Raw genomic sequence first — 144,179 nt, 5'->3', positions numbered from 1 at the left:
TCATCTCCCTTAGGAGCCGGTTTTTTCTTTGTGGCTAAGAAAGATGGCTCTTTGAGGCCGTGCATTGATTATCGGCTTTTGAATAAAATCACGGTTAAATATCAATATCCGTTGCCACTGCTGACTGATTTGTTTGCTCGCATAAAGGGGGCCAAGTGGTTCTCTAAGATAGATCTTCGTGGGGCGTATAATTTGGTGCGAATTAAGCAGGGGGATGAGTGGAAAACCGCATTTAATACGCCCGAGGGCCACTTTGAGTATTTGGTGATGCCTTTTGGTCTTTCAAATGCCCCTTCAGTCTTTCAGTCTTTTATGCATGACATTTTCCGTGATTATTTGGATAAATTTATGATTGTGTATCTGGATGATATTTTGATTTTTTCGGATGACTGGGACTCTCATGTCCAGCAGGTCAGGAGGGTTTTTCAGGTTTTGCGGTCTAATTCCTTGTGTGTGAAGGGTTCTAAGTGCGTTTTTGGGGTTCAAAAGATTTCCTTTTTGGGATATATTTTTTCCCCCTCTTCCATCGAGATGGATCCTGTCAAGGTTCAGGCTATTTGTGATTGGACGCAACCCTCTTCTCTTAAGAGTCTTCAGAAATTTTTGGGCTTTGCTAACTTTTATCGTCGATTTATTGCTGGTTCTTCTGATGTTGTTAAACCATTGACTGATTTGACTAAGAAGGGTGCTGATGTTGCTGATTGGTCCCCTGCTGCTGTGGAGGCCTTTCGGGAGCTTAAGCGCCGCTTTTCTTCCGCCCCTGTGTTGCGTCAGCCTGATGTTGCTCTTCCTTTTCAGGTTGAGGTCGACGCTTCTGAAATCGGAGCTGGGGCGGTTTTGTTGCAGAGAAGTTCCGATTGCTCCGTGATGAGACCTTGTGCTTTTTTCTCGCGTAAATTTTCGCCCGCCGAGCGGAATTATGATGTTGGGAATCGGGAGCTTTTGGCCATGAAGTGGGCTTTTGAGGAGTGGCGTCATTGGCTTGAGGGGGCTAGACATCAGGTGGTGGTATTGACTGACCACAAAAATCTAATTTATCTTGAGTCCGCCAGACGCCTGAATCCTAGACAGGCGCGCTGGTCGTTGTTTTTCTCTCGGTTTAATTTTGTGGTGTCCTACCTGCCGGGTTCTAAGAATGTTAAGGCGGATGCCCTTTCTAGGAGTTTTGAGCCTGACTCCCCTGGTAATTCTGAACCTACAGGTATCCTTAAGGATGGAGTGATATTGTCTGCCGTTTCTCCAGACCTGCGGCGGGCCTTGCAGGAGTTTCAGGCGGATAGACCTGATCGTTGCCCACCTGGTAGACTGTTTGTTCCTGATGATTGGACCAGTAAAGTCATTTCTGAGGTTCATTCTTCTGCGTTGGCAAGTCATCCTGGAATCTTTGGTACCAGGGATTTGGTGGCAAGGTCCTTCTGGTGGCCTTCCCTGTCTCGAGATGTGCGAGGCTTCGTGCAGTCTTGTGACGTTTGTGCTCGGGCCAAGCCTTGTTGTTCTCGGGCTAGTGGATTGTTGTTGCCCTTGCCTATCCCGAAGAGGCCCTGGACGCACATCTCGATGGATTTTATTTCGGATCTTCCTGTTTCTCAGAAGATGTCTGTCATCTGGGTGGTGTGTGATCGTTTCTCTAAGATGGTCCATTTGGTTCCCCTGCCTAAGTTGCCTTCTTCTTCCGAGTTGGTTCCTCTGTTTTTTCAAAATGTGGTCCGTTTGCATGGTATTCCGGAGAATATCGTTTCTGACAGAGGTACCCAATTCGTGTCTAGATTTTGGCGAGCATTCTGTGCTAGGATGGGCATAGATTTGTCTTTCTCGTCTGCTTTCCATCCTCAGACTAATGGCCAGACCGAGCGGACGAATCAGACCTTGGAGACATATTTGAGGTGTTTTGTGTCTGCAGATCAGGATGATTGGGTTGATTTTTTGCCTTTAGCGGAGTTTGCCCTCAATAATCGGGCCAGCTCTGCCACCTTGGTGTCTCCCTTTTTCTGTAATTCGGGGTTTCATCCTCGATTTTCTTCTGGTCAGGTGGAATCTTCGGATTGTCCTGGAGTGGATGCTGTGGTGGAGAGGTTGCATCAGATTTGGGGCAGGTAGTGGACAATTTGAAGTTGTCCCAGGAGAAGACTCAGCTTTTTGCCAACCGCCGGCGTCGGGTTGGTCCTCGGCTTTGTGTTGGGGACTTGGTGTGGTTGTCTTCTCGTTTTGTCCCTATGAGGGTTTCTTCTCCCAAGTTTAAGCCTCGGTTCATCGGCCCGTACAAGATATTGGAGATTCTTAACCCTGTGTCCTTCCGTTTGGACCTCCCTGCATCTTTTTCTATTCATAATGTTTTTCATCGGTCATTATTGCGCAGGTATGAGGTACCGGTTGTGCCTTCCGTTGAGCCTCCTGCTCCGGTGTTGGTTGAGGGCGAGTTGGAGTACGTTGTGGAAAAAATCTTGGACTCCCGTGTTTCCAGACGGAAACTCCAGTATCTGGTCAAATGGAAGGGATACGGTCAGGAGGATAATTCTTGGGTGACGGCCTCTGATGTTCATGCCTCCGATTTGGTCCGTGCCTTTCATAGGGCTCATCCTGATCGCCCTGGTGGTTCTGGTGAGGGTTCGGTGCCCCCTCCTTGAGGGGGGGGTACTGTTGTGAAATTGGATTTTGGGCTCCCCCGGTGGCCACTGGTGGAATTGAACTGGTGTGCATCATCCTCTCTGTTCACCTGTTTCCATCAGGATGTGGGAGTCGCTATTTAGCCTTGCTCCTCTGTCACTTCCATGCCGGTCAACATTGTAATCAGAAGCCTTTCTGTGCATGTTCCTGCTGCTAGACAACTCCCAGCTAAGTTGGACTTAGTCCTTGTTTGTTTTTGCATTTTGTTCCAGTTCACAGCTGTAGTTTCGTTTCTGTGTCTGGAAAGCTCTTGTGTTCTGAAATTGCCACTCTGATGTTATGAGTTAATACTAGAGTCTTAAAGTAATTTCAGGATGGTATTTTGATAGGGTTTTCAGCTGACCATGAAAGTGCCCTTTCTGTCTTCCTGCTATCTAGTAAGCGGACCTCAATTTTGCTAAACCTATTTTCATACTACGTTTGTCATTTCATCTAAAATCACCGCCAATATTTGTGGGGGCCTCTGTCTGCCTTTCGGGGAAATTTCTCTAGAGGTGAGCCAGGACTATATTTTCCTCTGCCAGGATTAGTTAGTCCTCCGGCCGGCGCTGGGCGTCTAGGGATAAAACGCAGGCTACGCTACCCGGCTACTGTTAGTTGTGCGGCAGGTTTAGTTCATGGTCAGTTTAGTTTCCATCCTTCCAAGAGCTAGTTCTTATGTTTGCTGGGCTATGTTCTCTTGCCATTGAGAACCATAACAGTACGGGCTACCACTTTCTCGGCAGCGGGTGGGGGTAGGGAATATCGGATTACGAGCTATATTTCAAGTAGTACTACGTTTGTAGTATACTATGCCACCTGTACCTGTAATTTGATTTACGTCGGCCTCACCTCCCGTGAACTTCGTGTCAGGGTCCGGGAACATGTCAGGGACATTGTGGCTGCGAAGGGGTGACTGATGTCTCGGAACTCAAGACCATTCCGAGACATTTCAAGGTACATCATGACTGCAACCCAGATGTATTAAAAGTAAGAGGCATTGATAGGGTCCACTCTGGTATTCGGGGTGGTGACCTCAAAAGGACATTAGCGCAAATTGAGTGTCGGTGGATAGTTTCATTGGGGACTATGGCCCCAAATGGCCTTAATGAGAAATTGTCCTTTGTTCCATTTTTATAAATTGGTTCTTTTCTTCCCCTGTCTCTCATTTTTATTATGTTCGTGTTGTATTTATACTGTTTGTTTTTCTTTTTAGTGGCTTTTTGTGGATAGTTATTCGTTTTTTGACGTATCTACCCCTTCATAACTGCGTCTGGACGTACCAGTTCCAGTGATGCCTAAGGAGTGTACAACCTAACAAAAGAGGAAGCAATGATGACATCTATGGCAGTGACTCACAATGATCGTTATGGCCCGGCGGTTATATGTCAAGAATTGGATTCTTTTTCTGCCATTTTCTTTGTATCTTCTTTTCTTTGTAATATAATGTTATAATAATAAGGATGTACACCTGACATCTTCAGGGTGCACCGCGCACAGTGTAGGGTTTCTTTTGGTTTAGATTGTACGTTACCTGTGTTTTTAACCTTCCAGTAGTTTTTCCTTTATCCAAAATGGCCGCCGCGATGGTGCGCAAGCGCAATGGACTCTCGTGCAGACCGCGCCCCCTAAGGCATCTATTCACAGCGACGTCCAGATCTGCTGATGTCACGGGGGGATTTCCCCCTGTCTAAGCGTCGCTGAGATGGCCCGGAAGGAGGGCGGCACTGGCGAGATGGTCCTTCCCCATGCGCCGCATGAATCGCTCATTAATTATCAAAACAACATGGCCCTATATAATCCCGGTCTAATCAGTATCCACACAGCCCCCCGAGGAAGCACAGCATGCGAAACGCACGTCGGGGCTTTCTGCTGGATCCTGACTGCATGGTAGTACACACATGGGTAAGCTTTATCTGCGGCATGCCATTTAGGCGTTTAAAATAGTTACTTGCACTTTACGGGCACTGTGGCAATATGGATGGATATTTATGGGGATAGGATAGAGCAATGCTCATGAGTCATTTGGCCACTGGGGCCTTTGATTACTCCTGCCCTCCCTCTCTATTAGCATTTGGATATGCCCTGTCCCTTGTGGGACTTTTACTATTTCTTGTTGCCGCCTTTTTGTACCCCTTACGTTGGATATATGTGTGTGTCCTCATGTGGCTGGCTTCCAGTGTAGTCATTCACCTCATTCTCATCTTTTGTTATTATGTTATTTATTATTGATGTTGTACATTTTGGAATAAAAAGTAATTTTTGATATAATAAATCTATTGTCATGAATATTTAAGGGGCTGTATGCTCTTGGTTGTTGATAGGATTCCACTCTGCCATAAAGGCCTGACTGGTGGAGGGCTGCAGTGATAGCTGACTTTGTGGAACTTTCTCCCATCTCCCTACTGCATCTCTGGAGCTCAGCCACAGTGATCTTGGGGTTCTTCTTTACCTCTCCCACCAAGGCTCTTCTCCCACGATTGCTCAGTTTGGCTGGACAGCCAGGTCTAAGGAAGACTTCTGGTGGTCCCAAACTTCTCCATTTAAGGATTATGGAGGCCACTGTGCTCTTAGGAACCTTGAGTACTGCAGAAATTCTGTTGTAACCTTGGCCAGATCTGTGTTGTGAATTCCGCTCTTGGGCTCCCTCCGGTGGTTATAAGTAGCATTTTTGTGAATTCTGCTCTTGGGCTCCCTCCTGTGGTTTTGAGTGGTATGGCTGCTTCTTGGATTTAGCATCAGCAGCTGTTCTCACTGATCGTCTTTCTGGCTCGGCTATATTAGTCTGGTCTTATCCCTAATTCAATGCCACTTGTCAATTGTTGAGCTTGGAGTCATGGCTCTCTGAGGATTTCCCTGCCACTCTGACCATTTCAGCAAAGCTAAGTCCTTGCTTGTCTTTTTGCAGTTCACTTGTTGTGGACTTTGTTGTTTGGCATTTTCTATGTTTTGCTCATTTGTCCAGCTTATCAGTATGGATCTATTTAGCTAAGCTGGAAGCTCTGGGCAGCAGAGTTTGCCCTCCACACCTTTAGTCAGGTGTGGAGATTTTTGCATTTCTCTGCGGTGGACTTTTTCTAGTTTTTATTACTGACCGCACAGTTTTCTGTTCTGTACTAATTCTGTCTAGCTAGTAGTGGCCTCCTTTGCTAAATCTTGTTTCATACTACGTATGTCATTTCCTTCTCCTCTCACAGTCATTGTTTGTGGGGGGCTGTCCTATCCTTTGGGGATTTTCTCTGAGGCAAGATAGCTTTCCTGTTTCTACCTTTAGGGGTAGCTAGATCTCCGGCTGTGACGAGGTGTCTAGGGAGTGACAGGAACATCCCACGGCTACTGCTAGTGTCTGTGTTAAGATTAGGAACTGCGGTCGGTATAGTTACCACCTGCTCAGAGCTAGTCGCATGTCGCTCCTTAATCACCAGACCATAACAGATCTGTGCCTTGCCACAATTCTGTCTCTGAGCTCCTTGGCCAGTTCCTTTGACCTCATGATTCTTATTTGGTCTGACATGCACTGTGAACTGTGAAGTCTTATATAGACAGGTGTGCACCTTTCCAAATCAAGTCCTATCAGTTTAATTACACACAGCTGGACTCCAATGAAGGAGTAGAACCATCTCAAGGAGGAACACAAGGAAATGGACAGCAAGGGACTTATATATGAGTGTCTGAGCAAAGGGTCTGAATACTTATGACCATGTGATATTTCAGTTTTTCTTTTGTAATAAATTTGCAAAAATTTTTACATTTCTGTTATTTTTTTCAGTCAAGATGGGGTACAGAGTGTACATTACTGTAATGTGCAAAAAATTAACTTTTTTGAATTTAGCAAATGGCCGCAATGAAACAAAGAGTGAAATATTTATTTGTTTGTCATTGTATTAAGATCTAATTATAGATTGGAATGTGGTCATTAAAATACAATTCTTCACTTATCCGATGGAAATATGTCTGGCAAATGGCTCCTAATAACCGAGAAGCTAAATGAATATTATTCTGACCTACCCTTACCACATCACAAAGTCTCCGAGAATTTCCATCTTAGTTCTCATAATACAGGAAGTTGCCCACAGAAACCCCAGAACAACAAATAACACCCACGCACCAACTATTCTCAACATCACCCAATGGGGGAATTTATTGCATCAGAAATTTGGTGTCAAAACATTGCCTGTTTTTTCCAATTTTCCTCCAATCTTGGAGTGGCGAGCTATATATGCCAGCAAGGTCTAAGCTATATTCATGAGTTGCAAAAAAGTAGCAAATTCACTCCATAGGGGTGCGGCGTAAAAACTGGTAAAGTAACTCGCGCGACAGGAGTGTTATATCTAAAGGTGCACCACATATACCAAACATTGTGAGGGAACGGAGTAAAGATACATAAAGAAAATACACAAATAGCAAACAAAAAAAAATTGGAACTTTTTGAACCTTTAAATTTATATAGTTGCCTGATTGCGCCATAAGAGGGAGCCAGCTGTAATAAGATGAGCGTCCATTTTAATATACCAGGTACGTCTCTTGCCCTGAGTATGCCAGAAACCTAAATCTAAGGCCGGCGTCACACTAGCGAGTTTTACGGACGTAAGAGCGCAGAAAATACGTCCGTAAAACTCGCCAAACAAACGGCACAATTATTCTCAATGGGGCTGCTCCTATCAGCCGTATATTACGGTTCAGTATTATACGGCTTTCTACGGCCGTACAAAATCGCAGCATGCTGCGTTTGTCAGCGTATTGCGCAAAAAATTTGCCAATGAAAGTCTATGGGGGCGAGAAAAATACGGATTCCACACGGACCAGCAGTGTGACTTGCGAGAAATACGCAGCGGTGTTAGTGAAAAGTCGGTAATTCAATTGCCGGCTTTTCATTTCTCCTGCACAAACCCGACAGGATATGAGACATGATTACATACAGTAAACCATCTCATATCCCCTTTTTTTTGCATATTCCACTCTACTAATGTTAGTAGTGTGTATGTGCAAAATGTGGGCGCTGTAGCTGCGAAAATAAAGGGTTAAATTGCGGAAAAAATTGGCGTGGGCTCCTGCGCAATTTTCTCCGCCAGAGTGGTAAAGCCAGTGACTGAGGGCAGATATTAATAGCCAGGAGAGGGTCCATGGTTACTGGCCCCCCCTGGCTACAAACATCTGCCCCCAGCCACCCCAGAAAAGGCACATCTGGAAGATGCGCCTATTCTGGCACTTGGCCACTCTCTTCCCACTCCCTGTAGCGGTGGGATATGGGGTAATGAAGGGTTAATGCCACCTTGCTATTGTAAGGTGACATTAAGCCAGATTAATAATGGAGAGGCGTCAATGATGACACCTATCCATTATTAATCCAATTTTCTGAAAGGGTTAAAACACACACACACACACACACACACATTATTAAAAAGTATTTTAATGAAATAAACACACAGGTTGTTTTAGTATTTTATTGCTCTCTCAATCCAGCTGAACACCCTCGCTTGGCAAAATAATAAACCCACAATATACATACCTTCTGATGACCTGTCACATCCCACGGGGTAATCCATCTGAAGGGGTTAACTCAATTTACAGGCAGGAGCTGCGCTAAAGCACTCGCTCGTGCCTGTAACCCCCGGGGAATGAATGAAAGCTGAGTGATCTGTACTTACATTGAGTTGTGGTGAGGCGCCCTCTGGTGGATGAACTCATGAACTGGAGCCTTGGAAAAGTTCCCACGCTCGAGTTCATATTAGTTCATCCAGCAGAGGGCGCCTCACCGCAACTCAATGTAAGTACAGATCATCCTTCTTTCATTCATTCCCCGGGGATTACAGGCACAAGCGAGTGCTTTAGCGCAGCTCCTGCCTGTAAATTGAGTTAACCCCTTCAGAAGGATTACCTCGTGGGACGTGACAGGTCATCTGAGGGTATGTATATTGTGGGTTTATTATTTTGCCAAGCGAGGGTGTTCAGCTGGATTGAGAGAGCAATAAAATATTAAAACAACCTGTGTGTTTATTTCATTAAAATACTTTTAAATAATGTGTGTGTGTTTTTTTAACACTTTCAGACAATTGGATTAATAATGGATAGGTGAAATAATTGACGCCTCTCCATTATTAATCTGGCTTAATGTCACCTTACAATAGCAAGGTGGCATTAACCCTTCATTACCCCATATCCCACCGCTACACGGGAGTGGGAAGAGAGTGGCCAAGTGCCAGAATAGGCGCATCTTCCAGATGTGCCTTTTCTGGGGTGGCTGGGGGCAGATGTTTTTAGCCACGGGGGGGCCAATAACCGTGGACCCTCTCTAGGCTATTAATATCTGTCCTCAGTCACTGGCTTTACCACTCTGGCGGAGAAAATTGCGCGGGAGCCCACGCCAATTTTTTCCGCCATTTAACCCTTTATTTTAGCAGCTACAGCGCCCAAATTTTGCACATACACACTACTAACATTAGTAGTGTGGAATATGCAAAAAAAATAAGGGATATGAGATGGTTTATTGTATGTAAATCATGTCTCATATCCTGTCGGGTTTGTGAAGGAGAAATGAAAAGCCGGCAATTGAATTACCGGCTTTTAACATATATCGCGCTGAATTAAATATAAATACAGAATATATATATATACACTCACTGGCCACTTTATTAGGTACACCTGTCCAACTTCTTGTTAACACTTAATTTCTAATCAGCCAATCACATGGCGGCAACTCAGTGCATTTAGGCATGTAGACATGGTCAAGACAATCTCCTGCAGTTCAAACCGAGCATCAGTATGGGGAAGAAAGGTGATTTGAGTGCCTTTGAACGTGGCATGGTTGTTGGTGCCAGAAGGGCTGGTCTGAGTATTTCAGAAACTGCTGATCTACTGGGATTTTCACGCACAACCATCTCTAGGGTTTACAGAGAATGGTCCGAAAAAGAAAAAAAATCCAGTGAGCGGCAGTTCTGTGGGCGGAAATGCCTTGTTGATGCCAGAGGTCAGAGGAGAATGGGCAGACTGGTTCGAGCTGATAGAAAGGCAACAGTGACTCAAATCGCCACCCGTTACAACCAAGGTAGGCCTAAGAGCATCTCTGAACGCACAGTGCGTCGAACTTTGAGGCAGATGGGCTACAGCAGCAGAAGACCACACCGGGTACCACTCCTTTCAGCTAAGAACAGGAAACTGAGGCTACAATTTGTACAAGCTCATCGAAATTGGACAGTAGAAGATTGGAAAAACGTTGCTTGGTCTGATGAGTCTCGATTTCTGCTGCGACATTCGGATGGTAGGGTCAGAATTTGGCGTAAACAACATGAAAGCATGGATCCATCCTGCCTTGTATGGAGCATCTTTGGGATGTGCAGCCGACAAATCTGCGGCAACTGTGTGATGCCATCATGTCAATATGGACCAAAATCTCTGAGGAATGCCTCCAGCACCTTGTTGAATCTATGCCACGAAGAATTGAGGCAGTTCTGAAGGCAAAAGGGGTCCAACCCGTTACTAGCATGGTGTACCTAATAAAGTGGCCGGTGAGTGTATATATATATATATATATATATATACTGTATATATGTTTTCCCGAAAATTTGAGCACATAAATCCATTAGATGTCGGTTTTGCAAGCCTGCGCGAAAATATCGCAGTACGGATGCCATACGGATGTCACACGGAGGATGCCATGCGCAAAATACGCTGACACACCCTGCCTACGGATCACTATTTTGGGAACATTTCTCCGTATTAGGGCTCATTTCCACTGGCAAGGAAAACGGACGAGTGCAATCCGATAAAAAATCGGATTGCACTCGGACTAATGTTATTCAATAGGTGTCTTTTCATTTGCGATTTTTTTTCTCAGCCGAAATCGGACTGAGAAAAAAATCGCAGCATGCTGCGATTTGCTGCGAGTCTCGGACGAGACTCGCCAATGCAAGTCAATGGGTGCGAGAAAAAAATCGCTCAGCACTCGCACCATGCGAGTTCTGTCCGATTTTTACGCACCGGTGTCTTTTGAAAAGCCGGCAATTCAGCGCGGTGTACAGTAAAATCACACTGACAGGTTAGAATAGAATAGGTATATATACATATATATATGTCAGTGAGACACCTATATATGTATATTTATATTTAATGCAGCGCTAGATAGCATAAAAACCGCTAATTCAATTACCGGCTTTTGCTCTCTCCTGCACAAACCCGACAGGATATGAGACATGATTACATACAGTAAACCATCTCATATCCCCTTTTTTTTGCATATTCCACACTACTAATGTTAGTAGTGTGTATGTGCAAAATTTGGCTGCTGTAACTGCTAAAATAAAGGGTTAAATAGCGGAAAAAATTGGCGTGGGCTCCCGCGCAATTTTCTCCGCCAGAGCGGTAAAGCCAGTGACTGAGGGCAGATATTAATAGCCAGGAGAGGGTCCATGGTTATTGGCCCCCCCGTGGCTAAAAACATCTGCCCCCAGCCACCCCAGAAAAGGCACATCTGGAAGATGCGCCTATTCTGGCACTTGGCCACTCTCTTCCCACTCGCGTGTAGCGGTGGGATATGGGGTAATGAAGGGTTAATGCCACCTTGCTATTGTAAGGTGACATTAAGCCAGATTAATAATGGAGAGGCGTCAATTATGACACCTATCCATTATTAATCCAATTGTTTGAAAGGGTTAAAAAACACACACACACATGATTTAAAAGTATTTTAATGAAATAAACACAGCGGTTGTTGTAATATTTTATTGCTCTCTCAATCCATGTGATGACCCTCGCTTGGCAAAATAATAAACCAACAATATACATACCTTCTCTGATGAACTGTCACGTCCCACGAGGTAATCCATCTGAAGGGGTTAAAATATTTTACAAGCAGGAGCTCTGCTATAATGCAGCTGTGCTGGTGCTTGTAAGCCCCGGGGAATTAAGGTAATGTAGGTCAATGACCTATAGTTACCTTCAGTCGCGGTGATGCGCCCCCTGGTGGATGTCCTCATATGCCCTGGAGCGTGGGAAAAAGTTCCCAGGCTGCAGTTCATGAGGACATCCAGTAGAGGGCGCATCACCGCGACTGAAGGTAACTATAGGTCATTGACCTACATTTCCTTCATTCCCCGGGGCTTACAAGCACCAGCACAGCTGCATTATAGCAGAGTGTTATGACCCCAATGGCGAGGGTCTCAGAGGTACGTGGAAGTCTGCAGAATACAAAAATCCAGCTCATAGGGCAGTGGTAACTGGGTTGACCATATATCTACTCCTAACGCCAACACTAGAAGTAGCCGGGGATCATTCCTACGTTGATTCTAGATGACACGCTCCAGCCGGAGAATCTAGCTACCCCTAGTAGAGGAAAACAAAAGACCTTTCTTGCCTCCAGAGAAGGGGACCCCAAAGCTGGATAGAAGCCCCCCACAAATAATAACAGTGAGGTAAGAGGAAATGACAAACACAGAAATGAACCAGGTTTAGCACAGAGAGGCCCGCTTACTGATAGCAGAATAAAGAAAGGTAACTTATATGGTCAACAAAAACCCTATCAAAATCCACACTGGAAATTCAAGAACCCCCGAACCGTCTAACGGTCCGGGGGGAGAACACCAGCCCCCTAGAGCTTCCAGCAAAGGTCAGGATATAGATTTGGAACAAGCTGGACAAAAATACAAAACCAAAACAAATAGCAAAAAGCAAAAGGCAGACTTAGCTGATATAACTGGAACCAGGATCAGTAGACAAGAGCACAGCAGACTAGCTCTGATAACTACGTTGCCAGGCATTGAACTGAAGGTCTAGGGAGCTTATATAGCAACACCCCTAACTAACGACCCAGGTGCGGATAAAAGGAATGACAGAAAAACCAGAGTCAAAAAACTAGTAACCACTAGAGGGAGCAAAAAGCAAATTCACAACAGTACCCCCCCCTTAGTGAGGGGTCACCGAACCCTCACCACGACCACCAGGGCGATCAGGATGAGCGGCATGAAAGGCACGAACTAAATCGGCCGCATGAACATCAGAGGCGACCACCCAGGAATTATCCTCCTGACCATAGCCCTTCCACTTGACCAGGTACTGAAGCCTCCGCCTGGAGAGGCGAGAATCCAAGATCTTCTCCACCACGTACTCCAACTCGCCCTCAACCAACACCGGAGCAGGAGGCTCAGCAGAAGGAACTACAGGCACAATGTACCGCCGCAACAAGGACCTATGAAATACATTGTGAATAGCAAACGACACAGGAAGATCCAGACGAAAAGATACAGGATTAAGGATTTCCAATATCTTGTAAGGCCCAATAAAACGAGGTTTAAATTTGGGAGAGGAGACCTTCATAGGAACAAAGCGGGAAGAAAGCCATACCAAATCCCCAACGCGTAGTCGGGGACCCACACCGCGGCGGCGGTTGGCAAAGCGCTGAGCCCTCTCCTGTGACAACTTCAAGTTGTCCACCACATGATTCCAGATCCGCTGCAACCTATCTACCACAGAATCCACCCCAGGACAGTCAGAAGGCTCCACATGACCCGAAGAAAAGCGAGGATGGAAACCAGAGTTGCAGAAAAAAGGCGAAACCAAGGTGGCGGAACTAGCCCGATTATTAAGGGCAAACTCAGCCAACGGCAAGAATGTCACCCAATCGTCCTGATCAGCAGAGACAAAACACCTCAAATAAGCCTCCAAAGTCTGATTGGTTCGCTCCGTCTGTCCATTAGTCTGAGGATGGAAAGCAGACGAAAACGACAAATCAATGCCCATCCTACTACAAAAGGATCGCCAGAACCTAGAAACGAACTGGGATCCTCTGTCTGACACAATATTCTCAGGGATGCCGTGCAAACGAACCACGTTCTGGAAAAACACAGGAACCAGATCGGAAGAGGAAGGCAGCTTAGGCAAAGGAACCAAATGGACCATCTTGGAGAAGCGATCACATATCACCCAGATAACGGACATGCCCTGAGATAGCGGAAGATCAGAAATGAAATCCATGGAGATATGTGTCCAAGGTCTCTTCGGGACAGGCAAGGGCAAGAGCAAACCGCTGGCACGAGAACAGCAAGGCTTAGCTCGAGCACAAGTCCCACAGGACTGCACAAATGACCGCACATCCCTTGACAAGGAAGGCCACCAAAAGGACCTGGCCACCAGATCTCTGGTGCCAAAAATTCCCGGGTGACCTGCCAACACCGAGGAATGAACCTCGGAAATGACTCTGCTGGTCCATTTATCCGGGACAAACAGTCTGTCAGGTGGACAAGACTCAGGCCTATCAGCCTGAAATCTCTGCAACACACGTCGCAGATCCGGAGAAATAGCTGACAAGATAACTCCATCTTTAAGAATACCAACAGGATCAGCGACTCCAGGAGCATCAGGCACAAAGCTCCTAGAAAGAGCATCGGCCTTCACATTCTTTGAACCTGGTAAATACGAGACAACAAAATCAAAGCGGGAGAAAAACAATGACCAGCGGGCCTGTCTCGGATTAAGGCGTTTAGCAGACTCGAGATACATCAGATTTTTGTGATCAGTCAAGACCACCACACGATGCTTAGCACCCTCGAGCCAATGACGCCACTCCTCAAATGCCCATTTCATGGCCAACAACTCCCGATTGCCCACATCATAATTTCGCTCGGCAGGCGAAAACTTCCTGGAGAAAAAGGCACAAGGTTTCATAACAGAGCAACCAGGGCCTCTCTGCGACAAAACGGCCCCTGCTCCAATCTCTGAAGCATCCACCTCAACCTGAAAGGGAAGTGAGACATCGGGCTGGCACAAAACAGGCGCCGAAGTAAACCGGCGCTTCAACTCCTGGAAAGCCTCCACGGCAGCAGGAGCCCAGTTAGCTACATCGGAGCCCTTCTTGGTCATATCCGTCAACGGTTTCACAATGCTAGAAAAATTAGCGATAAAACGACGGTAGAAGTTAGCGAAACCCAAGAACTTCTGAAGACTCTTAACCGACGAGGGCTGAGTCCAATCAAGAATAGCTCGGACCTTGACTGGGTCCATCTCCACAGCAGAAGGGGAAAAAATGAACCCCAAAAAGGGAACCTTCTGTACACCAAAGAGACACTTTGAGCCCTTGACAAACAAAGAATTTTCACGCAAAATTTTAAAGACCAACCTGACCTGCTCCACATGCGAATCCCAATCATCAGAAAAAACCAAAATATCATCCAGATAAACAATCAAAAATTTATCCAGATACTTCCGGAAAATGTCATGCATAAAGGACTGAAAAACTGAAGGCGCATTGGAGAGCCCAAAAGGCATCACCAAGTACTCAAAATGACCTTCGGGCGTATTGAATGCGGTTTTCCATTCATCACCTTGCTTAATGCGCACAAGGTTGTACGCACCACGAAGGTCTATCTTGGTGAACCACTTGGCACCTTTAATCCGGGCAAACAAGTCAGACAACAGCGGTAAAGGATACTGAAATTTGACAGTGATCTTATTTAAAAGCCGATAATCAATACAAGGTCTCAAAGATCCGTCCTTTTTTGCCACAAAAAAGAATCCCGCACCAAGGGGGGAAGAAGACGGACGAATATGTCCTTTCTCCAGAGACTCCTTGATATATGAACGCATAGCGGTATGTTCAGGTACCGACAGATTAAACAGTCTTCCCTTAGGAAACTTACTGCCTGGGATCAAATCTATAGCACAGTCACATTCCCTATGAGGAGGCAATGCACTGGACCTGGACTCGCTAAAGACATCCTGATAATCAGACAAATACTCCGGAACTTCCGAAGGCGTAGAAGAAGCAATAGACACAGGCAGGGAATCCCCATGAATACCACGACAGCCCCAACTTGAGACTGACATAGCCTTCCAGTCCAGGACTGGATTATGGGTCTGTAACCATGGCAGCCCTAAAACGACCAAATCATGCATTTTATGTAAAACCAGGAAACGTATCACCTCGCGGTGTTCAGGAGTCATGCACATGATAACCTGTGTCCAATACTGCGGTTTATTTGCTGCCAATGGCGCAGCATCAATACCCCTAAGAGGAATAGGATTTTCTAATGGTTCAAGAGTAAAACCACAGTGCTTAGCAAATGACAGATCCATAAGACTCAGGGCAGCACCTGAATCTACAAACGCCATGACAGGAAAAGACGACAGTGAGCAAATCAAAGTTACAGACAGAATAAATTTAGGTTGCAAATTACCAACGGTGACAGGACTAACAACCTTAGCTATACGTTTAGAGCATGCTGAGATAACATGTGTAGAATCACCACAGTAGTAGCACAAGCCATTCCGGCGTCTATGAATTTTCCGCTCATTTCTAGTCAGGATTCTATCACATTGCATTAAATCAGGTGTCTGTTCAGACAACACCATGAGGGAATTTGCGGTTTTTCTATCACATTGCACCGAATTAGGTGTCTGTTCAGACAACACCATGAGGGAATTTGCGGTTTTGCGCTCCCGCAACCGCCGGTCAATTTGAATAGCCAGTGCCATAGTATCATTGAGACCTGTGGGAATGGGAAAACCCACCATAACATTCTTAATGGCTTCAGATAGGCCATTTCTAAAATTAGCGGCCAGTGCACACTCGTTCCAATGTGTCAGCACGGACCATTTCCGAAATTTTTGGCAATACACTTCAGCCTCGTCCTGCCCCTGAGACATAGCCAGCAAGGCCTTTTCTGCCTGAATCTCAAGATTGGGTTCCTCATAAAGTAAACCGAGCGCCAGAAAAAACGCATCAATATCAGCCAATGCCGGATCTCCTGGCGCCAGCGAAAAAGCCCAATCCTGAGGGTCGCCCCGTAAGAACGAAATAACTATTTTTACTTGCTGAGCAGAGTCTCCAGATGAACAGGGTCTCAGGGACAAAAACAATTTACAACACAGGCCAACAAAAAACAACTTTTTTTATGTTTCTTTGATGAAAATAGGCAAATATTACTAATTTTGGGTCGAGAAACTCAAATATACCCACAGAATTGTTTAATTAGCTCTCGTTTTTTAGATACACGCCATGGATGTATGTGCTGTAGGTAGCGAGAAGCATTCATTACAAGAGTATAAATTGCACACAAATGTCATGTTCAAACTTGAAATATTGTTTAAAATATGATTAAAATAGCAAGAACACAATACATTAACTGAACACAACAGTTCAGACAAGACCTATTCACGAGAACGCTTTCTTTTTGCTTGTCTATTGAAGTTTTCTTCTGGTACATCTCTGATTAATGTCCAACAGTAGTCTGCAAGCATGGAAGCATTCCACTTGCCCTGATATCTTTGTTCCATATTTAAAATATCTTGGTGGAATCGCTCACCATGCTCATCGCTTACTGCACCACAATTGTCCGGGAAGAAATCCAGATGAGAGTCCAGAAAGTGTATTTTTAATGACATGTTGCAGCCTAATTTATGATACTTCGTAAGAAGGTTATTCACAATATCAACATAGTTATCAACTCGTCTGTTTCCCAAGAAGCCACGTACAACATCTCTGAAGGCTTGCCATGCCGCCTTCTCATTGCCTTGTAGGATCTCGTCAAAATTTCCATCCCTAAGTAGGTCACGAATTTGAGGACCAATGAAGACACCTTCTTTCACTTTAGCATCACTGAGTTGTGGAAACTTCCCTCTGAGGTACTTAAAAGCATTTCCTTCTTGGTTCATTCCCTTAACAAAATTTTTCATAAGACCAAGTTTAATGTGTAGCGCCGGCAGAATGATTTTACTGCGTTCAACAAGTGGACAGTGTTGAACATTCTTAATTCCAGGACACATTTTGTCCCTTGTAGGCCACACTTTTATATTGTAGTGAGAAGATCTAGCACGGCTGTCCCACTCACATAGGAAACAGCAATATTTTGTGTATCCCAACTGCATGCCTAACAATATTGCAACCACTTTCAAGTCTGCACAGATCTGCCATTGGTGGTCACTGTATTTTATTGCGTCCAGAAGCAGTTTCATATTGTTGTAGGTTTCTTTCATGCAAACAGCATGGCCTACAGGAACGGAAGGAAGAACATTTCCATTGTGCAATAGTACAGCTTTTAAACTAACCTTTGAACCGTCGATGAAAAGTCTCCAATCTAGTGGGTTGTACTGAACATTCATAGCGGACATTAAACCATCAACACTGGTGCAGAAAACGAGATTGTCTTGCTTTTTAAAATAAACATGTAAATCTCTTTGTCGATGCCTATAGGCAGTCACTTTAACATTGTACAGTAGAAAGTTCCATTGTTTTAATCTTGAAGCCAGAAGCTCTGCCTTTTCTTTCGACAGGTCCAGGTCGCGTATCAGATCATTCACCCTGAGAAAGCAAATGTGGTTCATTTGATGCAGACTGTGAATCATATTCAAGATCTTGTGATGAACTTCCGGGCGATTCTTCCTCCTGATCTGATTCTAGTACATATTCCTTTGGAGGGCGAGGAACGGGAAGATCTTTCCCATGTGGGACTGGTCTTATAGCCGAGGGGATGTTAGGGTACTCAATAGTCCCCTTCTTTTTTCTTGACATGCCATGCTGAAGAGGAGCAACCATGCAGAAATAGCAGTCGTCTACATGATTTCTTGGCTCCCTCCAAATCATTGGCACACCAAAACGCATAGAACGTCCTTTATTCTTCAACCATGCAACCAGATTTACTGAACAACTATTGCAGCAAATGTGTGGAGCCCAGGGCTTCTCCTGATCACCAACCTTTACACCAAAGTAATGATGGTAAGCAGTCTTCACAAGTGGAGTAATTGGTCTTCTTTGGTTGGCAAATGTCACATAACCACACACGTAACAAAAATTGTTAACAATATTTGCACATTTACGAGGCATTTTCAAAGTGTAAATTCTCTCCACAAAATTACTGCAACAAGAGAAAGAGACTTCAATTAGTACAAACTATGCAGACACAATGAATAAAATGGCTGACATTGGTTCAACAGGTCTGTAATCAGGTTTACCAATACACATTTGTTGAAAATTCAAAATTTCCCTATTTTCCTGCATAATAATCTTAACCCCTTCCCGACATGTGACGGTATAGTATGTCACATGTCGGGACCCCCGCTTTGATGTGCGCTCCGGCGGTGAGCGCACATCAAAGTCGCGACATGTCAGCTGTTTTTTACAGCTGACATGTGCGCGCAATAGCGGCGGGTGAAATCGCGATCACCCGCCGCTATTAACTAGTTAAATGCCGCTGTCAAACACAGACAGCGGCATTTAACTACCGCATCCGGCCGTGCGGCCGGATATGAGCGCATCGCCGACCCCCGTCACATGATCGGGGGTCGGCGATGCATCAGGAAGGTAACCATAGAGGTCCTGGAGACCTCTATGGTTACTGATTGCCGGTGGCTGTGAGCGCCCCCCTGTGGTCGGCGCTCACAGCACACCTGCAATTCTGCTGTGTAACAGCGATCTTATGATCGCTGCTGCATAGCAGAGCCGATCGGGCTGTGCCTGCTTCTAGCCTCCCATGGAGGCTATAGAAGCATGGCAAAAGTAAAAAAAAAAAGTTTTTAAAAATGTGAAAAAAATAAAAAAAACATAAAAGTTTAAATCACCCCCCTTTCGCCCCAATCAAAATAAATCAATAAAAAAAAACCCCAACCTACACATATTTGGTATCGCCGCGTTCAGAATCGCCCGATCTAGCAATAAAAAAAAAGCATTAACCTTATCGCAAAACGGCGTAACGAGAAAAAAAATCGGAACGCCAGAATTACGTTTTTTTGGTCGCCACGACATTGCATTAAAATGCAATAACGGGCGATCAAAAGAACGTATCTGCACCAAAATGCTATCATTAAAAACGCCAGCTCGGCACGCAAAAAATAAACCCTCACCCGACCCCAGATCACGAAAAATGGAGACGCTACGGGTATCGGAAAATGGCGCAATTTTATTTTGTTTTGTTTTTTGCAAAGTTTGGAATTTTTTTTCACCACTTAGGTGAAAAATAACCTAGTCATGTTAGGTGTCTATGAACTCGTAATGACCTGGAGAATCATAATGGCAGGTCAGTTTTAGCATTTAGTGAACCTAGCAAAATAGGCAAGCAAAAAACAAGTGTGGGATTGCACTTTTTTTGCAATTTCACTGCACTTGGAATTTTTTTCCCGTTTTCTAGTACACGACATGGTAAAACCAATGATGTCGTTCAAAAGTACAACTCGTCCCGCAAAAAATAAGCCCTCACATGGCCAAATTGACGGAAAAATAAAAAAGTTATGGCTCTGGGAAGGAGGGGAGCGAAAAACGAAAACGGAAAAACGGAAAAAGCTCCGGGGGTGAAGGGATGACATGTATCTCAGCAACAAGAGCTAATAATGATTTTTAAGTAACATATTCGTTTTTAGGATGCTAAAATTATTACAAACCAGCTATTTTCATTTCAGACACATTTTCACTGTTGGCCAGTGCAATTATTCACAAAATTCCTAAACTTAAACCTGTCTCCGGAAAACAGTTCAGGAATCGGTATTTTAGGTTCTGACCTAGGATTTCTGATAACATAGTCTTGTATGCCCTGCACACGAGTAGCCAGCTGGTCCACACTTGTAATCAAGGTCTGGACATTCATGTCTGCAGCAAGCATAGCCACTCTGAGGTAAAGGGGAAGAAGAAAGAAAAAAAAAAAAAACTCAGAATCTTCTTTCTTATAATCCCTCTTCTGCAACGCATTAAACATTTAATACTGGCCTGGCAAACTGTTATGACCCCAATGGCGAGGGTCTCAGAGGAACGTGGAAGTCTGCAGAATACAAAAATCCAGCTCATAGGGCAGTGGTAACTGGGTTGACCATATATCTACTCCTAACGCCAACACTAGAAGTAGCCGGGGATCATTCCTACGTTGATTCTAGATGACACGCTCCAGCCGGAGAATCTAGCTACCCCTAGTAGAGGAAAACAAAAGACCTTTCTTGCCTCCAGAGAAGGGGACCCCAAAGCTGGATAGAAGCCCCCCACAAATAATGACGGTGAGGTAAGAGGAAATGACAAACACAGAAATGAACCAGGTTTAGCACAGAGAGGCCCGCTTACTGATAGCAGAATAAAGAAAGGTAACTTATATGGTCAACAAAAACCCTATCAAAATCCACACTGGAAATTCAAGAACCCCCGAACCGTCTAACGGTCCGGGGGGAGAACACCAGCCCCCTAGAGCTTCCAGCAAAGGTCAGGATATAGATTTGGAACAAGCTGGACAAAAATACAAAACCAAAACAAATAGCAAAAAGCAAAAGGCAGACTTAGCTGATATAACTGGAACCAGGATCAGTAGACAAGAGCACAGCAGACTAGCTCTGATAACTACGTTGCCAGGCATTGAACTGAAGGTCTAGGGAGCTTATATAGCAACACCCCTAACTAACGACCCAGGTGCGGATAAAAGGAATGACAGAAAAACCAGAGTCAAAAAACTAGTAACCACTAGAGGGAGCAAAAAGCAAATTCACAACAGCAGAGCTCCTGCTTGTAAAATAATTAACCCCTTCAGATGGATTACTTCGTGGGACGTGACGGTTCATCTGAGGGTATGTATATTGTGCGTTTATTATTTTGCCAAGCGAGGGTTTGCAAATGGATTGAGAGAGCAATAAAATATTAAAACAACCGCTGTGTTTATTTCATTAAAATACTTTTAAATCATGTGTGTGTGTGTTTTTTAACCCTTTCAAACAATTGGATTAATAATGGATGGGTGTCATAATTGACGCCTCTCCATTATTAATCTGGCTTAATGTCTCTTACAATAGCAACGTGGCATTAACCCTTCATTACCCCATATCCCACCGCTACAGGGAGTGGGAAGAGAGTGGCCAAGTGCCAGAATAGGCGCATCTTCCAGATGTGCCTTTTCTGGGGTGGCTGGGGGCAGATGTTTTTAGCCACGGGGGGGCCAATAACCATGGACCCTCTCCTGGCTATTAATATCTGCCCTCAGTCACTGGCTTTACCATTCTGGCGGAGAAAATTGCGCGGGAGACCACGCCAATTTTTTCCGCCATTTAACCCTTTATTTTAGCAGCTACAGCGCTGAAATTTTGCACATACACACTACTAACGTTAGTAGTGTGGAATATGCAAAAAAAAGGGGGATATGAGATGGTTTACTGTATGTAATCATGTCTCATATCATGTCGGGTTTGTGCAGGAGAAATGAAAAGCCGGCAATTGAATTACCGACTTTTCACTAACACCGCTGCGTATTTCTCGCAAGTCACACTGCAGGTCCGTGTGGAATCCGTATTTTTCTCGCCCCCATAGACTTTCTTGGCGATTTTTTTGCGCAATACGCTGACAAACGCAGCATGCTGCGATTTTGTACGGCCGTAGAAAGCCGTATAATACTGAACCGTAATATACGGCTGATAGGAGCAGCCCCATTGAGAATAATTGTGCCGTATGTTATGCGAGTTTTACGGACGTAGTTTCTGCGCTCCGTAAAACTCGCATGTGTGACGCCGGCCTTACGCTGAGTGTGACACCGGCCTAAGTCATAGGCTTGGCTAGCTTCGCACTGTAATTTAGCCCACTTTCTGGTGTCAATTCTAGTAAACTTGTTGAACTCTTTTCCACTAAGCATCATCCAATGGGATGAATATTGGGAAAAAAAATTGAAAACTAACTCATGGAGGTGATAAATTATTTTTTTTTTTCTGACGCTAAAATGTGATAAATGCTGTTCTCCTGTAGTAAATTAGGTTCAATTTATTCCAGTGATTTTTCTATTACGGCAGGTGCAGATGGCTGTAGATTCTCTCATCCTAGAGAATCGGGTCAATTATGCAAATCACACTCTAATCACAGCGTGATCCGATTTTCTTGGATTTGAAGAAGATGGGGAAAAAAAATCCCCATTTTCTCCATTCTCTAAGTGCGCAGAAATCAGTCTGTACTCAGATGTCATCCGAGTGCAGTCAGATGGTTTCCACAGACTCATTGACTTGCATTGCTGAGTGCAATCCGAATATCAGATCAAACTCAGGCATGCTGCAGAGTCTGTCCAAGGAAAAAATCTGACGTATGCACGGCCCCATAGAATAACACTGCTCCAAGTGCGATCCGTTGTTTTGTTGGATCGCACATGGAAAAAAAATACCGCCGTCTGTACCTGGCCTTAGACGGTTATATAAAACTTCAGTCTTTTAGGACAGAGATGCCCCATTGATTATCATGGGGGTTTGTCTGGGTTCTGTTATGTGTCTGTATCTACAGCAGAAGGAATACACGCTGCGCTTTTTCTTCCATCCTAAGAACTGACACCAAACAGAAACCAGACCGACCCCATGAAAAATCAATTGCTTCTGCTTGCATCAGTTATGCATTGCATACATTTTTTACATTCATTCCTTTAGTGTGTTGCTAAAAACGGAAAGTCCAAATGGAAATGTGCAGGTGGCGTACTGCAGTGTATTGTACCAGCGATCAAATGATCGCAAGCTCAAGACTCCTAAAAAAAACTAAATAACTGGGGAAAAAAAAAGTGTTAAAAAAATGTTGAAAAAACCCTGAGTTCAAAAATTGCTACTTTGATATCTGCTTCTTTAGAAGTCTGATCTTTTAAAATATAAAATTCTTATTTATTATATTTATTATTTATTGATTATTCCGTACATTGAACACTGTAAAGAAAAAAATATCAAAACTAGATGGTGACCCGATTCTAACGCATTGGGTATTCTAGGCAAAGAATTTGTTAACACTAAACAGGACAATGAATTTCTATACCATTTAATATAAATGTATTATAAATTAGTGAATCCCAGTGAAAACAAATCAGGTGAGTGGAAACCACTCGCATGAACAATAGAAACCAACCACCAGAGCTATAGACCTAATTCCAAGAAGAAAGTGGCACGGACATACGTATTATCAAAATATTACTTTATTTTATTTGCAATGGTAACAACATATTACATGTGCACATGTTTGGAGAATATAAAAGATATAATACATAAAATGACCAGTATATATAAAAACCTAAATAGGTATAAGGTACGCCATGAAAGGAAGGGTTAATCTCAGGAATCCTATTAAAAACCAATAAAAAATAAAGGAGTGTGTGCCACAAGTGCTAAAAAAATTACATATAAGATATAAAAAATATAAAAAATATATAGTAGGGGTGTATGGGGTCAAAGAACCTATGAGGTAAAAATGTATATGGCCCACAATATGAGCAATTATTCTAAACATACACCATAAAAAAGTGCAAAGTGCAATGTGCAATCCAGTGGCAGAAAAAACCAAGGTGCCAAAAGTACAAAAGGCTGTATATGAAAAAGCAAGGGAATAGTGGAAGGGAAATTTAGGAATTCCTGTACCTTTTGCCGGCGTCACCAAATCCAAACGATGCGCACCCCGACGCGCGTTTCGGATGTAAAATCCTTCGTCAGGGGGTGGCAGGTATTGTAATCAAGGAGTTTATATATAGTAAAAATATAACCGACATCAGACGCCGGCGTATTGAATGGCGCAGACGCTGACAGACAAATCCGGAAGTTCCCGCCCACCGCGTCACGTGGTCGGACGCACGGGAGCTGAGTACCCGGCGTTGCCTAGACCACAGAGACGCTGAGAGCAGGGACAGCGAACCGCTGAAGGCGCATGCGCACAACTCCAGCGTACTGATGTGAGTGAGGAGTGGAAGGGGCCAGGTAATAGCAGACATATGGGGTGTGGCTTACCCATCGATGGATATAAAGTAGGATTAGAAAGGGGGAGTGAGTAAAAACGGCAAATAGCCCAAACTATAAGGATATATTGCAATATAATCCAAAATATATATATGTAAAAATATTCTGATTAAAGACAAGGGAAATAAAAGTGAAAGAAGGGGGTGTGCAACCTACATTGAATACTAATGGTACAATATGCATCAGGAAGTGCTGGATGAGCATAATATATAATGAACTCAAAAATTACATATACATACAAAATCACCATATATATATCATATATCATCCTCACAACACATGAGAAGGATGATTAGTATAAGAATCCCCAAAAATTGTGAATAACAAATAAAAATAATAATAAATAAATATTGTGATACTGCAATAGTTATGCTCCAAAAATATAAGATGAGTATAACAAGAAGATTATGTTGTCCTAACACTACCCAAATACTTAATCTGACCTCCATCTATAATGATAGTAAATGTCACATACACATGCATCAGGAGGTGCAGGATGAACATAATATATATTTTTTGTTTATGTTACCCGATATCTATACAAAAAGGTGCATCAAATATACGTATAGATGCTACTTTATTGTGCATGAGGAAGTATCGGATGAAAAAGAGGGGGGGAAAAGTTTATATATTTCCATACATCGGATGCCATCCAATTAAACCTCCAATTATAAAATGATAAATGTCACATAATGTGCATCAGGATGCACCTTTTTGTATAGATATCGGGTAACATAAACAAAAAATATATATTATGTTCATCCTGCACCTCCTGATGCATGTGTATGTGACATTTACTATCATTATAGATGGAGGTCAGATTGAATATTTGGGTAGTGTTAGGACAACATAATCTTCTTGTTATACTCATCTTATATTTTTTGAGCATAACTATTGCAGTATCACAATATTTATTTATTATTATTTTTATTTGTTATTCACAATTTTTGGGGATTCTTATACTAATCATCCTTCTCATGTGTTGTGAGGATGATATATGATATATATATGGTGATTTTGTATGTATATGTAATTTTGGAGTTCATTATATATTATGCTCATCCAGCACTTCCTGATGCATATTGTACCATTAGTATTCAATGTAGGTTGCACACCCCCTTCTTTCACTTTTATTTCCCTTGTCTTTAATCAGAATATTTTTACATATATATATTTTGGATTATATTGCAATATATCCTTATAGTTTGGGCTATTTGCCGTTTTTACTCACTCCCCCTTTCTAATCCTACTTTATATCCATCGATGGGTAAGCCACACCCCATATGTCTGCTATTACCTGGCCCCTTCCACTCCTCACTCACATCAGTACGCTGGAGTTGTGCGCATGCGCCTTCAGCGGTTCGCTGTCCCTGCTCTCAGCGTCTCTGTGGTCTAGGCAACGCCGGGTACTCAGCTCCCGTGCGTCCGACCACGTGACGCGGTGGGCGGGAACTTCCGGATTTGTCTGTCAGCGTCTGCGCCATTCAATACGCCGGCGTCTGATGTCGGTTATATTTTTACTATATATAAACTCCTTGATTACAATACCTGCCACCCCCTGACAAAGGATTTTACATCCGAAACGCGCGTCGGGGTGCGCATCGTTTGGATTTGGTGACGCCGGCAAAAGGTACAGGAATTCCTAAATTTCCCTTCCACTATTCCCTTGCTTTTTCATAAACAGCCTTTTGTACTTTTGGCACCTTGTTTTTTTCTGCCACTGGATTGCACATTGCACTTTGCACTTTTTTATGGTGTATGTTTAGAATAATTGCTCATATTGTGGGCCATATACATTTTTACCTCATAGGTTCTTTGACCCCATACACCCCTACTATATATTTTTTATATTTTTTAATGCGGTATTTTGTGGTGGTGATACCATGTTAAATACTGATAATGGTTTACAGTTTAATGATATATTTAACAATATTAAGAACTTAACTACATCTTAAATACATCAAGTGCATGTATACTAATGCCAGAAGCCTCGCCAACAAAATGGAGGAATTAGAACTAATGTTGTTGGAGCATAATTATGACATGGTGGGGATATCTGAGACGTGGCTGGATGAGAGCCATGACTGGGCTGTTAACTTGCAGGGCTATAGCCTGTTCAGAAATGACCGTACAGATAAGCGAGGGGGTGGGGTGTGTCTATATGTAAAATCTTCCTTAAAACCCATCCTGCGTGATAATATAGGTGAATTTAATGAAAATGTAGAGTCCCTGTGGGTGGAGATAAGGGGAGGGGGAAAAAATAATAAATTACTGATAGGGGTTTGTTATAAATCTCCAAAACTAATGGAAGCAATGGAGAATATCCTCGTAAAGCAAATAGATGAAGCTGCGACTCAAGGAGAAGTCATTATTATGGGGGACTTCAACTACCCTGAAATAGATTGGGGAACAGAAACCTGCAGTTCCAGCAAAGGTAATCGGTTTTTGACAACTATGAGAGACAATTACCTTTCACAACTGGTTCAGGACCCAACAAGGAGGGGGGCACTGCTAGACCTAATATTAACCAACAGGCCAGACCGCATATCAAATATAAGGGTTGGGAGTCACTTGGGGAATAGTGATCACAAAATAATAAGTTTTCATGTAACCTTTAATAAGATGTGTAGTAGGGGGGTGACAAGGACACTAAACTTCAGGAGGGCAAATTTCCAACGGATGAGAGAGGATCTTGGTGCAATTAACTGGGACGATATCCTGAGACACAAAAATACACAAAGAAAATGGGAGACATTTATTAGCATCCTGGATAGGACCTGTGCACAGTATATACCGTATGGGAATAAACATACTAGAAATAGGAGGAAACCAATATGGCTAAATAGAGCTGTAAGGGGCGCAATAAGGGACAAAAAGAAAGCATTTAGAGAATTAAAGGAAGTAGGTAGTGAGGAGGCATTAAATAAATACAGAAAATTAAATAAATCCTGTAAAAAGCAAATCAAGGCAGCAAAGATTGAGACAGAGAGACTCATTGCCAGAGAGAGTAAAAATAATCCCAAAATATTCTTTAACTATATAAATAGTAAGAAACTAAAAAATGACAGTGTTGGCCCCCTTAAAAATAGTCTGGGTGAAATGGTGGATGAGGATGAGGAAAAAGCCAATATGCTAAATGACTTTTTTTCATCAGTATTTACAAAAGAAAATCCCATGGCAGACAAAATGACTAGTGATAATAATTCCCAATTAAAGGTTACCTGCTTAACCCAGCAGGAAGTACGGCGGCGTCTAAAAATCACAAAAAATTGACAAATCTCCGGGCCCGGATGGGATACATCCCCGAGTACTGCAGGAACTAAGTACAGTCATTGATAGACCATTATTTTTAATCTTTAAAGACTCCATAATAACAGGGTCTGTACCACAGGACTGGCGTATAGCAAATGTGGTGCCAATATTCAAAAAAGGGGACAAAAACTGAACTCGGAAATTATAGGCCAGTAAGCTTAACCTCTACTGTGGGTAAAATCCTGGAGGGCATTCTAAGGGATGCTATACTGGAGTATCTGAAGAGGAATAACCTCATGACCCAGTATCAGCACGGGTTTACTAGGGACCGCTCATGTCAGACTAATTTGATCAGCTTCTATGAAGAGGTAAGTTCCGGACTGGACCAAGGGAACCCAGTGGACGTAGTATATGTGGACTTTTCCAAAGCTTTTGATACGGTGCCACACAAAAGGTTGTTACATAAAATGAGAGTAATGGGGATAGGGGAAAATATGTGTAAGTGGGTTGAGAGCTGGCTCAGGGATAGGAAACAAAGGGTGGTTATTAATGGAGCACACTCGGACTGGGTCACGGTTAGCAGTGGGGTACCACAGGGGTCAGTATTGGGCCCTCTTCTTTTTAACATATTTATTAATGACCTTGTAGGGGGCATTCAGAGTAGAATTTCAATATTTGCAGATGACACTAAACTCTGCAGGGTAATCAATACAGGAGAGGACAATTTTATATTACAGGATGATTTATGTAAACTAGAAGCTTGGGCTGATAAATGGCAAATGAGCTTTAATGGGGATAAATGTAAGGTCATGCACTTGGGTAGAAGTAATAAGATGTATAACTATGTGCTTAATTCTAAAACTCTGGGCAAAACCGTCAATGAAAAAGACCTGGGTGTATGGGTGGATGACAAACTCATATTCAGTGGCCAGTGTCAGGCAGCTGAAATAATGGGATGTATTAAAAGAGGCATAGATGCTCATGAGGAGAACATAATTTTACCTCTATACAAGTCACTAGTTCGACCACACTTAGAATACTGTGCACAGTTCTGGTCTCCGGTGTATAAGAAAGACATAGCTGAACTGGAGCGGGTGCAGAGAAGAGCGACCAAGGTTATTAGAGGACTGGGGGGTCTGCCATACCAAGATAGGTTATTACACTTGGGGCTATTTAGTTTGGAAAAACGAAGACTAAGGGGTGATCTTATTTTAATGTATAAATATATGAGGGGACAGTACAAAGACCTTTCTGATGATCTTTTTAATCATAGACCTGAGACAGGGACAAGGGGGCATCCTCTACGTCTGGAGGAAAGAAGGTTTAAGCATAATAACAGACGCGGATTCTTTACTGTAAGAGCAGTGAGACTATGGAACTCTCTGCCGTATGATGTTGTAATGAGTGACTCATTGCTTCAGTTTAAGAGGGGACTGGATACCTTTCTGGAAAAGTATAATATTACAGGGTATATATATTAGATTCCTTGATAAGGCGTTGATCCAGGGAACTAGTCTGATTGCCGTATGTGGAGTCGGGAAGGAATTTTTTTCCCCATGGTGGAGTTACTCTTTGCCACATGGGGTTTTTTTGCCTTCCCCTGGATCAACATGTTAGGGCATGTTAGGTTAGGCTATGGGTTGAACTAGATGGACTTACAGTCTTCCTTCAACCTTAATAACTATGTAACTATGTAACTATGTAACTTAAAAGAAGACCCGTTCGTGGTGGAACCTGGCTTTTTTAGAGAATTATATCCAAAGACAATTAATTCCTAGAGGGTTGCGGATCCAGGTTACCCCCTCTTTTCCTGTAGATGATGACGAATTCGTAAAAAAAATTGGTAAGAAGTATGCAATAGCACATCTAGGAAACTGACGGAGCTATTAATTAAATATAATTTAGGAATCCTAACCAAAATTGATGTACTCCTTGAAGAAGCATTTGTAAAAGCCAAGGCAAATTTAACGGTGGAACAATTCCAATGCATTAATCTACAAATGGATAAGAATATAGATCAATGGGTTAAAGACATTCAAACGAAACAATCCAATAAGCTCATGAGGGACCAGAAGGACTTCTCTAATGGGAAGATATATAGATGGCGGAAATATCAACCCAAGGAAAATGTGAGGGACAAGACTCCATCGACCTCATCTAATCCACCGATGTGTGATGTGTCTGGTGCCTCTTCTTCCGCCTTTTCTATAGTCTCACATGTTTTCCACCCCTAAGCGGAAAAGGGAGCCACGCTATGTACCTGCGAAAAGACCATATGGATATACTCCGGAGAAATCCAGAAATAATTTAAAGGTAATCAACCTAAGCTCACATGATTTGTCTCCCATTGAGATTGACATCTTAGGTCGTGGCCTCATGTTTTGCCCAACGGCACAGTTTGATCATCTTACCGCAGTCAAAGATTTACATTTATTTGCGAGAAAATTGGTTTTTAAAAAATATTTCCATAATGAAAGTCTGTTACAAATGTTCCCAACAGAGGCGGAGCAGGAGGCACTAGCCATGAACTGGCACAGGAACATAATGAACCCCAGGGAGGTAAGGTTCCAAAATCGATTAAACCACGGTCTAAGAAATTCCCACCCTTGTCAGCCTACCCTACAATTGATGTGTTCGTTAGGCTGGGTTCACATTGCGTTAGTGGGTGATCGCTAACGGACAGCGTTGCACGGCGAAAATGTCGCAATTAACGCCGTGCAACGGGTCCGTTAGCGCACCCATTGACAGCAATGTAAATTTCGCCTGCAGCGCATCACTAGCGCGTGCCTTTTTCGGCTCGCGCTAGTGATGTGCCGTTCTTCTGTGACGTGCCTCGGACGCTGCTTGCAGCGTCCGCGGCGCGCCCGAGGTCCGTTCCCCGCTCTCGCAGATCGGGGATCTGCGAGAGCGGGGACGTTAACGCGACCCCTGAACGCGGCCCCTAAATAAACATTGCGTTAGCGCAATCCGCTAGCGCTAGCGCTAAACGGATTGCCCTAACGCAATGTGAACCTAGCCTTAAAACGGTAAGTAGGGATTTTGGTAATATTCCCCTCTACCCTAACACAGATAATCTCAGTAGGGATGAGAGATTGGGCTTAAAAAGATTACAAGCCTTGGATGATGTACTATTCAAACCGGCTGACAAGGGTGGGAACATAGTGATCTGGCCTAAGACACTATATGAAAGTGAGGCCTTTAGGCAACTAAGGGACACTAAATGTTATAAAAAATTGACATATAACCCCCTGGAAAAATTTAAGTCCAAGCTTACATCTACTTTGAAAGTGGCATGGGATAATGAGGTAATTACCAAAGAACTATTTACAGCCCTTCAGGTCTCTGAGCCTATGGTATCAACACTCTACCTACTACCAAAGGTTCATAAGAACCAAACGGTCCCTCCGGGTAGACCAATTATTTCCGCATGTGGCAATTACCTCGAAAATGTGAATAAATTTGTGGATGCTAAATTGCAACCATTGGTAGAAGAATTACCATCAATCATACAGGATACTACCGAATTTTTTTAAAAAGTGGATGGGCTATGCATTGAAGATGACACATTATTGGTGTCTTGTGACGTTGAATCCCTATACACCAATATCCGCCATACTGATGGGATCAAAGCAGTTCAACATTTTGTACAAACTTCATCTATGTCCACATCTATGAATGCGTTTGTGATCCAATTGCTTGAGTTTTCACTATCACATAATTTCTTTTTATTTAAGGGGTCCCTCTACCTGCAGCTCCAAGGTACCGCTATGGGTGCTTCCTTTGCACCGGCCTATGCAAATCTTTTTTGGGGGCTGTGGGAGAGGGACCTCTTTATGTCGGGTCAGGTGCCATTGGTGGAGCGTGTCCTTATGTGGACGCGCTTCATCGATTACATTTTTTTTGATCTGGCAAGGATCAGTTGACACTCTCAGACAGTTTATGTTGTTGTTGAATCAGAATAACTACAATATGCACCTAACCTATAAATTTGACCACAAAGTGATCGAATTTCTTGATGTCACCATTCGGAGAGGTGAAGATGGCTGTCTACGTACTGATCTTTATCGAAAGACTACTTCAGTGAACTCTCTACTCCACGCAACCTCGGCACACCCTCCGGCCATGATACGGTCCATACCGATAGGACAGTTTCTGCGGTTACGGAGGATCTGCTCTGATGAAACAGACTTTAAGATACAAGCTGAAGATCTAAAAATGAGATTCTTGGAGAGAGGTTATAGTAGACGATCTGTTAAAAAAGCATATTACCGTGCTAGACATACGACCAGACATCAAGCTCTGTATTCCAGCAAAACATCTGTTTCTAATCAACCGGTTAGGTTCATTACACAATACCATGGCCAAGCCGAATTGATGCGGTCATGAATGGCTAAATCTTGGTCAATTTTACAATCTGATCCGATTCTACAAAAGTATATTGGAGAAAAGCCCAACATTACTTATAGGAGATCAAAAAATCTTGGGGATTGCCTCGTACAAAGCCATTATGTACATAATATGGCCCTCCCCCCTCGCTTTCCATCCTGTCCGAGATTACAAACAGGATGTAAACCATGCGGTAAATGCGTGGCATGCCCCAATATTCAAAAAGCTCAGGAATTCAGCAATTCAAAGGGCACAACTAGGTATAAAATAAAACACACTATAAACTGTACGTCCAGGGCCGTAATATATTATGCAACCTGTCCTTGTCCCCTAATTTATGTGGGACTTACTACCAGACAATTAAAAATTCGGACTAGGGAGCACGTCCTGGGTATATTGGCGGCAAAGGACGTTAAGGATATTTATTAAAAACGATTCCTAAGCACTTCAGGATCCACCACAATTGTGATGCCTCACTCTTGAAAGTGATTGGCATTGATATGATCAAACAAAATAAAAGAGGGGGCAAGGTTAGTACACCCCTGGCACAAATGGAGGCCAGGTGGATATGGACTTTGGATACTGTTTCCCCACTTGGCCTGAACGAAAATCTAAGCTTTGCCCCTTTCTTGTAAACCGTTATATATGTATTAATTTTTTTAATCAAGGTTTTTATTCTCTTTTTATATATTTTTATGTACTTTTATCTCTTATATGTGTGTGTGTATGGGTGTGTGTACGCGTTGTGGGTGTATACGCACGCATATATGTACATAATTTAAAATTTCTATTATTTGCAAACTAATATTTTTCTTAATTTTTAATTTTTATTTTTAGATTTTACTTACCTTATGTGTTCTGTGGACTTGAAATCATTCTGGTCGTATTGTTGCTCCTTCCAAATGCGAGGTCCATCTTTTCTGGATCATTGGACGGACTCTTCATGTACAGAGAAAGAATTTTGATTGTATTTCTTGTGTATCTGCAATTTGAATAAACATATGTTATTTATATCCTTATAATTAAAATTGTGACACTTTTAGAGCAACAATTGATATTGAGTTGTGGCTATTTTAAAATTATATATGATTTTCCCCTTTTTCTCTTTCTTCATTTTGTACCTCCTGATGCACATTATGTGACATTTATCATTTTTTAATTGGAGGCTTAATTGGATGGCATCCGATGTATGGGAATATATAAACTTTTCCCCCCCCTCTTTTTCATCCGATACTTCCTCATGCACAATAAAGTAGCATCTATACGTATATTTTATGCACCTTTTTGTATAGATATCGGGTAACATAAACAAAAAATATATATTATGTTCATCCTGCACCTCCTGATGCATGTGTATGTGACATTTACTATCATTATAGATGGAGGTCAGATTGAATATTTGGGTAGTGTTAGGACAACATAATCTTCTTGTTATACTCATCTTATATTTTTTGAGCATAACTATTGCAGTATCACAATATTTATTTATTATTATTTTTATTTGTTATTCACAATTTTTGGGGATTCTTATACTAATCATCCTTCTCATGTGTTGTGAGGATGATATATGATATATATATGGTGATTTTGTATGTATATGTAATTTTTGAGTTCATTATATATTATGCTCATCCAGCACTTCCTGATGCATATTGTACCATTAGTATTCAATGTAGGTTGCACACCCCCTTCTTTCACTTTTATTTCCCTTGTCTTTAATCAGAATATTTTTACATATATATATTTTGGATTATATTGCAATATATCCTTATAGTTTGGGCTATTTGCCGTTTTTACTCACTCCCCCTTTCTAATCCTACTTTATATCCATCGATGGGTAAGCCACACCCCATATGTCTGCTATTACCTGGCCCCTTCCACTCCTCACTCACATCGGTACGCTGGAGTTGTGCGCATGCGCCTTCAGTGGTTCGCTGTCCCTGCTCTCAGCGTCTCTGTGGTCTAGGCAACGCCGGGTACTCAGCTCCCGTGCGTCCGACCACGTGACGCAGTGGGCGGGAACTTCTGGATTTGTCTGTCAGCGTCTGCGCCATTCAATACGCCGGCGTCTGATGTCGGTTATATTTTTACTATATATAAACTCCTTGATTACAATACCTGCCACCCCCTGACAAAGGATTTTACATCCGAAACGCGCGTCGGGGTGCGCATCGTTTGGATTTGGTGACGCCGGCAAAAGGTACAGGAATTCCTAAATTTCCCTTCCACTATTCCCTTGCTTTTTCATATACAGCCTTTTGTACTTTTGGCACCTTGTTTTTTTCTGCCACTGGATTGCACATTGCACTTTGCACTTTTTTATGGTGTATGTTTAGAATAATTGCTCATATTGTGGGCCATATACATTTTTACCTCATAGGTTCTTTGACCCCATACACCCCTACTATATATTTTTTATATTTTTTATATCTTATATATAATTTTTTTAGCACTTGTGGCACACACTCCTTTATTTTTTATTGGTTTTTAATAGGATTCCTGAGATTAACCCTTCCTTTCATGGCGTACCTTATACCTATTTAGGTTTTTATATATACTGGTCATTTTATGTATTATATCTTTTATATTCTCCAAACATGTGCACATGTAATATGTTGTTACCATTACAAATAAAATAAAGTAATATTTTGATAATACGTATGTCCGTGCCACTTTCTTCTTGGAATTAGGTCTATAGCTCTGGTGGTTGGTTTCTATCGCATCGGGTATTCTAGAATATGTTGTAGTTTATTTATGAAGATTTCAGAATAATACAATGAATACACAGAATACGGCCGGCTGGGCGCGACCAATTAGCGAAGCGTGGTTGAAATCCAGCGCCAATTCGTGGCCGGACTGAGTCTGTCGCTGATTGTTCACGGCCGGCTGGGCGCGACTAATCAGTGAAGCCAGGGCGAGCTCCAGGTTTTTGAGGGTCCCGGGTGAAAGAGTCTCACAGCCCACGTAGCATATAGCACAGCCCACGTAGTGTATAGCACAGCCACGTAGTATATAGCACAGCCCACGCAGTATATAACACAGCCCATGTAGTATATAGCACAGCCACGTAGCATATAGCACAGCCCACGTAGTGTATAGCACAGCCACGCAGTATATACACAGCCCATGTAGTATATACACAGCCCATGTAGTATATAGCACAGCCACGTAGTATATAGCACAGCCACGTAGTATATTGCACAGCCACATAGTATATAGCACAGCCCACGTAGTATATAGCACAGCGACGTAGTATATAACACAGCCCACGCAGTATATAACAATGCCCACTCAGTATATAACACAGCCACGTAGTATATAGCAATGTGGGCACCATATCCCTGTTAAAAAAAGAATTAAAATAAAAAATAGTTATATACTCACCTTCCAGCGGCCCCCGGATCCAGCCCAGGCGTTTAGCGATGCTCCTCGCGATGATCCGTTCCCAGTAATGCCTTGCAGCAATAACCTGTGATGATGTAGCCGTCTCGTGAGACCGCTACGTCATCTGGGGTCATTACCGCAATGCATTCTTGGGACCGGAGCATCGCGAGGAGCAGGAAAGGCTGCCGGAAGGTGAGAATATAATGATTTTTTTAATTATTATTTTTAACATTATATGTTTTTACTATTGATGCTGCATAGGCAGCATCAATAGTAAAAGGTTGGTCACACTTACAGTGTTAATGGCAGCGTTAATGGACTGCGTTACACCGCGTTATGACGCAGTGTAACGCAGTCCGTTTAACGGACTGCTAAAATGCTATGTGGGCGCTGACTGTAGGGGAGTAGGGAGGGGGCACTGACTGGAGGGGAGTAGGGAGGGGCCAATTCGCGGCCGGACTGTGCCTGTCGCTGATTGGTCGAGCCCAGCCGGCCGTGACCAATCAGCGACGTGGGATTTCCGTAACAGACAAACAGACGGAAGTGGACCTTAGACAATTATATATATAGATGTGACAATTGCCGTTTTTTTAATCACATTTCCTCCAACAAAAAACTGGAATAAAAAAAAAAACAATCAAAATATCATATGCAACACGGGTCTAAGGGTAGCGTTTCTCCTCGTTAAAGGGTTGATTGTGACTTGTAGGATCGCTACTTCCAACAGGTGGCGCTATAGAGTTAAGTCCTCTTTTTCTCAGAAGAGGCAATTTGCATATGCAACACATAATTCTACTAATAAAAACGACAAATTCCCAGCGAAAAACCTCCCATCTTTTAGGCCGGGATCACACATACGGGAGATGCGGCCGAGTCCCGCAGGTGAAAACCAGCTCTGGCGCCGGCACTCCGGAGTGGAGCGTGCGGCTCCATGTATTGCTGTGCGGCTGCACGCTCCGCTACGGAGTGCCGGCGCCAGAGCTGGGTTTTCACCTGCGAGACTCGGCCGTATCTCCTGTATGTGTGATCCCGGCCTTATACAGCATCATAGACAAAAAATATATAAAAGTTACAGCTCTCATAAAATGGTCACACAAAGTAAGGTTTTTTTAACGAATTTCAACACTTTTAAAAGCAGTAAAATATAAAAAAAAACTGTATAAATTTAGTATCACTGTAATCGTTCCCAATAATAAATGCCGTAAAAACAAAACTCCCTAAAAATGGTGGAATTGTGTTTTTTTTCACCATTTCACTCCAGTTGGAATTTGTGTTCCAGTATTTTGAATGATAAAATGAATGGTGTCATACAAAAGTACAACTTGTCCTGCAAAAATTAAGCCTTCATTCAGCTATGTGGATGGAATAATGAAGGAGGGAAGTGGAAAAAAGGAAAGTGGTCGGTTCAGGAAAGGGTAAACATAAAAATGTAAAATAAACTTTTGAACTATAGGACACTTTCTGATGACACCTTCCCTTTAAGAGGGAGTATTGTTAGAAAATACAACTTCACACTCTGTATCAACTTTCTGAATTGTTAGAGCTCGGAGACCGAGGACAAAATTTTTTTGGTCAGAAACCGGTTTCTGTGAAATATAATGTTGGGAAGGAGGGTGGGGTCCCTGTATCTACTGCGCAGAATATGGGTGTGGTTCCTACAATACAATATACTTCTGCATGTAAAAGTTTGGGTACCCCTGGTCAAAATTACCATTATTGTGAACAGTTAAGCAAGTTGAAATAATCTCTAAAAGGCCTAAAGTTATAGATGACACATTTCCCTTGTATTTTATGCAAACAAAAAAAAAATTACAAAGGAAAATGAGCTGATGCCCATGTACTAGGTACATGGTTATTACCTAGTAACACCCCCTTTTGAAAGTATCACAGCTTGTAAATGCTTTTTGTAGCTAGACAAGAGTCTTTCAATTCTTGTTTGAGGCAATTTCGCCCACTCTTCCTTTGAGAATTCTTTCAGTTCTGTGAGATTCCTGGACCATCTGGCATCCTCTGCTATTTTGAGGTCTAGCCACAGATTTTCAATGATGTGTAGATCAGGGGACTGTAAGGGCCATTGTAAAACCTTCAGCCTGCTCCATTTGAGGTTGTCCATTGTAGGTTCTGACGTCTATGTAGGATCATTATCCATTGGTAGAAGCCATCCTCTTTTTTACAGATTGTGTTATGTTTGCATCAAGAATTTGTTGAAATTTTTGTTGAATCCATTGTTTCCTCTACCCTTGAAATATTCCCCGTGCCATTGGCTGCAACACAACCCCAAAGCATGATTGATCCACCAACATGGTTAGAGTTTTGTGAGATGTTGTTTTTCTGTGGCCAAAGAGTTCTATTTTAACCTCATCAGTCCATGGGATGTGATCAGGCTTGTTTAGATGTTCTTTTGCATACTTCTGATGCTGAATTTTATCATGAGGGTGCAGGAGAGGTTTTCTTCTGATGACTCATCCATGAAGGCCATATTTGTGCAGGTGTCTCTGAACAGTAGAACAATGTACCACAACTCCAGAGTCTACTAAATCTTTCTGATGGTCTTTTGCAGTCAAGCAGCTCTCACTGAAATTTTGCTTTTTCTTCCAGACCTTATCTTGACCTCCACTATTCCTGTTAACTGACATTTCTTAATTACATTTCGCACTGAGGAAAGGACAACTTGAAAACGCTTGGCTATCTCCTTATAGCCTTCTCCTATAACTTTATAACTCATATATAGTGAGGTGAACTGATTTATCGTAACCTGTCTAAATAGTGTTGGTTAATGTAAATATGTTCCAAACATTGTTTTTCTAAATATTCTTCAAGGAAAAATGCTAATTTGTTTGAATATTATTTGTTCATAGTGGCTGATGTAACAAGACAGTGGTGCAGCTGCCGGGATCAATATTGCCTGGAGCGGCAGAAGAGTGCCAGGAATGGCTTTGCAGCCCCTAAAAAGTGTTATTATGAAGGCTTGAACTTCCTCTCTCCCATTATGGTTCTTTGTCCGTAAGTGCATGCTTTATCTGTAGAAATGTTGGTTTCAATGTTTATTGTTACTGTGGACAATTTAATAGTCATGTTTTTGTTTGTTTTCAGAGCGGAATCAAACCTACATGAGAGGGAGTTGGTATTGGAGTCTGATGTAATATTGGACCCTGTTGATGTGAAGGGGGAAACAGGACCATCTTCAGCAACAGCCGAACCACCACCACCTACGGCAGGACCTGCACCGAACCCAGATGAGGAGGAAGGCGAACGTAACAGCAACCCAACGTCCCCTCAGGTTGCAGCCATCCCCAAGGAGTCAGAAGCAGGAGGGAGCTCCCCACCACTGGTAACAGGCATGAGGTAGATACTGGTGTTTTACCGTACCTATCTCGCACAGTAAATGATGATTGGGAGGAGGCATATGCACATAGCCTGGCTCGGAATTTGCGGGACATTCCCCACAAAGTGAGTCTGCATGCCAGATGGGTCATGCAGATCCTTATTGATGCATACATGACACCAAAGAATACCAGGATAGTTTTTAATTACATGGAGAGATGGCAGATATCCACCGACAACCACCTTTGCATGCCTGGCAGCATGGATGAAGAGCCCTCAGTACTCCCAGAACCCCTTCCACCACGGATACCATCACCAACTCAACAACAACCCCAAGTGTATTCCCAGCAACTGGCACCACCACCACCACCTCAACTTTACCTCCACCATCATGCTGCACCTTCCCAATATGGCCACTTGAGCATCCCCACTGTAGGAGAGTGGTCTCAACGTGAGTCTGCACGACATGGCCATTCTGGGGGGCTTAGCCAATGAGCAAACCAATTTCAGCAGGAGGTTGCATACCCTTACCCAAATGGCCAATACCATGTGAGTATCCAGTTCTTCCATAGGCCGCAATATTTACAATTAAAAACCTTTATGTGCTGTCAAAGAAGGCCAACAGCACAACAGAAAAAACTATTTATAATTGTAATATTGGGACCATCAGTTTGGCGTCTTACAAAAGCGGATGTGCTTGTCATCCAGGAATCCAATACAGTTGGAGAACCGGCATGTTTTCTGAAAGCTATGGGCAATCTGCCACTAGTTTTCTTGTGTTAGCTACCTCTCCTCACTTTGCATCATCTGCAAATTTGATTAGTTTTCCTTCAGTTCCATTATCTAGATCATTTATAAAAATGTTGACCAACACTGAGGCCCTGACAGAGCCTTGTGGTACTCCACTTGAAACACTCTTCCATTTGGATGTGCAACCATTTATTACCATTTTTTGAGTATGATCACTGAGCCAGTTATGAATACACCTTACCGTAGCCTTGTCAATCCCATACTTGGTCATTTTTTCAATAAGGATAGTGTGAGATGTGTTGTGAATTCTGTTTTTGGGCTCCCTCTGGTGGCTACTGGTGGTACTGGTTGACTTTGGTCTTGTGTTTCCAGTGCACCTGTTTTCATCAGGAAATTGGGAGTTTCCTATTTAGTCTGGCTTCTCAGTCACTCTAGTGCCGGCAATCAATGTTACCAGAGCATCTCTGTTGCTTGCTACCTGCTCCAAGTCTGCAATTCAGCTAAGTTGAATCTTTGGCTTTTTTTGTGTTTGTTTTGTCCAGCATGCATTTATATTTCTTGTGCTGCTGGAAGCTCTAGTGATCTGAAATTACTACTCCTGTGTCATGAGTTGATAACGGAGTTAAGGTAGTTTCAGGATGGCTGCTTAGGGTTTTGAGGTAACCGCGAAGTCCTCTTTTGTATTTTCATCTATCTAGTCAGAGGGCCTCACTTTGCTGAAACTATATTCATACTGCGTTTGTGTTTTCCTCTTACCTAACCGTTATTACATGTGGGGGGCTACTATAACTTTTGGGGTTTCCCTGGAGGCAAGCCAGGTCTGTGTATTCCTCTTCTAGGGGTAGTTAGCTCTCCGGCTGGCGCGAGGTGTCTAGAGATCAACGTAGGCACACCCCCTGGCTACTTCTATTTGCGTGTTAGGTTCAGCATCGCGGTTACCTGAGTTACCATCTTCCTAGAGCTAGTCCGTTTTTGCCCATGTCCCTGCCATTGGGAATCATGACAGTATTGCCGGCCATAATGTATTAAAGGTATTGGCTAAAGAAGGAGAGAAAAAAAAAGAAGTTTCTGACACTTTTTTTTTTTTTTTTACTCAGAGGTTCTGTCTAGCCATAATTGCAATCTGCTGTTTTTTTGTTTTTTTTTCCTCTCCTCTTAACCCCTGAATGGCTCAGACCTCTGCTGTCGAGAAATGGATATCCAGGGTTTAGCTTCAAATCTTAATACTCTTGCCTCTAAGGTTCAAAATATCCAAGACTATGTTATACATGCTCCTATGTCTGAACCCAAGATCCCTATACCTGAGTTCTTTTCTGGAGATAGATCTCGCTTTTTGAATTTTAAGCACAATTGTAAATTGTATCTTTCTCTGAGATCTCGCTCCGCTGGAGACCCCGCTCAGCAGGTTAAGATTGTTATTTCCTTGTTGCGGGGTGACCCCCAGAATTGGGCATTTGCATTGGCACCAGGGGATCCTGCGCTGCTTAATGTGGATGCGTTTTTTCTGGCACTGGGGTTGCTCTATGAGGAACCTAATTTGGAGATTCAGGCTGAAAAGGCCTTGATAGCCCTCTCTCAAGGGCATGATGAAGCTGAAATATATTGTCAAAAATTTCGAAAATGGTCTGTGCTTACTCAGTGGAATGAGTGCGCCCTGGCGGCGAATTTCAGAGAAGGTCTCTCTGACGCCGTTAAAGATGTCATGGTGGGGTTTCCTACACCCACAGGTCTGAATGAATCCATGACTATGGCTATTCAGATTGATCGGCGTTTACGGGAGCGCAAACCTGTGCACCATTTGGCGGTGTCTTCTGAGCAGGCACCAGAGATTATGCAATGTGATAGAATTCTGTCCAGAAGTGAACGGCGGAATTATAGGCGTAAAAATGGGTTGTGCTTCTACTGTTGTGATTCTGCTCATGTTATATCAGCATGCTCTAAACGCACAAAAAAGGTTGATAAGTCTTTTGCAATTTGTACCTTACAGTCTAAGTTTATTTTGTCTGTAACTTTGATCTGTTCATTATCAACTATTTCTGTGGATGCCTATGTGGATTCTGGCGCTTCCTTGAGTCTTATGGATTGGTCCTTTGCCAGACGTTGTGGGTTTAGCCTAGAGCCTTTGGAAGTTCCTATCCCTCTGAAGGGTATCGACTCCACCCCTTTGGCTAGGAATAAACCACAATTCTGGACACAAGTGACTATGTGTATGACTCCTGACCATCGGGAGGTGATTCGCTTCCTTGTGTTGCATAACTTGCATGATGTCTTAGTGCTTGGATTGCCATGGTTGCAAACTCATAATCCAGTCCTTGACTGGAAAACAATGTCTGTGTTAAGCTGGGGATGTCAGGGGGCTCATGGGGAAGTACCTTTGGTTTCCATTGCTTCATCTACTCCCTCTGAAATTCCGGCATTTTTGTCTGATTATGGTGATGTTTTTGAGGAGCCCAAACTTAGTTCTCTCCCCCCTCACAGGGATTGTGATTGTGCTATAGACTTGATTCCGGGCAGCAAGTTTCCCAAGGGTCGTTTGTTCAATCTATCTGTGCCTGAGCATGCTGCTATGCGAGAGTATATTAAGGAGTCCTTGGAAAAGGGACATATCCGTCCTTCCTCATCCCCTTTAGGAGCAGGTTTTTTTTTTCGTGGGTAAAAAAGATGGCTCCCTGAGGCCCTGTATTGATTATCGCCTGTTGAATAAGATTACAGTCAAATACCAGTATCCTTTGCCACTATTGACTGATTTATTTGCTCGTATTAAAGGGGCAAAGTGGTTCTCTAAGGTTGATCTTCGGGGTGCATATAATTTGGTGCGGATTAAGCAGGGAGATGAGTGGAAAACTGCATTTAATACGCCCGAGGGCCATTTTGAGTATTTGGTAATGCCTTTTGGTCTTTCTAATGCTCCTTCAGTCTTTCAGTCCTTTATGCACGATATTTTCCGTAAATACCTGGATAAATTTATGATTGTGTATTTGGATGATATTTTGATTTTTTCGGATGACTGGGAGTCGCATGTTCAACAGGTTAGGAAGGTTTTTCAGGTTTTGCGGTCCAATTCTCTGTTTGTAAAGGGCTCAAAGTGTATCTTTGGGGTTCAGAAGATTTCCTTTTTGGGGTATATTTTTTCCCCTTCTTCTGTTGAGATGGATCCTGTCAAGGTTCGGGCTATTTGTGATTGGACGCATCCTACTTCCCTGAAGAGTCTTCAGAAGTTCTTGGGCTTTGCTAATTTCTATCGTCGATTTATAACTGGGTTTTCAAGTGTTGCTAAACCTCTGACTGATTTGACTAAGAAGGGTGCTGATGTTGCCAATTGGTCCTCTGCGGCTGTGGAGGCCTTTCGGGAGCTTAAGCGCCGCTTTTCCTCTGCCCCTGTGTTGCGCCAGCCTGATGTTTCGCTCCCTTTTCAGGTTGAGGTTGATGCTTCCGAGATTGGAGCGGGGGCGGTTTTGTCGCAGAAAAGTCCCGATTGCTCAGTGATGAGACCATGTGCATTCTTCTCTCGAAAGTTTTCGCCCGCCGAGCGAAATTATGATGTCGGCAATCGGGAGCTCTTGGCTATGAAGTGGGCATTTGAGGAGTGGCGTCATTGGCTTGAGGGTGCTAGACATCAGGTGGTGGTCTTGACTGATCACAAGAATCTGATTTACCTTGAGTCCGCCAGGCGTCTGAATCCTAGACAGGCGCGCTGGTCATTGTTTTTCTCTCGGTTTAATTTTGTGGTTTCATACTTGCCGGGCTCGAAAAATGTGAAGGCAGATGCTCTTTCTAGGAGTTTTGAGCCTGACTCCTCTGGTGATTCTGAGCCTACGGGTATCCTTAAGGATGGAGTGATTTTGTCTGCTGTCTCCCCAGACTTGCGACGTGCTTTGCAGGAGTTTCAGACTGATAAGCCTGATCGTTGTCCGTCTGGGAGATTGTTTGTTCCAGATGAGTGGACCAGTAGAGTCATCTCAGAGGTTCATTCTTCTGTGTTGGCGGGCCACCCTGGAATTTTTGGTACCAGAGATTTGGTGGCCAGGTCCTTCTGGTGGCCTTCCCTGTCTCGGGATGTGCGTACCTTTGTACAGTTTTGTGATGTTTGTGCTCGGGCCAAGCCTTGCTGTTCTCGGGCTAGTGGATTGTTGTTGTCCTTGCCTATTCCGAAGAGGACGTGGATGCACATCTCTATGGACTTTATCTCGGATCTCCTGGTTTCTCAGAAAATGTCTGTCATTTGGGTGGTGTGTGACCGTTTTTCTAAGATGGTTCATTTGGTACCCTTGCCCAAATTGCCTTCTTCATCGGAGTTGGTTCCTTTATTTTTTCAGAATGTGGTTCGCTTGCATGGTATCCCGGAAAACATCGTGTCTGACAGAGGATCTCAATTTGTGTCTAGGTTCTGGCGAGCGTTCTGTGCCAGGATGGGCATTGATTTGTCTTTTTCATTTGCGTTCCATCCTCAGACTAATGGCCAGACGGAGCGAACTAATCAGACCTTGGAGACGTATTTGAGGTGTTTTGTGTCTGCTGATCAGGATGATTGGGTCGCCTTTTTGCCGTTGGCAGAGTTTGCCCTCAATAATCGGGCCAGTTCTGCTACTCTGGTTTCTCCTTTCTTTTGCAATTCAGGGTTTCACCCTCGTTTTTCGTCTGGTCAGGTGGAGTCTTCGGATTGTCCTGGAGTGGATTCTGTGGTGGATAGACTGCACCGGATTTGGAGTCATGTGGTGGACAATTTGAAGTTGTCTCAGGAGAAGACTCAGCAGTTTGCTAATCGTCATCGTCGTGTGGGTCATCATCTCCGTGTTGGAGACTTGGTGTGGTTGTCTTCTCGCTTTGTCCCTATGAAGGTCTCTTCTCCTAAGTTCAAACCTCGGTTCATAGGTCCTTATAAGATTTTGGAGATTCTTAATCCTGTATCTTTTCGTTTGGACCTTCCAGCATCTTTCACCATTCATAATGTCTTCCATAGGTCGTTGTTGCGGAGGTACGAGGTACCGGTTGTTCCTTCTGTTGAGCCTCCTGCTCCTTTGCTGGTGGAGGGTGAATTGGAGTATGTTGTGGAGAAGATTTTGGACTCTTGTATTTCCAGACGGAGACTTCAATATCTGGTTAAATGGAAGGGATACGGTCAGGAGGATAATTCTTGGGTGACTGCCTCTGATGTTCATGCCTCTGATTTGGTTCGCGCCTTTCATAGGGCGCATCCAGATCGCCCTGGTGGTTCTCATGAGGGTTCGGTGCCCCCTCCTTAAGGGGGGGGTACTGTTGTGAATTCTGTTTTTGGGCTCCCTCTGGTGGCTACTGGTGGTACTGGTTGACTTTGGTCTTGTGTTTCCAGTGCACCTGTTTTCATCAGGAAATTGGGAGTTTCCTATTTAGTCTGGCTTCTCAGTCACTCTAGTGCCGGCAATCAATGTTACCAGAGCATCTCTGTTGCTTGCTACCTGCTCCAAGTCTGCAATTCAGCTAAGTTGAATCTTTGGCTTTTTTTGTGTTTGTTTTGTCCAGCATGCATTTATATTTCTTGTGCTGCTGGAAGCTCTAGTGATCTGAAATTACTACTCCGGTGTCATGAGTTGATAACGGAGTTAAGGTAGTTTCAGGATGGCTGCTTAGGGTTTTGAGGTAACCGCGAAGTCCTCTTTTGTATTTTCATCTATCTAGTCAGAGGGCCTCACTTTGCTGAAACTATATTCATACTGCGTTTCTGTTTTCCTCTTACCTAACCGTTATTACATGTGGGGGGCTACTATAACTTTTGGGGTTTCCCTGGAGGCAAGCCAGGTCTGTGTATTCCTCTTCTAGGGGTAGTTAGCTCTCCGGCTGGCGCGAGGTGTCTAGAGATCAACGTAGGCACACCCCCTGGCTACTTCTATTTGCGTGTTAGGTTCAGCATCGCGGTTACCTGAGTTACCATCTTCCTAGAGCTAGTCCGTTTTTGCCCATGTCCCTGCCATTGGGAATCATGACAGAGATGCTTTATGAAATGTTTTGCTGAAGTCAAGATATACTATATCTACTGCATTTCCCTAAATCACCCAGTCAGTAATTCCATCATAGAAGGAAATTAGATTAGTCTGGCATGACTTGTTTGCCTCAAACTCATGTTGGTTAATTACTGTATTCTTATCAAAGTACTCTCATACATGCTGTTCAATAATTTGTTCAAAGATCTTTCCTGGTATAGAAGTAATATTTACTGGCCTATAATTTCCTGGCTCCATCTTCTTTCCTTTTCTGAAGATAGGGACAACATTTGCCCTTCTCCAATCTTCTGGGACTTTTCCGGTTATCCAGGATTTTTCAAAGATTCTGGCTAGTGGTTCTGCAATTTCCTCTGCTAACTCTTTCAGTACCCTCAGATGTAAGTCATCTGGACCTTGAGATTTATGGGCAGCCGGTGGCTCAGTGGTTAGCACTGCAGCACTGGGGTCCTTTGTTCAAATCCAAACAAGGACAACAGCTGCAAGGAGTTGTATGTTCTCCCCGTGTTTGCATGCGTTTCCTCCAGTTCTCCGGTTTCCACCCACACTCCAAAGACATCCTGATAGGAAATTAGATTGTAAGCCCCAATGGGAACAGTGCCGACAATATCTGTATAACAACAACACAAGTGACATAGATAAGTGACATTATCTATTTCCATTCTTTTTCTGATGATAACAGGGTACACATTGTGCAATGATATTCCCAATTATATCAGATTTTTTTTTTCATTAACATTAACATTATAAGAAACCAGCTGAATTAACCCCTTTCTGACATTGGAGGTACTATCCCGTCGAGGTGGGGTGGGCCCGTATGACCACCGACGGGATAGTGAGTCCAGCACGTTCAGCCGCACTCACGGGGGGGGGCGCAGCCAATCGCGGCCGGGTGTCAGCTGACTATCGCAGGACCGCCCCAGGCACATTAACCCCCGGGACACTGCGATCAAACATGATCGGTACAGGGAAGCATCGCGCAGGGAGGGGGCTCCCTGCGTGCTTCCCTGAGACGATCGGTATAAGGCGATGTGCTCACTTTGTATTCGGTACATCTCCTCCCTGCAGGCCCCGGATCCAAAATGGCCGCGAGGCTGCATCCGGGTCCTGCAGGGAGGTGGCTTCACAGCGCCTGCTCAGAGCAGGCGCCGGGAAGCCTGGAGATGTGCACGTCAGATCGCCGATCTGACACAGTGCACAGCAAAGTGTCAGACCGGCGATCCGTCACTTTACTGTGATGCCCCCCCCCCCCCCCGGGGCAAAGTAAAAATGTAGAAAAAAAAAATTACATGTGTAAAAAAAAAAAAATCCTAAATAAATAATAATAATAAAAAAATATTGTCCCAATAAATACATTCCTTTTTAAATAAAAAAAACCAAAACAATAAAAGTACACATATTTAGTATCGCCGCGTCCGTAACGACCCGACCTATAAAACTGTCCCACTAGTTAACCCCTTCAGTGAACACCGTAAAAAAAAAAAAAAAAAAAACCAAGGCAAAAATCAACGCTTTATTATCATACCTCCGAACAAAAAGTGGAATAACATGCGATCAAAAAGACGGAAATAAATAACCATGGTACCGCTGAAAATGTCATCTTGTCCTGCAAAAAACGAGCTGCCATACAGCATTATCAGCGAAAAAATAAAAAAGTTATAGTCCTCAGAATAAAGCGATGCAAAAATAATTATTTTTTCTATAAAATAGTTTTTATCGTATAAAAGCGCCAAAACATTAAAAAAAATCAATGAGGTATCGCTGTAATCGTACTGACCCAAAGAATAAAACTGCTTTATCTATTTTACCAAACGCGGAATGGTATAAACTCCCCCCCAAAAAGAAATTCATGAATAGCTGGTTTTGGTCATTCTGCCTCACAAAAATCGGAATAAAAAGCGATAAAAAAATGTCACGTCCCCGAAAATGTTACCAATAAAAACGCCAACTCGTCCTGCAAAAAACAAGACCTCACATGACTCTGTGGACCAAAATATGGAGAAATTATAGCACTCAAAATGTGGTAACGCAAAAACATTCTTTGCAATAAAAAGCGTCTTTTAGTGTGTGACGGCTGCCAATCAAAAATGTGCTAGAAAACGTGCTATAATAGTAAATCAAACCCCCCTTCATCACCCCCTTAGTTACGAAAAATAAAAAAATTAAAAAAATGTATTTATTTCCATTTTCCCATTAGGGCTAGGGTTAGGGCTAGGGCTAGGGCTAGGGTTAGGGCAAGGGCTAGGGTTAGGGTTGGGGCTAAAGTTAGGGTTGGGGCTAAACTTAGGGTTAGGGTTTGGATTACATTTATGGTTGGGAATAGGGTTGGGATTAGGGTTAGGGGTGTGTCAGGGTTAGGGGTGTGGTTAGGGTTACCGTTGGGATTAGGGTTAGGGATGTGTTTGGATTAGGGTTTCAGTTATAATTCGAGGGTTTCCACTGTTTAGGCACATCAGGGGCTCTCCAAACGCGACACTGCGTCCGATCTCAATTCCAGCCAATTCTGCGTTGAAAAAGTAAAACAGTGCTCCTTCCCTTCTGAGCTCTCCCGTGTGCACAAACAGGGGTTTACCCCAACATATGGGGTATCAGCGTACTCAGGACACATTGCACAACAACTTTTGGGGTCCAATTACTCCTGTTACCCTTGGGAAAATACAAAACTGGGGGCTAAAAAATAACTTTTGTGTAAAAAAAAATATTTTTTATTTTCACGGCTCTGCATTATAAACTGTAGTGAAACACTTGGGGGTTCAAAGTTCTCACAACTAGTGTTGAGCGATACCGTCCGATACTTGAAAGTATCGGTATCGGAAAGTATCGGCCGATACCGGCAAAGTATCGGATCCAATCCGATACCGATACCCGATACCAATACAAGTCAATGGGACTCATGTATCGGACGGTATTCCTGATGGTTCCCAGGGTCTGAAGGAGAGGAAACTCTCCTTCAGGCCCTGGGAACCATATTAATGTGTAAAAGAAAGAATTAAAATAAAAAATATTGCTATACTCACCTCTCCGACGCAGCCTGCACCTTACGGAGGGAAGCGGCAGCGTTCTTTGTTTAAAATTCGCGCTTTTCTTTCCTTTACAAGAAGTCCAGGCTTGTGATTGGTTGCGTGCCGCCCATGTGGCCGGGACGCAACCAATCACAGCAAGCCGTGACGTAATTTCAGGTCCTTCAGGATTTTAAAATTACGTTCCGGCGTTGTGATTGGTTGCGTCGCAGTCACATGGGCGACGCAACCAATCATAGCAAGCCGTGACGTAATTTCAGGTCCTTAAGGATTTTAAAATTACGTTCCGGCGTTGTGATTGGTTGCGTCGCAGTCACATGGGAGACGCAACCAATCACAAGCCGTGACGTCACGGGAGGCTGGACACGTGCCCATTTTAAAATGCGCGCGTGTCCAGCCTCCCGGCTTGTGATTGGTTGATCGCGACGCAACCAATCACAAGCCGGGACGTCACGGGAGGCTGGACACGCGCCCATTTTAAAATGCGCGCGTGTCCAGCCTCCCGTGACGTCACGGCTTGTGATTGGTTGCGTCTCCCATGTGACTGCGACGCAACCAATCACAAAGCCGGGACGTAATTTTAAAATCCTTAAGGACCTGAAATTACGTCACGGCTTGCTGTGATTGGTTGCGTCGCCCATGTGACTGCGACGCAACCAATCACAACGCCGGAACGTAATTTTAAAATCCTGAAGGACCTGAAATTACGTCACGGCTTGCTGTGATTGGTTGCGTCCCGGCCACATGGGCGGCACGCAACCAATCACAAGCCTGGACTTCTTGTAAAGGAAAGAAAAGCGCGAATTTTAAACAAAGAACGCTGCCGCTTCCCTCGGTAAGGTGCAGGCTGCGTCGGAGAGGTGAGTATAGCAATATTTTTTATTTTAATTTTTTCTTTTACACATTTTTACATTAATGTTGTTTCGATACCGATACCCGATACTACAAAAATATCGGATCTCGGTATCGGAATTCCGATACAGCAAGTATCGGCCGATACCCGATACTTGCAGTATCGGAATGCTCAACACTACTCACAACACATCTAGATAAGTTCCTTGGGGGGTCTAGTTTCCAATATGGGGTCACTTATGGGGGGTATCTACTGTTTAGTTACATCAGGGGCTCTGCAAATGCAACGTGACGCCTGCAGACCAATCCATCTAAGTCTGCATTCCAAATGGCGCTCCTTCCCTTCTGAGCTCTGCCATGCGCCCAAACGGTGGTTCCCCCCACATATTGGGTATAAGTGTACTCAGGACAAATTGGACAACAACTGTTGGCATCCAATTTCTCCTGTTACCCTTGGGAAAATGCAAAACTGGGGGCTAAAAAATAATTTGTGTGGGAAAAAAAATAATTTTTATTTTCACGGCTCTGCGTTATAAACTGTAGTCAAACACTTGGGGGTTCAAAGCTCTCACAACACATCTAGATGAATTCCTTAGGGGGTCTACTTTCCAAAATGGTGTCACTTGTGGGGGGGTTTCAATGTTTAGGCACATCAGTGGCTCTCCAAACGCAACATGGCGTCCCATCTCAATTTCATTCAATTTTGCACTGAAAAGTCAAATGGCGCTCCTTCCCTTCCGAGCTCTGCCATGCGCCCAAACAGTGGTTTACCCCCACATATGAGGTATCAGCGTACTCAGGACCAATTGGACAACAACTTTTGGGGTCCAATTTTTTCTCTTACCTTTGCGAAAATAAAAAATTGGGGGCAAAAAATCATTTTTGTGAAAAAATATGATTTTTTATTTTTACAGCTCTGCATTATAAACTTCTGTGAAGCACTTGGCGGGTGAAAGTGCTCACCACACATCTAGATAAGTTCCTTAGGGGGTCTACTTTCCAAAATTGTGTCACTTGTGGGGGGTTTCAATGTTTAGGCACATCAGGGGCTCTCCAAACACAACATGGCATCCCATCTCAGTTTCAGTCAATTTTGCATTGAAAAGTCAAATGGTGCTCCTTCGCTTCCGAGCTCTGCCATGCGCCCAAACAGTGGTTTACCCCCACATATGGGGTATCGATGTACTCAGGACAAATTGTACAACAACATTTTCTCCTGTTACCCTTGGTAAAATAAAACAAATTGGAGCTGAAATAAATTTTTTGTGTAAAAAAGTTAAATGTTAATTTTTATTTAAACATTCCAAAAATTCCTGTGAAACACCTGAAGGGTTAATAAACTTCTTGAATGTGGTTTCGAGCACCTTGAGGGGTGCAGTTTTTAGAATGGTGTCACACTTGGGTACATTTCATCATATAGACCCCTCAAAATGACTTCAAATGAGATGTGGTCCCTAAAAAAAAGGTGTTGTAAAAATGAGAAATTGCTGGTCAACTTTTAACCCTTATAACTCCCTAACAAAAAAAAATGTTGGTTCCAAAATTGTGCTGATGTAAAGTAGACATGTGGGAAATGTTAATTATTAATTATTTTGTGTGACATATGCAGCGCCCTAGAGTCCTGGTCGTTGCAGTACTGTCGCTCTGCCACTAAGGGGAGTGATGGTACGTCTGATGGCACTAAAGGAGTTCACCTGACCAGGTATCACAGTCACACATTACACTTCATACTCTGGCCACCAGGGGGAGCAAAGGGTTCTATGTATTAGGCCACTCCTCACACTCTGGTAAAACTGGGGGCTGGATAGGAAGTTAGAGAGCAGCTGACTGGGTTTTGCCCAGGTAACATCTAGTGAGAGAAGAGTGTTGTTTGGGAAGATCCAGGGGGGTCCCTGTCAGGGATGGGATCCTGACAGAGGCCTAGCGAAAAGGACAGATTGTTACGGAGCCGCGCCTGCACTTCATTGCAACGTCATCTTAAGAAAGGACACGAAGCGAAGTATATTGTGGAGAAGTGAGAAACGAGATCACAGCGCAAAGGCGATAGAACCAGTAGCAGTCTTGCCCCTAGATCGGCAACATCCTACTGAGGCGCGTAGCCGGTGGCCGGAACACCGAGGAAGTATTGGGCTCTACGCATTACTTCAAACCAATGGCAGGGCAGTTAATTATAGGTTGGCTGCCTCACCTAAATCACCTAATGAAGACAACGGAGGCAATTGTGGGAGAGGGGCGTCTCTAGGGTCCCTATAAAATAGCTCCAGGCCCACCCCGTCATACGGGTGCGTCCTATCCATGTCATCTGGGGGACGGAGAGAAAGAACAGAAACATACACGACAGTTGTGAGGACTATCCCGTGGTGCTCAGCAGGGAAGTACTACAACACCCAGGCGCTAGTAGGTAGGCACTGATTTCCACCTGCAAAGGGAACTCTGGATGTGCCTTCGGACCGGCCGGTCTCAGCCAGCCCTGTTAACACTGCTCTGGATTGCGGATGCCGAAGCCTTCAGTAAAGAGGTAAAGAGACTGCAACCCTGTGTCCTCGTTATTTACTGAGACCTACACCACCACCTACATCTTTTATTGGGCGCCACTTAGCAGGACCACGGACCGGGTCAGGCCACCGTGACATCCTCAGAACCGAGAGACCCGGATCCGAGTACCCCGCTGTCCTGCGTCTGGGGGCCGCTCCAACTATCTCTGTGATTTAATTGTATAAAAATTCAAAGTTGGAAAATTGCAAAATTTTCAAAATTTTCGCCAAATTTCCATTTTTTTCACAAATAAATGCAGGTAATATCAAAGAAATTTTACCACTATGATGAAGTACAATATGTCAAGAGAAAACAATGTCAGAATCACTGGGATCTGTTGAAGCGTTCCAGAGTTATAACCTCATAAAGGGACAGTGGTTAGAATTGTAAAAATTGGCCCGGTCATTAACGTGCAAACCACCCTTGGGGGTAAAGGGGTTAATAACATCAACACTCCTACTAGGAACAGTCTAATACTTTATAAATTAAAGAAATTTTAATATGTATGTAGGCTTCAAACAATGGCAATTTTTGTGCCATGTAATAAATGTACATTTATAACAGGAACATAAAATTTACTTAGATAATATTAACCATTGGCAGGCAAACAATTGAGATCAATCACATACTAGTCCACATGTTCAACAATTAACATCACAATTACTGCTGAAGTAAAATCTGAATTGGACAAACACCACGGAGTGCTTTGTACAAATTTTTTAAAAAGGTTAAAACAATATGGCAGAATCATTATCACAAGGTTTGGTAATACCGTGCGGATGGATCTTTGCAAAACTTTAAAAACTTAAATGTAATATAAACTAAATATAGGACAAATACACACCGTAAAGTTAGTAAAAGATGCTCCTCAGCCGAAATACATTTTTCCCTTCACCATAACAGCACCGTACGTGAGAGATGGCATCCGCCCCCAGGAACAGGAAACCTGCAGCAGAGATAAAAGAATGGGGCGGCCACTCTCTCCTCAGTTTGGTTTCCTGTTCCTGCAGGTGGACGCCTGTGGCAGAGCTCCTACCTCCGGAGGGATCTCCCTCTGATGATGCCGGTCCGGAGGCCGAGGTCCGCGGTGGGGGCAGCCATACTCGGCGGCATCACGTGCGGTGCTGTCCGGGTGAAGGGGCTGTTGTGTCCGCGCCTTTTCCCCCTCGCCGGACTCCCCGGCGTCCGCTCTGTGCAGGAGGCTGGTCCGGGGATAAGGGCCGTGTCCTTTACTGACGCTGGCGCCGAAGTGAAGGGTGACGACTAGGGTTGAGCGACCTTAGCTTTTTTAGGATCGAGGTGGGTTTTGTGAAACCCGACCTTCTCGGATGTCGGATCGTATGGAATCGGCCGATTCTACTGTAAAGTCGGGTTCCGGACCCGGAACACGAAACCCAATGTATGTCAATGAAATAATTTTTTTTATTCTCTCTCTCTCTCTCTCTCTCTCTCTCTCTCTCTCTCTCTCTCTCTCTCTCTCTCTCTCTCTCCTCCGTGCAAGGCATATGTTATTTTTTGACTCCGGAAATTACTACGTCCGAAAACGTAACATAGCACTATGATGCCGCAGGAGCCGGAACCTATGTCATCACGCTGCCCACAATTAATTGGCTCAAAAAAATGGCGGGGAAGGCGTCATTCGAAACGCGACTTTGGCGCCAAGTTCGCGTTCCACGTGGCCGACCCACACTGGGATCGGATCGGGTTTCATGAGACGCCGACTTTGCCAAAAGTCGGCGACTTATGAAAATGAACGACCCGTTTCGCTCAACCCTAGTGACGACTTCCGGTCGCACGGAAGTGACGTCACACGCCTAGGGAGCCGGTGTGCTGGACACTTCCGGGAGGAAGTTTGTTCCAGAGGCGCTCCTGATATATGAGAAAGCAGCTAAAGAAAACGCTGGTCCGACAGCAAGCAATCTGCCTGCTAAGATGACCGAACCAGCGATGGATCCGGACACACCAATGGTGCCTGCGCCCAAAATGTCTGAAGAGGCACAAGCTACCGGGGTATCCGGGGTCCTGGAGGGGTGAGTGCCTTTGTAAGGCGAACCACACATACTGATACCCTGTACACTATGTGTTTTTTAGGGGAAGAAAACCACCTCCAAACAAAAAAATAGGGCCTGTGCACTATGCAAAGACACACTCCCTAGACTATATAGCAAGAAAATCTGCCAGCCTTGTATTGACAAAACGGTTGCAGAAGAATCTTCTTCCTTATTACAAAATATCAAAACGATTATACGGGAAGAAGTCAAATCAACGTTTAAGGAGCAGTTGAAACATCATACAGCAAAGGGAACCCCACCTCCCCCTCCCCCAACAAGTGAACAAGGGTCGGACGTAGATTCAGGGGATGAACCGGGAGTATTAACCCCCTCTGATGCCTCAGACTTAGACTCCTTGGATGAGGAGTATGGCCACCCTTATTTTCAATCAGAAGATATTGGAAAACTGCTAAAACTCGTTAGAGCAACTATGGGGGTAGAGACCCCTAAGGAACCGCGGTCAATTCAGGACACCATGTTCAGTAACTTGGAGGGAAAAAAGCGTAAATTTTTTCCCTTCCATGATAATGTAGTCAATTTAATTAAAAGGGAGTGGAAAAAGCCCAATAAAAAAATATCCATCCCTCAGGCCTTAAAGCGCAAGTACCCCTTTGATGAAGAGATCTGTGAAAAGTGGGAAAAGGCCCCTAAGTTAGATGCTGCTATTGCCAGCACCTCTAAAGGGGTAGCATTGCCATTTGAAGACATGGGAACCCTAAAAGACAAGAAAGCAGATGCCTTTCTAAAATCAGCTTGGGAGGCAGCGACATGGTCGTTTAAACCCGGGGTTGCTGCCACTTGTACAGCACGTGCTATGGTCAAGTGGTTAGAGGAGCTAAGAGACCAGATCAAAAACAAATGCCCGAGAGAGAGACTACTTGAAGCATTACCCTCTCTACAGGGCGCCGCAATATTCCTGGCAGATGCTTCAATTGATTCTGTCAGAAGTGCCGCACGTGCATGTGCTTTATCCAACTCAGGTCGTAGAACATTGTGGCTGAAGAATTGGACGTCTGACTTCCAATCGAAGGTCAAACTGTGGGGTACCCTGTGAAGGGCAATATCTTTTTGGTAAGGCCCTAGACAAGATCCTTGAGAAAGCATCGGACAAGAAAAAGCGTTTTTCACCTCCTTCCTTTCCGATGGGAGACCTCTCGTTCACACTTTCGTGGATCTGGATATAGAGGGGGCCGCGGCTGGTCAGATGACAGGTCTGGTCGGGGCAGACCCTGGAAAGATAGGAAAGAAAGGGGATTCCTTTTCAATAAGCCTCCCCCCAAATCTGATCCCAAACATCAATGACGCCAAAATCCCAGTGGGGGGAAGACTCCGATGGTTTGTCCACCACTGGGCAGCGCTGCCAGCTTCTCAAAGGGTAACCAGCTTGTTGTCAGAAGGTCTAACACTCAAGTTCTCCAGTCTCCCGCCAAATCGTGTAATAATGACCCAAGTAGCCGGAAAAAATCAGGCCACACTAGAAAAAGAGGTTCATCTCCTCATACAAAAGGAAGTGCTAATAAGAGTACCTAATCAGGAGATAGGGAAAGGGTTCTACAGCACCTTGTTTCTAACGCCAAAACCAGACGGCTCGCTAAGAGCAATATTCAACCTGAAGGCTCTAAACCATTATATTCAAGTGGAGAGATTCAAAATGGAGACCCTAAGAACGGCAATAAAAGTACTCGACCCAAACTGTTACATGGCAGTAATGAATCTTACAGATGCTTACTACCATGTGCCAATTGCAGTCCAACACCAACAATACCTGAGATTAGTGGTAAACCTTGCAAAGACCCCCACCCATCTACAATATCAATGTCTTCCCTTCGGGGTAGCTATAGCGCCCCGCGTGTTCACAAATATCATTTCCGAAGTGGCGTCCTTCATCAGGAAAGAAGACATAATGCTGTTACCCTATTTGGACAATTTTCTGGTAATAGCAAACAACAAAGAAAATTGCGAAAAAACAGTCGCAAGAGTACTGGAGGTGCTGACCAAATTAGGATGGATTATAAACCTAAGAAAATCAAGACTAATCCCAACGCAGACTCAAGAATTCCTCGGGATCCTATTGGATTCAGTCAAACAGGAGTGTGTCCTCCCACAGAGGAAAATTCAAACTATTCAACAGAAAGTACAACTGTTCCAGCTACGACAGACCATCTCACTACGGAATGCAATGTCGCTCTTAGGAGTTCTAACGGCAACAATTCCAGCAATCCGGTGGGCACAAAGCCACACACGAGAATTACAATGGCAGATACTAACCAAACAAATGAAGAATCCATACAATCTGAATCGGAAAATTCTTCTATCTCCAAGAGTTGGAATGGTGGCTGAGAACAGAAAATTTAAGCAACGCAGTGCCGTGGTCAGTGCAGAATCAGTAGTCCTTACTACCAATGCGAGCCGATGGGGGTGGGGAGCACACTTGGAGGATCAGGTCCTACAGGGTCAATGGGGGACCTCAATGACAGCAGCGTCCTCCAATCTAAAAGAGTTGTCGGCGGTAAGGCAAGCATTTCTTCATATAGGAGAAAGGATACGAGGAAGACATGTGGTGGTGTTGTCCGACAACAACAAAATGTTAGCCTATATAAATCGTCAAGGGGGCACAAGATCACCATCCCTTATGGCAGAAGCCAAAGAACTGTTCATATGGGCCGAGAACAACCTTCTTTCCTTAACAGGAACATACTTAAAAGGTCAGAGAATCAGGTAGCCGACTTCTTAAGCCGTCACATATTACATTAACGGGAGTGGTCCCTGAACCAGGAAATATTGGGAAAAATATGTGCCAGACTTGTTCGCCACAAAAGAAAATCGGAAGGTGAGGAAGTTCTATTCTCTGAACCCAAGATAACACCCGGAGGGAGTGAATGCGTTTCTGTACCGATGGAACTTTCATCTAGCGTACGCATTTCCTCCGATACCGTTAATCCCGACAGTCCTCAAGAAAATTCGGGAAGACAAGCACGAGTGATCCTCATAGTCCCCTTTTGGCCGAAAAGGGCGACAGTTGTCCAAGACAAGCCAAGAAGTTCCGGTAAAAGAAATCCTAGAATTTCTCCAAAAAGGGTTAGAGAGAGGGCTATCTACTAGCACCTTAAAGGTGCAAGTCTCCGCCCTGGGTGCACTGTTTGATCAGAAACTTGCTGACCACCCTTGGGTCTATAGGTTCATCCGAGCCTCCTTTACATCCAGACCCTCAAAATTATTACCTAAGGTGGCTCCCTGGGATCTAAAATTAGTTTTAAATGCCCTAACGGCCCCCCCTTTGAGCCTATCGCTTCCATTTCAATAAAATCCTTAACCCTAAAAACAGTCCTCCTGGTTGCCTTGACTTCAGCTCGACGAACCTGTGAGCTGCAAGCTATTTCGGTGAACCCCCCTTACACTACCTTCCAGGATGACAAAGTGATTATCAAAACCGACCCGGCCTTCCTACCAAAGGTCAACTCAAAATTCCATAGGGACCATGAAATTATTTTGCCCTCATTTTGTCCTCAACCAAAATCCCAGGGAGAGCAAACCTTCCATTGTCTTGATGTCAGACGCTGCCTGCTTCAATACATAGAAGCCACAAAATCTTGGCGTCAGTCATCAGCCCTTTTTGTCGCCTTCCAGGGGACAAACAGGGGAAAAAAGGCCTCAAAGGCAACTATTGTACGTTGCGGCTGTGCTCTGTGTCCTGGCAATGAAGGCGGCAGGACACGGACTGTGTCGGCACCTCCCACTTGGCCACCAACGCTGGCTTCCAGGACTAGGATCGTGTTCCCTACTGCGCTGTCAATGGATATTTAAGCAGCTACATCCACCCTGTGCAAGTGTGTACACACAACGCGGTTATCTCAATTTTCTCCAGTCCCTGCTGGCTAAACGCTACACGGGCAACTAACCCTTTATATGGTAGATGGTACAGAGATATATATACACCATCCCGGTTTAATCTTTGTTCGGAGCATAGGTCTTGCATTCCCAGTTTGGGTTAAGACTTGGCTATCTCCACCTTTGAGTATATTTGAACGATGTAACGTCCATTGATAGAAACGAACGTCACAAAGGCACTTTATTGTGATCAAGGCCACTGAGTGGCCGAAACGTTAAAAAAATTGCCTTATCACCTGTCGTTTCGTCTTCATCATCGCATCTCAAATAATATGTTCACTTCAGCAAAACTTATTTGAACTGGATGAGTGCAGTGATTTCGTTTCATTTCAAGTATTTATGGGACCATTGGCTCCGTTCACTTGCACCATCAAATTCTACAAATAGTCGAGTGCTAGCTCTTCGTTCCTTCTTCATGAATTGAGGAAAATCAAGCGTGAAGCTGCCAAGATGCCATTTGCCACCAGTTGTGCCACATTTCAGAGCTGCAGCGTTACTGGAGTAACAAAAAGCACAAGGTGTGCGATACTCAGGGACATGGCCAAGGTAAGGAAGGCTGAAAAAAGACCACCTTTGAACAAGAAACATAAGATAAAACGTCAAGACTGGGCCAAGAAATATCTTAAGACTGACTTTTCAAAGGTTTTATGGACTGATAAAATGAGAGTGACTCTTGATGGATCAGATGGATGGGCCAGAGGCTGGATCAGTAAAGGGCAGAGAGCTCCACTCCGACTCAGATTCCAGCAAGGTGGAGGTGGGGTACTGGTATGAGCTGGTATCATCAAAGATGAACTTGTGGGACCTTTTCGGGTTGAGGATGGAGTGAAGCTCATCTCCCAGACCTACTGCCAGTTTCTGGAAGACAACTTCTTCAAGCAGTGGTACAGGAAGAAGTCGGTATCGTTCAAGAAAAACATGATTTTCATGCAGGACAATGCTCCATCACATGCCTCCAACTACTCCACAGCGTGGCTGGCCAGTAAAGGTCTCAAAGAAGAAAAAATAATGACATGGCCCCCTTGTTCACCTGAACTGAACCCCATAGAAAACCTCTGGTCCCTCATAAAATGTGAGATCTACAGGGAGGGAAAACAGTCCACCTCTCGGAACAGTGTCTGGGAGGCTGTGGTGGCTGCTGCACACAATGTTGGTCGTAAACAGATCAAGCAACTGACAGAATCTATGGATGGAGGCTACTGAGTGTCATCATAAAGAAAGGGGGCTATAGTGGTCATGGTCACTATTTTTTTTTTTTTCTTTTTTGCATGTCAGAAATGTTTATTTCTAAATTTTGTGCAGTTATATTGGTTTACCTGCTGAAAATAAACAAGTGAGATGGGGATATATTTGGTTTTTATTAAGTTGCCTAATAATTCTGCACAGTAATAGTTACCTGCACAAACAGATATCCTCCTAAGATAGCCAAATCTAAAAAAAACCCACTCCAACTTCCAAAAATATTAAGCTTTGATATTTGAGTCTTTTGGGTTGATTGATAACATAGTTGTTGATCAATAATAAAAATAATCCTCTAAAATACCACTTGCCTAATAATTCTGCACGCAGTGTATATGTTAAAAAACTGCAACTCGTCCTGCAAAAATTCACCCATCGTATGGCTATTGTAGGTCAATTGAAAAAAATATATTGTTTTTGAAAATGAAGAGGAAAAATGAAAAATGGCTCCATCTCTAATGAGTTAATGGTGTTCATCAAACTTCTCTAAATTTCTTAATGTCACTTAGTGAAAAAAATGGGTTGCTGTGTAAATGTAACAGAAGGCTTTTACTACAAATTCTTTAGGGGTTGTCGCCAAGCTTTCCCAGCTTGCAGACTGGCATAAACTATCAGGGGAGCAGGTACAGCAATGGCTATGGAGCCTAAGAGACAAAGGTGCCAATCTCAACCTCGTTTAAGTGGACAAAATGGAGCATTTAATGCTATATTTGCCCTCAGTCCATTTATATCAAGATAGTGACTCAAGACCAAAAGAAGGGCATATTTTGCATTTAATGTGGATGTGTCAACACGATTTCACCTTCCAAACTATTTATATGCACATGCAGCTCTTTGAAAGACCAGTCCAGCAATACCATTAAATGACCAGTCCGTTTCTTCATTACTGAGAAATCAGAGTTTAAATTGATCTTGCAAATGAGCTGAAGAGCTATGATAGATCTCAATCCTCTGTCACACCAGCTCTGCTGAAGAGCTATGATAGATCTCAAGCCTCTGTCATACCAGCTCTGCTGAAGAGCTATGATAGATCTCAATCCTCTGTCACTCCAGTTCTGCTGAAGAGCTATAATAGATCTCAAGCCTCTGTTACTCCAGCTCTATTCACCGTCCAACGCCACCTCCTCCTGCTTTACTGTAGTCACTCAGCATAGAGGCCGTCAGTCAAGCAGAAAGGCATGGTGATTAGTGTTGGAGTGACAGAGGCTTCAGATTGACAGTATCTTAGCTCTTCAGCCTCATTTGCATATAAATTAAAACTCTGATTTCTCAGCAACGGAAGAATGGACTGGTCATGTAAGGGTATTGCTGAATTAGTCATTGAAAGAGCTACATTAGCTTATAACTAATTTGGGGGGGATGCTGCTGACAGATTCCCTTTAAAGAGGTATTTCTGACACTTGTAGGTGCATTTCCAAGCAAAGAGGACAGGGAGGCTTACAAAGGGGCAGAATAGAAGAAAATTCTATGCATTTTTTTTTGCAGGCAGGAAGGTAGCACCTATATATACAGTACACACAATGTATAATATTGCAGCCCACCTCCTCCACTCCCTGCACAGTGACCTCTGCACGGGTCACAGAGCATGCCCACAGCACTCTTCAATAGAAGTCAATGAGCCATCTCCAGACTACTATTTTTTTTCTATTCAATGTCAATGCGGCTGCTATAAAGCAAATCTCTAAACTGCTTTTAATGCAGAATGTCTTCCCCTATAATCATGTACAGAAAATCGAATGAAAAACTTACCATCAGAAAATAAAATGGATTAGAAGGAAAATAATGAAAAATTAGGTAAGAAAAATCTAAATGATACATTCTCTTAATTGTGTTGTCCGAGGTTAGAAAATAAAATTTGCATCCGTTCCTGTAGCACCTTTGACGGTGTCTCGAAAGAAAGTTTTAGCCTCATCTACTTCCATGGAGCAAAGTTGTAATACCAAACCCAGTCAAGAGGCTGTTTCAGAAAATAATGCAGATCCTTTTTTGCTGATAACAGATTCTCTGTATAGGTCTGTATGGTACCATGGATGATATGTATCGCTGTCACTGACTTTTCCAGAAACGTATGTTGTAAAGATTTGTAAAATTGTTTTTATTTTATAGATCATTTGTGATTTTAGGCAGAAGAAACGGACAAGTCCAATAAGTCTGATAGTGATCACATCTGCTGAGCATCACAGGCTGAGCAGATCTCCCTCCCCCTGGCTCAGCTTCCACCGATTGTGTCACTTTCTACACAGTCCCTTACCTCCAGCCCTTGGTATAAATGAGCAGATCGTTCTCGCCCTCTCCAGGGGAAGGACTATCTGCAACATTTTGCTCTGCTTGTTTCCTAATCCTTATTGTCAGTGATTGCGAACAAATCGAAAGGTGGTTTCTAACCTCCAAGATGGAGCCAGAGGGTCTTAGCGTCTGTAAGGTAGGGGAGATGCCACCTACCCCCAGTATATAACAATACCATCCGTACAGATGAGACATTATTTTATTATTTTTTTTATATACATTTCTTATATATATATATATATATATATATATATATACATATTCATATTCATTTTTCATAATAATTATGTCTGTTACAGTACAATGATATACTCTCTTATATTTCCGTTTTTTTGTATCTAAATTATTACCATCATTATGTGAATTTTTTAAAATTATATTTCTTTTTTTTGCATGATTTTTTTGTTCCTATTTAATTATATTTTTTATATATTTTTTAACATCATGATTAGATTTTTATTATTTGTTCTCTTTTTTTCATGAGTACTATTTTCATTATGTATATGTGTATATATATGTGTATATAATTTTATGATGATTTATTTGCTAGTACATTGTTTTTTTTTCTATTATCTTTAACATCTGTAATGGTTTTTTTTCTATATGTAGTAATAATAATAATAATAATATAAATAAATGTCTTACCTGGTTGTTTTCATTGTGATAATTACTAATAAGTAATTATACTGCAAATTATACTTTTGGGTTCTTTTTTTATTTTTGTATGGTACCATTCTTCATTAATATTAAATATTTGTATATTATATTATTTAGCATTATGATTTTTCTTTGGGGGGGGGTTACTGTTTTAGAATTGCTTTTTACCTTCATATCTTTATGTACGGTGTATACACAGACCTACATTTTGTCCCCCTCTGTGCATCCTTGTATTGTCAGGCTAATTCTAGTCTTTGTTGTTGGGTAAGTAAAACTTGTGAGGTTAAAGTTTGTAACTGGTTGAGAAAACCCACACGCAAATTCACACTTAAGAGATTTCAAGTTAATGTTTTAGGGTCTCCCTTTCAGAAAAATTGTCAGAAGAGGTCATTATGGGCTGATATGGCAGTTATTTTATTCCTTGCACACTGAAAAAGGAACAAAAAATTCTTTCCCATCCTTTTTTTATTTCATTTTTTTTCTCATATTCATAATCCACACCGAAAAATACAGTGAATTATACTAACGTTTCGGATTATATACCCTTCATCAGACATAAGTAGAAATATCAAAAGCGTCCCTTGGCAATAATAGTAAATAGCTAGTCCTGATGTACCATAGGATAGTCATTTCTTGTGAGTCACTGAGCTGAATGTCGCTGTACGGGGTCTGGAGTGATATTTCCCACCATGAAACCCCTATGTAGAAGACATTGTGTGTAGAGCAATTCGATGTGACTCGTTTTCTACTATTATTATCAAAGGATGTTTTTTCCATTTCTTCCCCAAGCCTGAAGAAGGGTATATAACCTGAAACGTTGCCACAATTCACTGTGTTTTTCATGCAAAGCGGTGTGATTTACGGATGAGAAAAAATAAAATAAAGCTAATTTTTAAACAATTTTTGATCCTTTTTCAGTTTCCTCCAATTAGTGATGCTATCGATGATTTTAAGAGCATAGTGGTTTGCTCCACAAAACTAGCACACTTTTACTAGAGATGGAAAAATCAATTCACAGGAATCTGGTCCATTGCCAGATCAGTAATGTGTGACCACTGATGGGAGTCCGGTAAATCTCCTTACCTACTGGTATTCCCATGTCTTCTTTTGGCTAACCGGACTGTCACGACGTTGTGTGTGCGTTACACCACATTGATGACATAATTTCAATGAAGTCTGACTCCTGGGAACCCCACTGTTTTTGAAAATAAGTGGGTCCCACCTCAAGTGTTAACAGTGTACAGTATAGTCACTGTATATCTTTGATTTTACATAGAGCATTCAGAGTTTTTATTTTTGTTGGAATTTCTGATACATGGAGGCATAAGGAAACATTACTTTTTGGGGAGCCAAACATAAAGTGACAATAAAGTAAGTATGAGAAAGTACAGGGGCTGTACATTTGCACTTAAAAAATTGTACAGCCTGTACTGCCATTCAGGGTCCACGCTGTAGGCTCTCCTGTCTACATGAACACTTAATAGTGTTGAGTCCAGCCTGTTAGCCACTCAATACGCATGCATCTGTATTTTAATAGAGACATTTTATTATTTCCCTTTTAGACATTGTTTTTCAACATAATTATTTTGTTTTCCAATATTTTTTGGGCATATAAACAGAGGTACCGCTATGGGGTCTAATGTCTCCCCGTCATATGCTATCTAGTAATTTAAAGAATGATTTAACATTTCTAAGTATCTGGATAAGATAAAAATATTCGATTTTTCTTATTTAGACAGACTCGCTTTTTGCATTTGCTGATGAACTGAACTCAAAGTTTTCAGTTCTATACTCAAATACGAGTCTACAGTTTTTGCATACACTGCCGAAAGTGCAGGAGATGAACTACTCTCTTAAAGGATTTATCTCATCAATTTGTAACTGATCGTTACAGGGTCATGTACTGGCACTCTAGTTAAACAGCTGATTTTGCTGAATAAAATTCCAGATGGTCAGGTATTTTCCCAGTAATGACAACTGCAGGGGATTTTTAGACTTATATTTAGGCCATTGAAAGACAATGTAATAGATTATCAATGCAGGGCTGGTACAACAGAAACCTCTCTTAGGGAGTGGTTCTCTGTTGTTGCTGATAAAGGGAATACTGAGAAGGGGACCCAGAGAGGTAACTTGAACTTTCAGAGCCTCAATGGAAATTCTAGAACAAGAACTGTACAATTAATGTGACATTCATTATACTTCTGCCTTTTGAGTGGCAGAGGGTCCCTGGGGCCAACTTAGGCACTATAGTTCAGGTGTGAATGCTACCTCTGCACCTCTATAGATAGGATGATCCACTCTACAATGTCCAAAAGTGCATGATGCAAGAGAGTCATGCTCATATTACAGAGATTGTACAGTTTACAATACCCATTTCTATACACTCTATTTGGCAATAATCCAGCTCACCTCTTCCTCCTCACTGCACAATAACCTCTGCACAGATCACAGAACATGCCCACAACACTATCCAATAGAAGTCAATGATGAGTCATCTCCATACTATCAGTAGAGGAGTGCAACTGTTCAACCAAGATGACCAACTTATTAATCATGTACATAAGAGAGGATAAAAAATTGTACAATCACAAGATTAAAACAGATAGAAAAGAATATCTGTTTTTAATCAGTAAAAAATGGAGACAATATATATATAAACATGACAGGGTTTTTTCAGATTTTTTAAATCATTTTTCTTTATTTTAGGGCCTGCTATGTTGTCTAAGTTACTATTAACAGCATTTAGAGATATAATTTACAGCTGATCAATGAGACTTGTAGTTTGGACTTGACTCAATGACTCTATGGGAGAGTGTTGTGGGCATGCTCTGTGATGTGTGCAGAGGTCATTGTGCAGAGAGGGGGAGTGTACCTTAGCTTTACCTGTCAGTTCATAGGTGAGTTGTTTTTTAGTTAGTATAATACAGTAAAATTACTTCTAGGATTTATATATATCCCTAAAAACTCTAGAAAGCAAAATAATAGGTATGTAATAAAATTTACCAATTAGAAACAATCAATAAAATATCTGTATCACCCATTACAACCAATGCATGACATTTATCATCCATTGTATGATTTAATGGTGCCTATACACCTTAAAGGGGTTGTCCGGTCCAAATCTATAAGTCTGCAGTCACTCTGTGTGACTTGAGACTTATGAATCTCCCTATAACGCACACTGTGCGCTGCGGAAATTCACCGTTTTCAGACCCAGGATCGGCGATTATATATGAGTTATACATACTCCCAGCCAGTGGGTGCAGGCTCGCTCCATACACTTGTATGGAGCATGGCTACGCCCTCTACTTAGCCATGCCCACTGGCCACGTAGACTAGACGTGGTGCGGCCTCGCTCTATACAAGTGTATTATATGCAGATCCTGCAGGAATTTAACCCTCTGCTGTGTCCTGCAGGATTTGGATTCCGAGGCCAATTACCGTCCAGCAGGTGCTATATTAGGTAGCGTCTCCCCACCTGGTTCCTACCAGTCTCAGCAATCAGTCCTGTATTATTTTATCACATCTCATCTGTTACCAACCCGACTGATTTACCAGTTCTGTATGACCTCTCCGCCAATGACCGCGTCAGTATTCTGATCCTGTGCTGCTTGAACTAACCCCTGGACCATCTGACTACTCTTCTTCTGTCTCGCCCCTCCTGTACCTCGTATACATCCTGTGACCCATGGATCAGCTGCTGCACGTCCGGGCACTGCCCTGGGATGGCACTTGGTGTCTACCAGCCTATCCTCACCATCAGAGGTTCTAGTGAACAACCGGTAGACACTTAGTCACGCCCCTCCAGGGTAAGCCCGCTCCATGGTGCATTGGGTCCACAACCATCAGCGTTACAATCACACATATTTGTAAACCACCTACCAGGAACTACGTGATGTCAAGATGGAAACCTAGAATTAGGATGGCACGAAGCTGATGATCCCTATATAGCTGCAAACCACCACAGTAGCCGTAAGCTTGTGGATTGCCCCCAGGCGCAGGGCAGTGGGGTACTCGGTACCGGGTCCCTCTGTCTCAGTTCTGGGGATGTCACGGTGGCCCTACCCGTTCCGTGGCCCTGCTAAGGGGCGTCCAATTAAAGGAGTAGATGTAAGTTTGTCAAGTGTTCGTGATGCCACTTGTGGTGTTCGGTCAGGGTGACCGACGCTGCTTAGGGGTCCGCTGGGGTGATGTTATGGCAGCTAGATGGAATACACACACACACACAGGTGAAGTATGTCCCCAGGGCTTCCCAATAACGTAGATGATGATGGTGTAGGTCACAGTAAATAACGAGGACACAGGGTTGCAGTCTCTTTACCTTTTACTGTAGACTTCAGCATCCAAAATCCAGAGTACTGCTAACAGGGCTGGCTGAATCCGGCCGGTCCGAAGGCACATCCAGAGTTCCCTTTGCAGGTGGAAATCAGTAGCCTTCCTACTAGCGCCTGTGTGTTGTAGTACCTCCCTGCTGAGCACCACGGGATAGTCCTCACAACTCTTGTGTATGTTTCTGATGTTCTCTCCATTGCCCAGATGGTATGGATAGGACGCACCCGTATGACGGGGTAGGCCTGGAGTTAATTTATAGGGACCCTAGTGATGCCCCTCTCCCACAATTGCCTCCGTTGTCTTCATAGGTGTAAAGGTGAGACAGCCAACCTATAGTTAACTGCCCTGCCGTTGTCTGAAGTAATGCATAGAGCCTATTACTCCCTCGGTGTTCCGGCCACCGGCTACACGTCTCAGAAGGATGTTGCCACGATCTTAAGGCAGAACTCCTCCCGGTATTATCTCCTTGTGCTGTGATCTCGTTTCTCACTTCTCCACAATATACTTCGCTTCTTGTCCTTTCTTAGGATGCTACCGCAATGAGGTGCAGGCGCAGCTCCGTAACGCTCTATCTCGTGCTAGGCCGCTGTCAGGATCCTACCCCTGACAGGTCCTCCCTGGGTCTCCCCAGTCAGCTTTCTCTCTCTGACTCGATGTTACCGGGGCCGAGCCCAGTCAGCTTGTCCCTAACTTCCTATCCAACCCCCAGTTTTACCAGAGTGTGAGGAGTGGCCTAATAGATAGGACCTTTTGCTCCCCCTGGTGGCCGGAGTGTGGAGTGTAGTGTGTGACTGTGATACCTGGTCAGGTGAACTCTTTTAGTACCATCAGACGTACCCTCACTCCCCCTGGTGGGAGAGCGACAATACTGCAACGACCAGGACTCTGGGGCGCTGCACTTGGATCTAATGAGATTTTGGGGGCTTACCCACTCAGATAAGTAATGGGCCTCTATAGAGCCAAAGATTCTCAGATATTCTTTGTTTTGATTTTTTGGGGGGTTTACTCCCTTCTAGATTATCTCCATGCTGGCCACCAAGCATGATGTTAACTCTTGGAGAACAAACATTTTTTTAAATATTATTGTACCAGACATACTTTAAAGGGTTATTCCCAAATTATTAATTTATATCCAATCCATAGTTTAGGAGACAACTGTTCGCTCAGAGTCCAACCACTTCAAACTCGAGATTCGGACTCTGGACTCTGTTTTGTCTTGTATGGAGCTCAGGAGCACATGCTCGACCTCTACTCCATTTATTGTCTATGGGACCAATGGAGAAGGCGCTCCGCAGTCCCATAGACCATGTCATAAATGGAGCTTGAGCTTGAACATCTCTTCTCCATTCAAGGAATTTCAGATCCCCAATGTCAGAATTACAAGGGGGCCCAGCAGTTGGAACTCGAGTGATCAGGAAGGTATTCCATATCTTAAGTATCAGAGATAACTTAATATTTTGGGTATAACCCTTTTATCTCTGTACAAATGGAGAACCCATCCTTCCTTAAATTTGGTCCCTGTCACGCCTCAAAGATTTTCAAAGTCCCCTCTACCAGTATGATGCCCCACAGAGCATTCCCCCCAAAACTATGTTGTCCAAAGACATTTATGGCATAACCTAATGATGCCAATACCATATGCATGAACTATAGATAATTTACATGCCGTTTTAAGATGCATCCACAACACTCAGACCCCCTGACCGTAACACCACACCTGACCCCCTGACTGTAACACAACACCTGACCCCCAAACTTCTATATGCCTGTAGAGCCCTACAGTAGTCTAAGATTGGACCAGTAGAACCAAGAGTTGTCCAGGTGTGTAAGCCATTATTTTCTTCCAACATAGTATGATATCTGGGACATGATTTTATTTTATTTTACCTATTTTTCATTACTGTACTTTGTTATATAATTTTTTTTCTATATTTTTAATTACATTTTATTCTAGGCTTCGCATCCCGTTCATTCCCTTTGGTAGTTACAAGACGCATTTCTTAATAAACAATTACACACCTTCCATAGCGACTGTTGCAAACACCTGGAATGAACTTTTATTGCTGACGCTCCCGAGAGTACACTGGTTGTAGACTTATACTAGAGTCTGGTATCATTATGTGTTCATTAGTCTTGGATATAAATGACTGTGGGTGAGAGGCTTGGAATCCGTCCCCATTCTCAAGTCCAATTTTTGCAGAGTGACCATATTGTAATGCACAGGTTTATTGAACCAAAAAAGGTGAAAAATTTGTAAAATAGTCAAATGTAATACTGTCTTCCAGTCAAAATAAATTAATGATGCATGTCAACATACGAGTGATCCTTCTCTAGATAGATCCTGCCGCCGTTGCCCCTTTCAGCCGCAGTAGAAAGAAGGAGGACACTGAAGAGCTGTCACTTAGGTTAGGTAGGCAGAGATTCAGCAGCAGAGAGGACACAGAGGAACTGTCAGTCTTACTATGTGGGAGCAGATTCAGCAATAGAGAGAAGCGATATTAAGGAGCTGTCAATGAGGCTCGTGGGTGGAGATTAAACCACAACAGAGAGGAGGGACACTGAGGAGCTATCAATCAAGCTGGTGGGAGGACATTCAACAGCAACAGGGGGAGGGACACTGAGGAGCTCATGGGAGGATATTCAGCAGCAGGGAGGAGACACTGAAGAGATGTAAATTAGGCTAGCTGGGGGAGATTCATCAACAACAGGGAGGAGGGACACTGAAGAGCTATCAATCAGGCTGGTGGGAAGAAATTCAACAGCAACAGGGAGTAGGGACACTGAGGAGCTCATGGGAGGATATTTAGCAACAGGAAAGAGAGACACTTAGGAGACGTCAATCAGGCTAGGTGGCGGAGATTCATTAGCAGCAGAGAGGAGTAACACTGAGGAGCTATCAATCAGGCTGGTGGGAGGTGATTCAGCAGCAACAGGGCGGAGAGACACTGAGGAGATGTCAATCAGGCAGGTGGGAGGAGATTCAACAGCAACAGCGAGGAGAGACACTGAGGAGCTCGTGGGAGGATATTCAGCACCAGGGAGGAGGGACACTGAGGAGATGTCAATCAGGCTAGCTGGGGGAGATTCATTAGCAGCAGAGAGGAGGGACACTGAGGAGATTGTGGGGTGAGATTCAGCAGCAGGGTGGAGAGACATTGAAGAGATGTCAATTAGGCTAGATGAGGGAGATTCATCAACAACAGGGAGGAGGGACACTGAGGAGCTGTCAATCAGGCTGGTTGGTGGAGATTCAGCAGCAGTAGGTAGGAGGACACTGAGGAGATGTCAATCAGGCTAGATTGGCAGAAATTCATCAGCAACAGGGAGGAGGAACGTGGAAGAGCTGTCAGTCAAGCTTGGGGTCGAAATTCAGCAGCAGGGAGGAGTGACAATGCAAAGCTGTCAATCAGGCTAAGTGGGCATAAATTGAGTTTACACTGTTAAATAGGTTTTAACAGCCTTTCTGATATGGATATTCAAAGGCAGAATATCAGTTTTGTGAAGTCTGATAGTTTATTTAATATAATCTATGCCTGGTGCATTGTGAAATCTAGTGAGAGATGCGTTTTACAATCAGAAGTGAAAAAAATATCCAGCAGTCAGTGGGGAACTGACCACATGTCTTCTGTTGATGTCGCTTGTGCAAATCCTTCTGTCTCTTAATGTGATCCCAGACAGACTGGGTGATGATGAGATCAGGTCTCTATGTGGCCGTGTCATCACTTACAGCTTGCTCTTTATTACGCTGAAGATTGTTCTTAATAACATTGGTTGTAGTTCTGGGGTCGTGTCCTGATGTAGAATAAATTTGAAGCCAATTAGATGCCTTCCTGATGGTATTACATGATGAATAAGTATCTGCCTGGATTTCTCAGCATTGAGGACACCACTAATCCTAAACAAATCCCCAGTTCTAATTGTTTAAATGCAGCCCTAAACTTATAGGACCCTCCACCATGCTTCACTGTTACTTGCAGACCCTCATTATTGTGCTGCTCTCCAGCCTCTGGGGAACAAACTGTCTTCTGTTATAGTAAAATATTGTACATTTTGCCTTATTAGTCCAGAGCACCTGCTTCCATTTTTCTGCACCCCAATTTCTATATTTGTTTGCATATTTGAGTCGCTTGGCTTTGTTTCCACGACAAAGGTTTGATTTTTGTCTGCCATTCTTCCATTAAGACCATTTCTGGCCAGACTTCTCCAAACAGCAGATTGGTGTAGCTGGGTTACCAAAGTTAGGTGCCAGTTCTGAGCTGATGGCACTGATGGACATCTTCCTATTTTGAAAAGAAGTAATTATGATGTGTATTTCCTCTGTTGCACTACATATTCTTGGCCAACCACCACAACAACGGTCCTCAACATTGCCCATTTCTTGGTGTTTCTTCAAAGAGATTGAACAGGACATCTTGTAACCTCAGTCTGCTTTGAAATCTTTGCCTGGAAGAGACCTGGCTGATGCAGTATAACTGCCTTGTATCTTGTTGATGTCCTCAGTCTTGCCACGATGTATGGCTTGTGACATGAAACTGTTTAACTGCTCCTCACCCAGTTTTAAGCATCCTACACAGCTGTTTCAGTAATTGGTTGTTTTAACCTAAATATGTAAATGATGATCATTATCACTTGTTTGACATAATTGGTTACTTATACACCTGACTAAAATCCTATATATTTTTGAAAGGATTCTTACTTTGCAGCATTTTTTCTACCCCTGCCTAACACTTTTGCACAGTACTGTTCCTTAAGGATTTAATGTTAGCGCTATGTATATCCTCCGTTTGCTTAAAATACTGAAAGGCTGTAGCTGATCACATGATTGGGGAGTAAGTATATAGTTTTTTACTTGACATATTGCACTTTAGCAGTATACAAGAGTTCTCTAGCAGCGGGCAGTCCCTTTACTCATGGCACTCCAAACATACATGGCCGTATCATTTTTAAAGTTGTGTAGACATGAAACTCGTAGCATTAACGACGCTCGGCTGTTGAAATTGGCATGTGGACCAAGGATTGGCTACTGAAAAAAAATAATGCAGTTGGATGTGGGATCACGTGATCTTAGGCTGGTTTCACATTTGCGGTTGTTTCTGCATCGTTTCTAACGCATACATCCGCATGCGTCTTGATTTCATATCTTTAACACTGTGGACGCAGGTGCATGCGTTTGCTTACGCATACGTCTTTTCACGATGTGCGGCTGGGCGCAGCTAACACACCATGTTGCAATTTTTGAGGCGGCAAATTTCCATCAAATATGCGCAGCGCATGGGGATGAGTGCGTTAAAAAAACGCATTACTGTCTATGGGAACGCATACGTACACGTCTTTGCGTATGCATGTGTTCGATGCACTTGCGTACTTCAGACTGTACATGTCCAGGAACTGATTTAGACACACCCATTGAGACACGCCATCCTGGAAATACCGAACGCATGCGCATAAAAAGCAAAAAATGCATGCAATTGCATGCAAACGTAGCGTTTTTTTCCGTCATGCGTAAGCTGATGCTGGTAAAAAACACTGTGTTAGCACGCATTTTTGCATGCGTTTGCGGTTGCGGACAAGACATTGCGGACTCAACCGCAAATGTGAAGCTAGCCTTAATGTTAATGTAGTCGAAGAGCCGCACTGTCACCTATCATGTAGCCTGATGAGCATCACGCCTCAGGCAACAACCTTCTGCATCTGCGAAGAGGCGGCAGGAAAAAACTGCTAGTCCATGCCAACCTCTGCTAGCTGCTGCCTAAAGGCCCCGTCTCACTAAGCGATTTACCAACGATCACGACCAGCGATACGACCTGGCCGTGATCGTTGGTAAGTCGCTGTGTGGTCGCTGGGGAGCTGTCACACAGACCGCTCTCTCCAGCGACCAACGATCAGGGGAACGACTTCGGCATCGTTGAAACTGTCTTCAACGATGCCGAAGTCCCCCTGCAGCACCCGGGTAACCAGGGTAAACATCGGGTTACTAAGCGCAGGGCCGCGCTTAGTAACCCGATGTTTACCCTGGTTACCAAAAAAAACAAACAGTACATACTCGCCTTTCGGTGTCCAGGTCCCTTGCCGTCTGCTTCCTGCTCTGACTGAGATCCGGCCGTACAGTGAGAGCAGAGCACAGCGGTGACGTCACCGCTGTGCTCTCACTTCTCACTGTACGGCCGGCAGTCAGTGAGAGCAGGAAGCAGACGGCAAGGGACCTGGACACCGAAAGGCGAGTATGTATTGTTTGTTTTTTTTTTACATTTACGCTGGTAACCAGGGTAAACATCGGGTTACTAAGCGTGGCCCTGCGCTTAGTAACCCGATGTTTACCCTGGTTACCAGTGAAGACATCGCTGGATCGGTGTCACACACACCGATTCAGCGATGTCAGCGGGGCCTCAACGACCAAAAAAAGGTCCAGGCCATTCCGACACGACCAGCGATCTCACAGCAGGGGCCTGATCGCTGGTACGTGTCACACATAGCGAGATCGCTATGGAGGTCGCTGTTGCGTCACAAAACTTGTGACTCAGCAGCGATCTCGCTAGCGATCTCGCTATGTGAGACGGGGCCTTTATCTTACACTGATCTCTTATGAGCACACACTCTGCTGCTCTTCACAAAAAAGCTGTTACTTTCTGCATTGCACATGCTAATAACAGTAAGAACTTCTGCTGCTGTGCACAGATGAGCAGTTGGGCAATGAAGGATGGTTCATGCACAGTGCAGGGTGGTGAAGGATGGTTCATGCACAGTGCAGGGTGGTGAAGGATGGTTCATGCACAGTGCAGGGTGGTGAAGGATGGTTCATGCACAGTGCAGGGTGGTGAAGGATGGTTCATGCACAGTGCAGGGTGGTGAAGGATGGTTCAGGCACAGTGCAGGGTGGTGAAGGATGGTTCAGGCACAGTGCAGGGTGGTGAAGGATGGTTCAGGCTCAGTGCAGGGTGGTGAAGGATGGTTCATGCACAGTGCAGGGTGGTGAAGGATGTTTCAGGCACAGTGCAGGGTGGTGAAGGATGGTTCAGGCACAGTGCAGGGTGGTGAAGGATGGTTCAGGCACAGTTCAGGGTGGTGAAGGATGGTTCAGGCACAGTGCAGGGTGGTGAAGGATGGTTCAGGCACAGTACAGGGCTGTGAAGGATGCGCGAGAGAAATCTTGTATACGATTGTGGGAAGAGGAGATAAGAGGGGAGTAGAGAAGGAGATCTTGTGAGGATCGGAGGTTGCGTGTAGGTAAGTACCGGGAGACGAGGTCACAGATGTATGGAGGAGACAGGTTGTGGATGGCTTTGTACGTCATGGTTAGGGTTTTGTAGTGGAGTCTCTGGGCAATGGGGAGCCAGTGAAGGGATTGACAGAGGGGAGAGGCCGGGGAATAGCGGGGGGACAGGTGGATTAGTCGGGCAGCAGAGTTTAGAATAGATTGGAGGGGTGCGAGAGTGTTAGAGGGGAGGCCACAGAGCAAGAGGTTGCAGTAGTCAAGGCGAGAGATGATGAGGGCATGGACTAGGGTTTTTGCAGATTCTTGGTTGAGGAATGTACGGATTCGTGAAATATTTTTGAGTTGAAGTTGGCGGGAGGTGGAAAGGGCTTGGATATGTGGTTTGAAGGAGAGATCAGCGTCAAGGATTATCCCGAGGCAGCGAGCTTGTGGGACTGGGGAGAGTGGGCAGCCGTAATGGATAGGTTCGTTGGGGGGGTCGCGTGAGATGGGGAAAGATGATGAATTCTGTTTTGTCCATGTTAAGTTTCAGAAATCTAGCGGAGAAGAAGGATGAAATAGTGGACAGACATTGAGGGATTCTGGTTAGTAGGGAGGTGTTATCTGGTCCAGAGATGTAGATCTGTGTGTCGTCAGCATAGAGGTGATACTGAAAGCCATGAGATTCTATGAGCTGTCCCAGGCCAAAGGTATAAATGGAGAAGAGCAGGGGCCCAAGGACTGAACCTTGTGGGACTCCGACAGATAGGGGGCGAGGTGAGGAGGTGGTACGTGAGTGGGAGATGCTGAATGTCCGGTCTGTTAGGTATGATGAGATCCAGGATAGGGCCAAGTCTGTGATGCCAAGGGATGAGAGGGTCTGTAATAATAGGGAATGGTCCACTGTGTCAAAGGCAGCCGACAGGTCAAGGAGGAGGAGGACAGAGTAGTGTCGCTTGCTCTTGGCTGTTAAGAGGTCATTGGTGACCTTAGTTAGGGCAGTTTCAGTGGAATGGTGTGACCGGAATCCAGATTGTAAGCGGTCAAAGAGAGAGCAAGAAGAGAGATGGGAGGACAGTTCAAGGTAGACGTGTTGTTCCAGTAGTTTGGAGGCATAAGGGAGAAGTGATATAGGGAGATAGCTAGATACAGAGGATGGGTCAAGAGAGGGCTTTTTGACGATAGCTGTGATGGAGGCATGTTTAAAGCTTGAGGGGAAAACACCAGTTGTTAGTGATAGGTTGAAGAGATGGGTTAGGGTGGGGATGAAGACTGTGGTGAGGTTTGGGATGAAGTGGGATGGGAGCGGGTCAAGTGCACAGGTGGTGAGATGCGATTTTGAGAGTAGAGTGGAGAGTTGATCTTCTGTAATGGTGGAGAAGTTGGTTTTGAAGGTGGAGGGCTGGGAAGTCGGGAGGAAGGGCTCTGGGGGTTGTTGACCAAAACTGTCTCTGATGTTCTCAATCTTCTGCTTGAAAAATGAGGCAAAGTCTCAGCTGAGATAAGTGGGGAGGGAGGAGGTGCTGGGGGACGGAGGAGAGAATTGAAGGTGTTGAATAACTGTTTAGGGTTGTGAGACAGGTAGGATATGAGAGATGAGAAGTAGGTTTGTTTAGCTGTGGCGAGTGTGGTCTTGAAAGTAGTGAGGGACTGTTTGAATGCGATGAAGTGCTCATTGGAGTGGGATCTTTTCCATCTGCGCTCAGCAGCCCTGGAAGCTCGCCTCAGTTCTTTGGTCAGGCTGGTGTGCCAGGGTTCCAAGATAGAAGGACAGCGCTCCAACCAGGTGTTATGGTCCAATAAAAAGAATCTTTATTTCAGCCAAGATCAAACAGCAACGTTTCAACCGATCACCAGTCTTTTTCAAGCATAAAACATGATGATTGGGGCTGCCTTAAATGGTGTGGACACCACGCAGGGAGCCAATCACCATTCAGTGCCCGCCCACTTATCTAATCATTATATAAATATTAAAAAGTCAAAACAGACATCAGATAACCGTGTATATACAAATAAAATAAACACAACTCATCGCTGTGTAAATAAATGCAGTAATCAGTCCGCAATCATGTGAACTTGTGATGTTTATCTTCTAGTTTCCTTGTGGATATGTGTTGCGTCTCTGTTACCATGGTGCCAGGCCGTCAATATCTCGGATTTCCTCCTGGGTCATCCACCAATCAGGAGTAATGGCGCCGATTTTCAAGTATAGCCAATCCAGGCTCTCAATATAGTATTACTAGATCCTAAACACCAATCATACCTGCTTTAGCAAATCATCCTACATCAATAGCGGCATTCTCCAATCAGGCACCCGCCTCTAGCCGTCGGTACAGACGCCGGCACCAGGATATGCACATCAGAGCTCCACGTCCCGGCTGCGCCTGATCACATGATCAGGGTAAAGCCGCGCCTAGACATGACGCGCCTCTGTCACTCCCACCGCCGGCCTCACGTGACCGCCGCTCGGACTCACTACCTGGGAGACGCCAGAATACAAGAGAAACAAAACACATTTAGTGATCGGTGTTATTTTATAGTGGTCTATAGTTCATTAGGATCCTATCCCGAACAGGGGCTCTTTCAGATAATTCTATTCCGACATATATTGAGTAAACAATAGCCAATTGAATCGTACCATACTTATATCGGAGGCCCATGGTACGTCACCAGGAAATAGTGGTATTCCCCATCAAACTACTAAGCACTATAACATAAAACAATCAATGATACGCAGCAGACAAACCACAAAAACAATATTTTCACATGATTTACATGGCATATTTTAATACAACACAGATGAAATATTTAATGGGACAGTCGGATCATAGTCCTCAGCATAACACATATATAGTATAATGCGCTAATCCTGCACTCTATTGTATTAATTAATCCACCGACTGTCTCATCCATTATCCATCATATAGGCAAAACACGATTAACCACATAGCTAATAGATATGTCTAAAAACAAAATAAAAACAAACAACAATGCACTGAGAAGGGAAGAGATTACTCAGGGCGTCAACTAATTTGGATGTACATAAAGTCAAATTAAATTCTATGTTTAAACCTTTAGGTTGTAATGTATCTAAGGTATAAATCCATCTCACTTCTTTAGTTTTAAGTAACCTTACCCTATCACCTCCCCTTCTCAGACTAGGGACACTATCAATGACTCTAAATCTCAATTGGTTCACTAGATGTTTATTCTCCAAAAAATGTTTTGGAACCGGTAATTCTGTGAGTCCCGTTCTTATAGTACTTTTATGTTTGCTTATACGGGTCCTCACTTCAGTGGTAGTCTCTCCTATATATGCTAGTCCACAAGGACAAGTAATCATATAGATGACATAGTTTGACGCACAGGTATATCTCTCCTTTATTTGGAATTTCTTACCCGTGTGCGGATGATAAAAGTGATCTCCTTTAAGCAGATTATTACAGCTAGCGCAGCCAAGGCATGGAAAATTACCATGCCTTGGCGCGCTCAGAGTCTGTTGGTATGACTTTTTTGATGTACCAAAGTCTGATTTCACTAATTTGTCACCTAGATTTTTTCCCCTTCTATACGACATCATTGGGAATGATTTAAAGCCAGAGACTTGAGGTAAGCCCCGTTTTAAAAGGGCCCAATGTTTTTTAATAATTCCACTGATCCGATTACTAACTGGATTAAAGGTGGAAACAAACAGGATTCTATCGCTAGCCCGTTTTTTGGGGGACTTTTTTCTGACACTTTCACGTGAGAGATTGAGTGCCTTAGTCTTAAATTCTCTGACATCTTCAGCAGGATATCCTCTTTTTACAAATTTAGAACACATTTCATTTAATCTTTGATTTACTGTGTGCTCATTAGAAACAATCCTGCGCACTCTCAATAGTTGACTCCATGGGAGTGAATCAACCATTCTTCTCGGATGGTTACTATCATATAGCAACAAGCTATTCCGATTTGTTTCTTTTATGAAAATATCAGTTCTCAGTCTATTTCCCTCTTTATATACCAAAGCATCCAGAAATTGTATTTGGACAGTCGACCATAAAAGGGTAAATTGCAGTTCTGAGTATATTCAATTTAAGTACTGATGAAAGGCTTCCAGTTCTGTATGAATCCCATCCCATATTACAAAAATATCATCAATATAGCGCCACCAGGCTCTGACATGGCGCCAGAGGATGGATTTGTACACGAACCTGTCCTCAAATACCGCCATGTAGATGTTGGCATAGGTTGGGGCCACATTTGACCCCATGGCGGTACCTCTCAACTGAAGGTAATACTCATCCCCAAAGAGGAAATAATTCCTCCTGAGGATGAGCTCCAACAGTGTGAGGACAAGCTGTGCACACTCTGGGGCCACGTCAGAGCCCGATAGCGCACAATGGACAGCTTCAAGGCCCTTTTCATGTTCAATCGACGTATACAATGAGGTAGCGTCAAACGATGCCAGAATGACATCATCGGGTACCATTATCTCTTCAATTTTATCGAGAAAATCATTGGTGTCTCTGATATAGGATTTCGCTGACGTAGCAAATGATCTTAGCACTCGGTCTAGGAAGATAGCAGTCTTATTAAATAGAGACCCCCTTCCTGAGACTATTGGTCTACCTGGGGGATTAAACAAGTCTTAATGAATTTTTGGTAGTACATATAGTACTGGTACAATTGGTGAATCCACATTCAAAAATTCAGACAGCTTGTGGTCAATGAGTCCCATAGCTAGGGAGTCACTGATCACAAGCTGTAATTCCTTCTGGAAACGCAAAGTAGGATTATGGGACAATCTCTCATATACTAAATGATCGTCCAGTTGTCTGAGAATTTCGGCTTTATATTTAAGACTATCCATCACAACCACCGCCCCACCTTTGTCCGCTCTTTTTATGGTAAGAGTAGTGTTATTCATCAAATTACTTAAAGCTTTCCTCTCAATAGATGTTATATTTTGATGCAGAGGAGATTTGTAACTGTTTTTCAACCTTTCAATCTCACTCTGTATCAATTCTATATATGATTCTATAAAATGGTTATTAGTAGGGGGTTGAAATGTGCTTTTATTATATAGGCCCAGTTCTTTTAAAGAAAAGCCTTGTGTGGAACCTCTCTCAGTCAGCCACAATGAGGACAAGGAATACGAGGAACAACCACTATTGAATAAAGAGTTGGTGGTAAATATCTCTTCTACTATACTATCTGATATTGAACTTAAAATAATATTTAAAGGCCCCGTCTCACATAGCGAGATCGCTAGCGAGATCGCTGCTGAGTCACAAGTTTTGTGACGCAACAGCGACCTCAGTAGCGATCTCGCTATGTGTGACACGTACCAGCGATCAGGCCCCTGCTGTGAGATCGCTGGTCGTGTCGGAATGGCCTGGACCTTTTTTCGGTCGTTGAGGTCCCGCTGACATCGCTGAATCGGTGTGTGTGACACCGATCCAGCGATGTCTTCACTGGTAACCAGGGTAAACATCGGGTTACTAAGCGCAGGGCCGCGCTTAGTAACCCGATGTTTACCCTGGGTACCAGCGTAAATGTAAAAAAAAAAAAAACAGTACATACTCACCATCTGATGTCCGTCAGGTCCCTTGCCGTCTGCTTCCTGCTCTGACTGAGATCCGGCCGTACAGTGAGAGCACAGCACAGCAGTGACGTCACCGCTGCGCTCTGCTCTCACTGTACGGCCGGATCTCAGTCAGAGCAGGAAGCAGACGGCAAGGGACCTGACGGACATCAGATGGTGAGTATGTAGTGTTTGTTTTTTTTGGTAACCAGGGTAAACATCGGGTTACTAAGCGCGGCCCTGCGCTTAGTAACCCGATGTTTACCCTGGTTACCCGGGTGCTGCAGGGGGACTTCGGCATCGTTGAAGACAGTTTCAATGATGCCAAAGTCGTTCCCCTGATCGTTGGTCGCTGGAGAGAGCTGTCTGTGTGACAGCTCCCCAGCGACCACACAACGACTTACCAATGATCACGGCCAGGTCGTATCGCTGGTCGTGATCGTTGGTAAATCGCTATGTGAGACGGGGCCTTAAGGGACTATCGTTCTGCCCATCAAACAATCCAGATTGGTTTGAGATAGAAATAGATTTACAAGCTTTCTTTAGAAGATTAAGACTTGCTGCTTATTTCTCTGATAAGATGGAAGATGTGGAATTGACTGAGAGAGGTTCCACACAAGGCTTTTCTTTAAAAGAACTGGGCCTATATAATAAAAGCACATTTCAACCCCCTACTAATAACCATTTTATAGAATCATATATAGAATTGATACAGAGTGAGATTGAAAGGTTGAAAAACAGTTACAAATCTCCTCTGCATCAAAATATAACATCTATTGAGAGGAAAGCTTTAAGTAATTTGATGAATAACACAACTCTTACCATAAAAAGAGCGGACAAAGGTGGGGCGGTGGTTGTGATGGATAGTCTTAAATATAAAGCCGAAATTCTCAGACAACTGGACGATCATTTAGTATATGAGAGATTGTCCCATAATCCTACTTTGCGTTTCCAGAAGGAATTACAGCTTGTGATCAGTAACTCCCTAGCTATGGGACTCATTGACCACAAGCTGTCTGAATTTTTGAATGTGGATTCACCAATTGTACCAGTACTATATGTACTACCAAAAATTCATAAAGACTTGTTTAATCCCCCAGGTAGCCCAATAGTCTCAGGAAGGGGGTCTCTATTTAATAAGACTGCTATCTTCCTAGACCGAGTGCTAAGATCATTTGCTACGTCAGCGAAATCCTATATCAGAGACACCAATGATTTTCTCGATAAAATTGAAGAGATAATGGTACCCGATGATGTCATTCTGGCATCGTTTGACGTTACCTCATTGTATACGTCGATTGAACATGAAAAGGGCCTTGAAGCTGTCCATTGTGCGCTATCGGGCTCTGATGTGGCCCCAGAGTGTGCACAGCTTGTCCTCACACTGTTGGAGCTCATCCACAGGAGGAATTATTTCCTCTTTGGGGATGAGTATTACCTTCAGTTGAGAGGTACCGCCATGGGGTCAAATGTGGCCCCAACCTATGCCAACATCTACATGGCGGTATTTGAGGACAGGTTCGTGTACAAATCCATCCTCTGGTGCCACGTCAGAGCCTGCTGGCACTATATTGATATTTTTGTAATATGGGATGGGAATCAGACAGAACTGGAAGCCTTTCATCAGTACTTAAATTGAATATACTCAGAACTGCAATTTACCCTTTTATGGTCGACTGTCCAAATACAATTTCTGGATGCTTTGGTATATAAAGAGGGAAATAGACTGAGAACTGATATTTTCATAAAAGAAACAGATTGGAATAGCTTGTTGCTATATGATAGTAACCATCCGAGAAGAATGGTTGATTCACTCCCATGGAGTCAACTATTGAGAGTGCGCAGGATTGTTTCTAATGAGAACACAGTAAATCAAAGATTAAATGAAATGTGTTCTAAATTTGTAAAAAGAGGATATCCTGCTGAAGATGTCAGAGAATTTAAGACTAAGGCACTCAATCTCTCACGTGAAAGTGTCAGAAAAAAGTCCCCAAAAAAACGGGCTAGCGATAGAATCCCGTTTGTTTCCACCTTTAATCCAGTTAGTAATCGGATCAGTGGAATTATTAAAAAACATTGGGCCCTTTTAAAACGGGGCTTACCTCAAGTCTCTGGCTTTAAATCATTCCCAATGATGTCGTATAGAAGGGGAAAAAATCTAGGTGACAAATTAGTGAAATCAGACTTTGCTACATCAAAAAAGTCATACCAACAGACTCTGAGCGCGCCAAGGCATGGTAATTTTCCATGCCTTGGCTGCGCTAGCTGTAATAATCTGCTTAAAGGAGATCACTTTTATCATCCGCACACGGGTAAGAAATTCCAAATAAAGGAGAGATATACCTGTGCGTCAAACTATGTCATCTATATGATTACTTGTCCTTGTGGACTAGCATATATAGGAGAGACTACCGCTGAAGTGAGGACCCGTATAAGCAAACATAAAAGTACTATAAGAACGGGACTCACAGAATTACCGGTTCCAAAACATTTTTTGGAGAATAAACATCTAGTGAACCAATTGAGATTTAGAGTCATTGATAGTGTCCCTAGTCTGAGAAGGGGAGGTGATAGGGTAAGGTTACTTAAAACTAAAGAAATGAGATGGATTTATACCTTAGATACATTACAACCTTAGGGTACTGTCACACAGTGGCACTTTGGTCGCTATGACGGCACGATCTGTGACGTTGCAGCGTCGTATGATTATCGCTCCAGCGTCGTATACTGCGGTCACACGTTGCAATACACGGCGCTGGAGTGATAATTTCATGACGTATTTGCGATGTAGAAGCCGTTGGTTACTGTGCGCACATCGTATACAACCTGTGTCACACGATGCAATCATGCCGCCACAGCGGGACACTAGACGACGAAAGAAAGTTCCAAACGATCTGCTACGACGTACGATTCTCAGCAGGGTCCCTGATCGCAGTAGTGTGTCAGACACAGCGATATCGTATGGATATCGCTGGAACGTCACGGATTGTGCCGTCGTAGCGACCAAAGTGCCACTGTGTGACAGTACCCTAAAGGTTTAAACATAGAATTTAATTTGACTTTATGTACATACAAATGAGTTGACGCCCTGAGTAATCTCTTCCCTTCTCAGTGCATTGTTGTTTGTTTTTATTTTGTTTTTAGACATATCTATTAGCTATGTGGTTAATCATGTTTTGCCTATATGATGGATAATGGATGAGACAGTCGGTGGATTAACCCCTTCCCGACATGTGACGGAATAGTACGTCACATGTCGGGACCCCCGCTTTGATGTGCGCTCCGGCGGTGAGCGCACATCAAAGTCGCGACATGTCAGCTGTTTTTTACAGCTGACATGTGCGCGCAATAGCGGCGGGTGAAATCGCGATCACCCGCCGCTATTAACTAGTTAAATGCCGCTGTCAAACTCAGACAGCGGCATTTAACTACCGCATCCGGCCGTGCGGCCGGATATGAGCGCATCGCCGACCCCCGTCACATGATCGGAGGTCGGCGATGCTTGTACATTGTAACCATAGAGGTCCTGGAGACCTCTATGGTTACTGATCGCCGGTGGCTGTGAGCGCCCCCCTGTGGTCGGCGCTCACAGCACACCTGCATTTTAGCTACATAACAGCGATCTGATGATCGCTGCTATGTAGCAGAGGTGATCGTGCTGTGCCTGCTTCTAGCCTCCCATGGAGGCTATAGAAGCATGGTAAAAGTAAAAAAAAAAAAGTAAAAAAAAATGTGAAAAAAATAAAAAATATATAAAAGTTTAAATCACCCCCCTTTCGCCCCAATCAAAATAAATCAATAAAAAAAACCCCAACCTACACATATTTGGTATCGCCGCGTTCAGAATCGCCCGATCTATCAATCAAAAAAAAGCATTAACCTGATCGCTAAACGGCGTAATGAAAAAAAAATCGAAACGCCAGATTTACGTTTTTTTGGTCGCCACGACATTGCATTAAAATGCAATAACGGGCGATCAAAAGAACGTATCTGCACCAAAATGCTATCATTAAAAATGCCAGCTCGGCACGCAAAAAATAAGCCCTCACCCGACCCCAGATCACGAAAAATGGAGACGCTACGGGTATCGGAAAATGGCGCAATTTTATTTATTTATTTTTTTGCAAAGTTTGGAATTTTTTTTCACCACTTAGGTAAAAAAGAACCTAGTCATGTTAGGTGTCTATGAACTCGTACTGACCTGGAGAATCATAATGGCAGGTCAGTTTTAGCATTTAGTGAACCTAGCAAAATAGGCAAGCAAAAAACAAGTGTGGGATTGCACTTTTTTTGCAATTTCACTGCACTTGGAATTTTTTTCCCGTTTTCTAGTACACGACATGGTAAAACCAATGATGTCGTTCAAAAGTACAACTCGTCCCGCAAAAAATAAGCCCTCACATGGCCAAATTGACAGAAAAATAAAAAAGTTATGGCTCTGGGAAGGAGGGGAGCGAAAAACGAAAACGGAAAAACGGAAAAAGCTCCGGGGGTGAAGGGGTTAATTAATACAATAGAGTGCAGGATTAGCGCATTATACTATATATGTGTTATGCTGAGGACTATGATCCGACTGTCCCATTAAATATTTCATCTGTGTTGTATTAAAATATGCCATGTAAATCATGTGAAAATATTGTTTTTGTGTTTTGTCTGCTGCGTATCATTGATTGTTTTATGTTATAGTGCTTAGTAGTTTGATGGGGAATACCACTATTTCCTGGTGACGTACCATGGGCCTCCGATATAAGTATGGTACGATTCAATTGGCTATTGTTTACTCAATATATGTCGGAATACAATTATCTGAAAGAGCCCCTGTTCGGGATAGGATCCTAATGAACTATAGACCACTATAAAATAACACCGATCACTAAATGTGTTTTGCTTCTCTTGTATACTGGCGTCTCCCAGGTAACGAGTCCGAGCGGCGGTCACGTGAGGCCGGCGGTGGGAGTGACAGAGGCGTGTCATGTCTAGGCGCGGCTTTACGCTGATCATGTGATCAGGCGCAGCCGGGACGTGGAGCTCTGATGTGCATATCCTGGCGCCGGCGTCTGTACTGACGGCTAGAGGCGGGTGCCTGATTGGAGAATGCCGCTATTGATGTAGGATGATTTGCTAAAGCAGGTATGATTGGTGTTTAGGATCTAGTAATACTATATTGAGAGCCTGGATTGGCTATACTTGAAAATCGGCGCCATTACTCCTGATTAGTGGATGACCCAGGAAGAAATCCGAGATATTGACGGCCTGGCACCATGGTAACAGAGACGCAACACATATCCACAAGGAAACTAGAAGATAAACATCACAAGTTCACATGATTGCGGACTGATTACTGCATTTATTTACACAGCGATGAGTTGTGTTTATTTTATTTGTATATACACGGTTATCTGATGTCTGTTTTGACTTTTTAATATTTATATAATGATTAGATAAGTGGGCGGGCACTGAATGGTGATTGGCTCCCTGCGTGGTGTCCACACCATTTAAGGTAGCCCCAATCATCATGTTTTATGCTTGAAAAAGACCGGTGATCGGTCGAAACGTTGCTGTTTGATCTTGGCTGAAATAAAGATTCTTTTTATTGGACCATAACACCTGGTTGGAGCGCTGTCCTTCTATCTTGGAATATATGCTTTACCCAGGAGGGTTCCCTGGACTAGGAACGAGCGCCCCACATAAGTGAGTGCTGTCAGCCATCTTTATATTCTGTATGGTGTGCCAGGGTTGTCTGTTGATTTTGCGAGCTTTGGTATGTGTAAGTGGGGCAGCAGATTCCAAAGCTACAGCTATTGTGGTGTTGTATAGAGCGGCAGCATCATCCGTATTGTGTAAGGAACTTATGTCTGTTAGAGGGTAGGAGGGATTCAGAGAATGAATGTAGGTCAAGATGTTTAAGATTTTTGCGAGGGTGTGAAAGTTTGTGGGGTGGGGATTGTAGACATGGAGTGGAGAGGGAAGAGAATGTGAGAAGGCTGTGGTCAGAGAGAGGAAGAGGTGAGTTAGAGAGGTTAGATAGGGAGCAGAGGCGGGTGAAGATGAAGTCCAGTGTGTGACCATCTTTGTGAGTGGCTGCAGAAGACCATTGAGTGAGGCCGAAGAAGGAAGTGAGAGATATAAGTTTAGTGGCAGCTGAGAGGGAAGTGTCAATGGGGATGTTGAAGTCACCCATGATGATAGTGGGGATGTCCGCGGAAAGGAAATGAAGTAGCCAGGTGGTGAAGAGGTCAAAGAAGGTGGTGGCTGGCCCTGGGGGGCGGTAAATGACAGCCAGTTGGAGGTTGGAGGGGGAGTAGATGCGCATAGAGTGCACCTCAAAGGAAGGGAGGGTAACAGAGGGTGACATTGGGATTGGGGTGAAGGAGCAGTTATCTGACAGGAGAAAACCAACTCCTCCACCATGTTTGCTGCTAGGGCGGGGTGTGTGAGGAAGGTGGAAGCCACCGTAAGAGAGTGCAGCAGGGGAGACTGTGTCAGAAGGGGTGAGCCAGGTTTCGGTGATGGCGAGGAATGAAAGTTTGGTAGTAACAAAAAGATCATGGATGTAGGAAAGCTTGTTGCAGACAGAGCGAGCGTTCCACAGAGCTCCTGTTAGTGGGACTGGGGAAGCGGGGACTGGGCGAATGGGTATAAGGTCAGAGAGGTTACGGAAGTTTGTGATAGAGCGTGGATGGGAGGTAGAAATGACTGTGGGAATGTGGTGAGGAGGACCAGGATTTGGAGAGATATCACCAGCAGTGAGAAGGAGCAGAGAAAGTGTTAGCAGGTGGGAGCAGGAGAGGGCATGAGGTGGCTGTCTGTGTTTGGAGGCAGAGGATTGTATGTTAAGGAACAGTTCTGAGGAGGAGGTGAGATGGATGGGGAGGATTGAAGCAGAGATAAACAGTTCCTTACTTGGTGTGGGGATTAGGGGAGTTAGCAGAAAGTGAAGGATTATAGGGATGAAAGTGAAAACAAACAGAAACACTGTTTACAGTGACTGGCCAGTTACCTTCAGTTCCCTTCAGGTTCAATTCAGGTTTTAATTCTACTGTTATCTACACACTTTTAGAACACACTTCTAGGAATCACACTGCAGACTAAAGTCATGCAGACTTTAGCTATGCAATATATGTAAATCTAAGTGCGTTCAGGTGTGAAGCAGAGAGGAGTGGTCTCTGCTCATCATTGTCAGAGAATTAAGAGTGGACCAGATGCATACAATCAAGCCTGAGTAAACAAGGTCATAAATAACACGGTAAGCCGGGGTTAGCTGAAAGGCATACCATGAGAATGCTAGGAGCATAGGAAAGTCTGTGTGAATAGCTGGGTGATGTACTATGTGCACTTCATAGACAGACAGCAGGAGAGCTGGGTGGATGAACATACCATGAGAATGGTAGGAGCAGAGGAAAGTCTGTGTGCAAAGCTGGGTGATGTACTATGTGCACTTCATAGACAGACAGCAGGAGAGCTGGGTGGATGAACATACCATGAGAATGGTAGGAGCAGAGGAAAGTCTGTGTGCAAAGCTGGGTGATGTACTACGTGCACTTCATAGACAGACAGCAGGAGAGCTGGGTGGATGAACATACCTGTTGGAAGAATAGAGATGCTTGTTAGAGTGCGATGGTGGCAGGTAGCAGGGCACAGTCTGTATACATCTTTCAGGTTTTAATTCTACTGTTATCTACACACTTTTAGGACACACTTCTAGGAATCACACTGCTTTGCATTAATCCCTTGTCAAAGGTTTGAAAACACACGAAAGTTAGGCTGAAAGGGCATTGGGGGCATATCAATACACTTGGAGGGCATCGACATGCACCCAGTGCACTTATAGGCTAAGCTGCATGTAACTTCAAAGTTGGTCTACCCTGACATCTACACTGGGATGGTAAGGGGTTGTCCCATAAATAAGATATATAGATATATCACATGGGATAGGGGATAAATGTGACCTTTGAGGATCCCATCCCCAGGACTACCACCTCGCATGAGAGTGGGACACCCTTGTATGAATGGAGAGGCACCGACCCCATTCTCTTACTATAGACCTGATGGGTACGCATACTCACTACCCCAATTCGTGCAAACAGGGGACGTTGGGTTCACTGTACTTAGTTTTGGCAAGATGTATCACATCTTCACAATGTAACGTAACTAAATAACCGCTGATTTATTGCTGACCGTAAGAAAAGCTGAAGACTTACAGATGTACAGACACTTGTTTCACATACAGTATGGACGTCACAGCCAGAGAAATGTCCTGGTGCAAACGGATTTATGAACTATTTAAACAGAGGCCCCCATTGTTTTTGTATCCTACAGACACTTTCCTATACAAGGAAGCCAGAGAAATGTCCTGTGTACGTGGATTTCTGAATTATTTATACAATTCCCCCCTCCTGGTTTCTATATGGATATATTGCGTTGGTTGTTAGCAGCACCTATGGCAAGGAAAGTATTTTTCGCCCCCGAATCACAGGGTCCCTTCCATCAGTTTAATACTGAACCTTTTATTTTATTTTTTTTAATACTAATGTCATTTTAGTTTGCTCCATAACCCTCTATTTTATTCTGCTTTTTGCTGAAATTTTACATATATTTTTTCCTATCTATTTTTTACTTCCAATTTTTATGTGACTAGTTTATGACCTTATCCCTAACCCTAGAACCAATGGAAAAGTGTGAAAAAAATACTTAATTTGTATTTTAATGTTAGTGTGGGGGGCATCTCTCTAAATTTGGGACAGCTTCCCCTCTTTTCCCCTCCCCAGGTTCTGTCTCTGACGCAGAGAGCTGTGGGAGAGCGCAGTGCATCATACATGTAGCACACATCAATCAATACTGCCTTGCTCAGCCTCAGTCACCCTGTCGCTGCCTATGCAGAGCGCAGCAGTCCAGAAGGTTTTTAATTTGTTATGCCATCTACACAGGCAGTGACTGAGATAACAAAATTTAATTTATTATACTGAGAGGTTTGCCATCTTATTTGCTGCCTATGCAGTGAGTGCAGCCAGTGATGAACCCATCTCGACTGCTGTGCTCTGCATAGCAAATGTTGGCAGAAACTTAAGATAATTAAGCAGCCTCTGACCCTTAGCCTTAGTGGCTCAGCTTGTCGTATGGGCACTTATTCCAAGGAAAAGCAGCATTGGGGCAGGAGGATTATTTTTGGCACCCCCATAGAATTGGGCACCAAGGGAAACTGCTCGATGATGCCCAACATTAGGGTACTGTACTGTGCTGAAGTTTAGTTCTACTGTTTCTAATCGTAAATAAATAGATGTCTTAAGGGCAATTTTTCCTTCAATCTTTGTGATTCTAGTTAGTGTATGAAGCAGCCTTTGGGGACAGGAATTGGATAATAATCACTAGCCGCTGCTTTATTGCTGGCTATTAGCAAATCCAACTATATACAAGATGGATAAAAAACAATGAAACCAATCAAAAGCTTGTTCCTCAGTTAGATATCCCAGTTCAAACATTCCGACATTCATGAGGATTGCAAGCAAGGTGTATAATGGAGAGGAAGAAAGGGCTAATATTATCGCTGACCTTTATACTGCAGGAAAATGACTTTACGTCATTATGGAGAACCAAGCGGGCATGACGCCCACGGCTGCCAGACCACGTCAAGTCTGGCTTGGGAGTCACTCAGGATACTAGTGAGTTTATCATTATCCAACTTAGTTTATCTTTAACTTTTTCCAGAGGTACCAAAAGGGGTTTACTGGCTTCTGGCAATGTCCAGAGATATAAAATAAAGACATTTCTCAATGATTTTGGGAGTACACACTAGATACTGTAGGTCTGTTAGTAACCCGAATATATATGTAAGGTGAAAGCAGGGACTAAAAAAACCATACTCACCTTATCGTTGAATTTTCTGGCTGTCCTGTTGCTCGTTGCCCATCATCTGGTCTTCTTGTTTTCATTGTTGTGTGAGGCATCTCTGGCCACTTCACCATGGACCAGGACTTCCAGCCACATTCAGACCTTACAACATGCAGTGACCACCAGATTCTGGACATCTTGGAAGTCTTTGAGATGCAGCATCCAATGGCAGGTCAGATGGTGAGCAGCGGAGCGGCCAGAGAGGTGGGCATTAGGTTATTTTTAACCAATAAACACCTCTACAGCTGCCCCACTGCGTGCCATGTGGTCCTCAACTTTCCAACGTTGAGTTTGCCACATGTCCGGCCTCTTTACTATAGGTCGAGACTTCCGTCCACATCCAGGCCAGAGCTCACTGTGTTTCATAAGGTTGCAATGACTATGCAACCTAAAGACACACAGTGATCTCAGGACTGAACGTAGCCTGAAGTCCTGGCCGCTCTCTGGAAAGAAGAGGACAGGTGGCAGTTGAAGAGATCAGTGGTGAGGTGAGGATATTAATTCTATTAATAGACAGATGGATGGGCCAAGATTAAATATTGGAGAAAAGGTATGGTTATCCACCAAAAATATCAAAGTCAAGGTCCCCTCCACTTAACTGAGATTCAAGTTCATAGGTCCTTATGAGATATCTGATTTTGTCAATCTGGTAGCCTTCAAGGTTCCTTCCGGATTCTCTATGTTTTCCACAAATCCCTAGTAAAGGTATACCGTTAGATAGTATACCATGTTAAGTCCCACTCATATTGGTAAAACCTTAATTAAAGTGAGGAGGTCTGTGCAATACTGGGTACACCAGAAGGGCTATGGTCCAGAGCAAAGAACTTGGGGTCAGCTAACAACATCAATGGCCAAATCCTCTATTCTACATAGACTCTTTGCTGTCTGACTGTGCAGAGATCGCTGTCAATCACTTGTAGGACCTCCTGATGGACTACATTCATACAAACACCAGGGTACTAAGTAAAAAAAATACTGAATCTTTTTTAACAAACCTTCGGCTTAGCATCCCTGTCTCTGTATCGTGCTGTCCTTGGATCGGACTGCTTGTACAATGTGACAGGTTCCTTTTAGAGGGGTTGTCCACTCCCCTAACTCAGTTACAGGTTTTGCCATAAATGCCTAAGGATAATACCCCTAACGATCCTCATATATCACACCTAACATTTTTCTTGCCGTTTTATGCCTTTCTGCTTCACTTCCTGCCCTTAGGTGCCAGTTCTGTTGTTCACACCCATCACTTCCTATTCAGTATCCTCTGTTCTCCTTTGACTACACTTCCCATCAGGCCTTGTGCTGGTCTGCAATAAAGCACTGACCACACCTCCTGTCTCACTGGCTATGCCCCTCCCACTCCACCCCTAGCTCCATCTTGCTACTCCCAAAAAACCTTTTTACAGTCCTCAGTCCAGGACTGTGCTGCAGACAAGTCACTGATACAGTGAATAGAAGTAACAAAGCACCAGAACACCAGCACTGACATGTAACTCTATCCCTGTCTTACTTGTCACTGAATAAACATGTTCTACTGTAGTAAAAGGGACTTACACAAAATAACTCCTTCACCACTTGTTTTTTTCATTTTTGAGGTTTCATTTTTCGCTCCCCTTCTTCCCAGAGCCATAACTTTTTATTTTCCCTTCAATATAGCTATGTGAAGGCTTCTTTTTTGCGGGACGAATTGTACTTTTGAACGACATCATTGATTTTGCCATATCGTGTACTGGAAAACCGGGGAAAAAATTCAAAGTGCGAGAAATTGCAAGAAAAGTGCAATTCCCCAATTCTTTTTTTTTTTTTTACATTGTTCACTAAATGCTAAAACTGACCTGCCATTATGATTCTCCAGGCTGTTACGAATTCACAGATACCAAACATGTCTAGGTTCTTCTTTATTTAGGAGGTGGAATAAAAATACAAAGTTTGTAAAAAAAAAACAACAAAATGTCATTTTCCGAGACCTGTAGCGTCTCCATTTTTCGTGATCTGGGGCAGGGTCAGGGCTTATTTGTTGCGTGTCTACTACTTGACGTTTTTATTGATACCAAATTTGGGGCACATACGATGTTTTTTTCGCCCGTTATTGCAGTTTAATGCAATGTTATGGCGACAAAAAAAAATTTAATTTCAGTGTTTTGACTTTTTTCTCGTTACGCCATTTATCGATTTGATTAATTCTTTTTATATATTGATAGATCGGGCGATTCTGAATGCGGTGATAACAAATATGTGTACTTTGCATTTTTTTATTATTTTATTTTGAATGGGGCGAAAGGAGGATGATTTAATCTTTTATATTTTCTAAAATATTTTTAAAACCCTTTTTTTTTATCTTTTTACTTGCTTCAATAGTTTCCATGGGAGAGTAGAATGCAGAATGCAGTATGTCAGGGCTGAATGGTGGTGGCCGTATCTCATATCGGCCAAGCCTGGTGACAGGTTCCCTTGAAGGTAACCTTTACAATACGCTGTTGTGTGTGTAAACAAGGAACAACACTATTTCTGGCCATAACATGACATATTTCACATTTTCACCACCTTCATCTCCTCTGCAGCCTCCAACTATATCTATAGAAACTCAGATTATTCGCCTGTTCAAAGTAAAGTTCCCGTCTAATGCAAGACTGCCTATAATACTAGGGATAATTCCGCATACTTCAAACAATCGATTCCTCTTTATTCTGGGGCAATACTGAATCAGTAATGTAATGTATGTACACCGTGACTGCTCCAGCAGAATAGTGAGTGCAGCTCTGGGGTATATTACAGGATGTAACTCAGGATCAGTAATGTAATGTATGTACACAGTGACAGCCCCAGCATAATAGTGAGTACAGCTCTGGAGTATAATACAGGATGTAACTCAGGGTCAGTAATGTAATGTATGTACACAGCGACTACACCAGCAGAATAGTGAGTGCAGCTCTGGAGTATAATACAGGATGTAACTCAGGATCAGTAATGTAATGTATGTGCACAGTGACTGCACCAGCAGAATAGTGAGTGCAGCTCTGGAGTATAATACAGGATGTAACTCAGGATCAGTAATGTAATGTATGTACACAGTGACTGCCCCAGCAGAATAGTGAGTGCAGCTCTGGGGTATAATACAGAAGGTAACTCAGGATCAGTAATGTAATGTATGTACACAGTGACTGCACCAGCAGAATAGTGAGTGCAGCTCTGGGGTATAATACAGGATGTAACTCAGGAACAGTAATGTAATGTATGTACACAGTGACTGCCCCAGCAGAATAGTGAGTGCAGCTCTGGGGTATAATACAGAAGGTAACTCAGGATCAGTAATGTAATGTATGTACACAGTGACTGCACCAGCAGAATAGTGAGTGCAGCTCTGGAGTATAATACAGGATGTAACTCAGGATCAGTAATGTAATGTATGTACACAATAACTGCACCAGCAGAATAGGGAGTGCAGCTCTGGGGTATAATACAGGATGTAACTCAGGATCAGTAATGTAATGTATGTACACAGTGACTGCACCAGCAGAATAGTGAGTGCAGCTCTATGGTATAATACAGGATGTGACTCAGGATCAGTAATGTAATGTATGTACACAGTGACTGCCCCAGCAGAATAGTGAGTGCAGCTCTGGGGTATAATACAGAAGGTAACTCAGGATCAGTAATGTAATGTATGTACACAGTGACTGCACCAGCAGAATAGTGAGTGCAGCTCTGGAGTATAATACAGGATGTAACTCAGGATCAGTAATGTAATGTATGTACACAATAACTGCACCAGCAGAATAGGGAGTGCAGCTCTGGGGTATAATACAGGATGTAACTCAGGATCAGTAATGTAATGTATGTACACAGTGACTGCACCAGCAGAATAGTGAGGGCAGCTCTATGGTATAATACAGGATGTGACTCAGGATCAGTAATGTAATGTATGTACACAGTGACTGCACCATTTTATTTAAAGATACAGAACACTGGTGTGCATCAAAAAACTAAGCCAAAAGTACTATGTGTACCAAGAATTCAATCAATGATTAATCATAAAATAGATAAATAAAGTGCTAGAGTGCAAAGACCATCATTAACCCCTGAACGACCGCCGATACGCCTTTAACGGCGGCAGTTAAGGGTACTTAAACCACAGCGCCGTTAATTAGGGTTAGGGTTGGGGCTAAATTTAGGGTTAGGGTTGGGGCTAAATTTAGGGTTAGCGTTAGGGTTGGGGCTAAAGTTAGGGCTAGGGTTAGGGTTGGGGCTAAAGTTAGGGCTAGGGTTAGGGTTGGGGCTAAATTTAGGGTTACGGTTGGGGTTAAAGTTAGGGTTAGGGTTGGGGCTAAAGTTAGGGCTTGGGTTGGGGCTAAATTTAGGACTAGGGTTCCGGCTAAAGTTAGGGTTAGAGTTCGGATTAGGGTTAGGGTTTGGATTAGGGTTGGCATTAGGGTTACGTTTGGGATTAGGGTTAGGTTTGGGATTAGGGTTAAGGTTAGGGTTGGGATTAGGGTTAGGGGTGTATTGGGATTAGGGTTGGGTTTGAGGTTAGGGTTGAGATTAGGATTAGGGGTGTGTTGGATTTAGGGTTCTGATTAGGGTTATGGTTGTTTTGGGGTTAGGGTTGTGATTATCATTAGGGTTGTGATTAGGATTATGGATCTGGTTTGGATTAGGGTTAGGAGTGTGTTGGCGTTAGGGTTGGAGTTAGAATTGGGGTGTTTCCACTGTTTAGGTACATCAGGGGTCTCAACGCCACAGCCAATTTTGTTCTCAAAAAGTCAAATGGTGCTCCCTCCCTTCTGAGCTCTGCCGTGCGCCCAAACAGTGGTTTACCCCCACATATGGGGCATCAGTGTACTCGGGATAAATTGGACAACAACTTTTGGGGTCCAATTTCTCCTGTTACCCTTGTGAAAATAAAAACTTGGGGGCTAAAAAATCTTTTTTGTGGAAAAAAATATTTTTTATTTTCATGACTCTGCATTATAAACTTCTGTGAAGCACTTGGGGATTCAAAGTTCTCACCACACACCTAGATAAGTTCCTTGGCAGGTCTAGTTTCCAAAATGGGGTCACTTGTGGGGGGTTTCTACTGTTTAGGTACACCAGGGGCTCTGCAAACGCAACATAACGCCCGCAGACCATTCTATCAAAGTCTGCATTCCAAAACGGCGCTCCTTCCCTTCCGAGCTCTGCCGTGCACCCAAACAGTGGTCCCCCCACACATGGCGTATCAGTGTACTCAGGACAAATTGGACAACAACTTTTGGGGTCCAATTTCTCTTGTTACCTTTGTGAAAATAAAAACTTGGGGGCTAAAAAATCTTTTTTGTGGAAATAAATTTTTTTATTTATTTTCACGACTCTGCATTATTAACTTCTGTGAAGCACTTGGGAATTCAAAATTCTCACCACACATCTAGATAAGTTCCTTGGGGGGTCTAGTTTCCAAAATGTGGTCACTAGTGGGGGGTTTCTACTGTTTAGGTACATCAGGGGCTCTGCAAATGCAACATAACACCCGCAGACCATTCTATCAAAGTATGCATTCCAAAACGGCGCTTCTTCCATTCCGAGCTCTGCCATGCGCCCAAACAGTGGTTTACCCCCCCCATATAAGGTATCAGCCTACTCAGCATAAATTGAACAATAAATTTGGTGGTCCAATTTCTCCTGTTACCCTTGTGAAAGTAAAAATTTGGGGGAGAAAAGATCATTTCTGTGGAAAAAATATGATTTTTTTTTATTTTCATGGCTCTACATTATAAACTTCTGTGAAGCAGTTGGGGGTTCATAGTGCTCACCACACATCTAGATAAGCTCTTTGGGGGGTCTAGTTTCCAAAATGTGGTTACTTGTGGGGGGTTTCTACTGTTTAGGTACATCAGGAGCTCTGCAAATGCAACATGACGCCCGCAGACCATCCCATCAAAGTCTGCATTCCAAGTGGCGCTCCTTCCCTTCCGAGCCCCGATGGGTGCCCAAACAGTGCCCCCCCCCACATATGGGGTATCAGCGTACTCAGGACAAACTGGTCAACAGATTTTGGGGTCCAATGTCTCCTGTTACCCTTGAGAAAATAAAAAATTGAGGCTGAAAAATCATTTTTGAAAAAAAAAAAGGATTTTTTATTTTCACGGCTCTACGTTATAAAGTGTGAAGCATTTGGGGGTTTAAAGTGCTCACCACACATCTAGATAAGTTCCTTAAATGGTCTAGTTTCCAAAATGGGGTCACTTGTGGGGGGTTTCTACTGCGTTGGCACATCAGGGGCTCTCCAAACGCGACATGGTGTCCGATCTCAATTCCAGCCAATTCTACATTGAAAAAGTAAAACGGCGCTCCTTCTCTTCCAAGCTCTGCGGTGCGCCCAAACAGTGGTTTACCCCCACATATGGGTTATCGACATACCCAGGAGAAATTGCACAACAACTTTTTTGGTCTAATTTCTCCTGTTACCCTTGTCAAAATAAAAATTTTGGGGCAAAAAGATCATTTTTGTAGAAAAAATGCGATTTTTTATTTTCACGGCTCTACGTTCTAAACTTCTGTGAAGCACTTGGGGGCTCAAAGTGCTCACCACACATCTAGATAAGTTCCTTAAGGGGTCTAGTTTCCAAAATAGTATCACTTGTGGAGCGTTTCCACTGTTTAGGCACATCAGGGGCTCTCCAAACGTGACATGTCATCCGATCTCAATTCCAGCCAATTCTGCATTGAAAAAGTCAAACGGCACTCCTTCGGTTCCAAGCTCTGCGGTGCGCCCAAACAGTGGTTTACCCCCACATATGGGGTATCGACATATTCAGGAGAAATTGAACAACAAAATTTATGGTTACATTTCTGTTTTCTCACTTGTGAAAATAAAAAAAAATGGTTCTGAAGTAAAATGTTTGCAAAAAAAAGTTAAATGTTCATTTTTGCCTTCCACATTGTTTCAGTTCCTGTGAAGCACGTAAAGGGTTAATAAACTTCTTGAATGTGGTTTTGAGCACCTTGAGGGGTGCAGTTTTTAGAATGGTGTCACATTTGGGTATTTTCTATCATATAGACCCCTCAAAATGACTTCAAATGTGATGTGGTCCCTAAAAAAAAATGGTGTTGTAAAAATGAGAAATTGCTGGTCAAATTTTAACCCTTATAACTCCCTAACAAAAAAAATATTTGTTTCCAAAATTGTGCTGATGTAAAGTAGACATGTGGGAAATGTTATTTATTAACTATTTTTTATGACATATCTCTCTGATTTAAGGGAATAAAAATACAAAGTTTGAAAATTGCAAAATTTTAAAAATTTCCGTTTTTTTCATTACTAATCGCAATATCGAAGAAATGTTACCACTAACATGAAGTACGATATGTCACGAAAAAACAGTCTCAGAATCAGCAGGACCGGTTAAAGCGTTCCAGAGTTATAACCTCATAAAGTGGCAGTGGTCAGAATTGTAAAAATTGGCTCGGTCATTAAAGGGAACCTGTCACCTGAATTTGGCGGGACCGGTTTTCGGTCATATGGGCGTGGTTTTCGGGTGTTTGATTCACCCTTTCCTTACCCGCTGGCTGCATGCTGGCTGCAATATTGGATTGAAGTTCATTCTCTGTCCTCCGTAGTACACGCCTGCGCAAGGCAATCTTGCCTTGCGCGCGCGCAGTATGCTTTGCCCAACTGCGGGCAAATCCGAAAAGCATTAGTGCGCATGCGCCGACGCAGTATGTCCCGGAACACAGCGAAATACTGTGTGGAACTATTGCAGAAAATTTATGTAGGATAGCACAGCAATATATATACTATATACCTGGGGAGTGAGGTGCGGGTGTGCGCAGGCACGGGACCCAGCTTACTCCCCAGGTATATAGTATATATATTGCTGTGCTATCCTACATAAATTTTCTGCAATAGTTCCACACTTGTGTTTTTGTTTATTTTGCACAATGCTTGACCCTTAATGATGGTCTTTGCACTCTAGCACTTTATTTATCTATTTTATGATTAATCATTGATTGAATTCTTAGTAAACATAGTACTTTTGGCTTAGTTTTTTGATGCACACCAGCACCTTATTGTGGCGATTTATTTGTTCTTGATTGATTGATTGATTTTTTACACATTTCATATCATGTTTTAATAATTGTCTTCTTTGCACTATATGGTATGCACAGCCGAGCAATATATAATAATCCCTTTATTGAGGTATTCTGGGGTTGCTGTGAATAATTATATTACTTAATACCCTGTCTAGTCCTGCTCTTGCGCACTTTTGTTTTCTTTTATTTTATGTAACCTATTGCCATCTTTATAAATAAAGGCACATTTTAATTATTTTATTGCCTGTATACTTTCTGGTAGTCTCTTGTTCTGTATTACTTTGGTTTTAGTGACTGCACCAGCAGAATAGTGAGTGCAGCTCTGGAGTATAATACAGGAGGTAACTCAGGATCAGTAATGTAATGTATGTACACAGTGACTGCACCAGCAGAATAGTGAGTGCAGCTCTGGAGTATAATACAGGATGTAACTCAGGATCAGTAATGTAATGTATGTACACAGTGACTGCACCAGCAGAATAGTGAGGGCAGCTCTGGGGTATAATACAGGATGTAACTCAGGATCAGTAATGTAATGTATGTACACAGTGACTGCACCAGCAGAATAGTGAGTGCAGCTCTGGAGTATAATACAGGAGGTAACTCAGGATCAGTAATGTAATGTATGTACACAGTGACTGCACCAGCAGAATAGTGAGTGCAGCTCTGGAGTATAATACAGGATGTAACTCAGGATCAGTAATGTAATGTATGTACACAGTGACTGCACCAGCAGAATAGTGAGTGCAGCTCTGGGGTATAATACAGGATGTGACTCAGGATCAGTAATGTAATGTATGTACACAGTGACTGCACCATTTTATTTAAAGATACAGAACACTGGTGTGCATCAAAAAACTAAGCCAAAAGTACTATGTGTACCAAGAATTCAATCAATGATTAATCATAAAATAGATAAATAAAGTGCTAGAGTGCAAAGACCATCATTAACCCCTTAACGACCGCCGATACGCCTTTAACGGCGGCAGTTAAGGGTACTTAAACCACAGCGCCGTTAATTAGGGTTAGGGTTGGGGCTAAATTTAGGGTTAGGGTTGGGGCTAAATTTAGGGTTAGCGTTAGGGTTGGGGCTAAAGTTAGGGCTAGGGTTAGGGTTGGGGCTAAAGTTAGGGCTAGGGTTAGGGTTGGGGCTAAATTTAGGGTTACGGTTGGGGTTAAAGTTAGGGTTAGGGTTGGGGCTAAAGTTAGGGCTAGGGTTAGGGTTGGGGCTAAAGTTAGGGCTAGGGTTAGGGTTGGGGCTAAATTTAGGGTTACGGTTGGGGTTAAAGTTAGGGTTAGGGTTGGGGCTAAAGTTAGGGCTTGGGTTGGGGCTAAATTTAGGACTAGGGTTCCGGCTAAAGTTAGGGTTAGAGTTCGGATTAGGGTTAGGGTTTGGATTAGGGTTGGCATTAGGGTTACGTTTGGGATTAGGGTTAGGTTTGGGATTAGGGTTAAGGTTAGGGTTGGGATTAGGGTTAGGGGTGTATTGGGATTAGGGTTGGGTTTGAGGTTAGGGTTGAGATTAGGATTAGGGGTGTGTTGGATTTAGGGTTCTGATTAGGGTTATGGTTGTTTTGGGGTTAGGGTTGTGATTATCATTAGGGTTGTGATTAGGATTATGGATCTGGTTGGGATTAGGGTTAGGAGTGTGTTGGCGTTAGGGTTGGAGTTAGAATTGGGGTGTTTCCACTGTTTAGGTACATCAGGGGTCTCAACGCCACAGCCAATTTTGTTCTCAAAAAGTCAAATGGTGCTCCCTCCCTTCTGAGCTCTGCCGTGCGCCCAAACAGTGGTTTACCCCCACATATGGGGCATCAGTGTACTCGGGATAAATTGGACAACAACTTTTGGGGTCCAATTTCTCCTGTTACCCTTGTGAAAATAAAAACTTGGGGGCTAAAAAATCTTTTTTGTGGAAAAAAATATTTTTTATTTTCATGACTCTGCATTATAAACTTCTGTGAAGCACTAGGGGATTCAAAGTTCTCACCACACACCTAGATAAGTTCCTTGGCAGGTCTAGTTTCCAAAATGGGGTCACTTGTGGGGGGTTTCTACTGTTTAGGTACACCAGGGGCTCTGCAAACGCAACATAACGCCCGCAGACCATTCTATCAAAGTCTGCATTCCAAAACGGCGCTCCTTCCCTTCCGAGCTCTGCCGTGCACCCAAACAGTGGTCCCCCCACACATGGCGTATCAGTGTACTCAGGACAAATTGGACAACAACTTTTGGGGTCCAATTTCTCTTGTTACCTTTGTGAAAATAATAACTTGGGGGCTAAAAAATCTTTTTTGTGGAAATAAAATTTTTTATTTATTTTCACGACTCTGCATTATTAACTTCTGTGAAGCACTTGGGAATTCAAAATTCTCACCACACATCTAGATAAGTTCCTTGGGGGGGTCTAGTTTCCAAAATGGGGTCACTTGTGGGGGGTTTCTACTGTTTAGGTACATCAGGGGCTCTGCAAATGCAACATAACACCCGCAGACCATTCTATCAAAGTATGCATTCCAAAACGGCGCTTCTTCCCTTCCGAGCTCTGCCATGCACCCAAACAGTGGTTTACCCCCCCATATAAGGTATCAGCCTACTCAGCATAAATTGAACAATAAATTTGGTGGTCCAATTTCTCCTGTTACCCTTGTGAAAGTAAAAATTTGGGGGAGAAAAGATCATTTCTGTGGAAAAAATATGATTTTTTTTTATTTTCATGGCTCTACATTATAAACTTCTGTGAAGCAGTTGGGGGTTCATAGTGCTCACCACACATCTAGATAAGCTCTTTGGGGGGTTTAGTTTCCAAAATGTGGTTACTTGTGGGGGGTTTCTACTGTTTAGGTACATCAGGAGCTCTGCAAATGCAACATGACGCCCGCAGACCATCCCATCAAAGTCTGCATTCCAAGTGGCGCTCCTTCCCTTCCGAGCCCCGATGGGTGCCCAAACAGTGCCCCCCCCACATATGGGGTATCAGCGTACTCAGGACAAACTGGTCAACAGATTTTGGGGTCCAATGTCTCCTGTTACCCTTGAGAAAATAAAAAATTGAGGCTGAAAAATCATTTTTGAAAAAAAAAAAAGGATTTTTTATTTTCACGGCTCTACGTTATAAAGTGTGAAGCATTTGGGGGTTTAAAGTGCTCACCACACATCTAGATAAGTTCCTTAAATGGTCTAGTTTCCAAAATGGGGTCACTTGTGGGGGGTTTCTACTGCGTTAGCACATCAGGGGCTCTCCAAACGCGACATGGTGTCCGATCTCAATTCCAGCCAATTCTACATTGAAAAAGTAAAACGGCACTCCTTCTCTTCCAAGCTCTGCGGTGCGCCCAAACAGTGGTTTACCCCCACATATGGGTTATCGACATACCCAGGAGAAATTGCACAACAACTTTTTTGGTCTAATTTCTCCTGTTACCCTTGTCAAAATAAAAATTTTGGGGCAAAAAGATCATTTTTGTAGAAAAAATGCGATTTTTTATTTTCACGGCTCTACGTTATAAACTTCTGTGAAGCACTTGGGGGCTCAAAGTGCTCACCACACATCTAGATAAGTTCCTTAAGGGGTCTAGTTTCCAAAATAGTATCACTTGTGGAGCGTTTCCACTGTTTAGGCACATCAGGGGCTCTCCAAACGTGACATGTCATCCGATCTCAATTCCAGCCAATTCTGCATTGAAAAAGTCAAACGGCACTCCTTCGGTTCCAAGCTCTGCGGTGCGCCCAAACAGTGGTTTACCCCCACATATGGGGTATCGACATATTCAGGAGAAATTGAACAACAAAATTTATGGTTACATTTCTGTTTTCACACTTGTGAAAATAAAAAAAAATGGTTCTGAAGTAAAATGTTTGCAAAAAAAAGTTAAATGTTCATTTTTGCCTTCCACATTGTTTCAGTTCCTGTGAAGCACGTAAAGGGTTAATAAACTTCTTGAATGTGGTTTTGAGCACCTTGAGGGGTGCAGTTTTTAGAATGGTGTCACTTTTGGGTATTTTCTATCATATAGACCCCTCAAAATGACTTCAAATGTGATGTGGTCCCTAAAAAAAAATGGTGTTGTAAAAATGAGAAATTGCTGGTCAAATTTTAACCCTTATAACTCCCTAACAAAAAAAATATTTGTTTCCAAAATTGTGCTGATGTAAAGTAGACATGTGGGAAATGTTATTTATTAACTATTTTTTATGACATATCTCTCTGATTTAAGGGAATAAAAATACAAAGTTTGAAAATTGCAAAATTTTAAAAATTTCCGTTTTTTTCATTACTAATCGCAATATCGAAGAAATGTTACCACTAACATGAAGTACGATATGTCACGAAAAAACAGTCTCAGAATCAGCAGGACCGGTTAAAGCGTTCCAGAGTTATAACCTCATAAAGTGGCAGTGGTCAGAATTGTAAAAATTGGCTCGGTCATTAAAGGGAACCTGTCACCTGAATTTGGCGGGACCGGTTTTCGGTCATATGGGCGTGGTTTTCGGGTGTTTGATTCACCCTTTCCTTACCCGCTGGCTGCATGCTGGCTGCAATATTGGATTGAAGTTCATTCTCTGTCCTCCGTAGTACACGCCTGCGCAAGGCAATCTTGCCTTGCGCGCGCGCAGTATGCTTTGCCCAACTGCGGGCAAATCCGAAAAGCATTAGTGCGCATGCGCCGACGCAGTATGTCCCGGAACACAGCGAAATACTGTGTGGAACTATTGCAGAAAATTTATGTAGGATAGCACAGCAATATATATACTATATACCTGGGGAGTGAGGTGCGGGTGTGCGCAGGCACGGGACCCAGCTTACTCCCCAGGTATATAGTATATATATTGCTGTGCTATCCTACATAAATTTTCTGCAATAGTTCCACACTTGTGTTTTTGTTTATTTTGCACAATGCTTGACCCTTAATGATGGTCTTTGCACTCTAGCACTTTATTTATCTATTTTATGATTAATCATTGATTGAATTCTTAGTAAACATAGTACTTTTGGCTTAGTTTTTTGATGCACACCAGCACCTTATTGTGGCGATTTATTTGTTCTTGATTGATTGATTGATTTTTTACACATTTCATATCATGTTTTAATAATTGTCTTCTTTGCACTATATGGTATGCACAGCCGAGCAATATATAATAATCCCTTTATTGAGGTATTCTGGGGTTGCTGTGAATAATTATATTACTTAATACCCTGTCTAGTCCTGCTCTTGCGCACTTTTGTTTTCTTTTATTTTATGTAACCTATTGCCATCTTTATAAATAAAGGCACATTTTAATTATTTTATTGCCTGTATACTTTCTGGTAGTCTCTTGTTCTGTATTACTTTGGTTTTAGTGACTGCACCAGCAGAATAGTGAGTGCAGCTCTGGAGTATAATACAGGAGGTAACTCAGGATCAGTAATGTAATGTATGTACACAGTGACTGCACCAGCAGAATAGTGAGTGCAGCTCTGGAGTATAATACAGGATGTAACTCAGGATCAGTAATGTAATGTATGTACACAGTGACTGCACCAGCAGAATAGTGAGGGCAGCTCTGGGGTATAATACAGGATGTAACTCAGGATCAGTAATGTAATGTATGTACACAGTGACTGCACCAGCAGAATAGTGAGTGCAGCTCTGGAGTATAATACAGGAGGTAACTCAGGATCAGTAATGTAATGTATGTACACAGTGACTGCACCAGCAGAATAGTGAGTGCAGCTCTGGAGTATAATACAGGATGTAACTCAGGATCAGTAATGTAATGTATGTACACAGTGACTGCACCAGCAGAATAGTGAGTGCAGCTCTGGGGTATAATACAGGATGTGACTCAGGATCAGTAATGTAATGTATGTACACAGTGACTGCACCATTTTATTTAAAGATACAGAACACTGGTGTGCATCAAAAAACTAAGCCAAAAGTACTATGTGTACCAAGAATTCAATCAATGATTAATCATAAAATAGATAAATAAAGTGCTAGAGTGCAAAGACCATCATTAACCCCTTAACGACCGCCGATACGCCTTTAACGGCGGCAGTTAAGGGTACTTAAACCACAGCGCCGTTAATTAGGGTTAGGGTTGGGGCTAAATTTAGGGTTAGGGTTGGGGCTAAATTTAGGGTTAGCGTTAGGGTTGGGGCTAAAGTTAGGGCTAGGGTTAGGGTTGGGGCTAAAGTTAGGGCTAGGGTTAGGGTTGGGGCTAAATTTAGGGTTACGGTTGGGGTTAAAGTTAGGGTTAGGGTTGGGGCTAAAGTTAGGGCTAGGGTTAGGGTTGGGGCTAAAGTTAGGGCTAGGGTTAGGGTTGGGGCTAAATTTAGGGTTACGGTTGGGGTTAAAGTTAGGGTTAGGGTTGGGGCTAAAGTTAGGGCTTGGGTTGGGGCTAAATTTAGGACTAGGGTTCCGGCTAAAGTTAGGGTTAGAGTTCGGATTAGGGTTAGGGTTTGGATTAGGGTTGGCATTAGGGTTACGTTTGGGATTAGGGTTAGGTTTGGGATTAGGGTTAAGGTTAGGGTTGGGATTAGGGTTAGGGGTGTATTGGGATTAGGGTTGGGTTTGAGGTTAGGGTTGAGATTAGGATTAGGGGTGTGTTGGATTTAGGGTTCTGATTAGGGTTATGGTTGTTTTGGGGTTAGGGTTGTGATTATCATTAGGGTTGTGATTAGGATTATGGATCTGGTTGGGATTAGGGTTAGGAGTGTGTTGGCGTTAGGGTTGGAGTTAGAATTGGGGTGTTTCCACTGTTTAGGTACATCAGGGGTCTCAACGCCACAGCCAATTTTGTTCTCAAAAAGTCAAATGGTGCTCCCTCCCTTCTGAGCTCTGCCGTGCGCCCAAACAGTGGTTTACCCCCACATATGGGGCATCAGTGTACTCGGGATAAATTGGACAACAACTTTTGGGGTCCAATTTCTCCTGTTACCCTTGTGAAAATAAAAACTTGGGGGCTAAAAAATCTTTTTTGTGGAAAAAAATATTTTTTATTTTCATGACTCTGCATTATAAACTTCTGTGAAGCACTAGGGGATTCAAAGTTCTCACCACACACCTAGATAAGTTCCTTGGCAGGTCTAGTTTCCAAAATGGGGTCACTTGTGGGGGGTTTCTACTGTTTAGGTACACCAGGGGCTCTGCAAACGCAACATAACGCCCGCAGACCATTCTATCAAAGTCTGCATTCCAAAACGGCGCTCCTTCCCTTCCGAGCTCTGCCGTGCACCCAAACAGTGGTCCCCCCACACATGGCGTATCAGTGTACTCAGGACAAATTGGACAACAACTTTTGGGGTCCAATTTCTCTTGTTACCTTTGTGAAAATAATAACTTGGGGGCTAAAAAATCTTTTTTGTGGAAATAAAATTTTTTATTTATTTTCACGACTCTGCATTATTAACTTCTGTGAAGCACTTGGGAATTCAAAATTCTCACCACACATCTAGATAAGTTCCTTGGGGGGGTCTAGTTTCCAAAATGGGGTCACTTGTGGGGGGTTTCTACTGTTTAGGTACATCAGGGGCTCTGCAAATGCAACATAACACCCGCAGACCATTCTATCAAAGTATGCATTCCAAAACGGCGCTTCTTCCCTTCCGAGCTCTGCCATGCACCCAAACAGTGGTTTACCCCCCCATATAAGGTATCAGCCTACTCAGCATAAATTGAACAATAAATTTGGTGGTCCAATTTCTCCTGTTACCCTTGTGAAAGTAAAAATTTGGGGGAGAAAAGATCATTTCTGTGGAAAAAATATGATTTTTTTTTATTTTCATGGCTCTACATTATAAACTTCTGTGAAGCAGTTGGGGGTTCATAGTGCTCACCACACATCTAGATAAGCTCTTTGGGGGGTTTAGTTTCCAAAATGTGGTTACTTGTGGGGGGTTTCTACTGTTTAGGTACATCAGGAGCTCTGCAAATGCAACATGACGCCCGCAGACCATCCCATCAAAGTCTGCATTCCAAGTGGCGCTCCTTCCCTTCCGAGCCCCGATGGGTGCCCAAACAGTGCCCCCCCCCACATATGGGGTATCAGCGTACTCAGGACAAACTGGTCAACAGATTTTGGGGTCCAATGTCTCCTGTTACCCTTGAGAAAATAAAAAATTGAGGCTGAAAAATCATTTTTGAAAAAAAAAAAAGGATTTTTTATTTTCACGGCTCTACGTTATAAAGTGTGAAGCATTTGGGGGTTTAAAGTGCTCACCACACATCTAGATAAGTTCCTTAAATGGTCTAGTTTCCAAAATGGGGTCACTTGTGGGGGGTTTCTACTGCGTTAGCACATCAGGGGCTCTCCAAACGCGACATGGTGTCCGATCTCAATTCCAGCCAATTCTACATTGAAAAAGTAAAACGGCACTCCTTCTCTTCCAAGCTCTGCGGTGCGCCCAAACAGTGGTTTACCCCCACATATGGGTTATCGACATACCCAGGAGAAATTGCACAACAACTTTTTTGGTCTAATTTCTCCTGTTACCCTTGTCAAAATAAAAATTTTGGGGCAAAAAGATCATTTTTGTAGAAAAAATGCGATTTTTTATTTTCACGGCTCTACGTTATAAACTTCTGTGAAGCACTTGGGGGCTCAAAGTGCTCACCACACATCTAGATAAGTTCCTTAAGGGGTCTAGTTTCCAAAATAGTATCACTTGTGGAGCGTTTCCACTGTTTAGGCACATCAGGGGCTCTCCAAACGTGACATGTCATCCGATCTCAATTCCAGCCAATTCTGCATTGAAAAAGTCAAACGGCACTCCTTCGGTTCCAAGCTCTGCGGTGCGCCCAAACAGTGGTTTACCCCCACATATGGGGTATCGACATATTCAGGAGAAATTGAACAACAAAATTTATGGTTACATTTCTGTTTTCACACTTGTGAAAATAAAAAAAAATGGTTCTGAAGTAAAATGTTTGCAAAAAAAAGTTAAATGTTCATTTTTGCCTTCCACATTGTTTCAGTTCCTGTGAAGCACGTAAAGGGTTAATAAACTTCTTGAATGTGGTTTTGAGCACCTTGAGGGGTGCAGTTTTTAGAATGGTGTCACTTTTGGGTATTTTCTATCATATAGACCCCTCAAAATGACTTCAAATGTGATGTGGTCCCTAAAAAAAAATGGTGTTGTAAAAATGAGAAATTGCTGGTCAAATTTTAACCCTTATAACTCCCTAACAAAAAAAATATTTGTTTCCAAAATTGTGCTGATGTAAAGTAGACATGTGGGAAATGTTATTTATTAACTATTTTTTATGACATATCTCTCTGATTTAAGGGAATAAAAATACAAAGTTTGAAAATTGCAAAATTTTAAAAATTTCCGTTTTTTTCATTACTAATCGCAATATCGAAGAAATGTTAACACTAACATGAAGTACGATATGTCACGAAAAAACAGTCTCAGAATCAGCAGGACCGGTTAAAGCGTTCCAGAGTTATAACCTCATAAAGTGACAGTGGTCAGAATTGTAAAAATTGGCTCGGTCATTAAAGGGAACCTGTCACCTGAATTTGGCGGGACCGGTTTTGGGTCATATGGGCGTGGTTTTCGGGTGTTTGATTCACCCTTTCCTTACCCGCTGGCTGCATGCTGGCTGCAATATTGGATTGAAGTTCATTCTCTGTCCTCCGTAGTACACGCCTGCGCAAGGCAATCTTGCCTTGCGCGCGCGCAGTATGCTTTGCCCAACTGCGGGCAAATCCGAAAAGCATTAGTGCGCATGCGCCGACGCAGTATGTCCCGGAACACAGCGAAATACTGTGTGGAACTATTGCAGAAAATTTATGTAGGATAGCACAGCAATATATATACTATATACCTGGGGAGTGAGGTGCGGGTGTGCGCAGGCACGGGACCCAGCTTACTCCCCAGGTATATAGTATATATATTGCTGTGCTATCCTACATAAATTTTCTGCAATAGTTCCACACTTGTGTTTTTGTTTATTTTGCACAATGCTTGACCCTTAATGATGGTCTTTGCACTCTAGCACTTTATTTATCTATTTTATGATTAATCATTGATTGAATTCTTAGTAAACATAGTACTTTTGGCTTAGTTTTTTGATGCACACCAGCACCTTATTGTGGCGATTTATTTGTTCTTGATTGATTGATTGATTTTTTACACATTTCATATCATGTTTTAATAATTGTCTTCTTTGCACTATATGGTATGCACAGCCGAGCAATATATAATAATCCCTTTATTGAGGTATTCTGGGGTTGCTGTGAATAATTATATTACTTAATACCCTGTCTAGTCCTGCTCTTGCGCACTTTTGTTTTCTTTTATTTTATGTAACCTATTGCCATCTTTATAAATAAAGGCACATTTTAATTATTTTATTGCCTGTATACTTTCTGGTAGTCTCTTGTTCTGTATTACTTTGGTTTTAGTGACTGCACCAGCAGAATAGTGAGTGCAGCTCTGGAGTATAATACAGGAGGTAACTCAGGATCAGTAATGTAATGTATGTACACAGTGACTGCACCAGCAGAATAGTGAGTGCAGCTCTGGGGTATAATACAGGAGGTAACTCAGGATCAGTAATGTAATGTATGTACACAGTGACTGCACCAGCAGAATAGTGAGTGCAGCTCTGGGGTATAATACAGGATGTAACTCAGGATCAGTAATGTAATGTATGTACACAGTGACTGCACCAGCAGAATAGTGAGTGCAGCTCTGGAGTATAATACAGGATGTAACTCAGGATCAGTAATGTAATGTATGTACACAGTGACTGCACCAGCAGAATAGTGAGTGCAGCTCTGGGGTATAATACAGGATGTGACTCAGGATCAGTAATGTAATGTATGTACACAGTGACTGCACCATTTTATTTAAAGATACAGAACACTGGTGTGCATCAAAAAACTAAGCCAAAAGTACTATGTGTACCAAGAATTCAATCAATGATTAATCATAAAATAGATAAATAAAGTGCTAGAGTGCAAAGACCATCATTAACCCCTTAACGACCGCCGATACGCCTTTAACGGCGGCAGTTAAGGGTACTTAAACCACAGCGCCGTTAATTAGGGTTAGGGTTGGGGCTAAATTTAGGGTTAGGGTTGGGGCTAAATTTAGGGTTAGCGTTAGGGTTGGGGCTAAAGTTAGGGCTAGGGTTAGGGTTGGGGCTAAAGTTAGGGCTAGGGTTAGGGTTGGGGCTAAATTTAGGGTTACGGTTGGGGTTAAAGTTAGGGTTAGGGTTGGGGCTAAAGTTAGGGCTAGGGTTAGGGTTGGGGCTAAAGTTAGGGCTAGGGTTAGGGTTGGGGCTAAATTTAGGGTTACGGTTGGGGTTAAAGTTAGGGTTAGGGTTGGGGCTAAAGTTAGGGCTTGGGTTGGGGCTAAATTTAGGACTAGGGTTCCGGCTAAAGTTAGGGTTAGAGTTCGGATTAGGGTTAGGGTTTGGATTAGGGTTGGCATTAGGGTTACGTTTGGGATTAGGGTTAGGTTTGGGATTAGGGTTAAGGTTAGGGTTGGGATTAGGGTTAGGGGTGTATTGGGATTAGGGTTGGGTTTGAGGTTAGGGTTGAGATTAGGATTAGGGGTGTGTTGGATTTAGGGTTCTGATTAGGGTTATGGTTGTTTTGGGGTTAGGGTTGTGATTATCATTAGGGTTGTGATTAGGATTATGGATCTGGTTGGGATTAGGGTTAGGAGTGTGTTGGCGTTAGGGTTGGAGTTAGAATTGGGGTGTTTCCACTGTTTAGGTACATCAGGGGTCTCAACGCCACAGCCAATTTTGTTCTCAAAAAGTCAAATGGTGCTCCCTCCCTTCTGAGCTCTGCCGTGCGCCCAAACAGTGGTTTACCCCCACATATGGGGCATCAGTGTACTCGGGATAAATTGGACAACAACTTTTGGGGTCCAATTTCTCCTGTTACCCTTGTGAAAATAAAAACTTGGGGGCTAAAAAATCTTTTTTGTGGAAAAAAATATTTTTTATTTTCATGACTGCATTATAAACTTCTGTGAAGCACTAGGGGATTCAAAGTTCTCACCACACACCTAGATAAGTTCCTTGGCAGGTCTAGTTTCCAAAATGGGGTCACTTGTGGGGGGTTTCTACTGTTTAGGTACACCAGGGGCTCTGCAAACGCAACATAACGCCCGCAGACCATTCTATCAAAGTCTGCATTCCAAAACGGCGCTCCTTCCCTTCCGAGCTCTGCCGTGCACCCAAACAGTGGTCCCCCCACACATGGCGTATCAGTGTACTCAGGACAAATTGGACAACAACTTTTGGGGTCCAATTTCTCTTGTTACCTTTGTGAAAATAATAACTTGGGGGCTAAAAAATCTTTTTTGTGGAAATAAATTTTTTTATTTATTTTCACGACTCTGCATTATTAACTTCTGTGAAGCACTTGGGAATTCAAAATTCTCACCACACATCTAGATAAGTTCCTTGGGGGGGTCTAGCTTCCAAAATGGGGTCACTTGTGGGGGGTTTCTACTGTTTAGGTACATCAGGGGCTCTGCAAATGCAACATAACACCCGCAGACCATTCTATCAAAGTATGCATTCCAAAACAGCGCTTCTTCCCTTCCGAGCTCTGCCATGCACCCAAACAGTGGTTTACCCCCCCATATAAGGTATCAGCCTACTCAGCATAAATTGAACAATAAATTTGGTGGTCCAATTTCTCCTGTTACCCTTGTGAAAGTAAAAATTTGGGGGAGAAAAGATCATTTCTGTGGAAAAAATATGATTTTTTTTTATTTTCATGGCTCTACATTATAAACTTCTGTGAAGCAGTTGGGGGTTCATAGTGCTCACCACACATCTAGATAAGCTCTTTGGGGGGTCTAGTTTCCAAAATGTGGTTACTTGTGGGGGGTTTCTACTGTTTAGGTACATCAGGAGCTCTGCAAATGCAACATGACGCCCGCAGACCATCCCATCAAAGTCTGCATTCCAAGTGGCGCTCCTTCCCTTCCGAGCCCCGATGGGTGCCCAAACAGTGCCCCCCCCACATATGGGGTATCAGCGTACTCAGGACAAACTGGTCAACAGATTTTGGGGTCCAATGTCTCCTGTTACCCTTGAGAAAATAAAAAATTGAGGCTGAAAAATCATTTTTGAAAAAAAAAAAAGGATTTTTTATTTTCACGGCTCTACGTTATAAAGTGTGAAGCATTTGGGGGTTTAAAGTGCTCACCACACATCTAGATAAGTTCCTTAAATGGTCTAGTTTCCAAAATGGGGTCACTTGTGGGGGGTTTCTACTGCGTTAGCACATCAGGGGCTCTCCAAACGCGACATGGTGTCCGATCTCAATTCCAGCCAATTCTACATTGAAAAAGTAAAACGGCACTCCTTCTCTTCCAAGCTCTGCGGTGCGCCCAAACAGTGGTTTACCCCCACATATGGGTTATCGACATACCCAGGAGAAATTGCACAACAACTTTTTTGGTCTAATTTCTCCTGTTACCCTTGTCAAAATAAAAATTTTGGGGCAAAAAGATCATTTTTGTAGAAAAAATGCGATTTTTTATTTTCACGGCTCTACGTTATAAACTTCTGTGAAGCACTTGGGGGCTCAAAGTGCTCACCACACATCTAGATAAGTTCCTTAAGGGGTCTAGTTTCCAAAATAGTATCACTTGTGGAGCGTTTCCACTGTTTAGGCACATCAGGGGCTCTCCAAACGTGACATGTCATCCGATCTCAATTCCAGCCAATTCTGCATTGAAAAAGTCAAACGGCACTCCTTCGGTTCCAAGCTCTGCGGTGCGCCCAAACAGTGGTTTACCCCCACATATGGGGTATCGACATATTCAGGAGAAATTGAACAACAAAATTTATGGTTACATTTCTGTTTTCACACTTGTGAAAATAAAAAAAAATGGTTCTGAAGTAAAATGTTTGCAAAAAAAAGTTAAATGTTCATTTTTGCCTTCCACATTGTTTCAGTTCCTGTGAAGCACGTAAAGGGTTAATAAACTTCTTGAATGTGGTTTTGAGCACCTTGAGGGGTGCAGTTTTTAGAATGGTGTCACTTTTGGGTATTTTCTATCATATAGACCCCTCAAAATGACTTCAAATGTGATGTGGTCCCTAAAAAAAAATGGTGTTGTAAAAATGAGAAATTGCTGGTCAAATTTTAACCCTTATAACTCCCTAACAAAAAAAATATTTGTTTCCAAAATTGTGCTGATGTAAAGTAGACATGTGGGAAATGTTATTTATTAACTATTTTTTATGACATATCTCTCTGATTTAAGGGAATAAAAATACAAAGTTTGAAAATTGCAAAATTTTAAAAATTTCCGTTTTTTTCATTACTAATCGCAATATCGAAGAAATGTTACCACTAACATGAAGTACGATATGTCACGAAAAAACGTTCTCAGAATCAGCAGGACCGGTTAAAGCGTTCCAGAGTTATAACCTCATAAAGTGACAGTGGTCAGAATTGTAAAAATTGGCTCGGTCATTAAAGGGAACCTGTCACCTGAATTTGGCGGGACCGGTTTTCGGTCATATGGGCAGGGTTTTCGGGTGTTTGATTCACCCTTTCCTTACCCGCTGGCTGCATGCTGGCTGCAATATTGGATTGAAGTTCATTCTCTGTCCTCCGTAGTACACGCCTGCGCAAGGCAATCTTGCCTTGCGCGCGCGCAGTATGCTTTGCCCAACTGCGGGCAAATCCGAAAAGCATTAGTGCGCATGCGCCGACGCAGTATGTCCCGGAACACAGCGAAATACTGTGTGGAACTATTGCAGAAAATTTATGTAGGATAGCACAGCAATATATATACTATATACCTGGGGAGTGAGGTGCGGGTGTGCGCAGGCACGGGACCCAGCTTACTCCCCAGGTATATAGTATATATATTGCTGTGCTATCCTACATAAATTTTCTGCAATAGTTCCACACTTGTGTTTTTGTTTATTTTGCACAATGCTTGACCCTTAATGATGGTCTTTGCACTCTAGCACTTTATTTATCTATTTTATGATTAATCATTGATTGAATTCTTAGTAAACATAGTACTTTTGGCTTAGTTTTTTGATGCACACCAGCACCTTATTGTGGCGATTTATTTGTTCTTGATTGATTGATTGATTTTTTACACATTTCATATCATGTTTTAATAATTGTCTTCTTTGCACTATATGGTATGCACAGCCGAGCAATATATAATAATCCCTTTATTGAGGTATTCTGGGGTTGCTGTGAATAATTATATTACTTAATACCCTGTCTAGTCCTGCTCTTGCGCACTTTTGTTTTCTTTTCTTTTATGTAACCTATTGCCATCTTTATAAATAAAGGCACATTTTAATTATTTTATTGCCTGTATACTTTCTGGTAGTCTCTTGTTCTGTATTACTTTGGTTTTAGTGACTGCACCAGCAGAATAGTGAGTGCAGCTCTGGAGTATAATACAGGAGGTAACTCAGGATCAGTAATGTAATGTATGTACACAGTGACTGCACCAGAAGAATAGTGAGTGCAGCTCTGGAGTATAATACAGGATGTAACTCAGGATCAGTAATGTAATGTATGTACACAGTGACCGCACCAGCAGAATAGTGAGTGCAGCTCTGGGGTATAATACAGGATGTGACTCAGGATCAGTAATGTAATGTATGTACACAGTGACTGCACCAGCAGAATAGTGAGTGCAGCTCTGGAGTATAATACAGGATGTAACTCAGGATCAGTAATGTAATGTATGTACATGGTGACTGCACCAGCAGAATAGTGAGTGCAGCTCTGGGGTATAATACAGGATGTAACTAAGGATCAGTAATGTAATGTATGTACACAGTGACTGCACCAGCAGAATAGTGAGTGCAGCTCTGGAATATAATACAGGATGTAACTCAGGATCAGTAATGTAATGTATGTAAACAGTGACTGCACCAGCAGAATAGTGAGTGCAGCTCTGGGGTATAATACAGGATGTAACTCAGGATCAGTAATGTAATGTATGTACACATTGACTGCACCAGCAGAATAGTGAGTGCAGCTCTGGAGTATAATACAGGATGTAACTCAGGATCAGTAATGTAATGTATGTACACAGTGACTGCACCAGAATAGTGAGTGCAGCTCTGGAATAAAATACAGGATGTAACTCAGGATCACTAATGTAATGTATGTACACAGTGATTGCACCAGCAGAATAGTGAGTGCAGCTCTGGAGTATAATACAGGATGTAACTCAGGATCAGTAATGTAATGTATGTACACAGTGACTGCACCAGCAGAATAGTGAGTGCAGCTCTGGGGTATAATACAGGATGTAACTAAGGATCAGTAATGTAATGTATGTACACAGTGACTGCACCAGCAGAATAGTGAGTGCAGCTCTGGAATATAATACAGGATGTAACTCAGGATCAGTAATGTAATGTATGTAAACAGTGACTGCACCAGCAGAATAGTGAGTGCAGCTCTGGGGTATAATACAGGATGTAACTCAGGATCAGTAATGTAATGTATGTACACATTGACTGCACCAGCAGAATAGTGAGTGCAGCTCTGGAGTATAATACAGGATGTAACTCAGGATCAGTAATGTAATGTATGTACACAGTGACTGCACCAGAATAGTGAGTGCAGCTCTGGAATAAAATACAGGATGTAACTCAGGATCACTAATGTAATGTATGTACACAGTGATTGCACCAGCAGAATAGTGAGTGCAGCTCTGGAATATAATACAGGATGTAACTCAGGATCAGTAATGTAATGTATGTAAACAGTGACTGCACCAGCAGAATAGTGAGTGCAGCTCTGGGGTATAATACAGGATGTAACTCAGGATCAGTAATGTAATGTATGTACACATTGACTGCACCAGCAGAATAGTGAGTGCAGCTCTGGGGTATAATACAGGATGTAACTCAGGATCAGTAATGTATGTACACAGTGACTGCACCAGCAGAATAGTGAGTGCAGCTCTGGGGTATAATGCAGGATGTAACTCAGGATCAGTAATGTAATGTATGCCCACAGTGACTGCACTAGCAGAATAGTGAGTGCAGCTCTGGAATATAATACAGGATGTAACTCAGGATCAGTAATGTAATGTATGTACACAGTGACTGCACCAGCAGAATAGTGAGTGCAGCTCTGGGGTATAATACAGGATGTAACTCAGGTTCAGTAATGTAATGTATGTACACAGTGACTGCACCAGCAGAATAGTGAGTGCAGCTCTGGGGTATAATACAGGATGTAACTCAGGATCAGTAATGTAATGTATGTACACAGTGACTGCACCAGCAGAATAGTGAGCGCAGCTCTGGGGTATAATTCAGGAGGTAACACAGGATCAGTATTGGATATGTTGTATAATTACTAGCTGTTGACTACCTCAATATAGAAAGGACAGGGTAATGGCATATACAGAAGGTATAATGGTCATGGACTGTCGGACTGGGGTGCCAAGGGCCCACCAGTAACATTGACTTTGAGGGGCCCACTTTTCACCTGCATACAAATATTACACTTCCCTCGTTCACAAATTAACCTATATCTCTATATAATAATAAACTGGGCAGGGTTAATGAATGATGAGATGCTGCTTTTTCCTGTGAATTATGCCAAGTACTGCCCATAGAGTGGGGTTGGGGGCCCATGTCTGTACAGGGGCCCACCAGGGGATTCCTCTGTCCCCCTGTTGGACAGTCCGTGCCTGGTCATGGTGATCTTACTGATTGTTAGTCGTGCTGCTTTTTCAGAAACAAATGTAACATCTGACGGTTTTCTGGTTATATAACTACTTGCTTGGTCTTTCGGGTCGTGCAGCGATGTCCCTGGCAGCTTCTGCTGCAGATAATCACCATGTGAATAGGGTTCGGCCATTCAGAACACGATGAGAGTGGGAGAGAGGCCGCTCTGACTTACAATTAGTTCATTTTTAATTGCAGGCTGATTTATTACTTGCCAAAATGTGTTAACCGCCATCCGGACAATGCATATGGCAGTACAGTGACAACAGCGCCCCCTATAGAACAAAGAAGGAAACTGCAGTAAATAAATGACAATATGAGGTCCTTCCTCACTCAGAAAAGACCCTTTGAGAAGCCAAAACTGTAACCTCTGCCGGTATGCTCTGTACGTAGTAGGGTCTCATTAAATTAACCTGCCGGGGAGGTGAAGCTAAGTGTGGAAGCGCGTGCACATTAGACGCTGAACTTGATGCCTCTGGGCCCCAATCAAGATTTATAACAACCCACCAAGCAGCTGCCATTTATTATAGTATGTCTTATTATCTAGTGTTTGGACCACTCAGAAACTAAAGTTTGGATGCAACTGCTTCTTCTATACCCTTAATATCTGCACACTGACAAGGCAGCAAGGCAATTTTTTCCACTTGCAAAGCACAGTCAAACATGACTACAATTTCTTTAAATTAGTTGCTTGACTTTTTCACTGGATTTTTATTACTTAGGGCTCATCACCATAAAACAAAAATGGTCCGATATTATTCCTGAAAACTCAGACAAGGGTCATGCAAATGTCATGCGATTTTCATTTGAGTACAATCCTATTTTTACAACCTAGCATCCGATTTACATCCGTATGCAATGCGATTTTAATATGAGCTTTTACAATTCTCTATGTCATTTACACATAGTTTTAGAAGGAAATATTCTTCAATATATACAGTTGTGCTCAAAAGTTTACATACCCTTGGCAGAATGTTTGCTTTCTTGGCCTTTTTTCAGAGACTATGAATCATAACACCAAAACTTTTCCTTCACTCTTGGTTAGTGGTTGGGTGAAGCCATTTATTGTCAAACTACTGTGTCTCTTTTTTTTAAATCATAATGATAACCCAAAACATCCAAATGACCCTGATCAAAAGTTCACATACCCTGGTGATTTTGGCCTGATAACATGCACAGAAGTTTACATAAATGGGTGTGAATGGCTACTAAAGGTAACATCCTCACCTGTGACCTGTTTGCTTGTAATCAGTGTATGTGCATAAAAGCTGAAAGAGTTTCTGGGATCCAGACAGACTCTTGCATCTTTCATCCAGCCACTGACAGTTCTGGATTGTGAATCATGGGGAAAGCAAAAAATTGTCAACGGATCTAAGGGAAAAGGTAGTTGAACTGTACAAAACAGGAAAGAGATACAAAATGATGTCCAAGGAATTGATAATGCCAGTCAGCAGCATTCAAACTGTGATTAACAAATGGAAAATCAGGGGCTCTGTAAAAACAAAACCACGGTCAGGTAGACCAATAAAACTGTCGTCCGCAACAGCCAGAAAAATTGTTCGGGATGCAAAGAAAAACCTACAAATAACATCAGCTGAAATACAGGACTCTCTGAAAACTAGTGGTGTGGCTGTTTTAAGATGCACAATAAGGAGGCATTTGAAGAAAAAAGGGCTGCATGGTCGAGTCACCAGAAGAAAGACATTACTGCGCAAATGCCACAAAGTATCTCGTCTACAATATGCAGAATAGCACAGAGACAAGCCTCAAAACTTCTGGAACAAAGTAATTTGGAGTGATGAGACCAAAATTGAACTTTTTGGCCAGAGCTATAAACGTTACATTTGGAGAGAGGTCAACAAGGCCTATAATGAAAGGAACACCAATCCTACTGTACAGCATGGAGGTGGATCGCTGATGCTTTGGGGATGTGTGAGCTACAAAGGCAAAGGAAACTGGGTCAAAGTTGAAGGAAAGATGATTGCAGCACGTTATCAGCAAATACTGGAGGCAAATTTGCACTCATCAGCCCAGAAGCTGCGCATGGGACGTACTTGAACGTTCCAACATAACAATAATTCAAAACACAAGGCCAAGTCAATCTGTAATTGGTTATAGCAAAACAAAGTGAAGGTTCTGGAGTTGCCATCTCAGTCTCCTGACCTCAATACCATTGAGCCGCTCTAGGGAGACCTCAAGCGCGCAGTTCATGCTATACAGCCCAGGAATTTACAGGAACTGGAGGCTTTTTCCCAAGAAGAGTGAGCAGCTTTACCATCTGAGAAAATAAAGAACCTCATCCACAACTACCACAAAAGACTTCAAGCTGTCATTGATGTTAGATGGCACAATTTACGATATTAAGAAATTGGGTATGTGAACTTTTGATCAGGGTCATTTGGATATTTTGGGTTATCATGATTTAAAAAGAGAAAACACAGTAGTTTGACTATAAATGGCTTCATCCAACCACTAGCCATGAGTTGAGAAAAATTTTGGTATTATCATCCATATTCTCTGAAAAAAAGGCCAAGAAAGCAACAATTCTGCTGGGGTATGTAAACATTTGAGCACCGCTGTATATATTAGATCGACAGAGAGTTATAAATATGTGCGTGAGATATATAATCAGTGCTTTGCATTTGTATTTTACTGTACTGTACATGCATTTTATTAATAAATAAATTATTTACCAAAACAATTGCGTGAGATCCCCTAACATTTTATTAACCAGCAGAGGACAAACAGACAGCTGGAGGCTAATATTCATATCCTGGGAAGGGGGTATTACCCCCCCCCCCAGATATGCCCAGGCTATTAGTATCAGCTCACAGCTGTCTACTAAACCTTTACTGGTTATTAAGCTGGAGGACTTCACCAAAAAATAATGTACTGTCCCTCTATAATTAATAACCAGCAAAGGCTATGCAGACAGCTGCGGGGTGATATTAATAGACTATGAAGGGGACATGATATTGGCCCCATCTCAGACTAAAAATATCAGCTCTCAGCAGCACCAGAAAATGGGCATCCATAAGCACAGCCTCGCTCTTCTCACTTACCCTGGTGTGTTCGAAAGTGGGGTAATATTTGGGGGATAGAGGTCAGCTTTAGATTGACATCTGACATTAGGCCCAGGGGTGAGTAATGGAAAGACATTCATAAGATGCCCCCATTACTAACCCCATATTCATATTGTAAATAAAAAAAACACCCAGAATAAAGTCATTTATTTGAAATAATGACACAGACTCCTTTATTGAATTTAAAATAAAAAACACTTATATGCACCTTTACGCCCATTCCATTGAAGCCCATGTCACCTGTAAAAAATAATAATAATAAACCAACATAATCCTCACCTGTTGTCGACGTGAAGATAATCCTCCGATGCCCATGTCTCCTGTAAAAGAGTTAAAAAAATAAACTACCACATTACTCACTTCTCTGATGAAAAGATAATCCATTTTCTCCATGGAAGATTCTAGCTCTGCTACATCTACTTGGCATGCTGAACACTGGCATGATGCTAGCATTCAGCATGCCAGGCAGTTGAGACAGTGCCTCTCAGTGACAGAAAAAAGGTGAGCGGATTTCATTTCCAATGAACTCCTTTCACCTCAATGTCAGCGCGAGCACTATTAGAACTTTCCCATGGTGCTCGCGGTGACATCAGTGAGGTGAAAGGAGTTCATTGGATATGAACTCGGCTCACATTTTTACCCTCACCACGAGGCACTGAACTGCGCAAGCAAGCATAGCTCATTGTGTCTGCGGACTGGCATTCTGAATGCTCACATCGTGCAAACGTTCAGCGTGCTAAGTCGATAAAGCAGAACTAGAGTCGTCTATAAACAAATTAATTCTTTAACTTCACATCGGGGAGAGGTGAGGATTATGTTGCTTTATTAATATTTTTTTTTTACAGGGAACATGGGCTTCAATGGATTGGGCGTAAAGGTGAGCGTAAGTGTTATTTTTAAATCAATAAAGGAGTCTGTGTCATTATTTCAAATAAGGTACTTTTTTCTCTGTATTTTTTATTTACGATATAAACATGGGGTTAGTAATAAGGGTGTCTTATAGATGCCTCTCCATTACTAACCCTGGGCTTGATGTCAGCTGTCAATATAAAGCTGACATCAACCTCCCCCATCAACTATTACACAACTTTCAGGGCAAGTGGGAAGAACGAGACTAAGTGCCAGAATTAGAACATCTTATAGATGCGTCTTTTCTGTGGCAGCTGAGAGCTGATCTTTTTAGTCTGGGAGGGGGACAATATTGATTTGTCCTTTCTTAGCCTATTAGTATCAGCCTGCAGATGTCTGACTAGCCTTTGCTGGTTATTGATTATAAGGGAACCATAAATTATTATTTTGTGGGGTCCCCCAGATTACTAACCAGTAAAGGTAAGTATACAGTTGTGAGCTGACATTAATAGCCTGGGAAGCTCCATGGGTATTACCCCCTTCCCAGGCTATAAACATCAGTCCCCAGCTGGTTAATAAAATGTCAGGGGAGCCCACACCATTTTTTTCAGAAAATTTATCATTTATTATTTAAAAACATGTACAGTAAGCTGCACACACACAGTGCACTAATTATATATGTGACTGACGTCTGTACATCTATCTATTCTATGTGTATATATCTATTCTTTTCTGACAGGTCACACTGTGATTTTACTGTACGCGACAGATAAAATGTTAGGTTTTCAAGTCAATGACTTGCATTGGTGAGTGTCGTACGAGGATTATCCCAGCATGCTGCGATTTTTTTCCTCCGGCCGATCTGAGCTGAGAAAAAAATTGCAGATGAGCAGGGACTCATAGATTAACATTACTGAGAGTGCAGTCTGATTTTTTTATCAGACTGCACTCGTCCCCTTCTTTCTCGCAGATGAGTATGATACCTTAAACTGAGAACCTCCTCCAATTGAAGCTGCTCCACTGATTAAGGAGCTGTTTGTCTTTTTCTTCTTCGCCCTTCCGTTGCAAAGTTTTGCCCCCGATGATAAAGGAGCAAATTTTCCTTGAACCACAGAATTTTCTCAGCTTTTCTTTGTGAAATAAATCAAAATTCTCTTTGATCGCCCTCCTGCTGTAAGCTCCACGCTTTCTATAACAGCAGCCTGGGGCTCATCTCCGTGACTTTGCCTGGTTTTATTATTTGCCTTTTATTATAGTAATTAATTTATTAATTTGAATGGCAATTTCTTGGATCTGTGTCAGCAAACAACGACCTCTCATGACCCTCATACATCTGAATTACAATTACGTTGGGTTCATTTCCATTCCAAATGATGATATACTAATCCCCGTGGGGGATTAAACCAAGATCACAGTGCTTTAAGCAGCACAAACATTGTGTTATTTGTATTCAGACACAGAGGATTATTGTATCAGTTTTAATAATCTCTGCCATTTTGTAATTTAGTTCTTCTTTTTCATTTTCCATTATTTTTATTGTTTATATAGTGATACCTCAGAATGGAATATTAATTATTTCACGGGTGATCGCTGAAACATGAAATATTGGAACTTGAGACCATAATTTTGTGTACAAAGGCAGAGAGGAATAGTACAGGTAGAAAGAAATAAGGTTTATGCATCACAAGAAGAGAGCAGTACAGTACATGTATAGGTAAAGAGCGATACAGCACATGTAGTACAGGTAGAAAGAAATAAGGTTTATGCATCACAAGTAGAGAGCAGTACAGTACATGTAGTATAGGTAAAGAGCGATACAGCACATGTAGTACAGGTAGAGAGAAATAAGGTTTATGCTTTGCAGGTAGAGAGAGGTACAATACATGTAGTACAGATAAAGTGCAGTACAGTACTCCTAGTGCATTTAGAGAGGAGTATAGCATGTGTAGTACAGGTAAAGTGCAGTACAGTACTCCTAGTGCAGTTAGAGAGGAGTATAGCATGTGTAGTACAGGTAAAGTGCAGTACAGTACCTGTAGTGTAGTTAGAGAGCAGTTTAGCACATATAGTACAAAGAAAGAGCAGGACAATGCATGCAATGTAGGTAGAAAGTACAGTACATTTAATACAGGTAGAAAGCAGTATAGTACATGTAATGAAGATGTGGCACCCCAGGAATCCGGTTGTCACAGTGGTATTGCCTGCCTCTCTGGGAGGGTGATACCATGACTGGAAGCGAGAAGGAATCCCCTTAGCAGGTAACACTTATATACAACACCTTCCTGACTCCAGGCCAGAAGTGGGAGCTCTAAACCTGATTTCAGAGTAGCTTCCCTATAAGTTCTGGTCTGGAGGAGGAGTTAGAGGTCAGTCTGTGTGAGACAGTGAAGAGAGAGGAAGCAAGAGGAGAGAGAAGCTGGGAGTGGAGCTGCGATTGAGCTCACTCCCAGGATAGAGCGCAAGAAACCGGACATCGAGGTCCGAGGTTGTGTGGGAACTGTATTCTCCCCATAGCAGAAACCGGAGGGCAGGAGATTGCAGGTCTTCTAACTACAACAGTCACCCGAAGGCACAGCAGCAGATTAGAGCCCGGAGTCACCACAAGAAAGGGACACCTGTAAAAAGGCTCAAGCTGCCAGCCATGTGGGTAATGTTCCACCTGAGGGACAGATTGAGAGAGGGACTTGAGGAAAGCTAAGGCATCAAGAACCCAGAATTCAGCGCAGAAAGGAAGACTTCCAACCCCACCTGGATAGGGGGATTCCAAACCGATTCCAGGCTGTCTGATTTCCAAGGTCACCTGTAATCTGTGCCCTGGACTGCAATTTCACCAGTAAAAGGTAAAGAGACTGCAAATCCTGTGTCCTCCAATTATTCCCTGCACTTCACCATCTATCATCCTTTACCAACTGCACCAGGAGCCCTGGGGACTAAGCTCTACCTGTGGGGAGCTGTACCAACTCTGCTGCAATACCATCTTCCCCAGTGGACCCCTTTAAGCAGCGTCGGCCATCCCTGGCCGAGTACCACAGGTGGTGTCACGAACACTTATCCCATAAACTCTATTCCTTTTTTCATATTTTATTGGGCACCCAGGGCCACAGACCGGGTCATTGCTGACTTGACAAATCCCTTTAAGAACTCTACCGATCCAGTACCGAGTACCCCATTGTCCTAGAGGGCGTTCCAACTTGGCGTCATGCACAGGATGGACAGACCCATTAAACTGGGTTTTGTGCGCCTAAAAGTCTGTGTTTAACTGAGAAATCATTGCACTGAGAAATTGTCGCCATTACAGCATCATGTGCCATGCAGGAGAAGGGCATGCTGTTATGGGTGGAGCTTGGAAGAATGGCGCGAAAGTCATGACCACCCCTCACCGATACTGCTATATGAAGGAAATATGTCCGTCCACTAAAAAATCCGCCTCCTGGTCTGGGATGGCGGGAAGAAAGCAATAATGCACATAAAGTACAAGAAAAGGGCAGAACAATACATTAAGTACAAAAAAGAGTACAGTACATATGGTACACGGAGAGAGCAGTACAATAGCAGAACAGTACTGTAGTATAGGTAGAGAACAGTACAGTGTACATAATACTGGTAGAGAGCAGGCAGAACAAAAGTAAAGTGTATGCAGCACAGGTAGAGAGCGTTACAGTACAAATAGTACAGTTAGAGAGCAGTGCTATTCATGCAGTACAGGTACAGAGCGTACTGTACATGTAATACAGGTAGAGAGCAGTGCAATTCATGCAGTACAGGTAGAGAGTGGTACAGTACATGTAGTACAGGTAGAGAGTGGTACAGTACATGGAGTACAGGTAGAGAGTGGTACAGTACATATAGTACAGGTAGAGAGTGTTTCAGTACATACAGTACAGGTAGAGAGTGGTACAGTACATATAGTACAGGTAGAGAGTGGTACAGTGCATTCAGTACAGGTAGAGAGTGGTACAGTACATATAGGGTAGAGAGTGGTACAGTACATACAGTACAGGTAGAAAGTGGTACAGTACATGGAGTACAGGTAGAGAGTTGTACAGTACATACAGTACAGGTGGAGAAAGTGGTACAATACATGGGGTACAGGTAGAGAGTGGTACAGTACATATAGTACAGGTAGAGAGTGGTACAGTACATACAGTACAGGTAGAGAGTGGTACAGCACGTGTAGTACAGGTAGAGAGTGGTACAGTACATATTGTAAGAGTCAGGTCGGTCTGGTAGTTGGGGGCAGGTATATCTCTCCTAGATACCTGTCCTATGTGTGTTAGGCTGCTCTGTGTCTTCAGCATACTCATGGGTTAATTAGTGCAGGTTCAAAAGATGACCAGCTGGAGGAATCAGGCGTCAGCCTGGGGCACACAGAATGCTTGTCTGTGTGGGACAAATGTGAGTAAGGAGCTGTGCTCATGACCTGTGTTATGTTAGCTGGGTGGGAGTAGCCCCCCCAGTTGTTAGATAGGAACGTTTTGTCTAGTAAGTGCCGGACAGGCAAGGATTTTCTTTTATGCTTTGTTTTCTTTATGTTGCTTTCACCTTAAATAAACCTGACCAGAGGTCAGCATACTTCGTAACCAGCTGTACGCCTCAGAGTTTAATGCACAAACCACGTGACCTTTGACCCCAGCAAAGGCGATCCCGGAGTGTTTTGTTACATTGTGGTGGAGAACGCGGGCACTCCGTGGCACAGGCGACAGTATGGAAGACGTGGTGAAAGCCCTAGTACAGTCCACTGCCATACAGCAGCAGGCCACTGCCGCACAGCAGGAAGCTAACCGCTTGATGGCCGCACAGCTGAAGGAGTTGGTAGACGTGACGACTGCAGACCGCCAGCTTCTCCAACAGGTGGCGCAGCGCTTGGTGAGCATGCCTGAGGCTAACCCGGAAGCAGAGTCCAGGAGAATCCATGTGAGTCGGTACTCGCAAAAGCTGACTGCAGAAGATGACGTCGAGGCGTACCTGACAACGTTTGAGCGGACAGCGTTGAGAGAGAAGTGGCCGAAGGAACGATGGGCCGATCTAATTGCTCCGTTTCTCTCCGGCGAGGCCCAAAAAGCTTACCATAACTTAGACCCGGAAGTCGCTCAGGACTTTGAGAGGCTGAAAGCTGAGGTCCTGGCCCGGCTGGGTGTGACGACGGCTGTCCGTGCACAGAGGGTACATCAGTGGACCTATCAGCCTGATAAACCGCCGCGATCGCAGATGTTTGACCTGATCTACTTGATAAAGAAATGGCTGCAACCCGAGGTACTGACAACTCCAGAGATAATCCAGCGGATCGTTCTGGACAAGTACCTGAGAGTATTACCACCGGCGCTGAAAAAGTGGGTGAGCCAAGGAAATCCCGCGACAGCGGATCAACTTGTGGAATTGATGGAGCGTTATTCCGTGGCGGAAGGACTTCCTGACGATACCTCCACCACCCGGTCTGTGCCTCCTCCTCGTGGAACCGGTAAGACTGTTCCAGGGACTGCGGGTGAAGGAAAATTACCTAAAACTGTGGGGGAGGTACCCGGGACTGCTCGCGCTCCGAGACCGAGAGTGTCGGACTATGGTCTCAATAGGGGGCCTGTTAGGTGTTTCCGCTGCCATGAGAAGGGCCATGTTTCTGCGAACTGTCCTGTTACCGCTGAACCCATGCAATGCGATGTTACAGACTCTAAAAACCGCATGTCTTTGGTTACACGGCTAGTGAGTGTGAATGCGGGTCAAAATGATGCAGCGAAACATCTGTGTGAATTATCTGTTGATGGGAAAAATGTTGTGGCATTGCTAGACTCTGGAAGTGTGGTGACTCTAGTGAATGCCAGTCTGGTGACACTCCCGTCTGGCCCGTCTGACAAGTTTTCTGTAACATGTGTGCATGGTGACACCTGCTCGTATCCTACAGCGGTCATATGTATTTCCACTCCATATGGGTCTGTGCAACACAAAGTGGGACTCGTTCCCGCATTGTTACATGATATAATCCTGGGTAGGGATTTTCCCCATTTCTGGCAGTTATGGGAGAATCAGTTGCTCCTTCACGGTAGCTGTGAACCTTCCCCCATGCCATCTGGAGGTCCTGAGTTCCTAGACGAGACCCCACAGGAAGATGTTGCTGGGGAGGTTATTGAATCTAACCTTCATTTCCCCTTCTCAGTTATGGCGGGGGAAACTGAGGAAACTGAGGAAACCCAGCGAGAGGCAGAGGCAGACAGTCATCCAGCACCCGGCCTGCCAGATTTGGGAGTCCAGTTGGATGACTTCCACAGCGAACAAATGAAAGATCCTACCCTGACTCAGGCTAGGAAAAATGTAAAAATGATAGATGGGGTACCCGTAGAACCTGTCACTAGGCTAGCGTACCCGTACATGGTTCTTGAGAATGATTTACTCTACCAGGTAGAGAAAAAGGGGGAAGACACTGTGCAACAGTTAGTGGTACCCAAACCTTATCGGCGGAAGGTACTGGACCTGGCCCACGGACATATAATGGGGGGGCATCTGGGGGTACAAAAAACCACGGAAAGGATATTGCATTGTTTTGTGTGGCCCGGAATACACAATGATGTGCGTAACTATTGTGAGTCCTGTCCAGAGTGCCAAATCTCTGCGCCTAAACCTCGATTCTGTAGCCCTTTGGTACCCCTCCCTATTATTGGGGTCCCATTTGAGAGAATTGGGATGGATTTGGTTGGGCCCCTTCCCCGGTCCGCACGTGGGCATCAACATATCCTCGTCATCATGGACTATGCCACTCGTTACCCCGAAGCCATCCCTTTGCGTAACACTGCTACCAAAACGATCGCCAAAGAGTTGGTACAAGTGTTTAGTCGGGTGGGAATTCCAAAACAGATACTCACCGACCAGGGGACTCCCTTTATGTCGAGGGTGAGGAAGGAGCTCTGCAGGCTCTTACAAATAGACCAGGTGCGTACGTCTGTCTATCACCCTCAAACAGACGGTCTGGTGGAGCGGTTCAATAAAACCTTAAAACAAATGCTCCGGAAGGCGATAGACAAAGATGGGAAGAACTGGGATTACTTGTTACCCTATTTGCTGTTTGCCATTAGGGAAGTTCCCCAGTCTTCCACAGGATTCTCGCCTTTCGAGCTATTATATGCCCGTCGTCCCCGTGGACTGTTGGACGTCGCAAAAGAAACCTGGGAAGGTCGTCACTCCCTTTAAAACGGTGATAGATCATGTAACGCAAATGCAGGACCGGATTGCTGCTGTCATGCCCCTTGTTAGGGAACATATGTTACAGGCCCAGGGAGCCCAGAGGCAAAGTTATGATAGAGGCGCCAAGGTCCGTACGTTTGCACCCGGGGATAGGGTGTTGATCCTAATCCCTACGGTGGATAGTAAATTTCTGGCAAAATGGCAGGGCCCCTTTGAGGTCATGGAACGAGTTGGAGAGGTGAACTATAAAGTGCACCAGCCTGGTAAGAGAAAACCAGAACAGATTTATCATGTAAATCTGATAAAACCCTGGAAAGACCGCGCTGCCCTAACAGCGGATCTGCCCCGTCCGGTTTGTTCACCTACCATACCGGAGGTGCAGATTGCCGTGACTCTCTCTGAACGACAAAAATCTGAGGTTAAGCAGTTTTTGTTGCAGAACCAACAGTTTTTCTCGGAAAAACCTGGCCAGACTAGGCTAGTGAAACATGAGATTGTCACAGAGCCTGGTGTCACAGTTCATGTGAAGCCATACCGGATTCCGGAAGCACGCCGTGAAGCCGTCTCCCGGGAGGTGAAGGCAATGTTGGACTTAGGAGTCATTGAAGAATCGCACAGCGCCTGGTCCAGTCCAATCGTGTTGATACCTAAGCCGGATGGCTCTATACGGTTTTGCAATGATTTTAGGAAACTGAATGCGGTTTCTAAATTTGATGCCTACCCTATGCCCCGGGTCGATGAGTTGATCGATCGGCTGGGTAAAGCCCGATACATTACGACCCTGGATCTAACAAAGGGGTACTGGCAGATCCCTCTGGCCGAAGCGGCCAGAGAGAAGACGGCATTTGCTACACCGGAAGGGCTGTTCCAGTATATCTACATGCCGTTTGGACTTCACGGAGCCCCAGCAACGTTCCAGAGATTGATGGATCGAGTCTTGAGGCCCCACAGGCAGTACGCTTCTGCCTACCTCGATGACATTGTAATTTACAGCATGGACTGGGGGACTCACCTCCAGAAAGTACAAGCAGTGATTGATGACCTGAGAGACGCAGGCTTAACGGCGAATCCTAAGAAATGTCACATCGGCCTTGAAGAAGCCCGATACTTGGGCTACGTGATTGGCAGAGGAGTGGTTAAACCCCAGATCGACAAAATACAGGCAATTCAGCGCTGGCCGCAACCAGTGAACAAAAAACAAGTTCAAGCGTTCCTGGGGATTGCCGGCTATTATCGCCGGTTCATACCCAACTTTGCAGCCATTGCCACCCCCTTGACGGATCTTACCAAAGGGAAGGGTTCCGTCATGGTAAAGTGGACTTCAGCGGCCGAAGAGGCCTTCCACAGCCTGAAACGGGCTTTGTGCTCTCAGCCCGAACTAGTGACTCCCGATTTCAGCAGCGAGTTTGTGGTGCAAACTGATGCCTCTGATACTGGTATAGGAGCTGTTCTTTCCCAGGTGAAGGACGGAGTGGAACACCCGGTCCTCTACCTCAGCCGGAAATTAAATGTACATGAGCAGAGGTATGCCGTGGTTGAAAAAGAGTGCCTAGCCATTAAATGGGCTCTCGACTCCCTCAAGTATTACCTGGCAGGTAGGAAGTTTAAGCTGGTCACAGACCATGCCCCTCTCAAGTGGATGCACCTCCACAAGGACCGTAATAGTCGGGTAACTCGCTGGTTCCTTGCCCTGCAGGCTTACTCTTTCACAGTAGAGCATCGCCCAGGGGCGCAAATGGGAAACGCCGATGCCCTATCCCGAGTGCACTGTTTCGGGAGTGTCCTTGCTCGACCGGAGTGGTCTGAGCAGGAGGGGGGGATATGTAAGAGTCAGGTCGGTCTGGTAGTTGGGGGCAGGTATATCTCTCCTAGATACCTGTCCTATGTGTGTTAGGCTGCTCTGTGTCTTCAGCATACTCATGGGTTAATTAGTGCAGGTTCAAAAGATGACCAGCTGGAGGAATCAGGCGTCAGCCTGGGGCACACAGAATGCTTGTCTGTGTGGGACAAATGTGAGTAAGGAGCTGTGCTCATGACCTGTGTTATGTCTGCTGGGTGGGAGTAGCCCCCCCAGTTGTTAGATAGGAACGTTTTGTCTAGTAAGTGCCGGACAGGCAAGGATTTTCTTTTATGCTTTGTTTTCTTTATGTTGCTTTCACCTTAAATAAACCTGACCAGAGGTCAGCATACTTCGTAACCAGCTGTACGCCTCAGAGTTTAATGCACAAACCACGTGACCTTTGACCCCAGCAAAGGCGATCCCGGAATGTTTTGTTACAATATAGTACAGGTAGAGAGTGGTACAATACATAAAGTGCAGGTAGAGAGTGGTACAGCACATATAGTACAGGTAGATAGTGGTACAGCACATATAGTACAGGTAGAGAGTGGTACAGTACATATACTACAGGTAGAGAGTAGTGCAGTACATATAGTACAGATAGAGAGTGGTACAGTACATATAGTATAGGTAGAGAGTGGTACAATACATGGAGTACAGGTAGAGAGTGGTACAGTACATGTAGTACAGGTAGAGAGTGGTTCATTACATACAGTACAGGTAGAGAGTGGTACAGTACATATAGTACAGGTAGAGAGTGGTACAGTGCATTCAGTACAGGTAGAGAGTGGTTCAGTACATATAAGGTAGAGAGTGGTACAGTACATACAGTACAGGTAGAAAGTGGTACAGTACATGGAGTACAGGTAGAGAGTAGTGCAGTACATATAGTACAGATAGAGAGTGGTACAGTACATATACTACAGGTAGAGAGTAGTGCAGTACATATAGTACAGATAGAGAGTGGTACAGTACATATAGTATAGGTAGAGAGCGGTACAATACATGGAGTACAGGTAGAGAGTGGTACAGTACATGTAGTACAGGTAGAGAGTGGTAGAGTACGTGTAGTACAGGTAGAGAGTGGTACGGTACATACGGTACAGGTAGAGAGTGGTACAGTACATACAGCACAGGTAGAGAGGTACAGTACGTGTAGTACAGGTAGAGTGGTACAGTACATATGGTACAGGTACAGAGTGGTGCAGTACGTGCAGTACAGGTAGAGAGTGGTACAGTACATACAGTGCAGGTAGAGAGTGGTACAGTACATATAGTACAGGTAGAGAGTGGTACAGTACGTGTAGTACATTTAGAGAGTGGTACAGTACATATAGTACAGGTAGAGAATGGTACAGTACATATAGTACAGGTAGAGAGTGGAACAATACATATAGTACAAGTAGAGAGTGGTTCAGTACATATAGTACAGGTAGAGAATGGTATAGTACAGGTAGAGAGTGGTACAGTACATACAGTACAGGTAGACAGTGGTACAGTACATATAGGGTAGAGAGTGGTACAGTACATATAGTACAGGTAGAGAGTGGTACAGTACATGTAGTACATTTAGAGAGTGGTACAGTACATATAGTACAGGTAGAGAATGGTACAGTACATATAGTACAGGTAGAGAGTGGTACAATACATATAGTACAGGTAGAGAGTGGTACAGTACATATAGTACAGGTAGAGAATGGTATAGTACAGGTAGAGAGTGGTACAGTACATACAGTACAGGTAGGGAGTGGCACAGTACAGGTAAAGAATGGTACAGTACACACAGTATAGGTAGAGAGTGGTACGGTACATACAGTACAGGTAAAGAGTGGTACAGTACATACAGTACAGCTAGAGAATGGTATAGTACAGGTAGAGAGTGGTACAGTAAATACAGTACAGTTTAGGACTGGTACAGTACATATAGTACAGGTAGAGAGTGGTACAATACAAACAGTACAGGTAGAGAGTGGTACAGTACATATAGTGCAGGTAGAGAGTGGTACAGTGCATATAGTACAGGTAAAAAGTGGTACAGTACATATAGTACAGGTAGAGAGTGGTACAGTACATATAGTACAGGTAGAGAGTGGTACAGTACATATAGTACAGGTAGAGAGTGGTACAGTAAATACAGTACAGGTAGAGAGTGGTACAGTACATATAGTACAGGTAGAGAGTGGTACAATAAAAACAGTACAGGTAGAGAGTGGTACAGTACATATAGTGCAGGTAGAGAGTGGTACAGTGCATATAGTACAGGTAAAAAGTGGTACAGTACATATAGTGCAGGTAGAGAGTGGTACAGTACATATAGTACAGGTAGAGAGTGGTACAGTACATATAGTGCAGGTAGAGAGTGGTACAGTAAATGGAGTACAGGTAGAGAGTGGTACAGTACATATAGTACAGGTAGAGAGTGGTACAGTGCATATAGTACCGGTAGAGAGTGGTACAGTGCATATAGTACAGGTAGAGAATGGTACAGTACATGTAGTACATTGTTTTTGCTTACAAAACTGTTAGTGGTTTCTTTCATTATTCTCTGGAGTGAAAAAAAAAAAAAATGACAATAAAAAATGCACCTATCAATGCTGCGTAAGGCTCTGTGCACACGGGTAGTATCTGCCGCAGATTATTACTACTGGAAAAAACAGACTGCTGGCAGGAAAAACCCTGCTTCAAATATGCACGTTTTTTTTTTGCTTCATTTATGCCGTGTTTTTCTGTGCTTTTTTATGCAGTTTTTAATGGAGTTTTTTTACCTGTCCATTTGAGTGAAAAAAGCTGCGAAAACGGTGAAAGAATTGACAGATTTCTTATTGAAAAAAAAAAAAAAAGAATAATGTCTTGCAGGTTCAAATCTGCAGGAAAAAAATAAGCATCGTGTTCATGAGATTTCAGAAATATCATTCACTTTGCTGCTACTGTAAATACTGTTTTTCTTTTTTTTTTCCGAGGGAAAAAAAATGACAAAATTGCAACATGAGAACAAGATCTAAAGAAAAAAATACCATAACCGTGATGAAATCATACATATTGATGTAGTAGAGCTGAATTTTATCTCCGCAGCCCCGAATCTCCAGCACTGGGTGCAGCTATCTGCAACGTGTGCATATATCCTTATGGTGCCCACTATTCAGTGCTAACCACTGAGCCACCATATGATGCACAGCAGAGGAACATGTATGGCACTATATAGCAGTTTTTCGTAGCAGAACAGTGGGTGATACATTGTATCCGATGGGGAGTGACCAGGGCTTTGTTAGACATTTATTTTAGTTCTATGAGATATTTTTTACTTTAAATATTTTTGTAAATTCTGTATTGTATTTCCTTCCTCTTAGGGACAAAGTGGAAACGTCTTTCTTCGTGACCCATCATCAAAGTAAAATTCTCACTACAAAGCCTGACGGATTTGACCTTTGATTTACACCCTTGAGGATTATCAGGTAGGAAATGAATTGTCTCCAGTAAGGTTGTTGCTTCCTTTGTGATCCTGTATGGAAATTGTATATCACGTACCATAAGGCCACATTCCCTCCGTGAGTTTTTGATGTTGCAGATTTTTTTTTTTAAGATGCAAGTAACCTGTTTTACTTAACCTCAGGTGGCTCAGTGGTGGTAGGATGGAGACAGTGGGTGTCAGATGCTCTGAGGTGGTGTAGGATAGAGACAGTGGGTGTCAGATGTTCTGAGGTGGTGTAAGATGAAGACAGTGGGTGTCAGATGCTCAGTGGTGGTGTAGGATGGAGACAGTGGGTGTCAGATGCTCTGCGGTGGTGTAGGATGGAGACAGTGGGTGTCAGATGCTCTGAGGTGGTGTAAGATGAAGACAGTGGGTGTCAGATGCTCAGTGGTGGTGTAGGATGGAGACAGTGGGTGTTAGATGCTCTGCGGTGGTGTAGGATGGAGACAGTGGGTGTCAGATGCTCTGAGGTGGTGTAGGATGGAGACAATGGGTGTCAGATGCTCTGCGGTGGTGTAGGATAGAGACAGTGGGTGTCAGATGTTCTGAGGTGGTGTAAGATGAAGACAGTGGGTGTCAGATGCTCTGCGGTGGTGTAGGATGGAGACAGTGGGTGTCAGATGCTCTGTGGTGGTGTAGGATGGAGACAGTGGGTGTCAGATGCTCTGAGGTGGTGTAGGATGGAGACAGTGGGTGTCAGATGCTTTGAGGTGGTGTAGGATGGAGACAATGGGTGTCAGATGCTCTGAGGTGGTGTAGGATGGAGACAATGGGTGTCAGATGCTCTGCGGTGGTGTAGGATGGAGACAGTGGGTGTCAGATGCTCTGAGGTGGTGTAAGATGAAGACAGTGGGTGTCAGATGCTCAGTGGTGGTGTAGGATGGAGACAGTGGGTGTTAGATGCTCTGCGGTGGTGTAGGATGGAGACAGTGGGTGTCAGATGCTCTGAGGTGGTGTAGGATGGAGACAATGGGTGTCAGATGCTCTGCGGTGGTGTAGGATAGAGACAGTGGGTGTCAGATGTTCTGAGGTGGTGTAAGATGAAGACAGTGGGTGTCAGATGCTCTGCGGTGGTGTAGGATGGAGACAGTGGGTGTCAGATGCTCTGTGGTGGTGTAGGATGGAGACAGTGGGTGTCAGATGCTCTGAGGTGGTGTAGGATGGAGACAGTGGGTGTCAGATGCTCTGAGGTGGTGTAGGATGGAGACAATGGGTGTCAGATGCTCTGAGGTGGTGTAGGATGGAGACAATGGGTGTCAGATGCTCTGCGGTGGTGTAGGATGGAGACAGTGGGTGTCAGATGCTCTGCGGTGGTGTAGGATGGAGACAGTGGGTGTCAGATGCTCTGTGGTAGTGTAGGATGGAGACAGTGGGTGTCAGAGGCTCTGAGGTGGTGTAAGATGAAGACAGTGGGTGTCAGATGCTCAGTGGTGGTGTAGGATGGAGACAATGGGTGTCAGATGCTCTGCGGTGGTGTAGGATGGAGACAGTGGGTGTCAGATGCTCTGAGGTGGTATAAGATGAAGACAGTGGGTGTCAGATGCTCTGAGGTGGTGTAGGATGGAGACAATGGGTGTCAGATGCTCTGCGGTGATGTAGGATGGAGACAATGGGTGTCAGATGCTCTGCGGTGGTGTAGGATGGAGACAATGGGTGTCAGATGCTCTGCGGTGGTGTAGGATGGAACAATGGGTGTCAGATGCTCTGCGGTGGTGTAGGATGGAGACAGTGGGTGTCAGAGGCTCTGAGGTGGTGTAGGATGGAGACAGTGGGTGTCAGATGCTCTGAGGTGGCGTAGGATGGAGACAGTGGGTGTCAGATGCTCTGTGGTAGTGTAGGATGGAGACAGTGGGTGTCAGAGGCTCTGAGGTGGTGTAGGATGGAGACAGTGGGCGACCGGAGTTATGAAGGAGTCTAAGAGAGAAAGTTGGTAGTCTGGAGGGGCTGCCAGAAGAGCTAACATCTGATCGGTGGGAGTTCCGGATGGCAGACCCTCACTGAATACCTATTCTAAGCAGACTGTGAGTGACTGTGGCTCCGAGGGGGTAGGATGCAGGCATTATGTTGCTGGGGCCTTGGATGTCGTATAGAAGGGAGATAGGGAGTGTTAGGTGCTCAGGGTCGTATAGGAGGGAGACTTTGGGTGACAGGAGCTATGAGAGGATGTAGAAAGGAGACAGTAGGTGGTAGAGTCTCTGGTAAGCTCTAAGGGGAGACAGTAGGTGGTAGGATCTCTGGTAGGTTTTAGGGGGAGACAGTAGGTGGTAGGATCTCTGGTAGGCTTTAGGGGGAGACAGTATGTGGTAGGATCTCTGGTAGGCTTTAGAGGGAGACAGTAGGTGGTTGGGTCTCTGGTAGGATTTAGGGGAGACAGTAGGTGGTAGGGTCTCTGGTGGGCTTTTGGGGTAGAAAGTAGGTGGTAGGTCTCTAGTAGGCTTTAGGGGGAGACAGTAGGTGGCAGGGTCTCTGGCAGGCTTTAGGGGGAGACAGTAGGTGGTAGGATCTCTGGTAGGCTTTATAGGGAGACTGTAGGTGGTAGGCCTCTGGTAGGCTTTAGGGAGAGACAGTAGGTGGTAGGTCTCTGGTAGGCCTTAGGGGGAGATAGTAGGTGGTAGGATCTCTGGTAGGCTTTAGAGGGAGACAGTAGGTGGTAGGTCTCTGGTAGGTTTTTGGGGCAGACAGTAGGTGGTAGATCTCTGATAGGCTTTAGGGGGAGACAGTAGGTGGTAGGGTCTCTGGCAGGCTTTAGGGGTAGGCAGTAGGTGGTAGGATATCTAGTAGGCTTTAGGGGGAGACAGTAGGTGGTAGGCCTCTGGTAGGCTTTAGGGAGAGACAGTAGGTGGTAGGTCTCTGGTAGGCCTTAGGGGGAGATAGTAGGTGGTAGGATCTCTGGTAGGCTTTAGAGGGAGATAGTAGGTGGTAGGTCTCTGGTAGGCTTTTGGGGCAGACAGTAGGTGGTAGATCTCTGATAGGTTTTAGGGGGAGAGAGTAGGTGGTAGGATCTCTGGTAGGATTTAGGGGAGACAGTAGGTGGTAGGGTCTCTGGTGGGCTTTTGGGGTAGAAAGTAGGTGGTAGGTCTCTAGTAGGCATTAGGGGGAGACAGTAGGTGGCAGGGTCTCTGGTAGGCTTTTGGGGTAGACAGTAGGTGGTAGGATCTCTGGTAGGCTTTATAGGGAGACAGTATGTGGTAGGATCTCTGGTAGGCTTTAGAGGGAGACAGTAGGTGGTTGGGTCTCTGGTAGGATTTAGGGGAGACAGTAGGTGGTAGGGTCTCTGGTGGGCTTTTGGGGTAGAAAGTAGGTGGTAGGTCTCTAGTATGCTTTAGGGGGAGACAGTAGGTGGCAGGGTCTCTGGCAGGCTTTAGGGGGAGACAGTAGGTGGTAGGATCTCTGGTAGGCTTTATAGGGAGACTGTAGGTGGTAGGCCTCTGGTAGGCTTTAGGGAGAGACAGTAGGTGGTAGGTCTCTGGTAGGCCTTAGGGGGAGATAGTAGGTGGTAGGATCTCTGGTAGGCTTTAGAGGGAGACAGTAGGTGGTAGGTCTCTGGTAGGTTTTTGGGGCAGACAGTAGGTGGTAGATCTCTGATAGGCTTTAGGGGGAGACAGTAGGTGGTAGGGTCTCTGGCAGGCTTTAGGGGTAGGCAGTAGGTGGTAGGATATCTAGTAGGCTTTAGGGGGAGACAGTAGGTGGTAGGCCTCTGGTAGGCTTTAGGGAGAGACAGTAGGTGGTAAGTCTCTGGTAGGCCTTAGGGGGAGATAGTAGGTGGTAGGATCTCTGGTAGGCTTTAGAGGGAATTAGTAGGTGGTAGGTCTCTGGTAGGCTTTTGGGGCAGACAGTAGGTGGTAGATCTCTGATAGGCTTTAGGTGGAGACAGTAGGTGGTAGGGTCTCTGGCAGGCTTTAGGGGTAGGCAGTAGGTGGTAGGATATCTATTAGGCTTTAGGGGGAGAAAGTAGGTGGTAGGTCTCTGGTAGCCTTTAGGGAGAGACAGTAGTAGGGTCTCTGGGGATTGTATGAGGGAGACAGTAGGTGGCAGTGGTTCTTGTACAGAACACAGGGAAGTGACAGCTTCAGGAGTTCCCTGACCTCCCTGGCATAGTTACGCATCAAATAGCTCCATCCCATGGAGGAGTCATTACGCTCCTGTTTGTAAGTAAGGATGGAGAGATAATAACTGCTTCACCTCACTTCTCCTACCTCAGGTCGTCAGCGAATAAGACATCTCCCCATGTCAGTCACTTATATAAATTGATTCTCACTGGGGTGAAACAATGCTGTATGGGTGCTGAATCCGACCGGGAACTCTGTCCAATGACCGCGTAGATCATGTTAAAACCTTAATGATCATGCTGCCATTGGCTAACTGCAGGTGGGTGAGGATTTCATCACATGTGTTATGATTTACTGTGTTCACCCGTGTGACAATCACTCTTTAATTGAAAGTTGTTTAGGATCCAAAAGAACCAAGTCTTTTTGGCTGAGCTGTGTCAAATGATCCACTTCACCAAAAAGAGAGGGAAATATGTCCGTCACTAGCACGGACTGGTAGTCACACTGTGTCCCAGCCTCGGAGGTTTACCTGCCGCCTGAGGCGCTGTGTGATGCTGCCACCTACTGGACATATTCACTGTCATTCAAAAAAAGAGGTAGGACCAAAAGAACAGGAAGGAAAAAAATGAAGGCAATGTCTTACCGGATGTAGTATAAAATTCTGTTTTTATTAATAAAATAACACGTTTCTAGAGCGGAGCGCTGTCTTCATCAGGTACAAATCAAAATAAAAACATACATATGGAGTGACTTGCATTCTTATAAGCACATAGATCAGGTGTAGGTATTTAGATGCATTAATTATTTAACCCTTACTATGTAATGACATATCAGTATACCCACGGATATTAACCCCTTCACCCCGAAGCCTATTTTCATCTTCATGACCAAGCCAATTTTTTCAATTCTGACCACTATCATTTTATGAGGTAATAACTCTGGAATGCTTCAACGGATCCCACTGATTGTGAGATTTTTTTTTGTGACATATTGTACTTCATGATGGTGGTAACATTTCTTTGATATGACTTATGTTTACTTGTGAAATAATCGGAAAATTTGGCAAACATTTTGAAAATTTCCAATTTTCAAACTTTGAATTTTTATTCCCATAAATCAGAGAGTTGTGTCACACAAAATAGTTAATAAATAACATTTCCCACATGTCTGCTTTACAGCAGCACCATTTTTTTGTTAGGAAGTTATAAGGGATAAAAGTTGACCAGCGATTTGTCGTTTTTACAACAAAATTTACAAAACCAGTTTTTTAGGGGCCACCTCACATTTGAAGCGACTTTGAGGAGCCTATATGACAGAGCATACCCCAAAGTAATTAGGCAAGGTTACTCTTCGGGTCGGTGCGATTCCAGATTTATAGCGGGTTTTTATGGTTGACTGCTGTCACACACTAAAAGACACTTTTTATTGCATCGCCATATCTAGACAGCTATTATTTTTCCATATTTCCACCAACAGAGTCATGTGACAGCTTATTTTTTACATAACAAGTTGACGTTTTTATTGGTACCATTATCGGGCACATGACATTTTTTGATCGCTTTTTATTCCGATTTTTGAGAGGTAGAATAAACAAAAACCAGCAATTCAGGAATTGTTTGTTTTTTTATACCGTTCCGCGTGTGGTAAGATTGGTAAGACAGCTTTATTCTTCGGGTCAGTACGATTACAGCGATACCACATTTATATATTTTTTATGTTTTGGTGCTTTTACACAACAAACACTATTTTATAGAAAAAATAATTATTTTTGCATCGCTTTAATTCTATAGAGCTATAACTTCTTTTTTATTTTCACGCTGACAGCTTTATGGAGGCTTGGTTTTTTGTGGGACAAGATGACACTATCAGAGATACAATTTTTATTTACATTCGTTTTTTATAGCGTTTTATTGCACTTTTTGCTCTGCAGCATTCTGATAAAGCATAGTATTTTGGCTCATTTTTTCTTTCTTTTTTTTTACTGTTTTCACTGAAGAAGTTAACTAGTGGGACAGTTTTATAGGTTGGGTTGTTCTGGTCGTGGAGATACCAAATATGTGTTTTTTGTTTTTTTTTACATAAGTAAATGTATTTATTGGATTCATATTTTTTCATTTTTTTTGTTCTTTATTTGGGGATTTTTTAAAAACTTTTAATATCTTTTTTTTTTTTACTATTTTACATTGTCCCCAGATGGGAGATCATCTTTACTTCTACAAATCGCTGATCTGATACTCTACAATGCTTCTGCACTGCAGGGCATCAGAACAGCGTCTGACAGGAAAGGAGGTGTGTCAGCTTGTACTTTTAGCAGGCGCTCACAGGCCACTTTCCCGGAAGGACCCCGTGGCTATCTTGCGGTCGGGGGTCTCCATGGCGATCATCAGCACATCGCGATCGCATCACATTGTGCTGATTGGAGCAGCCAGGGAGCTCACTCCCTATGCGATGCTCCTCGATGTTGCTCTCACTATTGACAGCGGTATCAGAGGGGTTAAACTCCCACAATTGGTGCTAGCACCGATTGTGGACAATGGTGCAGGATGTCACAGGGCTGGCACCCACACCCGATCTCGGGGTGGCGCTCAGCGCAAGCCCCCGCAATCGCAGCGCATTATATATATACTGAATTGGCTAGTGTGCATGCGCGTCAGAGGTGGGAGGTGAGGTTTTGTTTTTAAATGCCGGGCGACAGTACTGATGTGCACAGCTCATATCGTGGCCGGGAGTGTAATGTTGCTATGTGATTATACTCAGCACATAAACATGATAAATAGAGTCCTGGTGTGCCCATCAATGCAGTAAAGGGCGAAACGCGTGGAGATTATACAGTACAGGCGATAGGGACTGTATCATCAGGCTTCAGACTCATTAGTCGCCCAAAGAATGTTAAAGGGGTAGTGTGTCCCTATTATGAGGGGTGTTAGTGACTTGATCTGAATGGAAGTGATTCCTCCAATAATTATATATCACTCCTCTGTCTCTATCTGTCCTAAGAAGCTTCTAGTATGAGCAGTCCTACAGTGAATTAATGACACCAGTTTAGGTCTAGAGCACCAGGTGGCGGTACATATCTGAACACGGGATTTATATGGAAACCGTTCCTGTTCATTGAGCACAAGATATAATAGGTGATGCACCTTATTAGGCTGAGTTCTTTCCATTGAGTCGCACATCAGGGCTCTGCTTGAAAGTAATGGTGCTCGGTCTTTAATCAATACCTCACTACTAAAGGCAAAGTGCAATCATCGGTGGATCCCTATGTGCTTGATTGAAGTTTTTGGGATACACTGAGTCCTATTTCAGGGCTTATACACAATCACGGTGGACCGGTTGTCTAATTAATTTTATTTAACAAATATTATTAAAAATTATATTTTATCTTTGTTACTCCACCTCAGTCAGTGATTTCACATGATTCATTACTCACTTGCTTAACCTCAGTCATTCTGGTTGCAGCCTATGCGCAGCGTAGCAGTAGAGATGAGCTTGACATCACCTGACATGCTTTGGTCATGTAGTGATCGATATAACAGAGCGCACTTCATCATACGGTGAGCTTTGACATCTGGTCACTGCCTATGCAGAGCGCGGCAGCTGATGACAAACTCGTCTGCACTGCTGCAATCTGGATAGGAACTGGGGGAAGTGACTGAGAAGAAGCATAACGCTGGTGTGCCGCTCAAAGGAGAAGTGGTGCTTACAGCTGGTTCTCCTGGACCATCAGTCGGCATTGGGGGTTAAGGCAAAATTTTGCACCTGATAGAATTTAGAGCAAGAGGCAAATGCCCTTTTGGCCTTCTCACATTATGCTACTGAAGAAGTATGAGATTGCTTAAAAAGATGTGAGATACAGAGATTTACTAGATAGATAGATAGATAGATAGATAGATAGATAGATAGATAGATAGATAGATAGATAGATAGATAGATAGATAGATAAGACAAATAGCAGCACAGGCTTTTGGGTGCAATACTTCCTGAATAATGCAGTTGTCCAACGCAAAATATAAATAGAAAAAATCAGGCAGCACTACAGTTCAAGAAAACTTGTGGACTTTAATCCAGCACCAAGTGGTGCAACGTTTCGACCTCACAACGATAGATAGATAGATAGATAGATAGATAGATAGATATGTCCCCAAGGGGCATGTGCCCTTTATGCTTTTTAAATAGTCCAATCCTAGAAATCAGACTAAATTGGGTGACGAGTCCCTCTTCTTACATACATACATGATAGTGCAAGTATCTAACCATAGACATACTTTACCATGTTGTTACCGCCATTTTTTTGCCCTTGCGCTGAAGCCCTACAAGGAGTCGTTATCATTTCCATATCTCGGGGTGTCTTGGACATTCATATCCAGGTTTAGCAGTGTCTTCCCTTTCCTACCAATCCAATTTGCCACAGTAGGGGTAATAACAATTTTTTTTTCCTTCTCGTTTCAGATGGCTCGTAAAAAAGTGATCCTCGCCTCTTTGCTGATTTTCCCCGCTTTGTTCATGTTCGGGTTGTACATCAAGATGCAGGATTTTGAGATATGGTATTTTTGCCTCGGCTGCAGTGACAGCTACGTGCACTATCGATTTGACTACAGTATCAAAGCCTTCATGAGAGTTCCTGAGGCGAACTGCAAAGAATCTCCTCCATTCCTGGTTCTTCTCGTCACCACCAGCTATGGCCAGAAAGAGGCTCGAGATGCCATTCGGAAAACATGGGGGAAGGAAATGTTCATCCAAGGGAAGAGGGTGGTGACTTACTTTCTTCTGGGTACACAAGAAGATGAGAAGGTCAGCCTGGACCAGGAAAGTATCTTGTACAAAGACATCATCCAACGCAACTTCGTCGACTCCTACTACAATCTGACCATTAAGACCTTAATGGGCATGGAGTGGATCACCCACTATTGCCCACAGACTTCGTACGTCATGAAGACGGACACCGATATGTTCATCAATACATTTTATCTAGTCGAACTCCTTCTGAGGAGAAATCAGACTTCCAACTTTTTCACGGGCATCCTAAAGCCGAATGACAGTCCTATCCGCAACATAATCAGCAAATGGTACATAAATAAACGAGAGTATGCGGGCGAGAAGTACCCACCGTTCTGTTCCGGGACGGGCTACGTGTTCTCCAGAGATGTGGCACAGAAGGTCTACAACATTTCGACATCTATCCCCTTCTTCAAGCTCGAGGATGTGTATGTAGGCATGTGCCTGGAAAGACTTAAAATCCCGTTGCAAGAACTTCACAGCAAGGTGACATTTTTTGCGTCAAAGCCTCCATTCTCGGTGTGTACGTACCGACAAATTGTTACCGCCCATGAGGTTCAACCCCATGAAATCATGCTGTATTGGGATGCGTTACAGAGATCTGGAGATGAAAATTGTTGACAAATAGTATTTTCACTTTTAATCTTAAAAATTGTATCATTTGGGGTAGTCAGGAACTACCCAGGACTAAGAAATAAGGTCTCAGATTGGAACTTGAAATATTGTGCCTTTACTGCTTCCTTGAAGTTGCACTCTACTCATCACCTAATATTACATGTTGGCTCCCTTAAAGGACTTGAAGGAGAGTTTTGGTTGTCAATCCGACATGTATAAAGCCCCTTTCTTTATTTTAGTGATGTCTCATGGTGCCTCATTTCCAGATGCCAATTCTGTCCTACCCTGGGTGGAGCCTAATAGTCACATGACTGTGCAGACTAACCGCTTGACACCCATATAAGGGGTGTTTTTGTCATGCTCCGCCCACTCAGACCCAGCATTAGGTATACCACAGTGTAAGTGTTCCTTTAACCCCTTTCATCTTTTGTGCTTTGTTTTTTTGTTCCTCTTTTTCCAAGAATTATAACTTTTTTTTTGTTTTCCTTCTACATAGCCATATGACACCTTGTTTTTGTTTTGTTTTTTTTGCAAAAAACGTTGTAGTTTGGAAAAACACCATTCATTTTGCCATAACATTTACGAAAACAATATAAAAAAACGCAAATAATTTTTCTTTAGATGGGGGGGTTACTCTTACGGCGTTCTTTGTGTGGTAAAAGTGACCTGGAAACATAATTCTTCTGGTCACTGTGATTTCGTAGATACCAAACTTCTACATGGTTTAAACAAATTCTAAACTTTGTAAAAACCTTGTTTCACCATTCTCTGAGCCTTATAACTTTTTTTTGTGTGGCATTTTGTGTTATCATTTTTATTGGTACCATTCTGAGACAACTATGATGTTTTGATTATTTTACATACATACATTTTACTAGGTGGAGTTGTTGGGCACAAAAAATGTCAATTATGCAATTTCAATTGTTTTTTCTTTACAGTGTTTATACCTTATGGGTAATTTTATATTTTGATATGACTATTTTTAAATTTTTTAAATTTTTTTATTTTTTCTGCATATTTCGATAGGTGAAATAGGATGGAATTCAAACTTTTTCTTTTTTTCTATTTTTGTTTTAATATTCTTTAAACTTTTTTAGTTATTTTTTTTAACTTTTCACTTTAGTTTTCACTTCCTTCCAAAGGACGTGATCCTGAGTTTGAGTTTCACTTCTACTATGTATTACAACATATAGTAAAAATCATGTTTGACTGCTAATAGCACTTTAATAAAACAGTCAAGCCAATATCCCATTTGGTCCTAAAAATGCAATTCTGGGAATCAGATCCATCAACAGCAGTTTGATGACTGTTTCCAGTTTTCAATATGACATTATTTCCAGTAGAGGTCAAAACTTAAAAAAATATGTGATAACAGTAAAAAAAAAACACAAGACATGAATATATCTAATAATTGATGATTATAGAGGTGATGAACTGCAATACCAGACTCAGCCTGTGGATGAAAATGGCGCTATAACAGGGAAAAAGTGCACCCTTTTTTCTAAGCTTTTGGGCTCAATTCACACAGATTTCAGAACTATAAAGTTCTCTAAACGACTTAATGGGATAGATATCTGTCTCAACATTGCGGCAAAGTGTGCAAATACCATAACAGCATTTTATTCAGCCGTCGCATTTCCCCTTGTGTTTAGAAAAAAGTAATAAGTATAATATAGCGCCACCTCGTGGTGGAACAGCTCATAGTGATATATCATGTGTTACATAACAGAAAACACTGAACAACATACAGGTTATTAGATGCATATTAATAACCAGTGAGTACTACTACACCCACCCTCCTAACACATACCCGAGTTCCCTCCTATGTAATGGGATCTTAGCCACTTGTGTTCAAAATAGAATAATAGGAGAAATAAAGAGTTAAATCACTGTAAGCTCCATGCGAGCTGGACCTGTCTATGAATATTGTCTGTACAGTATAGATGTCTCTTCTACAGAAATAAAATCCAGATATTTTTATATTTTATCTTATTCTCCTGTGATTCTTGTCACAAATCCAGATGGAAGTGGTGGGAGAGAATGAGTATGGTGGGAGCAGATCCCATAACCCTGATAGATAGGATGAGTATGGTGGAGCAGATCCCGTACCCATCATAGACAGGCTGAGCATGGTGGGAGCAGATACCATACCCCTCATAGATAGGATGAGTATGGTGGAGCAGATACCATACCCATCATAGATAGGATGAGCATGGTGGAGCAGATACCGTACCCCTCATAGATAGGATGAGCATGGTGGAGTAGATACCATACCCCTCATAGATAGGATGAGCATGGTGGAGCAGATACCGTACCCCTCATAGATAGGCTGAGCATGGTGGGAGCAGATGCCATACCCCTCATAGATAGGATGAGCATGGTGGAGCAGATACCGTACCCCTCATAGACAGGCTGAGCATGGTGGGAGCAGATACCATACCCCTCATAGATAGGATGAGCATGGTGGAGCAGATACCGTACCCCTCATAGACAGGCTGAGCATGGTGGGAGCAGATACCATACCCCTCATAGATAGGATGAGCATGGTGGAGCAGATACCGTACCCCTCATAGACAGGCTGAGCATGGTGGAGTAGATACCATACCCCTCATAGATAGGCTGAGCATGGTGGAGCAGATACCGTACCCCTCATAGATAGGATGAGTATGGAGGAGCAGATACCGTACTCCTCATAGATAGGATTAGTATGGTGGAGCAGATACCGTACCCCTGATAGATAGGATGAGCATGGTGGAGCAGATACCGTACCCATCATAGATAGGATGAGCATGGTAGAGCAGATACCATGCCCTCATAGATAGGATGAGTATGGTGGAGCAGATACCGTACCCATCATAGATAGGATGAGTATGGTGGAGCAGATACCGTACCCCTCATAGATAGGATGAGTATGGTGGAGCAGATACCATACCCCTCATAGATAGGATGAGCATGGTGGAGCAGATACCATACCCCTCATAGATAGGATGAGTATGGTGGAACAGATAACATACCCTCATAGATAGGATGAGTATGGTGGAGCAGATACAATACCCCTCATAGATAGGATGAGTATGGTGGAGCAGATACCGTACCCCTCATAGATAGGATGAGTATGGTGGAGCAGATACCATACCCCTCATAGATAGGATGAGCATGGTAGAGCAGATACCATACCCCTCATAGATAGGATGAGTATGGTGGAGCAGATACCGTACCCATCATAGATAGGATGAGCATGGTGGAACAGATAACATACCCTCATAGATAGGATGAGTATGGTGGAGCAGATACAATACCCCTCATAGATAGGATGAGTATGGTGGAGCAGATACCGTACCCCTCATAGATAGGATGAGTATGGTGGAGCAGATACCATACCCCTCATAGATAGGATGAGCATGGTAGAGCAGATACCATACCCCTCATAGATAGGATGAGTATGGTGGAGCAGATACCGTACCCATCATAGATAGGATGAGCATGGTGGAACAGATAACATACCCTCATAGATAGGATGAGTATGGTGGAGCAGATACAATACCCCTCATAGATAGGATGAGTATGGTGGAGCAGATACCATACCACTCATAGATAGGATGAGTATGGTGGAGCAGATACCGTACCCATCATAGATAGGATGAGCATGGTGGAACAGATAACA

General features: G+C 43.4%; 1 protein-coding gene across 1 annotated transcript; it reads left to right on the top strand.

Annotated features, from left to right (window-relative positions):
- The first annotated feature begins 61,255 nt into the window (after positions 1–61,255).
- On the top strand, positions 61,256–142,502 carry B3GALT5 (beta-1,3-galactosyltransferase 5). Its single transcript, XM_077293864.1, has 3 exons — positions 61,256–61,405; positions 130,954–131,058; positions 139,574–142,502. Exon 3 carries the CDS (start codon positions 139,574–139,576, stop codon positions 140,519–140,521), a length of 948 nt encoding a protein of 315 aa, XP_077149979.1. The 5' UTR covers positions 61,256–61,405; positions 130,954–131,058; the 3' UTR covers positions 140,522–142,502.
- The last annotated feature ends 1,677 nt before the right edge of the window (positions 142,503–144,179 follow it).

Source organism: Ranitomeya variabilis, chromosome 3, assembly GCF_051348905.1.
Source record: "Ranitomeya variabilis isolate aRanVar5 chromosome 3, aRanVar5.hap1, whole genome shotgun sequence".
NCBI lineage: Eukaryota > Metazoa > Chordata > Amphibia > Anura > Dendrobatidae > Ranitomeya > Ranitomeya variabilis.
Note: the sequence above shows the minus strand (reverse complement) of the source record. Positions and strands in the feature narration are given on the sequence as shown.

Bases quoted from the DNA above. Each gene is read 5' to 3' on its own strand.
- B3GALT5 (XM_077293864.1), top strand. From the start codon at position 139,574: ATGGCTCGTAAAAAAGTGATCCTCGCCTCTTTGCTGATTTTCCCCGCT.